Source organism: Rousettus aegyptiacus, unplaced genomic scaffold, assembly GCF_014176215.1.
Source record: "Rousettus aegyptiacus isolate mRouAeg1 unplaced genomic scaffold, mRouAeg1.p scaffold_m13_p_1, whole genome shotgun sequence".
NCBI classification, from domain to species: domain Eukaryota; kingdom Metazoa; phylum Chordata; class Mammalia; order Chiroptera; family Pteropodidae; genus Rousettus; species Rousettus aegyptiacus.
This window is the reverse complement of record NW_023416284.1, coordinates 157,292,019-157,436,197: the sequence shown is the minus strand read 5'-3', so window position 1 is coordinate 157,436,197 and position 144,179 is coordinate 157,292,019. Positions and strand designations below refer to the sequence as shown.

The 144,179-nt window shown below is 35.3% G+C and overlaps 1 protein-coding gene and 1 pseudogene across 2 annotated transcripts; both read right to left on the bottom strand.

The window, feature by feature from the left end:
- Positions 1 to 40,367: 40,367 nt before the first annotated feature.
- On the bottom strand, positions 40,368 to 117,781 carry RSPO3 (R-spondin 3). Of its 2 annotated transcripts, none has more exons than XM_016157113.2 (5): positions 117,190 to 117,781; positions 86,645 to 86,836; positions 84,971 to 85,117; positions 81,004 to 81,201; positions 40,368 to 43,143 (listed from the first exon to the last, which is right to left on the bottom strand). In XM_016157113.2, exons 1-5 carry the CDS (start codon positions 117,284 to 117,286, stop codon positions 42,959 to 42,961), a joined length of 819 nt encoding a protein of 272 aa, XP_016012599.1. In that variant the 5' UTR covers positions 117,287 to 117,781; the 3' UTR covers positions 40,368 to 42,958. The 2 variants fall into 2 exon arrangements, with proteins under 2 accessions (XP_016012599.1, XP_016012600.1); XM_016157114.2 differs by lacking the exon at positions 40,368 to 43,143 and adding an exon at positions 71,031 to 72,473 and having other exon boundaries at positions 117,190 to 117,593.
- Positions 117,782 to 129,481: 11,700 nt separating this feature from the next.
- Positions 129,482 to 129,600, bottom strand: LOC118605761 (annotated as a pseudogene).
- Positions 129,601 to 144,179: the final 14,579 nt, after the last annotated feature.

Below are 144,179 nucleotides of genomic sequence, written 5' to 3'. Positions count from 1 at the left end.
ATATATAATGACTCTTTATCCATTCATCCACTGATGGACACCCAGGTTACCTCCATATCTTGGCGATTGCAAATAATTCTGCAATAAACATATGGATGCACATGTTCCTTCAAAGTGGGGTTTTGGGTTTCTTCAAATAAATACACAGAAGTGGGATTACTGGGCCTTTCTTTGTTCCTTGTTATAGCCTTTGCTTTAAAGTCTATTTTGTTTGGTATAAGTATTGCTACACCAGATTTTTGTTTGTTTATATTTTCATGAAATGTCTTTTTCCATCCCTTTACTTTCATTCTGTGTTTCTTTCCATCTGAAGTAAGTCTCTTGTAGACAGCGTATGTAAGGGGCTTATTTTCTTATCCATTCAGCTACTCTATGTCTTTTGATTGGACTATTTAATCTGTTTACATTTGAAGTAATTATTTGTGAATATGTAGTTATTGCCATTTTATTATTCGTATTTTGGATTTTTTTTTCTCTTAAAGAAGTCTCTTTAACATTTCTTGTAATACTAGGTTGGTGATGATGAACGTTTTTAGCTTTTTCATGTCTGAGAAGCTCTTTATCTGTCTTTTGATTCTAATTGATAGTTTTTCTGGGTAAAATAATCTTGGGTATAGGTTCTTGCTTTTCATCACTTTGAATATTTCTTGCCAATCCCTTCTGGCCTGCAAAGTTTCTGTTGGGAAATCAACTGACATTCTCATGGGAGCTCCCTCGTAGATAACTACCTGCTTTTTTCTTGTTGTTTTTAAGATTCTCTCTTTATCTTTAGACTTTGGCATTTTAATTATGCTGTGTCTTGGTGTGGGCCTATTTGGGTTCATCTTGTTTGGGACTCTGCACTTCCTGAGCTTGTATGTCTATTTCCTTCTCTTAGGTTAAGGAGCTTTTCCATTGTTATTTCTTCGAATAGGTTTTCAATTCCTTGTTCTCTCTCTTCTTCTTCTGGTATCCCTATGATGTGAATGTTGGTACACTCAATGCTGTCCCAGAGGCCCCTTAAACTATCCTCATTTTTTTCGATTCTTTTTTTTCTTGTTGCTATTCTGATTGGGTGCTTTCTGCTACCTTATCTTCTATCACTGATTTAATCCTCGGCTTCACCTAATCTATTATTAATTCTTCCTAAAGTATTCATTTCAATTATTATGTCCTTCATTTCTGGTTGCTTCTTTTTTATGTTTTCTATCTCCAACTTTGTGTTGTCTATTTCTTTGTTAAAGTTCTCACTGAGTTCTCTACTCTTTTCCTAAGTTCACTGAACCTCCTTATAATAAGTGCTTTGAACTGTCTCTGGTAGATTGCTTGTCTCCATTTTGTTTAGTTCTTTTTCTGGAGTTTTGTTCTATTCTTTCATTTAGGACACGTTTCTTTGTCTCCCCATTTTGGCTGCCTCCCTGTTTTTGTTTCTATGTATTGGCTAGAGCTGCTATGTCTTTCAGTCTTAGTATAGTGGCTTTATGTGGGGCCCAATGTCACAGTCTACTTGGTTACCTGAACCAAGTGCTGCAGGTATGTCCCTTGTGTGGGTTGTGTGTGCCCTCCTTTTATACATGAGCCTTGGTTGCTGTTGGCACATTAATGGGAGAGAATGATCCTCAGGCTGACTGTGAGGACTGGTTGTGACTACAGTGAAGGAAATATTGTGCAGGGGCTGATCCTATGGAGTGGGATTCACTTTAACAGGCTGCTTGCCCAGTCTACCCTTTGTGTGTGTCATCTGCAAAGGTGCTGTGTAGTACTCTGGCTCAGTCAGAAATGGGCAATCCAACTAGCAGGCTGAACCCAGGGCATCCTGGGACTGGCCTGCTGCAGACCACCTGACACTAGCCACAAAGCAATCTGCAGATGGCTACCATTGTCACTTGGGCTTAGAATGTGCCTGCGAGAGGCCAAGACTTGAACTGAGGCTAGCTGCCTCCAATGCTGAACTTGAGGCTGCTCAGCAAGAGGTACGGGGCACACCGAGGACAAATGCTACTAGATTGGGTTTGTGAACTTTTGTTTAGGAGTCTGAAGCTCCTAAACAGCCCTCTGTTTCACTCATCCACAATCTTGGGTGGTTTTCATAGCCAAAAGTTATGGAGACTTCTCTTCCCCTACACTGGAACCCTGGGCTGGGGATCCTGGGGTACGGCTGGGACCTCTTGCTCCTCAGGAGGGACCTCTGCAGCTGAGATATCCCTCCCAATTTTTAACTGCCATGCATGGGAGTGGGACCAGTCAATTTCCTGATTCTGCCCCTCCTACCAGTCTTGAGGTGGCCTCTTCTGTATGTCCTTAGTTGTAGGACTTTGGTTCAGCTAGACTCAGGTGTTTCAGAGTGATGGTTGTTCTGTAGTTTAGTTGTAATTTTAATGTGGTCATGTGAGGAAGCAACCACAGTGTTTACCTACTCCTCCATCTTGACTGGAAATCTGCCTTGTTATTTCCTAAGTGATAATAGTACCAGAGGCATCTTTTGTTCTAATATTTGGTATTTGACATCTGTTTTCAACACAAAGTTCTTAAATCTTTTGAAATTTTTTGGATTGTAGCAATGTCTTTTATTCTGATTTGGTAACTCTTAGTAGGCTCATGGATGGGGCTAGTCACTAGAAAGACCAAGACATGATTAAAAGTTTAGAAGCTTGGAACTTTCAGCTCACCCCCTATCCTCCAGGAAGAGGTGAGGGCTTGAAATTAAGTTGATGGTGATCATACCTACATAGTGAAGCCCTTATAAAAATCCCAAAAGGACATGGTTTAGGCAATTTCCAGGTTGCTGAACACACAGAAGTTCTGGACAGGTGCTGTGCCTGGAGAGGGCATGGAAGCTTCATGCCCCTTCCCACATACCTTTGCCTATGCATCTCCTCCATCTGGATGTTCATCTGTGTCCTTTATAATTTCCTTTTATAATAACCTGATAAACAGTAAGTAAACCATTTTCTTGCATTATGTGAGCCTCTCTAACAAATAAATTAGTGGAACCTAAGGAGAGAATCATAGGAACCTCTGATGTGTAGCTGATTGCTTAGAAGTACAGGGAATAATCAGGCCTTGTTATTGGTATCTGAGGATAAGGGCAGTCTTGTGAGATTGAGCTCTTAACCTATGGAATGTCTCAAAAATAAATAGTGTCAGGATTAAGTTAAATGTGGGGCACAGAGCTGGTGTTATAGAATTGCTTGGGGAAAACCTCGCATATCTGGTGTCAAAAGAACTAAGTATGGTAGTAATGTAAAGGAAAAATAGGAGTATTTTAGATTTTCTTTAACCATTATTCTCGGAAAAGTCATTTTTCTATTTATATATTATATGTTTTACTCTTCCATATGATTTTTAGGATTATTTCTAAATTCCATGAAAAATCCTGTTAGGATTGTGTTGAATTATACAGGATCAATATAAATTTAGTTTTTATATAATTAGGGTTGTGTATCTTGCTTATTTTGTTAAATTTATTTCTAAGTGACTTAAAGTTTTTCATTATTGTGAATGAGATCAGTTGTTATAGCAAAAAAATCCTTTGATTTTTGTACAGTGATCTTATATTGAACAAGCTTGTTGAATTTTATTTTAATTAAAATTATTGAGGTGGCATTGGTTAATAAAATCATCGGTTTCAAGTGTATAATTCAACAATACATCATATATATGTTGAACTGTGTGTTCACCACTCAAAATTAAATTTCTTTTCATCACCATATATTTGACCCCCTTCACCCTATCTCTCCCCTCCCCCACTTTCCTATAATAACCACTAATTTGCTATTCATATCCATGAGTCTGTTTGTCATGTTTGTTTGTTGCTATTGAACTTCACTAATTTGTTCATAGTGTCTTGATTTTTTGTATTCACAATAATATTTAAAAAGAATGAACTTTCTTTTTAATCCATATTTTCTTTTATGTTTTTATTACTTTACTGCATATATTAGGATCACTAATACAATGCTGAATAGAAGCAGTAAATAGCAGTTATCTTTGTATTATTTCTAATTTTAAAGAGAATATGTATAATTTTATCAAAAATGTGTTTGTCGAAGGTTTTTAATAGTTTTGATCATGTTAAAATTTTTGTTTCTAATTTGCTGAGTTAATTTATAATAATATTATTTCATAATTATAGTTATTTTACTTGATATAGTTTTATATTTAATTGTTTTTATTATTAACACATATAATATATATTTGCTATATTATATATTTAATTATACTTATTATAATAATATATGATATAAAACTATTATTATGAATAAATATTTAAACTTATCAAAAATACTTTCTGTACCTATAGAGTTCACTACATGGCTTTTCTCCTTTAATTTGTTAATGAGGCAAATATAGTAACAGGAACCAAATATAGTAATAGGAACTAAAAGATATTTTAGTTCCTGGAATAATCTCTACTTAGTCACAATACACACAGACAGAGACAAACAAAAACAAACAAGCATTGGTGAATTCCATTTGTTAACGTTTTGTTTAGAGAATTTATATCCCATGAGATGTCAGCTTAATATTTTCCTCGCGTACAGTGTTTGTGTCTAATATTGGAGTGAGTTCTATACTGGCCTAATAAAATTAGGTCTCTAGAGGGGGATTTCTTTTTCTTCTACCCTCTAAAATTGTTTGTATAATTTTAGGTCTATCTTTTCTTTGAAATAATAATTTTCAGACTTCATTGTGTATCACTATACAGATACATTGGCCTCACACTCAGAATTTCTAATTTAGTAGGTGTGAAGTGAAACTTGAGAATCTGCATTTCTAACAAGTTCCCAGGTGATGCCCATGCTTTTGTTCTGAGGGCTAGACTTTAAGAACGGCTGCTTTAAATATTTGCTAAATCTCATTTATAAAATCTGATGGGCCAAATTGTTTCTTTTTTTTTGTGGGTGAATTTTAACTATTATTTCACTATCTTAATGACTTATTTATAGTCTAGTTTTCTTTTGGGAGTTTTTGATAAGTTATAGTTCTCTAAGAAATTGACCACTATTTTCAAGTTTTCACTTATGTCAACAGAATTATTCAGGACGTTTTCTTATAATATTTTAAATCTATGCTACATTGTCTCCTATTTTCAGTTTTGATAGTATTTGGTTGGCTTTTTCTCCAGTGATGTGCTTGAGCTGGCCTGTACTGGCTATCCGGAGCCAACTGTATATCTCTTCCCAGTCACATCATGTTGGTAGATTAAAATCAGCAATAGTAGGAATATTTACACTATGGAAATAATAAATCTCACAAATTGGGGCCTATCCCCACTCTAGAAACTGCGATTTACCAACACAACACATTTTCTCTTTCTCCTTCCAGCTCTTCCTCTCCCTCTTTCCTTCTTTATCCTCTATTCCTCTATCCCCTATCAATCTTGTTATATATTTTTCTATTTCATTTCATTCAGTTCTTTTTCCAAAGAATAGTTTTTTGGGTGTTTATTTAATTCTTTGATTCGTATCTTAGTTTCTCACATTAATTGATATTTGATTTTAGTTTTATTCTCATTGTTCTGTTTCTAGGATTTCCCCTGTTATTATTTTTCTTAAATTCTTGGATGGATGATTAGCTCGTTAATTCTTAGTTTTTCTTGTTTTGTAATACCTGCATTTTATTTTTTCATGTTTATTAAATTTATTGGGGTGACATTGGTTAATAATGTTATATAAATTTCAAGTGTACAATTCTATAGTATATCATTTATATATTGCATTGTGTGCTCACCACCCAAAGCCTAGTCTCTGTCACTATATATTTGACCTGCATTTTTTGATTTCTTTGACTCATGACTTATCTATAACTGTGCTTTTTTAAATGTCCAGATAGTTATTGCTTTGATTTTAATTTATTTGTTTACTTTTAAGCTATGCATTATTGATTTTTTATTTTGTAGTAGAGTAATTGTGAAATGTGATATATATTATAAATATTTTGGTATTCGTTGAGAATACTTTGTGGTCCAAAACCTGACCAACTTTTGAAAATATCTCATTTGAACTTGAAAAGGATGCACATTCCCTAATTGTTCTCTAAATTATTAATTTGATTGCTTGCATCTCTAAAAAAATATTTTTTTAAACATCAATAATTATGCTTTAACTATCAGTTTCTGAGGGACATGTGTTAAAATTTTCTACCATATCAATACTTTGTTACACTTCAATCTTCCTGTTTACCTTAGAACCCAACTCCAGCCCCTTTTAATACATCTGGTTGAATTCTCCATGGGCTTGAAAACTTCAGCTTCATCTTCCCTCTCTATTATTGCTTTATTCTATGTCTATGGTTCTTGGAGTTTTCTTGTCTTTCTTTCATGCTAAGAGTTATATTAAGCCACTTAAAAAATATTTCAGCCAGAGTTTTCTTTATAGTCAAATGGAAGCTGTTTATACCAACTCAGCTCACCATGTTTGCTCATGCTTTTCTGCTTTCCAGTTATGCCATTAATTTCCCTTTTAAAAATTAAAAACTCTAACTTTTAGCTTTATCAATTTATTTTATGCGTATCCTTTAAAATTTTTCATTTTGCTATTATTTTTCTAATCGTTTGGATCGGGCTCATTTCCTTGTCATTATTTTGCAGTTAATTTTGTAAAAGCATTTAAGACTTGATTTCTCTATGAAGAATTCTTTAAGAAGAGGTATATGTTTTGAAAATTATTTTCTTAGTTTCTATTTGTAGCATCGTTCTTTGTTCAGTGCCTGTTTGTTTGTTTGTTTACTGAGAGTTTGCTTATACAAAATTATGCAATTAAAAAAATTTTTTCTGTTATAGGGATGCTTGAGAAGGCTATGTAATTTTCATAAAATGGATAGCTATTATGTGAATCTTAATGAAATTATTCAGTTATATCCTATACTTGTAATTTTTTATTTAATTGATTCATGAACTGAAAATGACATGGTACATTTATTTACTCCTTTTATGCTTCTGAAATATTTTTTAAACTTTCTGTTATATTTTAATGGTATTTAAATAAATGGCACTTATTCAAATTACAGTTAAATAAATTAGTTTAAAAAGTGATGTAAGATATGATATAAGACATGCAATGGTATATAAAATTACATGACAAATAATCATTGTGGCTTTTATTCTTTATCACTATGTATTATCCCTTTCCTATCTATAATTTTTTGCTTGACTTATAATTTGTTGTTTAAAGATTCCATAAATAAATAAAAATTGCATCTTTTATATTTCTATGTGTATGGCTATATGCCTATCTATATTAAAAAATTGCCCACTTATGTAGTGGTTAAAATGATCCATTCTAGAAATAGAGAGACCATATGTAGATCTCAGATCTGTGATATACACACTGTATTCCTCTTTAGTTGTCTATCTCCTTAATTATAAAACGAAGATAAGTATAGAATCTACTTTATAGAGTTGTATTAAAATTAAACACAGTTTTATATGTAAAGTGCTTAACAAATATATATATAACTCTATTATATATCATCTATCTATTTATCTGTTATATGTAATATAGCACATGGGAAATAGTGAACATTCAGTAAATGTTAGATGAAAAATGTGAAGAATTATCTATAGAAGCTTTCGAATACTGGTAAATAAAATTTCGAAAAGAACAAAACAAAACAGGAAGCTAAACATATCCCAGTTTAATATTGTTAAGCCTATGAATCATAATATTAGTGAAAATAAATTAGGGTTTTAAAATATAAGCAGAGTATAATTTTATTAATAAACATTTGTTTTGTGGTATAGTTTATAATATATTACAAATTTTGAAAGTTTTGATTTAATTATGGAAGCATTAGAGAAATGTCTTTCAGTTTGAGCAAGATAATACTATGGTGAAGATTGTGGTAAAAAAACAACTATTTAACATTGATGGGCAAGAGATCTGAAATAGGGTTGAGAATGGAACTAGAAAGTTTAGACAGGAAGAGTTTATTTAAATTTAGAGATATGTCAGTAAATATGAAAGATAGAATTGAGGAAAAATAGGAAACATTTCCAAGGAATAACAAATATATCTTGGTGAAAAACAGTAGTTCAGGGTTTCACATTAAATCTTTAAAAACTAAGTCTTTTACACACTTATAAATTTTCAGAATTTTTAAAGGGGAAATTAGCTTTTATATATTTGAAAAAAAAGTATTTTAAAATTTTTATTATTTATTTAAAGATACACTTTAAAATTTCAAATTAGAACTTTCTTTTTCAGTCAGGATTAATGGGGACTGGATTTTACCCATATCCGTTGCCTTAAACAACTTTGAAAAGAGACACGAGAAATAAGTTTTTAGATATTTGTCAGCAAACAGTACAAGACTCTGACCTCTGAGAGAAGGGAAATAAATAGTGTGAGCCATATGATTTTACCAATTTATTGCTTAGAGACACTTTTCGTGCTTCAGTACAGATACAGGAACCCAGACAGAGCCCAAGAGTCTTACTAAGTTAAAGAGAAAATAAGTCAGAGTATGGAGAGGCTGAGTAAGCTAGAATTTGCTGGCGAGATTACTGGAGAGGAAAATATAGGAAAAACGAGTTCCAGAGATTTATACAGGGATCTCTTGAGTCTTAGCCGAGAGGTAATCTACACATAAGTAAGAGGAAGACTACCTAAGGATCAGAGAAAGAACCACCACGAAGGCAGACAAAATAATTCCTAGACATCACACAGGGTTGGAAATTGTTCCCTTTCATACCGGCAAATGTGTAAAGACCATATAATACAAAGTTCACCAGAGAGAATTCTCAAAAGAGTATCACTTTAGTGGGACTACATTAGCCCTAGACTGAAGGCTGCTTTGGGCACTGTTCTGATGACTTATTATTCACCCTTTTGGTGAAGGAGATGTTCTCCACCCTACATAATATGGGATGGCCAAACACATGGCACACAACGATAACAGAGGATATTGGCAGCAATTTGTTGTCTGCATATACTCACAGCTTGAGAGAGGACATTATATGCCATGCAGGGTCACATGCAGGTTGCACTAGAGAACAAAATAACCCAAGAAGGGGTTTGGGAGGCAAGTTTTGTAATAACAAGAGTTGTCCCTTAGTTTTTACAGGATGTTGTGGTTGGCTTGTTTGGATAATTCTGTGGGCTGGCAAGAAAGTGAAACATGTTAGGTTGAGGATCGAGTGCAGTGAAGCTGGTTCACCTGGTAAAGGAACTAACCACACGGGCAGCCATTCCCAATGGTTGGAGGATGTATCTGATGGGAGTGGGAGAATTTACAGCTAGGCCTTTGGGCCTTGTGAAGCTCAAAGATATCAAGGCAACACTTGAACTTTTAGTTTTTACACTACAGACACACTATAATAAAGTTTAAAAGAAGACTCAAAATGATCTAATTGATTATAAGTAACTTACCTGTAACTTACATGTTACAAGTAATTTGCCAAAGAAAAATTTAACACAGTTGAAAAGGAATATAATAAATATGACAACTGATACTATAAAATCCACAATGTCTATTACCAATCAAAATTAAAATTAAAAATTTTCTGCAAATGAGTAGAAAAATATGACCCATAACTATTAAAAAATCAATAGATATTGATCCAGAAATAACAGAGATGATGTTTAAGAAGGTAGAACAAAATATAAAATGAGGAGAAAAATATATAGATGATATCGACATCTCACATGGAACTTCTAGAGATGAAGAATACAATATCAGAATGAAAAGTATGCCATATGGAATTAAGAACACACTAGACACAGTAGAAGAAAAGATAGTGAACTTGAAGCCATAGTAATAGAAACTAGCCACGTGAAGCACAGAGAAGAAAAATTAGATTATAAAAACAAAACAAAGAATCAGTGTCCAGTAGAATAATATCCAGCAGTTTAATATTGGTGTAATTGAAATTCTGGAGGAAAGTAATCAGGTGGGTGGGGAGTATCAAAAACATTTGAACAAATAATGGGTAAACATTTTCAAAATTTGGTAATAAGTATAAACCCACTGATATAGGATGCTTAATAAAAATAACTCAGAAAACCATGCCAAATTACATCATAATCAAATTATTGAAAACTAAAGAATATTAGAAATCTTAGCAGTTAGAAAAAGAATCACTACAATGAAATAGATCTAAGAACAACAGTAGAAACAGTGGAAGCCAGAAAACAGTATATTAAGTACAATTTTCAAAGCTCTGAAAAAAAAAAAAAAGTTAATTTAGGATTCTTTAGCCAGTGGAAAGATATTTCAAATACAAAAGCAAAATAAAACTTTTTTTCAAACTAGGAAAGTTGAAAGAATTTATTGCCATGAGACATGTAGAATAATAAATGTTTTAAAAATTTCAGGCAGGTGGAAAATAATATTGAAGAAAGTTTGGATTTAAACTAAGGAATAAAAAGACTCAAATAATAAATAGATGAAAGATGGATATCTTATCTTTTAACTTGTTTTTTAATCTCCCCAAAATGACTACTTAAAGCAAAAAATAATAATAATGCATAGTACAGTTTAAGTCATTCATAGAATAAAAGTATGATAAAAACAGCATGAAGGACAAAAGGGTGGAATACTTATTTGCTGTTTTATGGTTCTTAGAGTATACATGAGTTGAAGGATTATATGAAAATGGAATGTAATGTTGATGTATATTGTAAACTCTTAAAGCAATCACTAAACAAATGAAAAAAGGTAATAAGTCAATAGTAGGAATTAACAGAATAAAAAAGCAGAAAAATAGATCGAATTGCAGATGAGACAAAGAGAAAACAAATGGCAAGATGATAGATTTGAACTCATAAATATTAAAAATTATAGTTAATGTAAGTGGCTCAAGACACCAATTAAAATGCAGAGGTAGTCAGATTGGTTTTTGTTCCTTTAAAAGAAAGGCCCAACTATATGCTAGCTATAAAAAACGGAATTTAAATAGAAAAGATAAAAGCATGGGAGAAGTTATACCACATCTAGGAAAACATATACCATTCAAAAGCTAATCAAAAGATAGTGGAAGAATTTTACTTTTGGCTAAGGTGAAGAAACAAAGATACAATTTATTTACATACAAAAACATAAAAAATGTGTAGATAATATGAAGCAATAATTTTTATAACACTACACATAAGGCTATATGGACAGTGATTTATGACAATGATGAGAAACAAATGAGGTGAGTCCTGTGATTCCCTTAGCATGCTTTGAGAGAGTTCTCAGGCCAAAAAAGAGAAAGGAAATTTTCAAATTTCTTGAGATATTAATTACCAAAGCTCACTCAAGAAAGAATAAGTAGTCTGAATATCCCTATATCTGTTAAAGAGATTGAAATGGTAGTTATAAAACTTCCTACAAAGAAAATCCAGGCTCAGATTGCTTACCTGGTGAGCTCTAACAAATATTTAAGGAAAAACAACATATTCACCTAAACTGCTCCAAAATTAATAAGTAAGGAATACTTTCCAACTTGTTCTATGAGGCCTCAATTAAACTGATACTAGAACCAGGCTAAGGCATTCTAGTGAACAAAACTATTGATCAATATTTCTCATATTTTTATATCTATAAAAAATTTCATACAAAATTTTAGTAAATCGGGTCCCCAAATATATAAATGGATAGAACATCACAATCAAGTGGGGTTTATCCCAAGAACATTTGGCTGCTTTAACAAAAAAGAAATCACAGTGTACTCACTATAGTAAAAGCTAAAAAAGAAAAATCGTATTGAAAACTTATTTCAACAAACACAGAACAAGCACTTGACAAAATTTTACATTTATTCCTGATAAAAATGAGCAGCAAAGAACGCTCAATCTGAAAAGGAAATCTATAAAAACCTACAACTAACGTAGTACTTGATGGTAAAAGAACACATGTTTGCCCTCTAAGGTCAGGAACAAGACCTAGAAGTTTACTCTTCCTAAATCTATCATTAGGAAAAAGGGCTTCCTCATGAAAGAGCTGCTGCATATCTGGAGTGTAAGTTCTGTTTCTGCTTGAGTAGTGTGGCAGATGAACAACAGCCACAAATTCTTTAACACTCCTACTATCAGGAGGTGAGGTCTATTTTTCTTCTTGTATCTAGGCTGACATAAGGCTATTTTGATTAATAAAGAGCAGTGAAAGAAACTATGGTACTTCTAGACCTTGCTTTGATGAGATCAACAGCTTCTGCTGTGGTCTTCTGAAGCTCCCAGCCACAAAGTAAGATGTCAGACTACACTGCTATAGAGACCACATGGAAGAGTCTGAGAACGCATGGACAGAGACAGAGGGTTCGAGCTGAACCCAGACTTCCACTGACTGTGGCAAGCCGTCATGTGTGAGAGTGGAGCCATCTTAGACTTTCCAGCCTAGCGCATCCCAGTCACCAGATGAAAATCAGGGAGTTAGCACCTTGTGGAGCAAAACACTAGCCCAGCTAAGTATGTTCAAATTTTTGATTTATAAAATGATGATGTATAATAAAATGATTATCGTTTTAAGCCATTCGGTTTTGGAGTCATTTTTATGCAAATAAAAATAGCAGTAAATAATGGAAATAAATAGATATTCTGAATACTGGACTTGATTTTTTCTTATAGAATAGTTTATATCAGTTTCCTTGTTCTCTCTATTCCCGAAGATGGACAGTTCCCTTCAAATTACATCACCAAAGCCATTCCTGCAATATTTAAAGTCCTGTCTGCCTGAATACCAGTTTCCAGTCTCCTTTACCTGGTCCGTCACATTTTTCTTGAGTCCTGCTTATTTATATGTTCATCCTTTCCTGGCTTGGTTTGTACATTGGCCTGTCTTTATAAAGTGTGCCTGACTTTTCTGGTGTAAGGATCTCTTTCTGTGATTGTATTACAATATGAGTCTTTTTATGTCACTTCTCATTACCTCTGTGGAATGTGTGTGTTTCTCACTGTTGATACCTTTCCGCCCAATCCTTTATCTTTGTGTAGGGTTCAGTTTTTGTATGCTTAATTAGCTTTTGACCTTTCCTTTTCTGTTTCTGCCTCTTTCTAGTTATTCCTCTCACTCTCTCCCAGGACAGGTAGTAAGTATGTCATAGTGAATTAGAGTGCAGACCCAGGAGCCAGATCTCATCTGTAACATATTTTGTGATGACCTTCAACAAATTTCTTAATATTTCGTTGTTACAGTTTTCCCATCTGAAATATGAAGAAAATAATAGTACCCAACTTATAGGATTATTGGGTGGCTAATACACACATACGTGTACATAATTTATATGTACATGTGTATAAGTATACAGATGTGTGTGTATGCAGACAATATTAGGTCTGCAATTAGCACTCTGAGCATTAGGCATTGTTATGTTTGGATTCCCAATGGGTCTCCTTGTCTCCATTCCCTGTCCCTTACTCTTTTCCTTCTCTAGTCTCACTTTTCTTTGGAAAATAACTAAAGTGAAAATTATTTTTGAAGTAAATCAGTAGAAGTCAACATTCCCATGATTAATTTTTAAAAAGCGAATAGGTTATAATACCTTTCTTCCCCCCCCCCCCCCAAATTCTCAAATTTATGTAATAGTCTTCAAACTTGTATGGATATTGACTTAACCTTTCTCTCTCCCAAGGTACAAAGACTGAATATATGAGTATTCTTCATCCAGGCTACATTTAGGGAGGGATTTCGGCCTTTTTTTCTGGGTAGGAGTGGCACATCTGACAGATGACATTCCTGTGAGGAACTGTTTTGTGGGTGGACTTGGAGCCCTATGCAATTTCTGATGGAACATCTCCAAGTTCATAATTTTCTCTTCTCTTCAAGACAGCATGTTGTCTTAGGCCAGGTTTCTCAGAAGCATACAAACCCGCACACATGTGATTTGTAAAGGAAGTGTTCACAAGAGACACGAGGAAAAGAGTTGGGTTAGCAGGTCAGGGAAGCAAAAGAAGCCAGGGAGAATCCTGGTGTTGTACAAAACGTCAGATTCTCTGGGATGTAAAACTCACCTCAGCACCTGTCCTGACTGGAGGGGAAAAGAGCTGAGCATTCATATTTCTATGTCAGTAAGTAATTGGCCACGAGCTGAAGGTGTGGGAGGTATGTAAGCTCAGGCACTTTCAGGTCCTTTGCTCTAAGTCTGTGGGAAAAACAGCTTCAGTTTTTCTCAGGCAGTTTTCAAGAGTCTCTGGTAAAGGCAGAGGGTGGGCCCTTGAGTGAGAGAATCCACGGAGATCACGGCAAAACACTGAGAGTGCCCCTGGCACTATACATATCAAAATGCAAGGAGTAAAAATGACAATATTTTAGGAATAAAATTTGAATTGGTTCAAATTTACTTTTAAAAACAAGTCAGTCATAATCATTAGTGGTTAAGAAATTTGCGGGTGGTATCCTCCATATCTAGGTGTTATACCTCTTGTGTCATGACAGCAGAATAACTAGCTTAGACACTAGTTCCTTTTTTTTTTTTTAGAACAGTAATTATTGCATATCTGTGCCTTAATTCAAACTCATTTTTCTTATGTTACAATTGTACTTACAAGTTAGCACAAGTAATAACGAAGTAAGAAAGAGATTTCACTTCAAGATTAATCCATATCAGAGGTTCATTAACATTTACAGATCAATGAGACTTCTAAATGAGGCAGCAAATAACTAACTTCTGTTTCGAGTGGTTTGACATGATCTGGGCCACGAAGAAATAATGGGAGTTAAGAAAGGGGCCATCTCCTACTGATTTTCTGTTTCAGTGGTGCCAAATGGACACAATTCACCCATAGGCTCTGAAAAGCCTTTCCCTGACTCATCTCTGAGGCACAGAAAGAACCAAGTAGGGAGATGGTGAAATTGGTATTTGGCAGCCACAGTCTCTATTTTCTGAGCCTCTTTTTTGCCCCCCTCTAGGAACTCCTGTGAATCTATTGCCTTCATAGTTATCCTCTACCAAAAATGAAGGAAACTAAATCTGAGTTTATCTATGTTCATTGTAACCTCTATGGTGCTCTGTGTAAAACTGTTAATAGATACATCCTAATTGCTGTAGTCGGTGTTGCCATAGGACATGTTATTCATGTTTTTGTCAATATGAAAGTTGTTATTACCCCACTCAGTGATAACTTTTTGCCTTTTTGGAGTACAACACCAATGTACTCTGAGAACTTCTTCCCTCCTTCCCTTCCTTCCTTCCTTCCTTCTTATTTATCCAACTGAAAGAGAGAGGGAGAGAGAAGAGAGAAGAGAAGAGAAGAGAATAGAAGAGAAGAGAAGAGAAGAGAGAAGAAAGAAAGAGAAGAGAGAATTTCAAGGTTAAGAAGGAAAGCAGGCTGAAAATATTTTATAGACCATATTAGAGGAGCCAACTCTAGAAATCAACTGATAGTGAAATTTGAGCATGTAGAGATAAAAAAAAAAAATTACTCTGAAAATAATAGTGAGGTTTTTTAAATAAGAGAGACACAAATCCCAGTTTAGGTGGCCTGATAAAAATTATCACATGCATGGAGGAGTTTCTAGATTGAAGCAGTACAGATGTTGTATATCCTCGTCTGCACTTGGTAAAGGGGTCTCATAAGCCCCTTAGTAAAAAGGAACTGAAAGTCTATTTTAGAACTCCATTATATTGATATATCAGAACACCATATAAATATATATGTATATATATCTAGTTGTGATAAAGTATATGAGAGTGTGAGTATACATATGTATATCTGTATGAACTGCAAGAGATTTTTATGGAAAGAGACATGGCCAGGACAGAGCGCTACAGGCACCTTAATTCTATTTTTAACAGGTATTCATATCCACAAATCGAAGAAAAATAATAATACATATGTATGAAAAAAAACCCAAATCAAAAAAAGGAACACTTTATTGCTATTTGGGATTGGCTCCAAATTCCCATGGAGGGCTCCAGCAGGCAGGGCTAGCCTCGGCCATACACTAATTCTATTGACTGGGCTACTTGGGCCTAAGAGGCATAGAACCAAACTCCAGTGGAAGGCTTACTTGCTTTCTTTGCTCCTACTCCAAAATTTAAATAGAAATTCTGAATGTTAGCACTCTTTGAGGCAAGTAAAGCATACCATTTAGCAACAAACAGTGGAAAAAAAGCATAGAACACGAAGGAAGTGTTTGGCTTAAGGCACAAGGCAGAGCTGGATTCCCTTTCCCTGTGTTTTTTGGGTTGGCTAGGAGAGGAGCTCAAGGGAGCTCCCTTGGCTCTTCTTATGCAGCTGGGTGGAAGAACTAGCCAGGGTTATGCAACATACACCAGATAAAAGCCTAGCTCAGTTATATGAGGCCAGGAATATAAAGTGTCTGAAAATTGTTTTCTTTCTATAAAACTAAACAAAATTAACCTCTCTCTTAATCAAGAGCATCCTTTGTTCCCATAGAGAAATAAAAATAATCCCTTAAATGAATTTTATTTTTATATTATTTCTGAAGAATTATTTAAATTCAAAAACACGTTCGGAAACTTTTTTTTTTTTGCCTCTCATTCTGCTGTTGGAACTGGTGTTTAGGACTTACAAAGCTTTAGTATGTCAGCTCCAAGTCTAGCAGCCCTCTGTTGAGTTTATTTGCTCAGTAGCGTTCCTCCTTTTTCATGTACAGCTCCCATGCGTGCCCGTTTTCATCCACCTGATTCAGTAATTGGTCCATGGATAAGAATATCCCACAAACTGGGCAAACTGGAGTCCCTTCCCAGAAATTAAATCGCTTTCTATCACCTCTCTGGTCAGGAACCTTGATTGAGTAGTCGGAAGATATTCCACCATATTGGGAAATCCAAGAAAATAAAGCTGACTCCCCTCACTGCCCAAAATAGAAGTGAGGAGTACAGAAAATGTGGTGAGACTATTACCGTATATAGAAGATCCCTTCAACAATTGTTCTTCCAAAGTCTTTGTTGTTTCATAATTTTGTAAGTTCTGAGCAGTAGACAAATATCCTTCCAAAAAAATCTCTCATTGCTTCAGGTAGCTCTAGGTGGGCTTCTGTCACATATTTTGATACAGTCCTAATACATCAAGACTTTTGTTTGTTCTCTCTCTTCTCTCTCTTAAAAACAACAATGACAATAACAAAAAAGCATTTTAAAAACGTTATACCAATTCTAACCGGAGCTTCGACTTAAAATTCTATATCAGGAACTCTAGTGGTTGAGGTTGGCCCATGTAGAGAATCCCTTTGTCTAAACTGGGTTAGCCTGAGAGGCCAGACAAAACTGGCCAAAAGTTGTGGATTTGGCCTACTCCACTCAAATTCACTCCCTGGCTTTATCACACGGCAGAGGCTGTTAGTTGCTTGTTTTCATTTCCATTCTCCTTTTCTTCCATATAATGGAAACTTTGGATTTCAGTTGGAAATATGGCTGCCTGGAATAAAGGCTCTATTTTCTAACCTTTCTTGCAGCTTGATATGGCCCTGTGACTACATTCTGGTCAATGAGATGCATGGCTTGTACGCAGAAGAGTTTTTTTTGTGTTTTGTTTTTTATATAGCTTCCTTACTAGTCAGCTGGAATATACTCTTTACCTTCTTGTTCCTTCAAGCCTTCTTCTTCAGCTGGCTGTGATGTAGTCCGATTGGGACTTGACCAGTTTTCTTGGACTATGAGGTAAAAATTATAAGCTGAGATTGATGTAAACAGTTTATGACATCATGTAGCTCCTTATAGCCCTGAAACACATATCTTCAGGCTTTCCCCCTCCCCCCGCCCCACATGAGAACAAAACTAGACTAGAGCAGTATTTCTTTACTGTGAGTGGAACTTTAGGTAGGCTTATGAAAGAGGTTTCAGTTTTCCCTAAGGTCAACATATTTATGTTTATGTGTAGTAAAAACTATTGAATTTTCATTTCATAAATGAATTCAGTCATTCTCAACAAATATTAATCTCTTAATATTATTGTTCAGTATCATTTTCTTAAAGTGTTAGCTGTATAATGTCACTACCCTGCTAAAAGCCCTTCGATGACTGAAAGCTTTTACCCTAATTAGCAAAGATTGTGTCTGTTTTCTTATTTGTTTGGGGTTTTTATGTGTTCATTTTATTCTCTCAGGACTAACTATAAGGTCTGTGAAGATGGAGACTATGCTGATCTTATCATGTCACCAGTACCTAGCACCAAGTTTAACATATAGTAGAGAGTCAAAGAATGTTTTTGTTAAATGGATAACAGAGATGTATGGATGAAGGAAAAATTCATGAATTTGAGAAATGTTTGCAGTAACACTGTTCCATAATGCACCTAGATTGACTTGATCATTACAGTTAAGATTCCAGTGTGTGAAAAATTTAAACCAAGTAATGCTTTTCATAAATTTTATTTTTATTTTAATTGTTTTATTTATGGGGAATGGGTATCATAGTATGCTACATACAACAAGCAAAATTCTAAGATGACCTCCAGTGTCCTATGAACTTGAATAACCTCCACTTCATGAGTGTAGGTAAAACTGTAAAAATGGTGTTATAGCACTCTTGTGATTAGGAACCTTTCTCAAAATGAAGATTATCTTCACTTAGCTTGACCTAATTGGGTGAATGCTTGAAAGAGATTAGAAACATCAGAAAATACACCCCTACTGGTCTAGAAGAAAACAGACATATGTGTTGCAACGTGGCTATGGGAGCCACATGGCAAGGAACTGCAGGTGGCTCTGGTCACCAGCCAAATGCCAGAAAAAAAATGGGTACCTCAGTCCTACAACTGCAAGAAGTCAAATTCTTCCAACAATCCGAGTAAGCTTGGAAGAGAACCCTGAGCTCCAAATGAGAACAGCATCATGACCGGCACCTTAATTGCAGGTTTGTGAGATCCTGAGCAGAGGATCCAGTTAAGCCATGCTCAGACTCTTGACCCAGGGAGAATTTGTGTTGTTTTAAGCCTCTAGATTTGTAGCAATATTGTTATACAGCCGTAGAAAACTAATAAAAACACTTTGACATATATTATTTTATTCTTATAGCAATATACAGATCACATTTTATTTTAGTGGTCACGAATAATGAAACTGATTCCAGAGAGGCTAAACAACTTGCCAATGCCTACCCACCTAGTAAGTGTATAGAATAATAGGGAGAATTTTAGAAAGGTCATTTAGGGGTGGAAATACTTACATCACGTGCGCAAGTGATGGAATAAACTGAGAACTGAGGCTGCAAATGCCTCCATAAAGTGGTGTGATTGCTTCTACACAGCTGACAACATTGAATACCTTAATTCTAATCAAAGTATAATTATCTAAGTCAAATCTTTTCAACTTTTAATGACTTAGAGACCAACTATTTCAGCTCTATCAGTGCTTTTTAGGTTGCTTATTTGTATTCTTGGCTTTCTACGCCTATTTTCATTTTCCACCTTTTATTGGACATATTCTTATCGAAATCTCTCTCAAATGCTATATGACATGAGGTATAATAGGAAGAAAGGAAGGAGGGAAGGGAAAGAGGGACAAAAAGAGAAGTAGAGGTAGAGAGAGGAAGTGAAAGAAAGTAAAGATGAAAGGCAGGAAAAATAAACAGAAAGAAAAGAAAGACAAAAACTATGAAATAATGCCTTGCAACTGAGGGAACTATGACTCAGAGCGGTTAAATGTTTTGCCCAAAGTCACTCAGTTTATGAAATATAATGTGTAGTTTTCAAGTCTTCCGGTTTTACAATGTATGTACTTTCCCCCCACCAGACTCACATATTTAATTCTCTTAATTCTAGGGTTTTCTATTTTTACAGTAATGTGTATTTTCACTTAGAAAAATCATGAGGTAAGTACCCATTTCACCTACTCACAATGAAAGAGCCATCAGTGTCCCTCTGTTACCGATTAAACTTTGTAGTGGGTTTGGGTCTTTTTGCATTGCTAATAGGAAGGAGTTGATTAAGAAGTTGAATAAAGATGTGAGATTTAATCTACACATGCTCCAGAAATCACACTTTAACTTCAAGATCATAACAGGGCCTTGAAAGTGTAAAGAGTCAAAGAGGAACCAAGAAAAAATTAAATTTTAGAAAGGAGAAAAGAATAATAAAGTAGAAGGTAATAGAACAAGAAGAGAGAAGAGGATGAAGAGGAAAGGAGGGTTATAAAACAAAATAAAATAATAGATTTTTCTAAATAAATCTTAAAATCCATTCTGGCATTTATATTGTATTTTTTAATTCTTAAACAGTTCTTGTTTGTGACTCATTTATTATGGGTGCAGTTCGGATTGTACTATTCTTTGGACCATATGGAATTTCAGAGCATCTAGAACACACTGATCCATCCAGCTTGTCATTTCATCGTACGATTTGAGATCTGATTGCTTTGTTCGGATTACTTTTTTCCATGGAGCATGATATTTTTTCAAAGCTTTGATATATAATAGCAATTACTGATCATTGAGGAGAAAAGTTGCTTGAAGAGAAAAATAAATACTCAGACCTGACCTATAGTTTTCACCATCACAGTTAATAGCTACTCCATCTTCTAGTGTCTCAGACCAAAAAATATTAAAACCGTCCTTAACTTCTTTGTTTCTTTCACACCCTGTTTATAACCTATGAGCAAATCTGGTGGCTCTGTTTTCAAAATAATTCCAGGATCTGACCTTCTATCACCAACCAGCTCCACTGCTACCATCCTATTCTAAGATGTCACCTTTTTTTCACCTGTTCCCTTTGTTCTTTGTCCCCTCAAATCTATTCTAAACTTAGAAGCTAGAGTGATTCTATTGAAATATTAGTCAGATAATGGTACTTCTCTGCCTCCAATAGCTCTCCATCCTTCCTAGAACAAAATTCCAAACTCATTCAAGTGTCACCTTCTTGAAATCTGTCTACTCTGTTTGAAATTGTCAACTGGCATCTCATCCTCCTCTAGAATAAAGCTTCAAGCACAGGGATTTTGTGTATGTTTGGGTGTCCACTTTATTTACTGATTTTCCTTGGATAATATTTGTTGAAGAAATAAATGAATAATTATTGATTTGAGCCTCCTCTGAGGAGTACAGCATGAACACTTTTATTAACCTCGGTTGATTTAAAATTTCTACTGCTGCTTGGGTATTATTTCATTACCCCAATAAAGAAGTTATCAGCACTAAGATCAAACAGAAAATGACCTGTTGAGGAAATACAATTAATAGGTTATTATTTGAATGTAGCAGGCACAGAGAAAATATCTGCAAGAAATGAGGCTAGAGAAATAGAGTCCAGACGATGATTTCTTTATGTTCTGCTAAGACACTTGGATTTTATCCTGGAAGATATATAGTATGACCAATGTCAATATTCAAAGAATTTTGAGTTCATCAAGGAAAAAATATGCCCATGAGAGATAGTAACACATGGCAAACTTTATTGGGCATTGCTTGAACAGTGTTGCTTGAGATTGTAAGTCCCTGACAGTTTGAGAGTGTCCAGAGGCTTCTGGGCAAAGAGGTCCATAAGTACTTGTATAGTAAGTTTTTAATAAATGGTAGTTGTTACTAAATTTGATAAAGCAATGGAAAACATCAAGGGAATTTTAGATTGAGAGGATACCTGGCAACAATATGGATGGTGAGTATGGCTCCAATGACTTTTTGGCAGACATAATGAAGAACATCTTGTAGAAAACACAGAAAGCCAAGTGTATGACAGTGATCATGGAGTAATAATTAGAACAAAACAATAATTTAATAAATACTCAGGAAAAAAGTCACAGGTCTTAATCACTGGATAAAAATGAAGGTTGAATGCAATTACTGACTTGAGAAAATGGATAGGAAATTGCAGTTTGCCAAGATAGAAAAAGCAGGAGAAAAATAATTTAAAGGTAGGAGGAAGATGGCCAATTCAATTTGCAACATAAGTTTAAAATGCTATAGAACATCCAAGTCAAGAAGTTGTATGTATTTGTTTTTCTTGAATTATCCATTAGCTATATGAATCTGAAGTTGATCAGGGTTGGAGATTTAGATGTTGGAGTATTAATGTTAAACAGTAGCTAAAATTCTGTATATGAATGAGATGAGATTGTTCTCTATGGAAGATAAAGGAGAAAAATCAAGAGTTGGGGTGATGTCGTAACAATCATGAGGAAAAGAATTTCAAGAAGGTACTAACATCATAAGTAGTAGAGAGGTCCTGTAAGATAAGGACTGAAGTTGATTTTTTTTTTTTTTTTTTAGCAACTAGAAAGGCATATGTAAGATGTGATTTCATGGAGAAAGAGGTACAGTGGTTGAGACAGTCTTAGGAAATGGGACAGTGGAGGTAAGTACACATTGCTCTTTGGAGACAACATGGCTCTAAGAGGAAAAGGATAAGTAAGGTGATCACTAGAAGAATGTAAAGAGACGAGATGAAATGCTGAAAGAAAAAGAGAAGCTAAAGATACAGAAGAGAGGAGATACACTTGATTTAACTAAGATTTTCAAAGAAATGGACAGATGTGATTCAAAAAATAGTTGAAAAGATTAATATTTGAAATGTAGGACAGCCACTTAGTTAAAATAAAACAAAAAAAGAGGCAAGCCTGGCTCTAATTATATTTGCATATATTTTTTGTGTTGTAGGGAGAGATAAGAAGTGGAGAACATTCTTGCATAATGGTCTCTGTGTTTTCTCTAAAATAGAGTTCATTTTCTAAGAGTAATGGAGAAAATCAGAGTGGTGAAGGTCTGAAAATATTATTGTGGGGAATAAGAGAGGAAGTGGACTAAGGAAAGTCAGAAGTTTTACTGTGTAGTGTTAATAGCTCAACTGATGTGGGAGACCATGAATTTATTGTGGCACCAATCCATGCGGTTGTGGCATTTGTTTTCAGCAGTGCTTGGCAGCCAAATATGAGCCTGGGAAAGACACTCCTGGTTGATCCAGGGCTAGATTTTGCTAATTAGGTGCAGAAGAAGTATAAAGGGCAAGGGCACTGATTGTTATGGCAAAAATTTTTAAAGTAATAAATCATGAAGTTTAGGTGGACCAACGTTGGTAACAATTATTTTTAGTGCCTACTCGTAGTAAAGAGTAATACTATGTGTTTTACATAATTTATCTCTAATCCTCACATCAAATGTGTGAAGTGTGTATTACTACTTTCATTTATGAATGAGGAAATGAAACTCAGCTGAATAATTTAAAGAGATCAGGAAGAGGATGAGAGATTAAGATAAATTGAAGGGCCAAGGTTTAGAGTTCTTAATAAGACTGAAGAATATTGTTTGTGACCAACAGGTTGAAGAAGCAGATGTTTAGGAGATTTAGCAGAAAATTAGAAAATCACCACCAAGTATAGTGACCCAGAGCTTATAAATCCACAGTTGGAAGAATGATGGATGTGGTATGGTTGAGGGTTTCTATATAGAGCTATATGCACAATGATGTTGGCGTGTTGGATATACTGTCTGCACAGAAGTTGAGCCATCCAAGATACAGTAGAACTAGCAGTGAAAATCTGACCTTATGATAGGTCTGCTCAAGGCTTTGATAAGCATGTGGGGAATGAGTACAGAGTCAGAAAACAGCAATTCCATGTAAGTGTAAAGCGTACTGATGTTAGATGTCCTAAGTTGTAAGGCTAAGATTTTAATACAGTGACCAGATATCTCATTCTTTTGTGTCTTCTTCCTCTATGCACATTCCTCTCGTTCTTGATTATTCTCCCTGAAAATTGGATCTTTTCCCTGTTTAATGTGTTACTTCAAGTCTGATTTATCCATTCCTTACTTCCATCTCTCCCAATTCCACACCAAGAAGTCATCATATTACCAAACTCTTTGTAAAATGAGCTCTCCGTTTCCTAGCTTTAGCTAAAATTTGAATAATTCTCTTAAAGACAGGGGTGGATTGGAGAGAGGAGTCGGTGTTTAATTAGGCAAATGCATCCTCTCCCTTCCTGTGAAAATCCCACCTCATGTTCTGTGACTCATTGGCCTCACTTTCGCCCACAGAGCTCAGAGGTAAACTTGAGAGAACACTGAGCAACTGTCACTTTTCAAGATCCCAAACTAACAGATATTGAGATTTTAATATGGGCCTTTGAAGAAATTCTAGCCCAGATATGCAGACACACAGATTAGCTAGTTTCAAGGGCCTGACCTTGAGGTGCAACTAGCAGCAGCTCAGGGGAAGACAAGCTGTCCATAGCACCATTGCTTTATTAGCTCCCTTAGGCACCCGCTCAGATTCTTAGCTCCTCTTAAGCTTATAGTCAACGAACATCGCTAAAAGTCGATCTTTTTCTATTCCAATGGTTATTAATTCTCTTGTCCCTGTGTAGCTTGTTGTACTTTAATGTAGGCCTATCTTATCAACTTTATCATTTATGTCCTGGCCTATCATACCAGTCTGTTTGGCTGTTTTACAATTTTTATTTTCTCATCCAAAGTATCAGTTATTTCTTTCAGCATTGTCTTTTTTTTTTTTTTTAATTTAAATAAGCATACTCTCTTCAGCTTCATCTAAGCTGTTAAGAGGAGGTAATAATAAAGGATGAAGGACATAGACTTGGGTGCAGGTTGAAGTAGATAATTTAATCAATATTCCTTACATGAAGTTGCTCAGCTGAATATAGATCTATCTAATTGTAGCCACTTCTATAAATCCTATTCATGAAAATATCCGGAGAAACTCAAATCCTTGATTAAATTCAAAACACAGTCTATATAATTTCCCTAATTTTTTTTTACTTTAAAATGTTAAAAAAAAAAAAAAACTTCTCGAACCAAAGAATTATGACAGTAAAGTGTGATTTGTGAGGCAGAGCCTGATGTCTGATTGCGGTGGTGATTCCAGGAGCCTGTACAGTCTCCTCTGATGGTAAAATCTAGTCTTCTTGCTTCTACATCAGTAACTTAATATTAGTTTTAGAATTTTGTTAGATATAAATATGAAACTTTAGTGGTCTTTAGAATCTACATTTATTCTTCAGGGCAGGCCCTGTTATTTGGCAAAAAAAAAAAGTTTTGAAAATAATTTTTAAGAACAAGTAGTTTTGAGGGGGGTAGTAAAACAAAGTTGATTTTTTTTTAAAGATTTACAACAGCTGTAAGAAAATTGCTTGATTTTCTGATCTTTGTATACTAGATGTTACGACTTAGAATCTGACTGGAAAGCAAGCCTCTCCCTCTCCCTCTCTTTCTTTCTCTCTCTCCACTTTATTTACCAGGAACTGTAAAGATACATTCGATTTCTACTGGTTACCTGAGTTTCTATTAGACAGAAAGCTAGAATTCTGTATTTTTGTTGGATCAATACTATAAGCATTACATTAGCTTTCTGTTTTAAGACATCAAACAAGTTAATGGAGACAGTTTAGCCTCGCTTTTGCTGAATGTGCTAAGCACAAAATGCTTCCTATCAGCAAATGAACACATTAATAAAATATTTAATTTTTAATTGAATGGCTTAACCCGTGCCAATATGTGGAAGACAGAGTTCTAAACTGTAACAAAATATAATAGTTTTCATTAAACAGGATTGCATGTAATAAACTGCTGCTGCATGTATTTGAAAAAAGAAAAGCAAACATGGAGCAAAAAATTTATACTTCATGTAAAATATACTAAGTAAAAATTTTCTATAGGTAGTGATAAGTTGACATGAACAGTTTTACTTCTTGTTAATGATTTGTATTTATAATTCAAACACTGACTTACAACTTGATTGAGGAGATAAAACATCCTTAAATCGACTATATTATTATACTCTAAATCAAATATATACTTTATATTTTATAGTATTTTACATTTTTAAAAGGACTCAGCAGGCCTTTTGAGCCACACTTGGTCAGACCCACTTCCACGTCTGAAAGTGTACTTTCCTTTCTAATAAAACTTTTCTTTTCTATTGTAAACAAACAAACAAACAAACAAACTCATCCATTTTTAATTTCATTAGTAATTTATTTATAAACTAATATACAAAAGGAAATTGATATATAGTATATATAAGTTTTGGACAAAAAGTCGTATCGACATTATTGCCTAAAAGTTGAGAAACTTGAAGTAGGTGTTAAGGAGGGGAGTAATAGAGATTGATTTCTGATGGAAAATACTGTTAAGGTGAAATAGCATTACCAAAGGCATTTTTATAGAAAAGGAGTCAGACAAATAAAGGAGAAGGCAAAAATAATTATCTTGCTGAGAATTATGAAGTGATATGAGGATTTAAGAGAGATTTGGAAGATGTGTTGGAGATGAGGCAGGCTAGAATAGAAATATGGTTTGAACTGATATTTGTCCACCATGCTTAATACAATATTTTTATTTGCACTTTTTGTTTCATTACAGGTTAGCATAATTCTACTCCTTGTCTGTTAAGCTGGCAATTTTTTTTCTTGTTTGTTTTAGCAGGTTACCATGCTCTTTAATTTCTTTCTTCATGAACTGACCCAAGTAATCCATACTTTGACTCTGCTTTGAGTTCATCCTTTCTCATTCAGCAGGAGAAGAAGGAGCTTCCCCATTGCATTACCTACATTCTGTATCTGTAATTCCCTACTTCCCATTCTGTTCAGAGCACACTGAGATCTTCCTCGCGACTTTTCTGAAACATGTTCTGAATGATGACCAAGTTGGCAGATCCCAGAAATGTGGGGTCTTTAGATGGACTGATTTTGTTATGCGCACTTGACATAATTGCACTTTTTAAATCCCCCCTGCCAATGTTTGTATGCTATCACTTTCTTTGTTATTTATTTAACTTTCAGTTTGCCTTTCTCAGTTTCTTTTAAAATTTCCTTTTTTCTCTACTCGCTCTTTAAATATTATTAAATATTTTTTTCTTTTTTTTTCTCTTACTACAGTAGTCTCCTCAGGCCTACTGATCCATGCTCTCTGATTAATTTATTAGGTTATTATTCCTAAATCAATACCTCCACATTTCATACATTTCAATCAGGGACAGACCTATATTTCAGCATCCCATGAGTTCATCTCCATTAAATGTCTCCCACATCTCCAAATCGACAAAGCAAACAAGCGATCTCACTCTTGCCTGTGGTGAATTCTCTGACTTGCCAAGACGAGTGCGTTATCCACTTCACTCATCGGCTTTCTCCTACTGGTCATGATGTTTTGTCTGCTTCCAGATGATCTCTGATATCTATTCCCTCCTTTCCTTCACCTTTCTCTTTCCATTGATTCAGATTCTATTCATTTTGCCATTGAGTAATGCAATTTTATACTCCTATACTTAAAACTGCTGCTCATCTGAGTCTTCTTTCCTTCATTAAAACAACAAATCCATTGTTTTATTGCCACCAAAGACATCTTTGTGAGGCCAATAAGATCATTTCATTGCTCTTAAAACCCTTAACAGACTCATCACTGTATTTAAGATAAAGTTCAAAGTCTTTTGTGCAGCACCATTCGTTATCTGTCCCCTTCCCACATACCTCCCAAATCTCTTGCCACCGAACACAAAAATCTACTTGGAGTTCCAGAAACAGCATATGCTCTTTTATGCCAGATTTTCCTCATGGACAGTGATGCCATCACTCCGTTCCTACCTTGTTTCACAGGCAAAGAACTATTCATGCTTGAAGACTGAGCTTAGGTTACCAACCACTCACCCTCGCCTGACTGTGTTCTCAAGCCAGAGACAGGGGCTCGTTCCTCTGGGCCCCCTACCACCAAGCACATATTTAGGTAAAATATATTAATAGCACTTGGGTATCTTATGTGTTTCTTCTACTGGGAAAATTCAGAGATAAGGATTTTGTCTTATGAATTTGTATCAGCAGTATTAAACATGTTGCCTGGCAAACAGGTATACGATAAATACACAATCGAATATTATAGGAAGATTAATTATTGAGAGGTATATATATGTTATATACCTGTGTGTATACATGTGTTTGAGTATATATGTGTGTGTATGTGTGTGTGAGTGTGTGTGTTATAAACTTCTGCAATTTGGAAATTCTGAATATTTTAAACAACGCACATGTAAAATCTGATGATAGCAACAATTTACAGAGCACCTACCATGTGACTGGCATGCCATATACTTTATTTTCTTTAATCCTTACAGCAACTCTATACAGTCTGTAATCATATATTCATCCTCTATAAGAGGATACTGAGAATCAAAGAACTTATTTTTCCAAGACTACACAGTTAGTGATGGAGGGATTTAAATGCAAGTCCTCCTGTCTCCAAAACTTGTGCTCTTTTTACTAACCATCACTCAGTGGGGTGACCCCAGACTTATGTCCCAGCGTTCTCTAATGATTCGGTCTAATTATGCATCTTAGTTGTTTTTTCTGAAGCGCAGTTGGATTGTTTCGTGATGCAGTCAAATGGGGATGGGGAGGAGCCAGTGCTCACAAAAGAGGGAAGTGCGGGAGACTGAGGAAGGGATACGCATAAACGGTAAGCACTGTCCTCCCGTGTTCGTGTGCTCTCTCGCTTCCTTTCTGTTCAGTTATGTGGCTGAATATGTTTTATTTTGTCACACTTAGAAGCTTGTAATATGAAAAAAAAATGCTCTTTTTGAAACTGGTGATATTAATGAATTTTTGTTTTTGTTTGATGAATTTTTGATGAAAGAGAGGACATAGTTAATCACTGAAACTGAGGACGAATCTTTTAAATTTATTATGACTTGTAGCTTGGGTAAATTTGACTTATCTCCAATCTTTGCAATATTTTCAAACTTTGTTATATGTGAAGAACATTTTAAAATTTAGAACATCCTTTATGCAGCCTGGCTACAACTGGCATTTTGGTTAATCAGAAAAAAAAAAAAAAAAAAAAAGAGAGAGAGAGAGGGTGAGAGAGAGAAATAATAAAATAACTGTTATTTTTAAAAAAGGACCCTTTTTTTTAAAGAAAAATCTAGTACCCCATTTTCATTATGTAGTTAGAACACATGTGAGAAATACAATAAATATATGTGCTAAGGACCAGACTGTTAGCAGGTAAGACAATATCTCAGACAATATCTCAGTCAAATACACCTCCCTATGGAAAGAGAAATAAGTCCACTTAAAAAAAAAAAAACACTTACATGAAATTAAATATCTTTACATACTTGTTTGGTTAAATTAGGAGTATTTATTATCCCACTAGTAATTAACAGGTTTCATTTCGTTTCATTTAAAAAAAATTAAAATTTATGAACCAGGAACATGAAATAACAGAGCATATATAAGTTTGGAATAATTTAGCTGATTATTATCATTATTTACTACAAATGAGGTATAAAGATTTTTTTAGGAGGTATTACGGTTTAGTCACAAATGATAAAGGATGCTAATGCTTTTTTTCTTTGATATTGGACATGTTGAAGAAACAAGACTGGTAAGAAACCACTCTGAGAGTTGGAGAACTCAGGTTTATTATGCTGGTGGTCCCAGAAGAGCTAACGCTCTGAAGATCTGGGCCCTGAGCTCAGGGATAATCTTACTTTTATTGGGCTTATCAAACAAAGGCAATACATCTGTTCTTAACAAGCAAAGGCAATACATCTGTTATCTAGACAGAACGGAGGATGAGTCTTCAGTTGATCTCGAGGTCGCCAGTCCCTTTGCCCTATGCAGCAAGCATGTCTACAGATTACAATGTTAGCCATTTGAGTGGAAAATTTCTCTTCATTCCCCCTTTTGATGCCCTTTAAATTCTTATAGGGCATCAACCTCCCGATCTTCCTGTCCTAGAGGCTGGTATAAGGGTGGTCCAGATGTCACAACCATCTGTAACTTTATGGACTCTAGGAATGAGCATGAGAAGAGGACCTGCAAATGAGAGAAGCCAGGATCCCCAACTTTATATTCTGGACCAGGACCCCCATGACCCATTCAATTGTTGGGGGATTAGGGCATGTCCCTTCTAGGATAGGATGACCTCAGTGTCTTTGCAGGCAGACCTAGAAACCCCCTAACTAATTTCCCTGCCTAACTCCTTTCTAAGAACCCCTTTATTATTAGTATGGATTTTTGAGGGATGGGAGGTCTCTTCTTCTGTATCTGCTTCCTGCTGAGAAGGATCATAGTCCCTGCCTACTGTGGTTTTATGGAACTTTTTCACTTTCTGTCTAATCAGGACAAAGTCTTGGGTTCCCTGCTGAAGTGCTGCCTCAGTTCCTAGACAAGAAACTTCCTTCTCTGCCCTGCCCCAGTTATTGGATATCTTAAAAGTCTCAGAAAACTGGTTAAGGCGATATAAAAAACAGAATTTATTTTGATTAAGCAAGGAATCCTTGTTTTCTACTCAGAAAACTTTTCATTAGCTTAATCACATAAAATTTCACATCAGGATTTCTCTTCACAAACCTTCTACCACTTTCCTCATTCGTTCAGTTTGTCTTTTTCCACTCATTCAGAAATAACCAACTTTAAGACAAACACCTTTCCTTCTATTCCCTTCAAAATAAATCTTCATGATTTATACCTTCTGTTATCAAAAACATTTTCCTTTCCATTATAATTATAATTCTTAACTGAACCACCATATACATATAACACAGACAAATATAGATCAGAGCTCATGCATATGCTCATATTTTTCCATCATCAGTATTTGTAATTTCCCTGAGCGTACATATTTTACGCTCAGGGAAATTACAGGGAGTGATGAAATAGATGGAGTCCCAAGAGAACTCGTTTCCCTCTCAGAGACCTAGGATGAAGGGGGAGAAAATTCCTGATTACCGAGATCTCTGGGAAGGCACTCTTATCATTGGGCCAGCTAATAAGTCTGGGTCTTGGGGATGGAGAATGCAAGCTAAATTTTTACTGGTACAGTAGTCCTGGCTTGCCTGGGTATACTTAGTATACCATGATACTAAGCCACTTGATTAACTTGTTGGTCATTTTTTTCTGGTCTCCTAACTTAGTTCAAATATCTCGTCCTAATAAGAGAGTAGGGCAGCTTGGAACTATTAAAAACTCCTGCTGAAAGATCTGATCTTCAAATTGGCAGGTCAGTGGTGGAGTAAAATGGTTGACCTTGCCTTTCCCTTCTACGCCTATGATGATTGTGGTTCGTGAGGAGAGTTTTTCTGCAAATGCAGGGAGAACAGAATAGATTGCCCCTGTATCTAAGAGAAATTGAATTTGTTTACCCATTATGCCCAGAGTTACCTGGGGTTCCTTGGTAGTGATGACCACATTCCTGGACAGGGGCGGTGAGGATGGCCCTGGGCCTCTTCAGTCACACAGTTCCCAGTCCTGGGCTACTAGATTATTGACTTGCCACCCTCCTCTCTGGGAGTGTGGACAATCAACTCTCAATGCCAGGGATGAATACTGGTTTCCTTGCATGTGTAGCAGGGGCTTGGGGGCTTTTAGGTAAAATCCTTTGTCCAATGTCCTACTTTCTTGCATTTGAAGCAAAAACTCAATGTCTCCTTATTCCCCAATTTTTTAAGGGACACTTGTTGGGTACTAAGGGCCTGGCCAATTGTGACAGCCATGATCCTGGCTTGTCATTTTTCTTTATTCTCTTCTCTTTTTCCATCTTCAAGATCTCGAGTGTTATAGACCACGAAGGCCATATATAGTATTTGGTTAGTCTGTGGCTCCATTTGCAGCTTTTGAAGCTTGTGTCTGATATCAGGGGCTGACTGGCTAATAAAATGCTGGCCTAACAAAGCTAACCCTGCAGGGGAAGTAGGATCTGCATTAGTATACCTCCTAAAGGATTCTTCCAGCTGGCTAAAAAGCTGGCTGGGTTCTCATACTTTTTTTTTTTTTTTTTTTGAGTAATGGTTTTAAGTTTCTCATAGTTTATGGCTTTTATATTTTTTCTCTTTCTTTCCTTTCATGAGGGTCTCTAGAAATTTGGCACATCTAGCCATTTCCTCTTGGGTATTATAATTCCAATCAGGATCAGCTAACAGTATTACCTCTGTTCCAGGGGCATGGCCCTGGGGGTTCCTAGCAAAGGCCTCATCTACCTCCTGATGGGCCACCGTTAGAATGCAGTCCTTTTCAATGACTATTACACTACAGAGCTGCAGATGAGCCCAACTGGACTCGGTAGCCTTTAGGGGAACTTAAGGGTGCCCAGCTATGGAGGCACAAATTTGTACCTGACAGAGTCAAGCTGAACAGGACACCCATTCACTCACTTGTTCACACACCAGGCCACAACATTGCCTCCCCTTTTTTTGAAGGCCCTGACCTATGTCTTCCCCCTCTGAAAAGACACTGACCAATGTCTTCTCCCACTGGGAAGACCTTGATGTCTTCCCCTCTTGGAAAACCCTGACTTATGTCTTCCCCTGCTGGGAAGACCCTGATGTCTCCCCTGTTTAGGAGACCCTGATGTCTTCCTTCCACTTGGGAAGACCTGACCTGTGTCTTCTAACTGAAGAAGAGTTGGTCCTTCCCTCCTATGGGTCCGATCGGGGGCTCGGCCATCCTCGAAGTCAGGGCATCAGTCCGAAAGAGAACTCGGAATACCATCAGGTGGTGTGCCTCCCCGTTTGTCTCCTAGCCCCTCCACCATGGCCTGGCCGAGCCGCTGGTCTAGTGGCTCAAAGGGCTGGCATGGTTGGATTCTTGCTGAGGCCTCCAGAAATGTTGCAAAAACAAGACAAGTGAGAGACCAAGCAGCACTTGGAGAGTTGGAGAACTCAGGTTTATTACACTGGTGGTCCTAGAAGAGCTAGCACTCTGAAGATCTGGGTCCCAAGCTCAGGGGTAAACTTACTTTTAAAGGGCTTAAAAAGCAAAGGCAATACATCTCTTATCTAGACAGAACAAGCAAAGGGGAGGGAGAGTCTTTGGTTGATCTCGAGGTCGCCTGTCCCTTTGCCCTGTGTAGCAAGTATGTCTACAGATTACAATATGAGCCATTTGAGTAGAAAATTCCTCTTCAGACATATACTGTTTACTATGTCACCTACAAAAATTTTATCAGAGCCTTACAAAAAATAAGCAAAGCGACTCCTGGGCAAGTCTTTATGTGAGAGTCTAAATTTACTAGTAGAGACTCAAGTATTCCATGTAATTGTCTTGCATAGGAAGAGAGCCTGACCAGTTGTTGTAGGCTTTCTATAAACATTAATTGAATAGAATCCCCCCAACACAAGTTGGACGCACATGAGAAGCACAGGAAACTTGGTCTTTTTGCTTGTAATTACAATGAGTAATAACAATTAAATGGAAGCGTTGCATTTTCCTAGCGTATTACACTGAAGTTTTTAGTTTCCCAAGGCAAAAAGAAGGTAGTTTTCTTGTCTATCAGTTCTAATAATAGAGCGAAATATAAAACATTTTCATATCTAAGTGAACTGGCTTAGTAACAATGCTTATTCTAGTTTCAAAGAGTAGAAAACAATAGCATTATACTATTGCTAAGAGTTACCTAATTAGTGAAAAGACATTATGTTCAGACAATATTACATTCTTTGTGATTTTAAAGTGAAATCTGAATGTCTTTGGTTTGTGTTTGGTTAATAATGGAAAACATTTTCTAAAATCAAAAACTGGAATTCATACTTTATTAACGGAACTAAGAAAAGTTAGCAGTCTCTCTCACCTTATTCGTATCCAAAACTTTGCGTTCAGATGGTATTTTGTATTTTTTTTTGCAATGTTTATTATTGCAGTCCAAGCCATTTATGTTTTAGAGATACATTGGTCAGTTTATTTATAGAGACACAGCTTCTTGAAGACAATGTACTTTGGGTGTGGGTTAAAGCTACACAGCTCTAGAAAGAATGGATGTGGCTGGTTTTACTCCAGTGTGTTCTCTGTTATGCCTTTCATTTCCTTTCATTATGAGAATGTTGTTTTTTCTTTTATTTCCTTTTTCTTTCTTTCTTTTTTTAATCCTGTTAGGTTTTACATGATTTACCCTGTGACAAAGAGTTGAGTTCCTGGGGCTATTATCCTGACAGGAAATTAAAGAAACAAAGGGGAGAATGGGTGACTGGGTCTTAGTGCATTTTTTTTTTTATGAGTTGCAAAGCCTTTAGTGATTATATATATATATATATATATATATATATATATATATATATATATATATGTAGAGAGAGAGAGATTATATATATTTTTATATATATATATATACATTTTATGACATGATAATTTTGTACCGGTGGTTGCTTAGCAATTATTTCAGTACTTGCGACTCATCTGCCTCCCGATTTAGTCATAATGTGTGAATCTAAACTAATAAAATTAAGAAACAACAACAGCTCATCTAATCCTTTATATTTCTTCATGATCAGTAAGGTGCATAAAATAACTTTTTAAAGAGTATGTTTACTTACAAATCTGGCTTCTGTCAAAGGTGAAATGGGATTTTCCCATGACACCCAAGATACAGAGCAGTTGGTTGTGTTCTGATAGAATCACTAGTGCTTCTCACACCAGGCTCAGTACTGGCTAGTGACAAGGGGTGAGTGTGGCACGAGGTGGCCGTGTGTGTGCAGTAGGACTTCATCAAGATTGTGGAGTTCTCGAGTACTGATTCTGTTATCCTTTTTTTTTTTTTTTATGTGTTACAAAATAAAACGATATTAAACTGTAAGGCCACAACGAGAAAGTTCAACAAAGTTCTCATTTTCCTCATTGTGGAAATGAGGAAATGAGCAATGTGGGGGAGCATTCAGTGAGGGATGTAGGGGAGCATTTTCTTTGAAAATTGTTTTGGACTATGAAATAGCAATTGATTTTCTTTCAAAGGCTGTTTTTCCTTACCTCTGTTTTGTTGAGTCCCCCAGAGTGTGCTTAGTTTTTTTTTTGTTTTTGTTTTTTGGGAAATCCAGCCCTGAGTTGGTGGGAGTGCAGGCTGGAGACACTGCAATACAGAAGCTGGGAACGCAGGATCTAGTCAAGGCTGGGGAAGTTCTGAGGATGGTTTTGGACTAGGGCTGGTATGGAGTCTTTGTAACCATAATGCAGTATTTTGCAGGAAGACAGAAACCTCATTGTGCCAATTACAATATGTATCCGATTCTACTTTTAATTCTTTCCCTTTAGTGATTTGGGAATCAATTTTGTTCTGAAGTATTCTTCTTTATTCATGTTTAACTTAATAATTGAGTTTTTTGCATAGTGTTGCAGCTAACACAAGAGAAAGCAGGACAACTTGCTCCTTTTTGTTTGAGGATCTGAAATAATCTTATACCTGGCTACTTCTCCAACTAAAATGCTACTCAAAGATTTATTTTATTTTTTCAATCCTTTGAAGTACTTCTTGGGTAGCAGGTCAAGACCTTAGTCTTGCTACCTAGTTCAGTAGTTCAGTCACGATTGCTTTTACAGATTTTCCTTCGAACTCTTAATTGAATCATGGTATTTCTTTACAAAGTTAGATTCTGTATTTTCTCATTTCCTGGTTTTTTTTTTTGTATCAAAACTTATAAAATTATATAATGAAAGCAGTATGTTTTCTTATCATTTTTAAAGACTGAAAAACATTAATATTTGCTATGAGTGCCAGAGTTGGTACAGCAATTCTTACAAAAATAACACAAGGCTTTTAACTATCCCTAGAGACTTTATAGAAAAATTTAGGGGAATATTTATGTAGCCTATACATATGAAAACACTATCTAATTATGAAGGTTATTGGTCTCTCAAAGCACTGGTGCTATTTAGCTATAAAATAAGGATGACAAAATCTATAGTTTATTTATTTATTTATTTACTTACTTATTTACTTATTTATTTATTTAAATGATACTTCATTAATGAGTGCTATGGTCTGAATGTGTCCCCACACACCCAATTCATATGTTGAAATTCTAATGTCAAATGTGACAGTATGAGGAGGTAGAACTTTGGGGAGGTACTTGAGTCAGGAGGGTGAAGTCCTCATACTTGGGATCAGTGTACTCACTAAAGAGGCTCCAGAGAGCTCTGTAGCCTCTTCCTCAATGTGAAGACACAGTGAGCAGATGCCATCTTTGAAGCAGAAAGTGGGCCCTCACTAGGCACCAAATCTGCCAGCACCTTGATCTGAGACTTCCAGCCTTCAGAAGTGTTGTCTATAAGCTACCCAGTCTCTGGTATTTTGTTCCAACAGCCCCAAACGGACTCAGACACATAGGAAGTAGTTCTATTGACTGGTTTTATATTCATTTCCTACAGTGACTATAGTAAACCTAAGACAAGTGATGCTTTTCTCCTGTCATTTTTCTTTGGTTTATTAACTTTTGTTATTCTTTGTCAGTTTAGTCTTTATTAATTATTATGTGATTGACTGGTTTTTTGGGGGGTGGGGGGAGGAGGAGGCAAGGGTGGAAAGGGTGGAGGCAAGGAAAGTGATATTGGTTCCGAATTTTGAATTGCTTAGGCATGCAGAAATATTTATAACCAAACACTCTATTTTGATGATTGTGGAAAGGATAATTTTCATAATAAATTTGGAAAATCTGGAGACCTAGAACAGCACATTCTAATGGTCTCCTTTTTCCTATAAATAATACCATTCTGGATTTGATTGGATCATATGGAAATACAAATTAAGTACTATTGTCTTGACCTTTTCACATGTTGCATATTAAGCTGTGCTTTAAATATTCTACAGTCAACAAGCGGAAATATTGGTTTACCACAATAATTCATTCTTCCCCCCTCCCGCTCTAAAAACTCCAACATTTTAAAGGAGACTAAGATGACAATCAAGAAAGCTAGAATTCATTTGCATGAAAATGACTCACTTTCTTAAATTGACTCCGCTTGTCTATGTCTTTTTGGAATCATAAATTATTCCTGCTGCTGGTTTGGATAAAACTAAAACCAATTTTCCTGTAGCATTTGGTGTGTTCCTAAAGTGAATCATAACCATTTTTTACTGTGGGCAAAAGAATCAGTAAGGGCAAACTCAGTGATAAAAGGGACCTACTTCTAAATAGTTACCACATGAGGAAAATCCATTGCATGTTAAAAACCAAGTGTTTTTATTTTTCTAAATGTCTTTTGTTTTGCTTTATTAAAATACTGCTTTAAGAAGTGTAAATACTTTGTTTTCCTTGGTTTTATATTAAAAGTAGAGGAAATTACTAATTATTTCTTTTCCAACTTATTCTTAGATAAATTTTTAAATTAATAGGTATTTTTTTTTCCCTCAAACTAGCCGACCAAAAAAAAAAACATAAACAAAGTACAGGACCAGAGCATGAAAAGAGGCCAAAAGCCTGGATGACTGTCATTGCCACTGTGGAGGGTCCGATGCCCCAAGGCTCGGAGCGTGGCTTTTTATTTTGTTCTCTTTTTCTTGGCATAGCATTCTAGAGGAGAGGCAGTACATGGTTGTCACTAACTAGTTATAAAGATGAAAGTAAGAGCCTCATCCTTTTGAGGATCACAGTTTTCTCTTTCTTCCAAATCTTGAGACTGTCATGGCCAGATGGTTAGCTGAGCTATTGCAGAACTTCCTATCTTCTGGGAGGTGGGACCCACAGAGAGCGAGCATGATCTGAGGAGAGAGAGCATGCTCGTTAGCATCAACTGACTCAAAAATGTCTCTGGTTTAGATTCAAGACTTAAAGTAGCTTATACGATTGTGTTTGGGCACCACAAAATTTACAAAGTGAAGTGGTGCCTTCTGCTCTACCTTTGACGTAGCTCCAGTGCCAGCAGCAATAGAAAAACATGCCAGAAGGAAATACCGCATGCTGCATTCTCAAATTTGTGGCCATCTCAAACATTAGTGCTTTTATTAACTCCTTTTTGGGAAGGATATGGATAATTTCCTCTAAGAATAGTTTTTAGTGATGTCAACAGTATGAGGAGTGGGGAAAGGAAATCTGTTTTCTGTAGTTAGTGAATAGCTAGCAACAACAGTAACATATATTTATTGTGCTTTACAATTTCAAAGCACTTATAAATGTATCATTTCAGACTTTATTATAAACGTAGATGCCGCTGTAAAATTTTTAATGAGCTGTTAAATTGATTGAAAGATATACCTGTTGCTTAAAATCTACCTGTGATAGAAATTTGATAGGGATAACTAAAATAGTAACTGATATTAGCAGTGTAAAAGCTAGTACATCAGCTGAACTTTAATTAGCTAGAAAACTTTGGTAATTAAATTTATTATTAAGCTTTGTTTAAAAACAATTCTAATATACATTTGCCAATTCTCTATTTTTAAAAGTAAAACTTAATCTTTAGTAGATGACTCAATATCTTGGATTGTCTCAACATCATTTTGAACAACATTTTCCATTACACACAACTGTAGATCTAGAAGTGTAAGATATTTTTCAAACTGTTTATCAATCATACTATTTTATGGTCATATAATTCTGTCTTCTGAAATTATGTTGTCAATTTTCCAGCTCATGGAATATTTTAACTAGTAGAGGTTCTCTTATAACATTATTTTAACAAATATGAATAAAAGTGGTTACTATTTTTTACTTACTTTCTCCTCTGTTCCCTTCCCTTCCTTTTTTTAACTTTCCTTTTTAAAAATCCTGTTTATATGATACACATGTTACTCTTTGAATTACTCGAGAGGCAGAATGGGCAAGAAAAGGTATGTGACAAAATACTGAAAAAGAATGTCTGAAGTACCTGGAGGAAAGTGAGGCATTATCTGAAAAAGTCGTTTTGGCAGTTTCCAAATAGAAAAGATTTGTTGATGTTTCTTCCAGTATTATTGCAATTCTGAACAAGGACTCAAGAAGAGATAATGGTATTGGCAAATATACTGCTTACACTGAAAGAGAACTGAATTAAGAGTCCACAGTTATAAAGGGCTAGAGCAATCCAGGACATTTTTCCAGGAGCCAAAACTGTTGTCACTTTCTGTCTGAATTTTGGTCTTTTTCTGATGGCACGCAATTCTCATTTTTCCTTTTACCTTCAAGCATACTTGCCACTTCTCATCCACTGCCCACCAGCCATTCCACAGGCCCTCTGGAGCTCACACACACACACACACACACACACACACTCTCTCTCTCTCTCTCTCTCTCTCTCTCTCTCTCTCTCTCTCTCTCTTTCTCTCATACATACACAGTCATATGTGAGCTCAGATATAGAATTGAGTATTATTCTGGGATGAGCTCTCAGTAATTTGACTTCTCAAGCTTCTCCTTCATAAGGTTCTAGTTTAGATCATGAGAACATACTTCCATCATGTGTGTCATAGACATTCTCGAAACTATAGATAAATGTGGTTTTAAGGGATACAATGTGGAGAAAAGTGTAGGCTTTGTAGTCACCCAGGGCTGACCTCCAGTGTCATTGGTTGCTAACTGTATGACTTTGGGTACTTCTCCGTGCCTCAATGTCCTCATTTTTTAAAAACAAGAATATCAATAATGCTCTCAGAGGGCTTTTGGAATGATTACTCAATATAACTTAGTCAAAGGTAAGTGGCTAGCATAAAGGGAATATAGACAATTTTTTTTTTCATTTTTTTCTAGTAAATCTAGAAACCTAATAAAGGTAATAATATACATTTAGTGGATTAAATGTTATTGCTTGCTATGAGAAAAGTCTCATTTGATCCAACCACCAGCTTTATTTAATCTTATTCTTTCAGTGAGGAATGGATTTATATTGGCAACCAGAAAACTTTATTTGTATTATAAGAAGTAATGCCCTATTTGTAACAAGTTAGCTTTAAAAGAGGCCTTTTCCCCCTAATTTTCTCAGAAATAGTAGTAGTTATACTGAGAAAGTCTATTCAGTTCTTCTTCTATTAAAATATATCCATGGAAAAGATGGAGTGTCTATTTGTGCTATTTATAAAAAATATATACTTTAAATAATAAGTAACTTCTTAGTTTTAAGAAGATCGAAGCAACACTGATAATTATATTTTAGTTATGATTATTCATTTCATTTCCATTATTCTCACATATATACTATTCCTTGAAAGTATTACATGTGTACACTTATATGAATATTATCACATATCATTAATCAAGAAATTAAATCGATTTCTATGTGTGACTTGTAGAATTAGTCATTATGTTTAATTGGTATTTATTTATGTACAGAATACTTATTATTGTAACAAGTGATTAACTCTTTAATTCTCATAACAACCTTACAAGATGGGTGCTTCTATTTCCTTCCTGCAGATAAGAAATAGAGGCTCTGACAGACCACACAACCCACTCAAGCTCCCACAAGTTATGACCAGTTAAATAACAGAACTGAGATGTTAACACAGGCTGTCTAATTTTAGTTAGCTACAGTGAATTTCCCACTTTCTCTGCTGCCTCCCTTTGTAGAAATCAGCCTCTGTTCCCGGTATTAGCCATACATATATATTTCTTCTTTCCTTCTCAATGTTATTCATGTCAGTATTTTAATAACCGCTAGTGTAAACAACTTTTAATAATACCAGAGCAGGAGTTTAATCTGTATGCTCTTAAGAGCCTATACATTTCCACTTGTGGGAAAAGCAGGGTTGTGGAACCCAAAGGACACTATCACTAATGAGGACTCGGTAGGAGCAGGATCATCAACTAACAGAAGTGTCATATACTCCCCTAACTAGGACTACAGTGATCATTTCCAGCCTGCTTCTCTCATGTCATGCATAAGAAGTAAGGATCCAGAACGATTAAGTAATCTGCCAATGGTTAATACCTGGGACTGGAACCTAAATCGAGTGATAGAACAGACTTCCTCTTGGTCATAAAACAGAGACCAGAGCAGGAGTGTGGGTGAGACATAGATAGATTTTTGTTGTTATACTTTCTCAATTTCCTTTGCAGTAAGAACTAATCAGCCATCTGTTACCATCAACAGTTTACCAGATCTTAGAGACAGAATCAGAGCAGGAAGTTAATGCCTTCTGTGACCAGAAATTAACCAGGAGATTTTTGCTCCACGTTGAGTGGGCTGTTGGTATAAAGATCATAATGATTTCATGTGCCTAAAGATCTATTACAGGTGGATTGAAAATTAGTTAAAATTGATGCTACTTGTGTCTGTGTTTATGTTTCACCAATGTATAAATATTAATGTTAGTTTTCATTTCTTTTTTTCTTTGTCATAATTCTACCTTTACTTAAGTGCTACATCAAGGATTTAGGTGGTCTATCATTTTCTGGAGGACCACAGGGTAAAAGTCTTGAGTCGAAACACATGGGAAGATGTGATAGTCATGTGCCACAATTGTTGTGTCCTGGTTTATTTAACCATTTTTCCGGCACTGGATATTTAGGTATAGACCTTCCTAGTAATTGCTTGTTGAAAGAATGAGGACAATGATAAACACAGGAAAACACACAAAAATATTTTGGCCACTTATGCTTCACTAGATAAGACTGAGGACAAAGATGATGTTTGAAACCAAGCAAAAGATTTAGAACACGTGAACAACCTTCCGCCTAACATAGTTTTGTAGAAAAAAATTTGTTTATCCTTGGTAACATAAGTTGTAGTTGAAAGTAGAATTTTTATATATTGGGAATAGATCTAGTTAGTCGAAACATTTATTTAATGTAGACAAGAAAACACCAGAGTAAGAAACAGGAATATACTGTTCAAAAATTTTGGATTTTGGAAGAGCAAAAGGGAAGTGGAAATGAATTAAGCCAATCAGTCAACATGAACAATATAGCTGTCAGAGAAAGAATGACCAGGGACAGGCAGCCAGAAGGCCAATTTAGTGCAAGTTCTTTAGAAAGCAGTGAACTTTAGAGGGCTAGGAAGCATGGTGACAGAGCTGAGTATCCTGACATTACAACAGGAAGGTTAAAGTGGGTCACGAGATTCTGTGCTGCACGCTCAGAAGTGCCTTCTCCTGCCTTAAGCTGGCTGTACCTTCTGTGAAACACTGGTAAGGCCTTCAGATAGGGTAACTTCAGTCCCCAGTGAAGTCTACAGACAAAAAAAAATGGAGAAGAAAAGGCCAAATGTTCAAGATGCAGGAGGAACCAATGTACAAGAAAAAAAAAAGTTGAATAAATATCTCCTAATACTCTATAAATAAATTTCAATTGGCTCGCATCCAAAGTTGGATTCGAAACGAAAACACTGGGAAATGTAATATGTTCTGAATTACATAGGATACAAAATTTTCTTTTCTAGTTCATGAGTCTCTTAAGGGCAACAATTTTCACGACAAACAACAACAACAAAAACAAACAATAAAACAAAATGAACAAAACATTAAAAACTATCAACAAATATATTTATTGTGGTGGCTGTCTCCTCTACTAGATACACCTTGTTAGAAAGTAGCATCCCTTTTAGTTCCAGGTGAACCATTAAGCAGGTAATAAAATTCTTTTCCCCTTGTTGAGAAAGAAAACACGTGACTTTGCAAACATGTTATATTCTCCTTGCTCTAGTTTTTGTTTTCTATGAAATCAGAATTTTCTTCTAATAAGTACAATTTTGGTTTTGGAAGTAAGTTACAGGTACATGTTTACAGATTTACATGACCCCAGGGGTAGCAGAGACGGAACCACACAGTGCTGACATAGATCAGAGACCTGTTTCAGGTAATCACAACCCTTCACAGTTTTGTAAAACACAAAAGTTATCTCCAATTCCATGGTTTCTTCCACATTTTGCCTTTCTCCCATACAGTTTATTTAACCCTATATGCACTCTCATGCTTGCAGAAAGACAGGATGAGGGCAAATTGAACCAATCCTAAAACAGTTGTTTCTGTGGTGATAATTCTTAATGATTCCAAATGCCAGGCCCTAATATCTGAGGTCTCTCCAGATCTCCTGGACAAAGCAACACTGTCCTTTAAAAGATGTTTCTCTCCTCTGATCTCTTATTTGTTTTGAAGGGATATTGTATCTTTGAATTTGTAGAACTATCTTTTGCTTCTTAAAACAATAACTTCAAAAAATATTTTTTATAGAGAAAAGATGTTGTTTCTCCAGATGTCATCATTATGTTGTTACATCTTATAGCCTATTGATAATTATGTACAAAATTTCTTGTCTCTTAAAAATGCACAGAAGCATGTAAGGTAACCATTCGAAAGCATCCCTTCTTTGAACTTTGGGCTCTGTGTTGTTAACTAAGCTTGTATGAAGATATAGCAACTATTTGGAATGTTGTTTAGACTGAGCAGTAACTGACACGTTGTCCATTTGTGGTCCTAATGGCTAGAGCATCTGTCCTGGGCATCTGGTTGAGATAGCAGCATCATGAGTCTACAACAATCTCATGGGACCCTCTAGTGTACAGTGCTGATGGATACCGATTTCTGTTTATCTTGGACCTTCCGCTTCTTCTGCTGCTGTTTGTTTTCTCGTTGTTCTGGGGTTTCTCTGCTGGGTTCCAAACCTTTGTTATCAGGTATTGCGTCCTTACTTTCTTCTTTGTTAAGTTTTTTTCTTTTCCTCTCCCTTCCTTTTTTCCCTGAAATGAAAGGATGCACCTTTAAAAAATACATTCAATTATATTCTATTTGGTTATTCTAATTTATAAAAAGAATTAAATTTTTCTTAGGTTGCATACCATACCCATAGATACCAAACATCTACCATTTGTCATTCACTCAAGTACTCTTTATTAAGTCCATACTATATTTCAAGCAATATAAATGTGAAATTCATACAAAATATAATGAAGCAACTTATATATAATTGTTCTGAATTCTATAGCATGCTATTGTTATGTTTTGTAACTATTTCACATGATAGTTATTTAAGAATATTTATTAGAAAGTTTTGAATAGATTTCTTGCCACATAAGAATTTATTTTTATTAATGTGTATATGTTATCTGGCTCTTATTAAGGTACCATTTTGTATTCTAATTTTTCCAAGTAGCAGTTACATATTTGCAATTTGCAGATATATCTGCTTGCCATGTACTAGAAAAGAATCAATTCGCACAAATTTGCAAAAAAATGGTTCACGAGGAATAATATCAGGATAATTGTACATACTTTATTTTAACACAGATATTTATATGTTGACATTAATTTCCATTGCCATTGTCTCTACATGCAGGTGTGGCAGTGGCTATCGCTAACTCCATGGTATAAGCTATTAGGGCAAGGACTTTATGTCTCTCTATTAATCAAATCAGTAGATAATTATTGCATATATACAGGATTCCATGGAGACTTTAAACTGTGTTTGAAGCATAGATTTTAATTCAGATTTGCACCATGAGGCATTTTACAAAGTGTAACAACACAACATTAAGGTTTTCATGTGAGAAGGCATATTGCAATGTAGACTGGAGCCAGGGGGAAGAACTGAATTTCATTCTGTTGGCATTGGAGAACTGCTGAGAATTTTAGAGGAAGAGAATAATTTGATCAAAGTGCGTGAGCCTGGCACCAAATGGGATGGATCGTTTTTATTTATTTCTAAAAGTGAATAAACTGGATGTTTTATTGTTATCTAAACATTTTAGATATACTATCATCAGTGTAAAATAATTTTTAAAAGCATGGTTTCATTAACATCCATTAATACAGATACCTCCATGAGTAATTACTGATTTAAATCAATATCATAATAAGTGAAAACTAGGAACCAACAATTCCTTGATGTGGAACAAATTCTGATAATTTGTATCCCCACCTACCAAATCATATAAAAATTTGGTATTAGTCTCTGTCTCCAAAAAGCCACTTTGGACAAAGGTATTTTGGAGAAATTATTTTCATGAGAGAACCAAAATATTTTCACATCCTGAAATAGGCTGCAAATATTGAATTCAGTGGTTTGGCTTTCCTTTTCTTGAGCTCTGGTTACAGAATCCAAGGGAGCAATATTATTAATAGTGCATACGTGTACTCAGCCAATACGGTCTCCTTGGATTAATGATTTTTTGCCACAACTAGCTTTGTCTGAGACTGTGTTTACAAAACCTTCGAGTTACTTTATGAAAACCTGCTTTGTTGGACTCAACATAACACATCTCCAAATTCTGGACTCTAAAAGTACAGTTAACAAAAATGAGAATTCGGACCACTATAAAGCAAATATAAAATTGTCGTGGATATGTAGAGATGAACAAAAAAATATTAGAGCCTACTATTATGTCTAGGGCTAAACTAGTTGTGCACTGTTTTTACCAGTGCCATTTTTCTTTCTACTTAAAAGAATATTGCTGGGTTAATAAGATTCCTACTGATGAAATCCATGTTTTGTTTGGCTTTTTCCCTCCTTGCCCTCAAATACTGGCTGTAACTACTATACGTGTGAAGTGTTGACTTGTACCTGGTAACCAAGCAGAGAAAACTAGAGTAAATTTACCTTCCTAAATATTCAGAATAATTTAATTTTCGTAAAGGCACACAAACTGAAAGAGAGAAATGCCAGTTTTCATGGTATGTGCTTGATTTTCAGAGGGACATGACTGCAGAGGTTAGATTACATAATATTTCCATTTTGAGGAGCATTTTGGAGGTGTTCAAGTTCAACTCTAAAAAAAATTGTCCGTAAAAATCATTCCAAAGTTTCATTAAAAAAAAAACAAAACTACTGACCCCAAACAAAATGTTATTTTTATGGAAATCATCCAAAAGTTCAGTGTTTGACATTGTTCTCTTGATGATGGTCCAACATCTTACAGCTGTGATCCCAACTATAATGTTTTGAACACTTAAGGAATATATTGTTTCTTTCTTGGTCACAGATTGATTTATATATTTTCAGCCACATGTGACAACATACTCAATTTACAGAGCATTTCTGCTTATTAGCAAACTGATATCATTGTTTTTTAAGACAGACAGAACCATTTTGGGAAGTAGCTTGAAAGTCAGTATTATAGCTTTACTATCCCAGGAATAGTTATTTTGTCTGGGCAGTGAGTGAAAGGGGACGCTCTAGTAAAGTAAAAGGAAACTAGCACATTGTACATTGTTGTTGCCCAACAGAGGGCTATTGCACAATAGAAAAATGGGATTATTATTTTTTACAGGCCATGTGTTAGTGGTTGGAAATGCTAACTACCCTTTTGCATAAATAATATATTTTCCTCTTGTCCAAGAAATAAAATAGAAATGCAGGAGAATGGCTGTAGTCCATTAAAAATCACGTGCAACTTGGGAAATTTTGCAAGGCTTTCATTAAAAGGGACTTCTTTTTCTATTCTGGTGACTTTTCCATTGATGTGGTCAACAGTTATTTTTATACTTTTTTGGGTAATTTTGTAAACTAAGCATCCCAGTTATCATGACCTTACATATATGTCTCTGTGCTGTCATTCACTGATTGTGTGTGTGTGCACACGTGCCCCAGATTTAGGCTGTAGAGCATTCTTATGATTAAAAGAATGTTCATCTTCCCTTAATGTTCCAACTATGAGTGTGGTGTTTGGATAGAGACCATTAAAGAGAAATTGTCATTAGCAATGAAGTATAATATGAGCCCTTGTAGGGAAGCACTGTGGTGGAATATTTAAGAACACTGTCTTTAGAGTTAGAAAAACTTGGTGTTCAAATTCTAGGTCTGCCACTAACTTGCTGTGTGGCTTTTGGCGAATTGTCAATATCTCTCAGGATTAATTTTCTGATAGTTAAAATGTGGACAATCAATGCTACATGTTAAACTCTTTAAGAATTCACAAATGCTCGTAAAACACTTAGCATAGTGCCTGGCACACATCAATCATGGGAGAAATAAAAGCAACTGTTAATAACTCATTACATAAACATGAATTAAGTCTCTACTCCATGCCAAAAAATGTGCTAAAACCTGGGGATACAAGGGAGATATGGAGACAGACACAATAATTACAGTCACAAGCTAATGTTAAAATAGAGGTATGCACAAAATCCCACTGGGAGCATAGAAAGAAAAGCACCGGACTCTGGCAATGGAGCCTGAAAAAGACTCCCCAGATGGGGAGATGTTTGACCTGAGCCTTACTGAAAGAGCAAGAGTTTGCCAGGCTGATGAGGGAAGAAAGGTATGTGGGGCAGTAAACGATATATCAGTGGCATGAAGGCATGCAAGGGCATGGTGAATCTGGGAAACTGAAAGTAGATTTCTTTGGTTCGATCAGAGCCTATATATAGGATATTCCCCCAGAGAAGCTAGAAAAATAAACAGGGCTTGATTGCCATGTTAGAAGTTTGTCCTAAGGACCTTTGGTACTGAAAACTATAGAAAGGCAAATATCAGAATCTGAGAGCAGGGCAGAATTTGGATGTGTCTGTGAGTAGTTTCGAAAAGACCAAGAGAGTATTTTGACATGTAATATTATTTTCTATTTCAGAAACAGTTCTACAAGTAATAAAAATCCATAGAGAGAGCGTAAGTAAGCAGTGACGGGTATTTATTCTTGAGTCTTAACTTTTCAGAGTAACTAATCTCTATGCAGGTCATATAGCCACATATTGTTTGATTTTGTTGCAAACCAGTGTCATGTAATTGAATAGGTAATTGACATTTTTGAGATTCTGAAATTAGTGCCTATTAATACAAAAATAGAGTCATTTATATAAACGCCTCCTAGGGCTTTCTACAGACCAAGGAGGTTTGCTGCTGTTTCTAAGCATAGATGATGTTGAAATGCATATTCTTGGGCCCATCCCTGAAGACTGTGATTCAGTAGTTTTTATGATGGAGCCAGGAACCTGTAGTTAATCACTAGTTCACCCCAATTTATTCTGATGTGCAGCCAACTTAAGAACCATAGGTGTAGATCAATAGAAGATCCAATTTTCTTAAACATACTCTCGAAACTTATTTCATATCATATTATTTCTCATAACTTCCTATATTTTTCCCCCAGGGGATATAATATATTTTTTGACTTCCAGTCTACTAATTTCAAGGCAATTTTTCTGATTAGGTATATTTGAAATAGATACCTAGACACATAAGGAAAATTTGTTGCTCATTGTCTTTTTTAAACCTACTCAACTAGAAATATTAACTAAAAAAGAATAAACATGTAAAAAAAGAACAAAGAGAGAAGGAAATAATCCTGAATCATTTTTCCTAAATTATGTATTGCATATTTAAGTTGCAAGCGAAAATAAAAACTATAAAAATTGCTCAATTATCCTATTAAATGTAATGAGGTTATAAAAAGTGTTTCCCTATAATCACAAATAGAATTTCTTTATTGAGAATTACTCAAATTATGAAATCAGCTCACAAGTTTCTGGATGCTTAGAAACATCTGTTCACAGGTCTTTACAAAAGCAACGGCTTGGTGAATTTCTTTCAAGCCACCACTAAGGGGAGCCATTGAGCTTTAAGTAGCTCCGCTTCCAAGACAAACTAAGATACTCTCTCAAAGCTAAAAATGTGTCCCACTCTCTAGACTGAGGACTAAATAGCACTGAATCTATAATTTGAACCAATTAAATAAATATCCCATTAAAAATTAAAAATTCTTCCTAAGTCTTTTCTCTATTAGGTGTGGAATAAAATTCAATAGGAAGGAAGCCCATGGCTTTATACCTTCAAAAAAAGCACAGATGTGAAAAATGCAATTAATCTGAAAATTTTTTAATCTAGAGTTGGATGTGATATTTATGTATAGTGGATGAAAATTCCAATTTTTGTTCCTTTTAGTTAGGAAGTCACTGGAGAAAATTTGTAAAGATGGGAAAATTGCTACTGTGTAACTTCTTCAGCAATTACAATTTACTGTGTAGATACATATGTAAAGGCCTTTGAACTGTTGGCTATGTAGAAACAGGACTGCCTGACCCAGTGGTGAATAAAATAACTGAAAGTCAGCAAGGCCAAGTTCCTTCTCAGATATAGTATTAGCAAGAGGAATTGAATTGAAAAAAATGCATTCAAACTTTCGTCTTTTGTTGCTTGTTTTAATAAAATAGAAATAGTTATTTCCTTGCCTTTATTTTAACCTAGAAATTTATTACAATATGGTGAAAAGTGAAAGAATAGAAAACTTTTTTAAAAAATAGTAGGCACTTAATTTCTCCAAATTGAAATGTAAAGCTACCTGAATTTTCTGCTCTATCATTTAACACACGAATTAATTCAATTGCATTTCTATTTAAGTTCCAAGATGCTTGTGATTAATTATTCACAGAAAAATAATTTGACATGTCATGATGTACTTTACTAGATGCTGTTAATTTGGGAAATAACCTTGAATCCATTTTTGCAAAGATAGCTCTGAATATTGAAGCATATTAAGATGGAAATAGCATTTTGCCACCAATTGAAAAGGGCCAATTTAAGAGATGTGTTCTAGTTGTGTGACATTCTTTTTGGAATTTGGAAACAAAACTGTCCTGACTGTAAGTCACTGAAAGTTAGTTTTAAAAGGTGAAAGAGGATAAACCCAAGCTTCTTAACATGGTACTTAAGGTCCTTGTCCTCTGTGACCCGGCCCCTTGCTTACTTTGTCATCCATTTTGATGGCCTCACACTTGTCTTCCCACTACCCACTGCACTTTACTCACCACAACCCACAATGTTTACTGATCCCATATATTTGATACATTTACCTAGAATGCATTCTCTATCCCTTGATCTAACTCAGCCCTGATGTATAACTCTCTGTCCACATCTCACTGCTTCACAGAAACCTTCTTTACTTTCTTTATCTTTTCCTTGACAAAGTTATGTAGGTTTCTCTTTTTTCCCCATAAATTCCCAATTAGTAACCTGTTGCAATAATCAAGGTGAAGATGACTTGGGTGATCTATTTTTAAAAATAGGAAGAGTAGTGATAACTAAGATTTAATGAACACTTAAATGTACTACACATACTTCTTAGTAAGAGCGCTGAGTCTACAATCTCTATGGTAACCCCCATTTAACAGATGAGGAAAATAAGGGCTCTTAACCATGACACTCTTCTGCCTCCACATTACGTCCTGATAGAACGCCACGTGACATGGCACCCTTGTTTTATTTCACTTTTGAGCTACGGAGTTAAAAAAAAAAAAATGGCAAGGAAAGTGTCCAGGTGTGGACTACCAACTTATTGAACAGATGGGTTTGACGAAAATTAAGACTTAGAACTTAACTATTCAACCTCTTGAAGTTTGAATTTTCTGAGCAACTTGCTCATCGGAACAGCATTTTGTGTCAGCGCCATTTCATCACTTCATTGGTTACTCTCTTTTCTTGTCTATTCTCTTTTTTATTGCCACAAGTATATTTATTTTTCAGCATTTCTATTCCTCCTCCAATAATATATAGATAGAATATACTACATACATAATTTGAAAACTACTTTTTATAGTATATAATTTATCTCTAAGTTAGAAACTTTATGTTACCTTTAAAGTATCATCATTACATTTCGAAATCCTAATAAAATTATCAGAGAGTTTTATATTTTGTTACATTTAATACCAAAAAGGAAATAGAAAAATTGTATGAGTTTAAATTTTAAAATCCCACAGAGGTTTGAATGCAATCCTATCATTTCATTTTATAACAAACACCATAATATTAAGAATCACATTTTTTAGAATCTATATTTAATTGTAGAAATCTACTCTAGCATAATAAACCGTTTTTGCCAAATCAAATATTTTTCCTTTGACTTGATTATGTCAATAGGCCTTTACAGATCTTTTTCTTGCCCGTTGTTTAAATAATTTCATTGCTCACTGAAGACTTAGAGTCTAAAATTTTAAATTTTGGCTCTATATCTTGACAGATGTTTCCACAGTCCTATCACCCAAGGTAATTCTATTCCACCTCATTACTTCTGTTACCTAGAACTCTAGCCCGGACTCCTTGCATTCAAAAGGTTTGTTAACTAGAGTCCAAAAGAAACTGTTAAAAGATATTGACTATTTCATGCTAGAATGTATTCCTGTTATAAATCATGTGCTAAAAGAATAATTAAAGGAACAAAGAGAAAGAAGTACCCCCCTAATTTTTTACTATTTGCAATATTTATAATTTATTCATTATAAAAGTAAACAATATCCTGTATTTTATTTTATAATATTTTTAAAACATACAGCTTTACAATTTATATTACATAACTATTTTAAGTTTAGTATTCTTAATTACCTCGATTAAAAAAAATAGCTGTCGACCCAGCTGAAATGTGCTATGAAAATTTTAAAAAGTTTAGTATTTTTTTATGTAGGTTTGTTTCTCTTGAATCAACTACCTTGGGTTAAAAGTTCATTTGAAATTAGTAATTTCAGTGTTTCCTTTTTTTCTTTTTCTCAAAATCTCTTAATTTGACTTTGAAATTCTATCCACCACATTAGGCTAGATTACAAAACTCTCAGAAACTAAATTATACACATTAATTTACATGTTGAAAATTTCTGGATCTAAGCATGTTTTCATAATGTTTTGAACTAGATTTTGAGTCTTAGACAATTGTATCTATTGGATAAGCATGTTAAAACTGAATTTACTTGCTGTCGAAGGGTATAATGATAAATTTTACCCATTAAATCCATTCAAATTTTGTTCATTGCTTTTGCCATTAAATTCATGACTAGTTTGTAAAATGGATATTATTGCTCCCCCAAAAATGACTATATGTATTTTGATTATTTTATATACTGTTTATGAACTTATAGTGAGGGGATTTGTAACATAATCTTCAGCAATTTAGATAGTAGTGTGGCTGACTCTCCTATTTAAAGAAAACAATGACACCTGTCTAGCAGCACTGTCAAGTGTCATCCCCCCAATTTTCCGTTTAGAGCAGTCTTCTCAAAGTATTTATGACTGTATCAAAAATGAATTGATGTGTTTATCTTTTACAGAACGTTCATACTCTACTTTGCCTCCCTCTTCATTGCCCACGTTGGACTTGAGCAGGCTGCTGCTATAGACCACCATCTTATCTCAAGGCAGAGAACATGTACGGGTCTATGAAATGCTTGTGTCAAATATTTCTTTCATATTATCCTTTAAAAAAATCTATTTTAGTAATTTAAATATTAAGAAAAAAACAATGAAATAGTCTCTGTAGACATTTCTATCATACATATACTGCCAAACTTAAAGTATGTAAATAGTATCATAGATAGGTTGTCCTATAAAATTATTTTGAAGCAGAGTACACAATTGTATTCCAGACCACCTATCAAGTGATTTCAGTAAGAAGTCTGGAAAAAGTTATATCTTTAGTACTTCATTATAATTATTAAAAATTTTTTCACATTCTTTGTAATAAATTAATCTGCCTAATTTTATGTCAATTTAAAATGGAAATGTAACAACTTTATTACTATATCATTAATCAACAAATAAGTTGAAAGTGCTGCCTAAAGTATAGATTAGTTTGAAAATATTTGTTTTTTGGTGAACTTTAAACTTTTTTTGCTGTAAATTGAGTTAACAATTATGCTACTCCAGCCTGATAACACATATTAAAGTAACACAATAAAGAATGCTTAAATTTGTTGACTTATCCAATTTATTTACCACAGAAGAAACAGAAACCTCACTTGTATCAATATTTGATTCTGAAAATTAACAATTTTGTCTGATTTTTTTCTAGCCTTACATTTTCCTCTCACAAGAGAGCACAATGATAATATGTAGAGCTTAGAATAACACTGGTGTGTGAATTTTCCCCATTTTTCTTTAGTTAGATGTGTAGGCTCACAGTTTAGTATTTTATACTCGAAATACATGTTCTGGAATCTGTTTATGGTAAATACCTACCAAATGACTCTGACTCACTCACTCTCTCTCTCTCTCTCTCTCTCTCTCTCTCTCTCTCTTCCCCCTCTCTCCCTCTTAGTGATTCTCTAAAAGAATCACTAAGCCAAGAGCACTGTCTTCATCTTTGATGAAATATAGCTTTCCAATTAACAGGAAAGTCCTTCATTTCAAAAGACTGAACAGAATGCTACTTGAAAATTCATTCCAGCTGGTTAAATTGAAGAACTGAAAGAATTCCAAAGAAAGAATATCCTTTTGGCATTTATCATTTGATTTTCATTTGGATAAATTTCCTTTTGCTCCAAGAACTTGTCTCAGAATTTTGTTCTTCTGAGACAGAAAAAGAAGTGTTGATAGCTATGTTTGACTGTGCTATACTTCTTCCCTTACTCAAATTGTCTACTCCATTGAATTGACAGAAGAGGATGGCCTCATACTTGCTGACAGATTTGCAATGATTGATTACATGAGAAATGTTGATATTCTTCTAGTCTCTTTCATCGTTTTCTACATTAGTTGTCTCTGCTATCTAATTTTCATTCTACCATAGCCTACTCTTTCTTTTCTTTGAAGTTTTTAACTGTTCTATGGGTGAAAAATATGTAACTCTAATCTGGAATTACATTGCAGGGGGAAAAACAAATAAGTCTCTTAGTGTGCATTATCCCATGATATTATTAGTAAAGATGTCACACACTTTTATGGCTACCATTTAACATTTTCAGCTATTTATTTATTACCTATATAAAGCTAATTTTTAAAATACACCTTTAGTACTTTCTCAAGTGTTTTTACTTTCCTTGAGTATTTTCTTTTTTCTTCCTTTTTTTTGTGTGACAGTCTCTATCTCAAGCTATCGATTTCTTAACTAGTTTGGGAAACAGAAAATCTCACTTGGCCTATATTAAAATCTGTAATAAATATTAAAACATTAAAATCTGTAATAAATAAATTTTATTCACAATATAAATAAAATCATAAGGGACATATTTTACCTCTGGCAGATAATGCAAACTTTAAAATACTTCTACTCCAACTCTATTTGTTGGTGCAAATATCTGTTTTTAATTAGGAATACTTTCCACATGCATTTCCAATACCAGCAAGATAGCTCCTTGTAATTACTTCATCTATAGTGGTTATATATACTCGAGTGGAATACAGCGAATTTAATTTCTTTAATTTGTTTTTGACAGTTGAGAGTTCAATAATCTAGAAACATCAACCTTATAACTAAGTAAATATAATTAATATTAGTAAGATTTTATTGTATTTCATTTGACAGCTTCTCACTGTGCTCCCTTTGTCATTGTACTGATGTGTGTTAGCATGGAGGAGGAGAGTTGGGAGAGTAGACACATGTGCAACAAATGTGTGTGCATGTGTGTGTATGTACATATAAACATATATGCACATATTTATTTATAGGTCCCTTCCCTCCACAGATGGAAAAGTTCTATTGTCCTGGTGAATTTAAAAATATCAATTCAAAGACAGAGAGTCTATTTTCCAATTTAATTTTCAACGAATCTGAAAGGAGGTTTGTCTTATCACAAGAGTCCTTCAGGAAATTTAACCCTTACTTAAAATTAAGAGACTTTGATAAATTATAGGTCTTTTAACTTTTTCTTATCAAACACATTTTCCATACATTAACACATGCGACCTCTCGACTTTTGTTCTTGCAAATGTTCAAAATGTTGTCGGGAAAATAGAATATAGTCTTCTAATGAACACCTGATTAATGCAGAAGAAATCGAAGAATTACTTTCATTCTTTAGATGCTCAACCTTTATTGTGCGGACTTTTCCAACACTAACATTATCGTTAAAAGTTCAATAACCTTCCTCTTTCTTTGCTACTTAGTTTATTTCCTCCCATTGTTTTGATTGGATCCTTCAGTGTATCACAATATACTGAATTTCAATCTATATTCTAGGCCCTTTTTTAATCTGTCAGGTGATATTGAACTCTGTTTCTATTTTTTTTTTTATAATAGGAAGGACGATGTAGTAATAACTTCAAATATAATAAAATTATCTTTATAGAAACTCAACCTTAATTTGGATTTCCTATAAAAATATTTAAAAAGAAAATATAATTTACAGCACAGGTTATTTTTTGATGGGTGAAGTGGATAATACTGGGGCTTTTAGCAGTGGGTTACTGATTCATTTGCATGATTTTATGCATAGAGAACCTCAGAAGCATATGAGGCCCGCATACCTGGTATACTAATAAACATCGCTATCGTTGTTTCAAATAATGTGGTAGCATGGCTTTTCTCTTTGGCAAGAGCCTGTACACAGTAGCTACTCAATAAAATGTTTTTTTAAAAATTAAATGAAAACTTGAATAATGTTCTCTTTTCTTGATTTCATGACTGTCATTCTATTTGAGGGAGAGTTGGGGAAGGAGAGGCATGGAAAGAGATGTTTTAGGTGTATTCTCATATATGCAAGCATGCTGTGATTACCCAGTATTTCAAACAACTTGTCTTAATGACTCCCATTTATTATTATGGAGTCCTCAGCTAATTGAAATTCTAGAGAAGTTTAGGAATTTGAAGGCTCTAAAGTTTCACTGAGGTTGAGAGTATGGACCAGAGTCCATCTCCCAGCTCCAGACTGGGAAACAGTGGCCTAACACATTTCAGAGACTGGAGAATAAAAGGTGGTCAGGGAGAGGGACAGAAAGAGGAAATAGAAGAGGAGAGAAAGGGACTTCGGGTGATTCTGATAAGTCAAATGATGGCAAAATAACCTTTTCTTCCTTAAATTATCTCTATAGCAAGAGTAAATGATACATTATCTGGTGGAGTAGGGAATGTAGTCTTCTTTTAAAATAATGAAATATGACCCTGGCTCATCTTGGCCCAATCTTGGGGCTTTTGAAATAGCACCACATAGTCTCAGATTCCTGATTTCCTCTTGGGTTTTGAAAGATGGTGGCTTTTGTTATAATTCAATTAATTTTGCTTTCAGTGGAATTCCATCAAAATAAAGGGCCATTGGGTAGTATGAGGTAACTTCCAACTTAAGAGGGTATCCAAAGACAGAGATGACACGTCTAATGCAATTGATAGGGAGAGAAAGGCTTAGAAAAGACTTAAGTGAATGAGCGGAAAATGAAAGAAATTGTGACAATTCCTGAAGAAATAAACTCTGTCTTATTCGGTCTTCATGAAAACAAACATTTATTGCCCTACTGAGTACTTAAGAATCAAATAAGATAATCTTAGAAGTAAAAAAGCCAAATAAAATAGAAAAAATTTTTAATGGGATAACTAGTTTTCGATAAACTATGTTTTGGTTTTTATTTTCTGAGCAAAGTGAACAAACTTCCTGTGCACCTGAAGACCATATTAAGGTAGAAAGGGGAATATGTGATCAATAATTATATATAAGCTCTTCTCTTACCTCCGGGGAATTTTTAGGAAAAGAAGTAGTGGTCAGGAAGTGAGTAAAAATACTGGGGAGTAAAAATATTTAAGGAAATCAGACATATTTAAAGGTTAGCAAATTTGTCTCTGCTGGGTTGGAGGGGTAGGAAGAAAAAAGTTTTCTCCCCCATTACACGTTGGCCACCTTTAATCAAGTGCATTTTTGGGCCTTGCAAACTCTGTTGGTACTTTTTAGCTGTAGAAGACTTGAGGAGTTAAGCACAAAATGTCCCCTGGGCCTCCTTCCTTCAATATGAACAGGTCTGGGTGTGGGTATATAAATTTGCTCAAACAAAAAAAAAAGCTACCAGTGATTTTTCAAAGCCAGCAAATATTTCAGAGATTGTTGAATGCTCTAATAGATGATTTCCACTGCCAGTTAAACACATGGTAAACAGTTGTATTCTTTATGTATGTTAACATATTTAACATTTTAAAATTACACATGGACTCTTAATTAACATATTTTATTGTACTGGTTGTTAAATGTTTCGAAAATCAGTCTTTGCCTCTATACACCCTTCAAGATATATTTTAAAGGCTGCTTTCTCCATGAAGTCTTCCCTGACCATTCTCCAGCAGGTGACGAGAGATGCAGTAAGTATAGCTTCTATGACCTTAGATTCTGAAGTTAAAAGGATCTGAGTCTAATTCTCTGTCAAATTTGGTTATTGTCTCTTCTTGGGGGCAGTTACTTAAACTCTTGAGACCTAATTTTTGAAAATATGTATTTAAAAAACACGTGTGACATTAAATTCAATGTCAAAAATCTGAAATGGGTATCAGAAAATGTCTATTTTAGATTTGGTTGTGTCACTTATCAGCAACGTGACCCTTGGTGAAGTCCTTTATGTGCTTCAGTTGCCACATTTATAAACTCGAATGGAGGATTCTTATTATTCTCTTTTTGGGGTAGGTGTGAGGAATAAATGATATATAAGTACTTAGAAAATGCAAAGAAATATGAAATTGTGACTCCCCAAAATGATGATGCTCATGATCCCTATGAACATATAAAACAGCTGAGTGAATCATGTCACATTTAAAAACAAAATTGCCTTAATCTGACCAGGGTAAAACCTTAATTCCTTTAAGACTTTTGGTGAAAATCCTTAATCCACTCGAGTCCATCTGCTTTAGTGAAATTTTGAAAATGTTAACTCTTACATAGCTCTCGAATATGTTATTCCCTCTTCAATATCATTTAATTCATGTCTCAGTCATCTCTACAATGTATTTTTGCAAACACCAGGCTATGGGTTTTTTTGATTCCAGTTGTTTTCCACCTTGTTTTTAGGTTATCTTCTTACAGTGCTGAGGGCCGATCTGTTGTTCCTTTTAGTCTCTTGTTTTTAAATCTCCCCAATGCCTGTACTCCTACAGATTGGATTATATGGCTTAGAAGTCCCTCTCGAATCTGTCTCCAGTCTACTTTATAAAGCATTGCGTCCTTCCCTAATTTGCTTTTGCTTTTGTCACACTATAGGTCTAACTATTATTCGATCACATCATGCTCTTTCTTGCTCTGTGCCTTAGATACTTCCCCTCAATGGAAAAGTTCTTTAGCTAGAAAAATTCTACTTAGCCTACAAGAGCCAATAACAGTTTACTTTTTCTGTTTTCAGGGCACCATACCCATCCATCTACTTTGCCCTTATTTGTTTCCAACCATCTCTCCCATAAAATTATAAACTCTCAAATGAATCAGTTCCTAGCATATAGTAATTAGTCAATGCACAAAGTCGAATAAAAGGACAAAAAGACAGAATTGAACAACAGAATCATGCAAAGCAAGACAAGTAGTGATACCACAGGCTTAAACAACAAAACAGTTTAATGACATTTTTTTTTTACACATTAAAAACAAATTTGCTAGTTGGACATCAATTTATTTTATTAGACTTACTATTCCTCTGTCATGATTTTGTTGTTTCATTCATTTCTTTATGCTGTTCCTAATATAGGAATCTTTGCTTTTGATGATGATGTGACCCAGTAAATAAAATTGTTCTATATGAGGCATGGTGTCATTACATCACCCCAGCTGGGAGCAGTGAGCATACAAGGCTTACTCACAGTATCATCATATCCAGCTTCCAACTTCAGTTTGTCCTCTGATTAATATGCACAACACATGCATGCAAGCATTAAGGATGATAGATTCAGTCATCTTTTTCTACAGTTTGTTTATGAGAAAAATCCATTTTCCTTTTTAAATCAGTGAAAGATAGTTAATAGAGAAACACAGAAAGAGTAATGAAAGAACTGGGCAGACTTAGCTAAATCTGTCAACAATTCTCATAGAGAAAATCAACATGGTGAGGGTCCACTTCATAAAAATGATCAATTCCAGTTCATGTTTGTCCTTGGCTTGATGACCATTTACCTAGGGTCCATTAAGAGAGTATTATGTAAATTGGGGGCCCTTCAGATTTTTAAGAAGCATGACCTGATTTTCTGGAACAGCTTTGTGGTAGGGAGAATAAAAGCCTCCTCAAAATGACGATGCCCTAATCCTAAAACCTGAGAATATACTACAAAAGGGAATTAAGATTGCAGATAGAATTAAAGTCGCTGATTGGCTGACTTTGAGATAGAGAGGTTATCTAAGATTATCCAGGCAGGCCCCATATAATTACATTGTTCTTTAAAAGTGGAAGAAGAGGCAGAAGAGGGAGTCAGAGAGATGTAGAAATGAACTCAACTTGCCATCTATGGCTCTGAAGACAGGAGGGGCCATGAGCCAAGGAATGTTGGAAAATTCAACAATTTGGAAAAGGCAAGTAACTGGATTCTCCCCTAGAATCTCCGGAAAGAAATACAGCCCTGTGGACACCTTGATTATTTTAACCTGATTAGGCCTGTGTTGGACTTCTGACCTAGAGAACTATAAGATGATAAACTTGTTTTAAGATACTAAATTTTTGGTAATTTATGGCAGCTATAGAAAACTAATACAGTCCAAATTTTGTAATGGTTCTTATATTTCAGTTCATAAACATATGACAAAAACAGTTTTGAAGACCACCCACTGTTTGAATGCTCTAGGTAACTTGAATGGATCATCCTGGTTATGAACAGCACCTGACTTGTCTACACAGACCGTTAAAACATAAGCACTTCAATTTCCTTTCTGAAAACTTTATTTCAGGAAATTTAGAGAAATTGAATTTATTGCTGACCCATTGCAAATTAATAGATCAAAGGCAGCTAAATATCCAAAAGAATCACATTCTATTTTTTTTAAGTTAATACATCTAATATTTATCCAATTGAGAACCAAAAATTTGCTTTTCCTAAAAATTTGCTTTTCCTTAATTATTAGCCAAATTTCAAAACAAGGTAGATCCTCCTCATTTTAGTTTTAGATATATGGTAGATACACTTTCAGTGTTAATTTGTGAACAAGAATTCCTATTAAGCAGAAATTCATCTGGACTATATCATCTGCAAGACCAGCTTTGAAGAAATGGAAGAATGCGAAAACAGAAAGATTCTTTAAGAATGAAACCATGCCTTCCTCCATGCAACCACACCAATGTGCTCACAGAACTTTGGGGAATTTATTCCCATGTTTTCTCTACTCTTGGTGTTCATTGCTTCAATTCTTACTATTAGAACCTCCTGAGGTCAGAAAGTTTTGCCCTTTTCGGAGACTTTTTTCAGCTGGTGAAGGCTTCTGAGTTAACCAGAAATCAAAATGGGATGCTGCATTATGTCAGAACTGCATGTTTAGTCTGCCTTCCTAGAAATAATCAAGAAAAGTTATATGTGAAAAGACACAGATGCTTCTTTCTCAGAAATAGTTTCATACTTTTGAAGTGTAATATAAAAAAGTCTAGTTGAAACCTAGAACAATATGTATTTTGTATATCTACATTTTTATTGATTCCATTTATAAAAGTTTACAAAATATAAACATCCTTTGGAAAATGGATGATTATATATATAAGATTATATAGCTATATAAGATGTATAATTATATATAATATTGTTAATATATATAATACATAAAGAAGGCAATAAATGTTTATCATGTTGTACTGACTCTTACCCCGGCATATGTTTCTTTGAAAATTCATAGGAAATTGATATTATACTTTTATTCTGATTTATAACTGACCATATTTGTAGCATATTTATTTATTTATAAGACTTCCTATTATTTTAGGAAAATCTTTGAAGAAGTACCTAAAATTAAATTCAATCATTTTACTTTTTTTATTTTTAGAATTATGTGAAAAAATAGGGGTCAAATTAAAGCTGCTTTAAGAAATATATTCTGATATGAATTTTAAATTAAGAAGCATATGTGTATATCTGAGAGAATCTCAAGGAGTTGTCTGTGACACTTATAGTTGTTGTCCAGCCCAAATTATACAAAATGCTACTGCTTGTCAACTACGGTATCATCTGTTTAAAAATCTATACAGTAAAATTAATTAGTTAACATTTGGTATTTGGATTCAAGGTGACTATAAAGACTTACATAGGATGCGCAGCCCTAGAAGAACAGCTAAGTAAATATTAATTAATATTCAATGAATACCAGTTTCATTTCACTCTACATTTCTATTTCAGAAATGAGTCAAAGAAAGACTATATCCCAGAGATTATGAGACTAATACTAGTGTAATAAAATTTATTTCACCAGTATATTTTGGGGGGAAGAAAGGAACAACAAAACTTTAATATCAAAAACAAAATTTTTAGACCACTATTTGGCTTTCTCTGACTCCCTTCCCTGGACAGCACTTACAATTGACTTTTGAGGAAAAACAAACACATTTGTAAAAATGTTTGGCTTCTATGAGTCTTTTCTCACTTGTCTTCATTTCTTTTACTAAAGTTATAAAAAGAAGGAAAGTGAATGCAAATCTTTTCAGTTTATACTTTTTAAATCTTTTCAGTTCTGATTTCATCACTTTAGTTTTTCTCTCAGCTCTGATTATTTGTTCCTATAGCTTGTGATGTACTAAGTTCACACCTTATCACTAATTCAAATAGAATATAGAGTTAAATTCTAATGACGAGCACTTAATATTGGCATGGGATATTTGGTGCCAACCACGTATCGGTTTTAGATTACATTTGCATTCATGTTTTTTTTTTTTTTTTCTGACAGTGCACAAACCTCTTCTACCTTAGAGGCAAACATGCACCTCCTGCCTGCTCTATGATCAACTGGATTTGAGGCAGAACCTCTGAGTTGACAGCTACCAGATGAATGTGCCTCTTCGGTACAACTGAGATAGAGAATTGTCATTGGTGAGCATTTGGTACAATGCAGTAACTTGAAAAGCTGGGAATTCACATTTGTGATATTTAAGCAGATTTTAGTTCCACTGGCTTAATCCCAAGAATTGGGTAATATGTTATAGTTTTTAATGTTTTGTTGGTTATTTGTTATTCTTTTAAATTCCCAAAGAATGAGAAAAATATCCAGTGGGAACACTGACGTGAGCAATAAACTTCGCAGTCACTTTCATAAACCATCAGCCATGGTACTTCTCATTAAAAGCCCCAAAGGCAGGCCAATCTTGCGTCACAATTCTCCCCAGTTAGAAAAAGGCTTTACTATTAAAGAAGGACTAAGTTGAAAGAAGTCTTGGCTTAAAATGTAGGGTTTGAGAATCTTAGTACAGTGGAGCGGGGGGAAGCAAGCAGTGTTTTTGGAAATAAAAATGTGCTTCTATAAGGAATCAGAGGGATTATTAAGAGTACTATAATTTAGCTATAATGAATTTATTTATTTTTTTCCAATGGGTATCACTTGAGCTAAGTGAAGATGAGCTTTGATTTTATTTGCAATTAAACGTAGATTTCTTTTCTTCTTTAAAGTACATCTTGAGTATTTTCAGTGTGCAAACTTTAGATTATCATAAAATCACCTAAAATTACTTTCTGGTGACTTCTAAGTTAAAGTATCTTTTCCCCTCTATAGACATTAAAACACATTGTGCTCTTTTAAAACCTTATTCTTTTCTTCTGTTTGACCATAACAATAATAGTTATGGAAAATAGCTGATCAAACAAATGAGATTTTAGGACCCAAAGAAGCAGATAGTAAGGAGTGAATATTTTAGTTCTATTCACAAAAAAGGAAATAAGTTCCCTGACTTTGGAGCTCCAACCTCTTTTGTTACAAGCTTGTACTTCAGCTTCCTTTTCTGCTTAGTCATTGCTTTAACTCCCACTCTAAAATTAATTGCATGACCCTTGGAGATGAATGATCTTCCACTTAATCTTAGCCAATACAATCTGGACAACCTCAGGGTTGGTGAGGCTCCTCTTGGGTGGTTTTCATTTGTTTTAAGAACATTAAAGCATCTCATAAATCTATATTTATTATATTGGTGAGTAATCTACTATAATTAAATATGAAATGCTGAAGACAATGTTAAGGTAACATTGGGGTCACAAATCTCTTTTTATGGTGGTAGCATGGCTGCAAAAATACTTTGGAATTTGCTTTTGTCTTTATGTTTGCATCTGCTTAACATTACAAAGCATCCAACAGCATATCATTTTCAAATGGGCACTTTATAAGTGTTTTAAAATAATAGTGATGTTTTTGATGATAAGTACATAATTCTTATAATAAAACAATTTAAAATGAATCTCAGAATATGGCTAAAGATACACTTATTCAATATAATGTGTCCTCGCTCAACCAGTATTAATTTGGTGAACCGGGCTTAATACAGTCTTTAATAATATCCAGCTTTGGTAGTAGATCTCTTCTTACTAGTTTTTAGAACGAGTCTAGTATAGAGATGCAGAAATCAGGCTGAGTAATTAATGAAAAAAATCAGCTATAAATCCATGAATTGGGAATCTGTGATTCAGAAAGCAATATGATAAGTGTGCTAAATTGACTTTAGCAATATTATCAGGGAGAGGGAGGATTTGTTAAGTACCTTAATATTGAAACAAACGGTCGTTTTCAGAGATATTTAAGTTATCAAAAAGTATGAAGTTTTCTTATGAAAAAAGAAATTCAATGTTAACAGTCATTATCACATGATAACTGAAGCAATCTCCTATAACCAATATCCACTTGGCAGCATTAAATTAACCATATGCAACTGAAGAAAGTAACATAATTGCATGCCTTTCAAGTAAATTCTGTAATTCGCATTAGCAAAGCTCTGCCTTCTTCGGATTTTCTGAATTTTTAAAATTCAGCAGGATGCATCCCCTACCTCCACCCCAACAAAAACTAACTACTGTGTTTTGGGACTTTATCTTCATAGAAGAACTCTATTTTCTAAGTTAGAAACACAAACAAAACATAAATAAGAGAAACTAAGGGCCAAATATAGGGATGAAACTACAAATCAATAAATCTGTACTGGAAAAATGTATTGTAAGAGGGGACAAATGAATTATAGAATATAAAGAGAATGGTGAGGTGAGCATTGACTATTTTCAGCAAACTGTGGAAATCCCTTCTTTTTAAATGAAAATGTTCTATAAAACCTATTCACTAGAAAGTTTTAAAACTGAATTAATTTTCATGCATTTGTGCCTCAAGTCAGGTATACAAATGAAAAAAGTCTAAAATTCTCTCTCATACAATTCTATGGCTAGTTTAAAGAGTTAAGATAAAGCTGCCCAAGGGTAGAAAGCTTCTCCACAAATCCAAATACTATGTCTCAGAAAACTGGCTTAGGAAAATTTTACTGAGTACTTCAAATGAAAATCTATTATATAACTGAGAATGAATACAGATAGGTCATAAAATAGGTTTTATTTTAAAAATGTGTTGGTGCTTATGTTTCTAGTTCTCTGACTCCATACGTATTATTTTTACTGTGTAGCACACATATACTTAGTTTTTGAGTAAAATATGGTAAGTCTAGTTGCATTCCAATGACCCTGAAGAATACGGTGGCAGTGAGATCAGCCTGAAAAGCCATGGTCCTCAAAAGAAGCCATTTTCCTAACACAACAGCAGCAAAACAAACCCAGCAAGATGTATTTAGTTTCATAATATATCTATTACCCTGCTTCTTTAATGTTCCATGTTTCTTTTATTCTCTTCACACCTCTTGGACTTTTCCTAATGGGAGGGAGCATATCCACTATTCCAAAACAAGGCTAAATGAAGTGTTTGTAAAAATACACAGGCAATGCTAAAATGACAACCACCAATTTGTTATTTCCATTAGAACATCCTTGAATTTGAAAAAAGAAAATTTAATTACGTTTCAAGTGCTTTAGAAGGCTTAATAGACTGCTAGTAGGTTTTACCACATCTTTATTCTAAAAATCTGTATATAACTTAAAGAAAACATATCCATGTGTTTCTGACTAACTTGCCATTAAGTTTATTTTGTGAGCTCAATTTCATGTCTAAAAAAATATTTAAAAGGCTCTTTAAGTTTTTAAGCCTTTGCTAAGAGCAAGGTATTACAAACATACATGCCATTAGAAATGAGCTGGTCTTTGACAGACCAAACTAACGGCTGTAAATAGATATCTAATAATACTACTATAGGGAATAAATGCTCCCATCTTTTTTGCAGACAAATAGCTTACTACACTCTGTTTGCCAACTTGGATGAACATGTCGTACACTTATAATGATAGAATAAAACTTTTATTCTGTTAACAGTTTTCCTTGTTTCTGAGGTTAAGCTACTATATTCGAGGAGAAATTCTGCACCATTGCCTTAGCTTTAAACTCACGTGCTATCAGCAGATGTCTCCAGCAATTGAGAGCAGCATGTGATTTTTCCATATAGTCGTGAGTTCCCAAAGAACAAACCAAAAGTCATGCTGCATCTGCTTTATTCGCACATGCACATTGTGTTCTCTCTTGGAACTCTATCCACTTACAGCTTGCTTCAGGCTTGGAAGCCTCCTGGGAATGGAAATTTGCTCCATGTCTGGCATATTCACTGATTCGCATGACACTTAGGAGACCATATATACAGTACTTCATAAGTTGAGTTCAAAATCTGAACCTTTGAAATTCATTTTTTAGTGAAATTTGTTTTATGTCTTCAATGTTATTTTATAGTAGTTGGCTGGGGTATTCATTTTCACGACCTTTTAAAAAACCAAACAAGGATCTTTATTAGGATCCATATTTAAACATAACCTCGCAAAAACTGCATAAAGCACTTAGAGCCTGAAGTCCACTAACTCTATTGACTGACAGTGTTTTTGTTTAGACAGAATGATGCTGCTAACATAACCATTTACTGCATTTGAATATGATGTGGGAAATTTGTGGAAACCACTCGGCTTTAAAACATCCAAGGCAAAAGGGAATCACTGGCCAATTTGCACATAAGTTCAAGTCTGTTCTTTGAATAATAGAATGGTTATAAAACAGAAAGAAAGACAGCAGTTTTGGTGGTAGAAATGGAACACTCTCAATTTTATCAGCAACAACAATAATAAGAAATAATAGCTAATGTCAATCACATGTGTGGTGCACATAGTAGAAAAGATCAGTAGAAAAGGAATAAATGGTCATCTTGAACACGTGGCAAAGCGTTGAAAGAGCATAGGAAGAAAGTTGGATTGACACACAAAAGATCCAGTTTCTAGTCCTGATTCACTTGTTTACTAGTTCACACTCCTAAGGTAATTATAAACTCTTTTTGGCCTTAGTTATTTGGTCTCACTAGACCTGGATGGAGTCAGGTCTGGGTTTCAGTCCAGTATCTGTCACTGTAATTTTAAGTTAATTACACTCAATGCCTCAATTTCCTTATTTTTAAAATGGAGTCAATAACAACAATGAATGGATACCCAAAATATTTAAAGGGCTACATGAGATAAATATGCAAATTACCAAGCTTTAGATAAATCATATAATTAAATCACAGCCCAATCAGAAAGAATCTGTCAATGGATACAGTTATTAGATTTAAATAAGTATATAAAACTCAAGGAAATTATTTTTCTGTTTTTTGGCTTTTTGTAATATGATCTGAGTTCCACTATAATTCTCTTGAAAACCATTTTTACTCCTTCAATAACTAGGAGTCTCATTTCTATTTTAATCTTCTTATCAGGTTCCCAGAATAATATAGCAAGGTAACTAAATACTGTGTCCTAACTCCTTAGTGTCCAGTGGTGAATAAATTCCCTTCTAGTTGTTATATTATTTACTGGGAACCTGTAGAATATTAGGATTTAAATCAATTTAGAATTTGAATATTATTTTTTAAAAAGTTTATGATTTTAAAAGCTATACATGTTAAGCAATTTGGTTTTAGACCATGAGATCAATAGTTAATAGCATATTAATGAGAGTAATGTAGGCTTGTAAAAAAGGCAATTTAATTTAAAGGGATAGAGTTTCATGGAAAATCAATGTTTAATATGATGGATTAAAAATACTTTTATATTTCCTATGAAACTGGGTGTTTGCAGTTAGAGGATTCTGGGTCACATGTTGTAGTTTTATTCTTTTCATTATTCCAAATGCATATATTCAAGTCCTTTGGGTCTTAAACTAACTTATTTTTTAAATTTTAGTATTGTACACACAGTTTTACTTAAGCAATAAACATCTGTCATCTGCCATTTATTAATATTAATTATAAATGGTCAGTGGCTCATAGGATCCAAGTATAGCAGCTGAGATTTTTCTAAATCTGACCTCCTTAGAGTTTATATAAAAAGTGTTCAGAGTAGTTTTCCTAAGATCTGTGCCAATTTAAGGCTGGTTTGCAACCTAGTGTTTTAGATTATGCATTTAGCAATCAAAAAAGTACATATAAATGACAGAAATCTCGATAAAAGCATTGTGCCAGGGGATTAGATGGGACAAATAACGAGAAAAGATATTGTTCAGAATGATATCTGTATCATACATTAAAGATTGCTACAAGTTAAAGGGTATGTGTACAGTACATAGGAATGTTACAAAATTTCATGTCTCTTTTCTATAGTGTTGCTGCTTCAGATGACAAATATGGAAGCAACATTTTCATAAATAAATGAATATAAATTTGAGGAGCAAACCAAGAAACAGACAAATATAAAGCCCAGCATGTTAGCGTATCCCGAGAGTAGTGTTCACAGCTCCTTATTTCTTGTCGCCCTAAAGAAACATCCTACAGCTACAGCATAATATACACTACAACATCTGACATAACCTCTGTATGATGCCTTAGGGGACACATTGATATATTCTTCCTTTCTGAGATTCAAGAAATTTTTATAAGAAAAAATATTGTGCTTTACTACAGTCAAGAGTCCACAAGAGTATCAAGTTCAGGTTTTAACATAAAACATAAAAGAGATTGGAAATCTTTAATGGTTTCATACTCTAGCGCAGGACTATTAATTGGTTAGCTCTTACTTCAATAAAACATTTCCGTATTTTTAAATTATTGTAAATTGTAGTAAAATGTTCATAACATAAAACTTTCCATTTTAATCATGTTTAAGTGCACAGATCAGTGGAATTAAGTACATTCACAATGTTGCATAACTATCACCACCTTCTATCTCCAGAAAACTTTTCATCTTGCAAAACGAAAACTCTGTACCTCTTAAATAACAATTCCCCATTTCCACCTCCCCCCAACCCCTGGCAACTACCATTCTACTTTCTGTCTCTATAAATAGGTATTTCACATAAATAAAATCATATAGCATTTGTTTTTTTTGTGACTGCTTGCTTCACTTAGCATCATATTTCAGGGTTTATCCATGTTGTAGCATGTGACAGAATTTTCTTCCTTTTTAAGACTGAATAATATTCATAGTATATCATATTTTGTTTATCCATTCATGTATATTACAGAATATACTTGAAAGGCACCTTTTGGCTATTGTGAATAATCTTGCTATAAACATGGGTTTACAAATATCTCTTTGAGATCTTGCTTTCAATTATTTTGGATATATAACTAGATGTGGAATTGGTAGATCATATTGTAATTCTATTTTTAATGTTTTGTGGAAATATTATGCTGTTTTCCACAGTGGCTCTACCATTTTACATTCCCACCAACAGTGTACAACGGTTCCAATTTCTCCATATCCTCTCCGACAACATGCACTTCTATTTTTATCTATTTTAAATATTGGGTTCTACATAAGATTTCAATAAAGCAGAGGGTTCTGTTACTAAAACCCATTTTAAAATGACTTTTCTCATCCAAACTTCTCATCTTGTAAGCATCTGTAGATAGCCCAGCAATATATTACCAGGAGCAAAGCAAGACTCAGTAAAATGCCCATTAAAAAGATTGCTCTTCTCCCTGTAAGAAACCTCTTGCCTGCCTCTTCACGTGTGTGTGTGTGTGTGTGTGTGTGTGTGTGTGTGTGTGTGTGTGTGTGTACTCCTTCCTAGACCATCTTTTCAGGTAGAACTTTCTTAGCCTAATGCTCAAATTTGCTTTCCACAATACTTGGCCCTAAGCCACCCAAGTGTTGAGAATAAATTTACTAAGAAAGTTCTATTTTATTGACGGGAGACTGTCTCTTTTCCATTGTAGCATCTAAGCATAGCTCAAGTAGGTGTCTCCCTTTGCTGTTTAAAAATAGAGCTGATAAGAAGTGATTAAAAAAAAACAAAAAGCAGGTAAAGCTAGTACAGTAATACATTATTAATTATCTGTATGGCTCCACGAATTGGATTAGTAATATCAACACAGTTGTTAATGGAAAAAAATAACACAATACTACAGAAAATTCGTGGAAACTGCAATGCACCAGGACTGGAACAAAGTCACTTGGCTAAAGTAATTTTATCTCTTTAGGTGTTGGTGTCATTTATTGTCAAAAAAGGATGGTTACACATCTTTACGATTCCATTGACTCTCTCGTTTTTGATGTTTCATATGTTGCTATTACTATACAAGAGACATAAGATTAATCCTAATACACATCTCCTTTTAATTAGATTAGTAGAGGAAGAAGTGAGTTTATGAGGGATTGAAGGCGAGAAAGCTTATGTATGTATATATATGGATCACCATGTGTACACACAAATACATTTACACTAGTGTGCCTAGCACTGTCTAGCACACAATTTTTAATAAAGTTTCATTGAATGAACATCCACACATATAAGATTATAGTATTTAACAAACTTTAAAAATAATCTGCAAACCCAAAGGAAAAGTTGTGATTATTTAAAAGATAGGAAAACTCACTGTAAGTATAGTCAAATAAATAACAGAATACAAAAAATATTTGCTATACACATTATAAAAGGTTAATAAACTTACTATACAAAGAGTTCTTATACTGATTCAGAAAAGAAATTACTCAATAGAAAAATGGACAAAACATATAAATGAGTATCCTATAAAAATTCAAATAATGAATGAAACATGATTCATCCTACCAATACTCAGAAAAGTGCCAATAATAAACTAATACCATTGTTAACACATCAGATTGGCAAGAATTAAAAAAAAACTGATAACATCAGTTCTGGCAAGTATATAAGAAAACAGGCATTTGTGATACACTGCAAATGTTAACTGTTAAAAACTTTTTGAAAACCAGTCTGGCAGAATACCTTAATATTTAAAATATGAACATACTTTGATTCATCCGCCCAATGTTTGAGTGTTTTATATTAGATCTCATAATTATTGAATGCTTACCACGTGCCAGACGAAAGTTTTAAGAGTTTTATATAAACTCATTAACCACCCCCACACACTACATAATGTCCTACCATAACTGTGAGGTAGTTACTGTTATCCCCCTTTTACAGATGAGGCAAGTAGGATATACAAAGGCTAATACTATATTTAGAAAGTGAGCGTATCAGTTCATTAACATTATAAAGATTATTATAGTAGTAAGACCAAAACACAGGAAATGATGTTACTATACATGTATGCCATTAGAGTATATTGTATATACACTACTATGGATTCTATACATATCATAGCATGTAACTGTTATGGATATTTAAAAATGATGCTTTTGTGAAAACTGAACAACAAAACAAATAAACAGTTAACCCAGAGTTGAACTGAGATGGTTCTGCCTTTTACAGTATTTCAGTATGCTTTTACCTTACTAAGCTAACACTGCAGGTATTAAACATTATATTTTAAAAACTGCGAACACGAAAGGAAACAACGATTCTAGGAGCAGATAATTCATTGAAAATCAAAGGCATGGGAGGAAAGGATAAGGTAAGATATGAAGCAGGAGGGGCACAAAGGGCATAAACATGGTAGAAAGCCAAAGGGCTGAGGACGAGAAATTAAACAGGAAAACTCCCTTTTCTACACATTTCAGAAAAAATTTGACAGACTGAATGTGTGTGGATCCACCTTAGGTCTGCCCGTGAAATACTTTAGTAAATCGTGTCTTAGCTATTGAAACAAATCAAATTTGAAATAAAACCAAATTCTTTTATGATTTTGGTGTTGCATGGAAAGCAGAAATACATCATATCAGATGTTTACAGTGTGTATTTATTATTCTGAGGGACATTTCACTATCATATGTCCATATTCCATAAAAATTATTAGCCATATAATTAGCATTCTACTAATTACATTATGGAACACCAGGTTATTATTTCTGTCAATTAGGGTAATAAGGTCACAATTAGATATTAACTGCCGATCCTAAATATGCATATATTTCTATGCCTATCTTGATTTTTAGAATTAGCAACTATTCATATTTCCCAAGTGTGAGTTTAATGTGTTGGTATTTTCTTGCCTAAAGTGTGACATTTTTAAAAATATTAGTGAAAAATAAGTAGCATTGTGCTTTTAGACATTAGATTCATATAATGTAAAAGTAAAAAAAAAATGGACATGTTTGCATTGAGATATAAAATATAATTTAACTCTGTTTAGAAATTCTTTGTTAAATCTGATCCTTTGCAAAAATAGGAAAAGCAGACTTTTCCAGCAGAAATAACAAATAAACAAAACAACTCTTTACAAGCCAAATTCCCAATTACGACAGCCTGGGCTCACAGAGGCTAGAGTTATGACCTGGGGTGGTATATACACAATATAAACACAAAAGTTCAGTAATTAGGTTCGAGTTAATTTTAAAGTTTCAGTGGCCTGGTGCATAACCAAACAAAAGGTCATTACCCATACTGGTACATTTCACGCAGAACACTCAGCAGCTAGAAATGGAAATGGTCATGTCTTTACTTAAGCTTGTACAAATCAATCCCAGAAACCACTCTCATGAGTAGTGGATTCTTTTTCTATTCATTTCAGATTCAGTTAACTCACATTAAAAATGTTTTTACCAAACTAGAGAAATAAAAAAAAAAAATTAAAATATTATTAGCATTATGCTGGACATGTCTCTCCAGTCTAAAATAGATGGAGAAAAACTGGTTATTCTTCCTCACTTAATTTTTCCCCCATAAATGATATTGGACAGTGATTACCCTATAGAAAAGAATAAGCTTCTAGATTTTGTACAGTTTGAACTTATTTTAGAAGGGAGACACTTGCATCTGTTCTTTTGTCAGCCTAGCACCCTTGTTCCTGCATAGAACTGCCACTCAAAATGGTCCACATGTTCTTGGCTTCAACAGTGGTCATGCGACTTGGGCAGACCAATCACAGTACTCCAGTCTCCCTGTTTCAGTGATTAGTTCAAGGGGTAGACATGTGACCCAAGCAAGGTCAATTTTAGTCCATTCATGAGAATGGATCCTGGAAGAGAGAAAACTATCCTTTTGTATTGAGAGCAATATAAATATAGATTTAGAGCTGCTAGGAGCCAGCTTTCCCCTGAATAGAGAAAGTATTTCTGAGTAGAGAAAGGCTTTCTGCAACAGGGGAGAACAAAGCCAATAAACAATGAGAAACAGAGGCAGAATGAATTGAAATGGTGAGAAAGAGCTAGGTAATATTGTTTGAGTATTTAGAACAAGCTGTGTCTAAAATAAATAGTTTCCTTTTTGCTTAAGGTAATTTGAAATCTGTCATCTTCAGCTGAAATGTCCTGATGAATACAAAGGGTTATCAATGAGGGATAAATACTGACATGTTGTTTTTTCTGTTCTACCAATAGTCACACATATTTAAAAACAATGTTTTTGGAGAAACTCAAAGAAAAATTATAGAAAAGCATTTCCAATTTAGGACTTGAAAAACAGAGTGTTTTAAATGAAAGGTAAAAGGGTCTGAACTGAAGACTAACTGGAAAGAGGAATACACATAATAAAGAACAGAAACATAGTGGATTAAGAGGTTTTCAAGAATTTGTCATTTATACCCATTTTGCCTGTTAATAATAATAGCCTACTGGTGCTACGCACTGTGCTAGAAACTTTATGCTTCGATTTTTCCATGAATAAAATAACAGATCTCATTCTATTTGGAATTTGCTTTGACGGTACTATAAAAGGATTAAACCAGCTGAGTGGTACATTCCCATTCATGATGCTAAAATAATATAATTTTAATATAAACAAGCTTGAGAATGTTTCTGTTTCAATGAAGTCACAGAATCTAATGTAACCTGCTTGTATTTGCCTGGTCACACCTCTTGGGAAGCCTAAGGACAAAGTATCCAATCCTCTCTGCCGGGCTGCAACAATCTACAAAGTTAGTCTGTAACCCTTCTATGAAGAAGTTGCTGAAGTAGATAAAAGAACAAGATAATGATCTATGGAAAGAATAATTCTTTTGTGGCTTCGAATGTGAGGTATCTTCTCTGCCAAAGAGGTTTCAGCAGCACCAGCAGTTTCAAGGAGTGACTGTATTCTGGAGGTGGGAAAGAGGACAGGAGCATGAAAGGAGGAAGTGTCTTTTTGCTGGAGAAATGTTTACTTTGTAATTAGCAAAGGACAAGAAGGACCTTTTGGAAACTATACTTGGGGGTCCAAAATTTAAATTTATGCTGATGCTCTCGTAGTCTCTCTCTAGAGAATCCTCCTAATTGGCAGGGATCTCAGTTGGCTAGAACAGGCTGCAAATGAAGCCAAGGTCTTGGGGTCATTTCTCCAAAGGGCCTGTTAACTCAGCTCTGTTCCACAGCCACAAGCTGGATCTTTAACCCTACTTAGCCATCTTGCAAACACATATTAGCACATCAACATAGCGGTCACAGAAAAAAGTCAATATTCACCTTGTGACCAAAACAAAAAACACGAGAGATATTTTATTTTGCCAGAATAAACAAATGTCTTTGTAAATGTGTTAGCAAATTCTAATGGAGACTGCAGCTACTGATGAAGCAAATCCCAAAGAAAAAAATCTGTCCATGTTACAAGTGAGCTGATCACCAATGCTCATTATCTTGTAGACCAATATAAACCATGGTGCCAAGATCTAAAATATAAGATTCATGATGGCAGGGAAATTTGTGTTTTGTTTGTTTCTTTTGTTCATTTTATATCCTCAACACCTAAGTGCATCTAGCACATAAATGGTGCTTTAATAAATATTTGTTAAGTGTATGAAGGTATCTTGGCTTTGCCTTTTATTTATTCTTTCTATTCTGCTCTTTATAAATTGAAAAGTACAATAGGAATAACCTCTTACACAACATCTCCTTTATCAAACATTGAGTGTGTTTTTACAAAGGAAGAAACAGTACCTTTGATAGTAAGAGAAATTTGAATAATGAACAGTCCTACTCATCTCACCGCAAACAACAGAAAAGGCCTCTGTGGCAAGTTGCAAAAGAAGAGTATAATTCTCCACTCATTTCTGTATATGCATACTGACTTGCAAAGTAACTTTATGGTTTCTCCTACAAGAGGTGCAATCTATTTTTTTCAGCTCTTGAATCAGGACTGGCCTTGTGAATTGTATAGGCTAACAGAATGTGGTGAAAGTAAAATTACGCTAGTTCGAAGCCTGAAGTGAAACTGCTTCTCCTCTCCCTCTTAAAACTGTAGAACCCCTAGCCACTTTGGCAGTGATAGAAACATAGTAGTTTCTTCAGTCAGTCCTCAGCCAGCCAACTGCATGAGAGAGCCCAGCTGGAATTGCGTGGAGGATCTCAGCTCAAATTGCTCATCCACATTTATTGTTATTGTTGTTTTAAGCTTCTATGTTTAGAGATTATTTTTATGCAGCAAAAGCTAACTGAAACAACTTCACTCTTGTGCACGGGATGTAAACAATGACAAAATTAATGTTTGCTTAAGGGCTGAAGAATGCTTTTTCTACTATAGCTACTACTCTATTCAATAACCTGACCCATGTGTGTTATGTTATACACACTGATGGATCTAAACGCTTTAGATATTTACAAACATTATTTAAAAATCTGAGAAAATGTAGGCATTTGTCTGGATAATTTACTATAAAAATGGTTTTAGAGTAGGGATGCTAAGGTATACAACAACGTAGCAGAAAAAGCCTTAAAAATGATTATTCTATAACCGTAGCAAGAAAGAGACTGCTTAAGTATTTCCCATTTAAACTCTGACCATGATGAATAATATCCCCTGAATCTTAAAGAGCCTGCAAAAATAGAATACCGTGAATTTTGTATTAATTTTAAAGAGATAACTGCTGGTTGAATCATAAAAAAAAATACGGTACCTGTGATTGAAAGGCATGAAATAAAAGGCTTCTTATTTTCTGCTGAGCCTTTCCTTTAAGATTGAGAAGTTTTATAAAACACAACAGGATTGTGAAATATTTTAGAGGCAAGAAACTTTACTATCGTCAATTCATCTTTTCCAACATCTATCTAGGTGCTGGCTGTGATCCTTCTGCTCCATTTTTAACAGAGGGAAGTAAATGGTAGTATACATAAAGGACGCTGGTGTGGTCTTCAACCCACGAATCTAGGAAATTGAGAAGCTTCACAAAAATCTTGTCATTGTAATGTCAATGAGAGAGAAAACAATGAGAAAGGTTGGGATCTATCGCAGAGGCTATAACATTATTTTGGCTATATGGATAAGAAAGTATGACACATAACCATCGAGTTTGCAAGCTGATGCTTCGTGGATTAAACTGGAGTTGGTAGAAAAGAAACCAAAAGGAGTATGAGCTGAATAATCTAGCTAAGGAGGAAAAACATAATCAAATAAAGTCAGGGGATATAGGCTATGAGAGAACAGGACTGGAAGAGATCTGAAGATGAACCATGATTTTTATGGTTCCTATAGTACCTACATTCCTTAAAAACAGTAGTACACCTGCATTAATGTTAAAAGCCTACCATTTAAGTTAGGTTGTGGTATATACAAGCTGTAACCTTTTGATTGGCAACAACTGTACTCTAGGTCTGGTTCTAGTACTTACAACATTTAGAGAGAAAATTTTGAAGTATTAGGTTGATCTATATGAAACTGCTAATATATGACTACTTGTGACTGACACAAATGGCAGCTTCATATGGTTCAACCTAATGGAGAGGACAGCATTAAAAAAGCAAGAGATAGCTGTAACCACATAGTAAGTCCTGATGAAGAGAAAGGTAAATAGTAATTAAAGAACTGGTAGACTTCTCCACTGAGGACATGAAATGAAAAATTGGGCTTAGCCTTTAAGAGGAGATACATACATTTATATTAGGGAACATCGCTCTGAAAGAAAAACGTGTTATTTACTGTAATGGACTACCTTTCTAGGAGGTTTTAACATAGCTGAATATTTTCGTGTGGTAATAAAATATTTTAAATGAAAAGAACATGAATTTTTAATAAAATTTATAATTATCTTTGTATGGATCAGGGAGCAAAATTTCCCCTCTGTTCTACCATCTTGTCCTGGTTACCAAAGCTTCCCACCAGGTGCAGGTTTTCAGTGGTGGCAACAGGTCCACCACCTCTGAACAACCAACCTATTTGGATAGGAACTGACTAGACTCCAAGAAGGAATAACAACGAGAGGTTGCTGAGTTTAGACCAGGGTTTCTTGTCCTTGGCATTAGCAGATAATTTTTGTTGTGGAGGACTGTCCTGCGTGTCATAGGACATTTAGCAGCATCCCTAGTCTCTATCCACTAGATGCCTATAGCATTCCCTCCGCTAAGTTGTGATAGTTAAAACTGACTCCTGGGGAGCAAAATCATGCTAATTGAGAACCACAGTCTCTAATGCCACTATTATATCAGCTTTGCACTTTGTTGAATTTTCTCCAATATATCAAAGGGCTAATCTACTGATCAGGTAGAGGGAAAGAGCAGAAAGTTTCCATCCTCCAGTGCTTATACAGGCTGAGTGTCCGTGGGCCAGCTGGTCCTCCTCCATGAAGTGAAGGTGGGGACAGGACATCATCTAAATACTCCAAGCCAGCTGGCATCCTACGATATTGAGCTAATGAATCCATCTATTTGGATTTTGAGGACTATTCAGGAAATATTGGATACATGTCTTATTTTGAATTTGAACAAATATTTAATATAGACATTTTCTGTAGAAAACTCAACTATTCATCACTGGAATAGCTAGTATAAAGATTTTAAAAAGTAAACTAAAAAACAGAGGAGCAAACCTAGGAAACAAGCAGACAAATATTTTTTATTTGCTCGATTTTTTAAAACTTTTTTTTTGCTGTAATTTTAAATGCAGTGCTCATGAAAAATATAATGTCTATTTATAATACTGATAAATATAATGCATATTTAAGGTGTGATTAATAATTAGTAAGCTGACATATAACACTTTTGCTTTATGTAAAACATACTAGACATTTACTACCAGACTTTTTAATTTTGAGAAGGCACATAAAACAACCTATAATATGTTCAAATAATGCAATAATCTCACATGTATTTCTTCCATGGAAATGTCTCTGGACATTTTATTTATTTATGTTTTAATAGATTCCTTTCCCCTTTCTCTGCTGAGAGGAATGCTATTTCTTCCTGACACCAAGAAAGCTGATCCTACCCCATTTCATCTGTGACTGCTCTTCTCTTTTCTTTCTATCCCAAGATCATGCATTGTGTGTAATTAGTTTGTGTGTTCCTCATGCAATTAGCCAAGGAACAAAATTTCTTTCGTTATTTGTAAATTGCCTCAAAATCCAATATGTATAAAAAATTCTCTTCATAAATAGTAAGTGTTGGCGCCCTCACACACTGTTGGTAGGGTTGCAAATTGGTACAGCTACTATGGAAAACAGTTTGGAGGGTTCTCGAAAACTTAAAAAGAACCATTTATGGCCCAGCAATTCCATTTCTGGGTACTTATGCAAAGAAAACCGAATAATCAATTCAAAAATATATATGCACCTCTATGTTCACTGAAGCACTATTTACAATAGCCAAGATATGAAAGGAATCTAAGTGCCCATCAATAAACAATTGAATAAAGAAGTTGTGGTAGATATATACAATGGAATATTATTCAGTCATAAAAAAATTTTACTGTTTGCAACAACACAGATGGACCTAGAGGATATTATGCTAAGTGAAATAAGTCAGACAGAGAAAGACAAATACCATATGATTTCACTTACATGTGGAATTTAAGGAACAAAATAAACTAACAAACAAAATGAAAACAGATTCCTAGATACAGAGAACAAACTTGTGATTGCCAGATAGAATGGGGGTTGTCGGGAGGCTAAGTGAAAAGATGAAGGGATTAAGAAGTACAAATTGGTAGTTATAAAATAATCACATTGATGTAAAGTACAGGTGGGTACTAGACTAATCAGGGGGATCACTTCATAAATTATATAAATGTCTAACTACTATGCTGTATGCCTGAAGCTAATATAAAATAATATTGAATGTCAACTCTAATTGAAAAATAAAAACTTAAAAACAAAATTAAAAAAAAAGAAATTCTCTTCAGTTGATTAAAGGAATTTAAAAATGAATGAGAAACATGTTTGGTGATCTTCCTTTCTCTTTCCCCACCCCTGACACACATATAAAAATCACCCTTTTGCATCAAATGCAGTCACATGTATATCTCCCTGTCCTGTTTCACTCCCCCTTATCTAAGAGGATTACACCTATTATATCAAAAGAGTCAATAAATATAAGTTGATAACCATTGAAAGTGCATTTCTCCTTTTCTTTTATTTCAATATATTGTTTTACTGTATATGTGATAGTACTCTGTGTTAGCCTTTATAATCTCTTAAATGTGTTAAGCATCTCTGTTATTTTAGATATATAATTTAACTGAGATGGGCTCAAGCTAGAAACTATGGCAATGGTAGTAACTTCTTATCAAAGCTAATATTTGTTAGAGAAGTTAAGATTAAAAGGTAGCATGTCAGGTACAGGGAAATAATTTTAAATGATGTAAATAGTACATCAGGTAAAAATTCAGACTTGGGGCTACAGAAATTACATTTTTCTCTGTAGGTTCATTTACTATAACTATTCTAAGCATAAGAAGACATTAGTAAAGAAAAATATGGATGTGTAAGATTAGCAACCATTTTTTTCTACTGTATGTATATATTAACAAGTATCTCACTACTAGAATAATCCATACTGTTACTAAAATCTAGTTACTTCCATTCATCTGATTTGTGTACATTTTGGAAAGTCATTTCTGGATCTTATCATTCTTCCCCAGAGACTTTGCCTCTGAAAATTACAAAACAGCAGAAAAAATCTTGAACACACACTCTACACCTTTTCCAAATATGACTTATCTACCTTTGTCTGTTGTTAACCTCTTAGGCAGGGATGATAGATGTAAGTTTAAAATTAAGATTTTCAGGCTAAATTTTATTTTCAAAAACCTTATCTTTTAACTTACTCATCTAGAAATGCTCAATACATGAACCTAAATGATCTTATTTTATTAATCTATAAACATATATAGGAGCAACTCAACTAATTCTAGTGATAGAAAAATCATCTTTATTACTTTATTGTGTTTATGTATTGTTTAACACTATATGTATACACGCACATGTATATATATGTAATCTCCACATATGTGCACACATCCATGCACACACATATACAAAGAATATCTCAGAGCCTAAATGAAAATTTTCTGGGTAATATTATTTTGACATGATATTTGATATATAATGGCCTATCCGGGGAAGATAAATACTTTTATATTTGGTTTCTTCATGTTCAAATAGGATATTTGATAGGTTACCATTAAAGAAAGCTAAGAAATCTGCTAGGTTAGAAAGTAAGGAATGCAGAAAGAATTGATTTCCTTTCTATTTAAAAATTTTTAGTTTACATGAGAAAAGTTTTTGAAGTGAATAAAAATGAATGAAAATTAATAAAAATGGAACTAAATATGGAATTTAACTATAAAATGTAATCCATATTTCCTACTTGATTGTCTATGCATTATTAAATTTGAAAAAGAATAAACACCTACATTTTATGTTTGTATAAAGTTCTTTTTGTAAATATAAAATATCATGATATACTAGCAGAGGGGAGGTAAATATATCAGAAAGAAACTTTTAAGCCAAGCTTATGTCAGTTACTATTTTAAACTTCTAGTGGCATTATTTATCTTAGCCATTCTTAGTTTTAAAAAGTGACATTTTTAATGTGAATGATTAGGTCAAGTGCTAGCAAAACATATTAGGAGACCACATTCTCAAATAAAAGAAATAAAATGTAATTAATACCATAATTTAATTTTTTCTATTGAATAAAATTTTCTTCACTTATATGTTAAAAGCCAAATATACTGAATACTGATTAGTAACGTAGAATCTTTGTAGAAAGAATAATATGAGCAAAGACCACCTGTAAGTCATTAAATTTCCAGAAAATTTAGTAAACATAAGTACACGTAGGGGTATGAGAGCTTACCAACAAGTAGAGTGATGAAATATTTGATTTCCAAATCCAACTTTAAAATCTAAGATGTTTTAAATTAATTGGTAACGAATGCCAAAATGACCTTTTTCACTAGCCAACTTTCATTCCTTAAGCCTAATTTTAATCAAAACCTCTTACAGATTTACAAAAGCTTAAAGTTCCCTTTAAAATAATTCATGTTTTCAAGGATTTTATCACATTAACTACTTGATTACTAACGGCAACAATAGGCGCTATACTTTTTGTTGGCCAGTTTATTTGGTATAGTGCAAGATACTTTGCAAAGTACAGGTAAACCAAGGTCTTTCTTGTATGAGCTATATTCAAGCTTCCACAGCATCCTCTCTGTGTTGCAATTGAACTTTGTTGACACGCATACATTCTCCCATACTATATGGTATTGTGATTATCTGTTTAAACACCTCTATCGTACTCTGAGTGAACATTTAGGATAGAAATTGTACCCTATTCAGTTGTGAACCTCCAAGGCTTAGCACTGTGCATGGTCAAAAAGTAAATTTCAATAAAATGATGTTGAATTAATGAAAGAATGAATGAATAAAACATGCAAAAGAAATTCAACCAGAGGTAGCCAAACTCCTTTCAAGCTATAATTAATTGAGAAGATCATTTATTGACTCACCAGATAATTACCAATAGTATTATAAAGCTATATAAAATATTTGTAGGCAGTGGTGCTGAAGACATTAGTGAGAAAGATTTTAAAAAATTAAAATTTAAAAGTCAACAGCTTCTAGGTGGAAGTTTAATCACCTTAAAACATCATATTAAATGGTATATTTCTCATTGGCAATTATAAGATTTTAGAACAAGCTCTGACACAGAATTATTTAATATTGATCTAATAGGTTCTGTAAACTGGTATAATAATTAGTGTAATGTGAAAAAAATGGGTGAATCAAATGTCATCAACAGTTGTATTACATATATATATGTATATATATATATACATATATATATATATATATAAAATGGCCTTGTTTTTTTACCTCACATGGAAAATCAGCTTTAAAATGTGTATACATTTAAATATTGAAAAAATCCTCTTACCTTTAAAATATGTTTATCTACAAAACCCCACAACCTAACTATACTACTTTGGTTTTTAGGCAATAAATAAAGGAGCATGTTGATTTCTGGTATCTCTTCACCATGATCTTGTACCATATGAGATTAGATCTGGTGTTTATGAGGCTTCCCAAAGGTTTTCTAGGAACTAGGAACATGGATGATAGGAAAGACAATGCACCCCCTACCGTCCCACCTGCCAAACAGACCTAAATGCCTGTGAGGTAGCTTCCTTCATCAGGATTCATTGAGCACACTTCTATAGTAGTTTAGAATTCTAGTATCGGTCTCCATTTTTAAAAATTATACATCTATACTCTGTAATTTACAGCCCACATATTTTTTGGGTGGCATACATTTTAGGGTTTTGGACAAGGGTGATTATACTAAATGTGTCCTAGGAAATAAAGTGAAATTTGCTCAAGTTATAAAGATTCAAATAAGCACATTTTGTTAGTATGATTGTACCTCGTTCTCCCTTCTGACACTTCTTTCTTTGCACTGTACACTTTCTTGTCTCACTGGTGAGAGGACACAGGTTACCCTTTGCTGACGGATGCTGTGTTATTTCTCGGACCCTTGTTTCAGTCCCTCTTTTGAAGCCACACGTTTTTCCTTTCTTCATGCAAGGACTCCAAGGACTCCATTCACTGGCCTCACAGTGCACTGAAACAGAACAGCAGAAACAGCATCAGCTGGTTCACCAATATTGTTACGATTGTTAAATAAACAAAAAAGTTTGCTTCCATCAATGCTTGCCCGAATTCTGAGCAGAGTTCTTGTAGAACAAAGCTGGACAAGATGTCTTAAAGATCAAACGAAGAGAAAAGGAAAGGCAGGAATAGAATGTTTTCAGTTTTTTAGTACTCATATTATCAGGTAAATTCATTCTTGCATTAAATTTACTTTTCACTCTAGATTTGATTAACCAGGTACTATTAATATCACTCACAACTGATGATATAAGACTCTCTTTCCACAAAAATAAGTTTCTAGTAAATTTTCTTGCTGACTTCTGATTTAAAGAATCCTCACTTTAGAACAGAATGTTATATTTCACACAACCTCAAGGAAAAGAACCTAAATGTTTTAGATATTTAAAGCCATTTGCCATACATTTTTTCATATGCTTTTCCAGTCACTTTCAAGTATTTGAATGCAACACAAAGTTAAATAGAAATTATTACATAAGTGAATTTAACTTTTTGTGAACTTAAGTGCTATTATATCATTATAATTTTGGTTAAAGAGTAGAGCAACTGTCACTTAATGATATCATAATCTTTTGCCAGTAAAAAACATATCTTCTATATTGATATTAATCATTAAAAAGCAGTGAATTTTCAGCAGATACAAATAAAAACACCTCCAAGAAAGGAAATAGAAAAATAAAAATCAAAGTCTGAGCTGTCACTTCATTCAATATCTATGTAGTGACAGAATTAAGAGGACTAAACTAGAGAAAATTATATGATGTGGAAGTGATTAGAATTCTCATAATTTTTCACAATAATGAAGGTGGTTTATGCAAATGTATACCTAGACTTCAGAAAAACAGATTTTAAAAATTACAGCATAGTTAACTGTCAGTTCTTAGTCACATGATGACTGAATGGTTCTAAAAATGAAATTCTAATAACAATCTTAGATAACTCCATTGAGGAAGAAGGGAAATATGCAAAATTAATGAGTTTAGACAGTAATAAAATAAAATGGTATAGCTAAAAGCCTCAAGAGAAGGAGAACTCTTTTCTAGAAAAATACTATAGAATAAATCTATAGTATTAGTGCCTAAAAATATTTCTGAAAAAAAATGGGAACTCTGGAAAACATGTAAAGACAAAAGATAAGGTGACTTAAGTTAAATTCAGGTCATTAAATGAACATTGTAGAACTAGGGCTCTCTCTGGTTAACAGATAATTAAGAAAAATCAGAACTACTCCACTTCTGTATTTAGTCTATTATCTGTATTAAGAACAATCTTAAAACTGCAAATAAACTATTCCTTAATAAGTACATATCTCAAAAAGTAATTATCTCCCTGTCCATCAAGTGGTCATGCTGTGGTTGGTTATCAGTCAGAAACACTGTAAAAGAGATTCTTGAACTAGAAGGAAAGTTCAATTGGATGTCCCATCAGTACTTAAAAACCATTACAATATCATTACTTGTTTGCTCTCATTCTTGTGGACCAACTACATGGTTCCACAGAGAACATAGCAAGGACATGTTCCTTACTACTCACTCTTTAGAGCTGGGTATCTTCCCTTACTGACAAGTTAAATAAGAGGAGCAATAAGAATGATAGAATGACAGTACAGAAAAGAAGCAAACATCTGGAGCACAAAGTAAAAGAAATATGTTCCTCTATAAAATGGGATTTGGTGGACATTTATGCTTCATTTGACCTGCAAACCATAGGGAATGGTTTCCTCCCAATTGAAAATCTAGGTAAGAAATAAGTCATATAGTGTAGATTTTAGCAAAGAGAGAAACACATTCTTCAGTCTCTTGGGTGAACACTAGAGAGCTAGGATCAAGGTACTGAGAATAGCACTGAGAATAACTCGCTTGCCTCCTTGGGGTCATCTTTTCAGCTCTCCGGGTCCTAGTTTTCATATTTGTTAAAGGAATAGTCTTTTATGGTCCTTTGTGATGATTAAGTGAGTCATCACTTTTTATGATTCTGGGGCAAGCCTATGGGCATGGCCTGTGCAATGCTTGTAGGCTAGAAACCATGTGATGGATGAAACCCCATATGGAGTGAACAAGAGCCAGTCCTGAAACAAGTTGCTGATTGGCACCACTCATGTGTCCTATGTCATTTATACCCATTCAATGAGTCGGATTTGCTAAATGGCCTTTAGATTGCTAGTCCCTATTCTAAAATGTATAATTTCTTAAATTTTATTGTGTCAAGAAATAATCTTTGCCTCAATGGTAGTATAATTTGCGTGAAAGCTTTAAAGGCTAATTCAACAGTGCCAGGTGTTAAATGCTCTCTATGATAAGAAAACATTGATATATTTAAGACAAATAGCCTTTCAAGGACTGAGTGCTACATCTTCAACAACTAAGAAAATCTAAACATGTGCCCCTTTTCCTTGGTAGAGAAATACCACAAACTCTCTGCAATCCATCTTGAATTTCTGTCCTTGAATATTCCACAGAATTGTTTCCTATTTTTTTCATAGTTTGGAACTTGTTACCTCTAATCATCAATGCTCAGTGCCTACCAAAAAAGATAAACCTTTTGAAGCTTCTCATGTACCTTTTACCCTATTTCTAAGCTGTTTTTCTGTTTTTACTAACTAGAGGGAAAAAAGACTGAACCAAAATGAGCTATGAACTGTTTCAGGATTGTTGTGTTCCAGATGCTTTTGAAATTATCTTTAAAATATCATCTATTTATTTCATTCTGCCAAAACCTTTGTTTAGAAAGAAATGTTCCATGTGGACCTAAAATGGTTAAACCACTACTTTAGAGTTATTACTCCGGCACTTTAGACTCTAATGGATCAGTCTGTGGGGACCACAGGGGAGTCCTGGAGACTATCTTGTACCGAATCAGGACGTTTGTGTGGCTATGCCAGCATCAGTGCAGCATCAAAGGTCCTCGCAGCTCTTGCCCAGGGGATTTTGAGATTTAGTACACTGTTTTCCCATTTGGTTTAGCATCTGCTCCCCAAGTGTTCATCAAACTTGTAGCTATAGTAGCTGTAGCTGCACAGCATTTAAGAAAAGGAAAATATAGCCTGACAGTGATCTGTTATTTAGACAAACAACTTGTCTGAGGGACCTCCCCTCCAGGAAACTCAGCCTGCAATTAATCAGACCCTGGGACTGTCTCCTCTGTCAGTTTGAGTAAATCCAAAATTCTCTCCTTGTTTCTGAGTACCTGCACGAGCAGAACATTTCAGCAAAGCAGTGTGAAAGAAAAAAGTGAGATTTTTAACTATATCAGTTCCAGTTCTCTAGATCTTTAATCTGTCTACTGAGCATTAATGGGCTATATCAAGAGAATATGTTTTCCTCCCCTTGAAAAATAACATTGGTCACTAATGGAGATTACACCTACATGTTTGTGAAACTCTTGTCTAAGTGTATACTTAGTTCAAGACCAAATTTATTTATGTATACAAATTACTGTAAGTAAAATTCCATTAAATCGTAATACAAAATAAATCTATAATGATCAGAATAGTTGAAAAATTATCAACAGTCCCTAAGAAATTATGGAGCACCCACAAGGCATTACATTGTACCATGATGCATGCTGGGTAAAACTACGGGAACGCCAGTAACATGGAAGGATGGAGAGAACCTCTTGGTGACAATCCCTCATATTCTCATGAAACAGGACTGTAAGAAGAACTTCCTTGGAGACTGACATTATAGTCTGAGGTGTTTCTATATCACAGAGTTCCTCCTCACCAATACTGACGCACTCCATAGTGTGGTTGTTGGCTTCCAACCCTTCTGGGCAATTGTCAAGGCACTTTCCCAGGTGTAAGTAAAATCCACTTTTACACTTTGTGCAGAAATTTTTGTTAAAACAAGTATCACAGTCAGCTTTGCATTCTGAAAGAGAAAGAAGGAGAGAGAAATATGCTTTCATTAACTTCACTTAACTGTTGTTGATCTAGTTCTGTATGCTTATAACAGAGGGACATGCGACTTTTGTGCCAGACAGTTAGGGTTCAAAATTATTTTGCCAAAATAAATTAAGGATTCATCCAGTGTTATTTAATTGATCTACATCAGTCATTGATTTCACAATTATTGTGCTGATGGCCTTGTAAAAAAAAATTTGGCAATATGTCCGCTGCTAGGAATGTTTATAGTATATTTCATGAGATATACTATGATATTGCCTTTGTGCTATTCTTGAGGCCTACTCATTCATTCAGCAAGTATTTGCTTGTCCACTATGTGCCAAGTATTATCCTAGGTATTGGTGGAAAAACAGGCCCAGACCTCACAAAGCTTACATTCAAGGAGGAGAGATACCATAAATAATAATAATAATAATAATAATAATAATAATAATAATAATAATAATTAGCTCTTATATGGTGATACTATAAGTCAGACAGTGCCACAAGTATTTTGAAGTATTAAGTAATTTAAACATTGCAATAACCCAATGAGGTGGCCCCTATTATGATTTCCATTTTACAGATAAGGAAACGGGCTCAGCAAAATTGTGTAACTAGCCTAGGACCACAGAGCACATTTGTTTTTAGAACCAGGTTCCAGAGTAATAAGTGCTGTGGAAAAAAATAACAACAATAAAAAAAAAAGGTGGGAAAAATATATGAAAAATGATAAGGGGAAGGGGTCAATTATTTTGGAAAAGATGGCCATGAAAGGCCTCTTTGAGAAGGTGACATATAAGCCAAATTTTGGATGAGAGGAGAGAGCCTGCCAAGCAAAGGTGTAGGCAAAGAGCTTTTCATATTGCCAGAACAGTGAGTCTAAAACAGTAATTGCAGACTTTGTTGTGCAAAGATCCTGTAAGAAGGCCAGTGTGGATAGTGGGAAGTGGTTGAGGGGCAGTCATTAGAGATGAGGTTGCAGGGGTAGGCAGGCCTACCTATAGTGTAGGATAGAAGAGTGAGATATCCTTATTTACATTTTAGAAGGTTACTAAGTCTACAGTGTGGAGAGTAGGTTTTCGGGGTCCAGAGGACAGGTTAGATTTGACAGTATTTCCAATATTTATTCTGACTAATAAATAAATACTTCAGTTGAAATCCTTCTTGAAGTGAAAATAGCTGAAATGATTCTTTAAGTCATTAAATACTTAGATTTTTTTAAATAATAGGAACTCAGATGGCACTGATGTTTGCAGTATTTTCCTATAGGTTCAATGAATAATAACCATGAGTAAAACAATGAAAAACAAAACAAAACACATTTGAGTGTTTTCTATAAGTGGTGAAAGTTTCCTGCCCTGAGGGCTAAGTCCATGTATGGTTTAGCCTAGTTATCAGGTAAATATTATTATTTATTTAATGCTAGATATCACAAATATTCTATAAGCCATTTAGGATCTGGAAAGTCCCCAAAGATGAGATACAAACATAATTTTGTGTAGGCACTTACTTGTACACTTATTTATATCTGGATATCGGGTTCCATAATATCCACTTGGACACGAAGAGAGACACACTCCAATCTGCTTCATGCCAATTCTTTCCAGAACAAAAAATAGTCTGGGCTTACATGACAAACATCCATTGTAATCTGAACATGTTGCACAGCCTCCTTGGCAGCCTTGACTGACATTAGGATGCACTGGGGGACAAATGTGGAAAGACAAAAACAAAGGTTAATCATAAATATAGAAGTTCAATGACATTCTCTGGGTAGGATATACATATTCTTTCATTAGCTTTCAATTTGGTGATATTGAGTAAATGAGTTGTCATTTTTTCCCCTTTCTTTTCTGTGATCTGGTATTTATATATAAATATATAATTTTTAAATATATATATTTATATATAATTTTTTAAATGTCAAAGTTCTTAAAAACTGAGCATTTGTAAAATAAGAATATAATACCTCCAACTATTTCTAGAATATATGTATGAATATATATATAGTGAAATACACATATATTTATAGTAAAACTATATATATAGATAGCAAAATTATCCTCTATTGAATTAGCACCCTGGGAAATTGGAGACTGGGTAATTTAATGTTCATTTATTGAAATAAATACACATTTGTTTTGTTTTTCATTTATGTGGTAGATGACAAGCACGTCTCCAGTTTCTTCAAGCAAGGGTGAGAACATAGACTGCAGCTTAACTTGAGTAAGGACACTATGTTCTAGGATATCTTTTTTCAACTGTGATCTATTAGAAAACACAGTTTTATACTTTGATCCGATGCAAATTCATTCTGAAACTATGCATGTTTGGTATCCCATCCCTCAGTGATTTCCTGAAATATTTCTTCTCACATGAGTTTAATATTTATCAGTTTAAATTGATGTAATGTGAAAATATGACTTTTATCTTACCAGCATTTCCATGTGGATCATATGTGAGTATTTATAATAATATTTGTATTAACTTATGTTCAACATTTTATCCTTTGGGAGAGGAGTCTTCCATTTACTCAAGTGGAATGTATATTCAGGACGCCACCAATCCACACTAAGGTGATTGCTACACACATTCCTGAGAATTTCAAGGTTTCCTAGAGTCACCTATTTATATGGTAAGTCTATTCATTAGCAAGTCTGAACAAATATAAACCAACAGTTGGAAGATTCATATCTACTTGAATTCCTCACAATTTTAAACTCTCTTATGATTAACTGGTCATTGATGCCTTTGTGTGAACCAATGAAAAATTGCTGACTAAGGTGAATCTCTCATGTAGTTGGTGTTTGGAATGATTTCTTCTGATGTAGTCTTTACTTAAATACAATATTATCTTTATTGTCCTTTCAGGAATCCAAAAGGAAAATATCCTGACCTTTATGAAAAGCGAATGATGCATAGGAGTATAAAGGCTTCTCGGTGTATTTCTGACATCTTTTGTTGGTGGTAGAAGGGACAGGATATGATGGACCTTGCCATTATTAAGTCTGTCTTAACAATTATTTTTGATTATTACTAAGTTCTTTATTACAGAAACAAATCCCACCAGGCTTAGTTAGAAGGGGTATTACCCATAAACCCGATCATCAGTACCGCAGGGGTACATGGGTGAGCTACAGAGAGGTCACTTAGTTGACCAGCATCCTCTGCCTAGAGGAAACCATCCCTGAATCAGCCACAGGAACCACAAGCAGCTCATTCTCATTCCAAGACGTTTTGTAAATAAACTGAGGAAATGTGTGGGGGGAGGGGAAGTCTGCTTTTCCTGTACATGCTCCTCTGTGGGGTGGAGTGGACATATAAAGTGGCACAGGAGGTTTAGACATTACAGGACCTGGGGGACTTGTAAGTGAAAACTGCTTTCCAAGTAACAGGGTAATTTTTCATGCCAGTAACTCAGCATTGGAGTCTTACAGAAAATGTGTACATATTTTAAGCAGGGAAAGACCCTAGAAAGGAAAACGCTGAAGAGAGCTCCATGTGTTTTGAGTCTAATTGAACCCATTTTAAAAAGCAAGAAATGTAGATAAAAACCTGTAAAACTTTTTCATAAAAACTCTATGGAAAAGTGAACCTCAGTCTGAAAGGAAATCACTCCAAGCTCAGGGCACTAAGGGGCTCTGTGTTTAAATGAAGATGGATTGAATTGGTCCATGCCTGTCTATTTCTATCTCTAAAAGGCAGCTACTCAAAGGAAACAAAACTGTAATTTTGAGCACCCTGAAACGTTCATCAATTATGATCTAACTTTAATAAATTAGCTATGAAAATAAATGTGACATGCTCAGAACTTCAAAAATCAACATACCTCAATATAAGTAATAAAATCGGGTTTTGGATATTTGGAAACTTCTCTGAGGGAGAGCTGTATAGGTCCCATATTTGGTAACTTTTGCACCGAAATTTTAAGAGTGTCCAAGCACCTTGCTCATTTTCCTCCTTAAAAATTTAGCTAATGGAATGTAACAGTCAACTTATGCATTGTGCTACAATCATTCTTTCTGCTTGCTTTCCTCTCCTTTATCCCCTTTTTATACAGAAGTTATTGACAAAAATAGATTTTTGAAAATGTAAAGACGTTATTGTCTTAACTGGCAAAGAAAATTCCTGTTTTTCTTTTAATCAGGGAATTTTGAACATAGGCAGATACAAATGATAGCAAACTATTTCTGCAGGAAGGTTTAGGTATTACATTTGTGTGAAATGAGAAAATTGAGACTGTAAAGCTCATGTTCTATAATTCTAGATTCTTTTTTTTTTTTTTTGCAGTTGAGTAGCACAGTGATTGCTTTCTTGAATGCTGTATAAGGATCACTCAAATTATACAAGTCAGTATTACACAACTAGACACAAATTTCCCAAACTTTATCTTAAGGCAAGTGTTTTTACTTTTTATATGGAAACCACAAAAAACTTTGGTCTGAATTGACTGTAACAATCCTTTCAGCCTTGAAATCTTATAATGTGAAGACAGAAAATAGAATTCTACTTTGTCATGCTTCTTTTTTGTTCCATTCTAATAATAACTTCATTTTGTATTTCTGAATCTCTTTGTTCAAATGTTTTTGTACTAGTATTTTTTATGCGCAATGGAGGTGCTATTGGTGAGGAGGTTTCATAGACTATCTAATGTTTGTACTTAATTTTAGAAAAATGAGTTAAAATTATCAGTATGGAAGTGGCCATGATGGAGCTAGAGAAGGGAACATCACAATTGCCACATCAAGAAGGAGACTGGTATGAGTTCAGTGCAACTGATGCATAAATAGAGGTCAATAGAGGATGCATGAGGCAAATCAAGGACCTTGGAAGCACAGGGTGGACTTAAACTAGAGAGGCTTTGGCGGGCTGTGCCAAGGAAATTATTCTGTAGATATGGGGGATTTCAATCTGGTGAGTGATAAGATCACATTTGTATTAGAAAGGTAATTTCCCTGACGGTGTGACCTGCATGGAAAGCAGGATAAGACTAATGTAGTGAGTGATCAAGGTAAAAGAATGATAGCGTAAAAAACAGCAGAGGCAATGTAATGTGGTGAGGAAGGTATACCTATTCCAAGGATATTCAGGAAGTGAAAGCAAATATGGTGGCTAACAGAATGTAGACTGAATAAGAAAGAGAATTTGAATTCTAGCCAGTAAACAAAAAGGATAGGGATGGCTGGGGGTGTGGAGGTGGGGAGGTGCATGAGGTGAGAGGATGGTAAAAGCCTTCAGTTGGAGGTTTGGGGCAAGATACGTAGACTAATAAGGACTAAATGTAAGCATGGCTCGGGATCATTGATTTTTCAGATTTTATGAAATATCCAGGAAGTGATGCTTAATAGATGGAGCTTCATTTTGTGATGTTTGCTAGAGATACACATGTGAGTCTCTAGTGGTACCTAATTAATTAGAGGAGACATCTTGAAAGGGGGAGGTACTGAAGAATGCCAAGAGAAGGAAACATAGTCCAAAATAAGGGACATTTGGTAAGAGGAAAAAATATATTATCAGATTATTTAAATAATACTTTGCATTTCTGTACCACTTTTGCTTTTAATACATGCATTTCGTAGATGGCTAAATTAACTGTGGTAGCAGCTGTTAGTAATGGTTGAAGTGATCACTGTTATTTATTTTGAAACTCCAAGCTTGGACTCAAAGAAATGTTACTGGACAAATAGTGAGTTTAGATCAAAAGTTAGAACCTAGATCTTTGATATCTCATATGAATTTCTTTATATATATAAGGAAACTTTAAATATGTAATGTGAGTAATTATAAGTAAAAAAATGGGCAGAATTCATGGGAACTTTAAATTGGAATATTCTAATTACAAATGTGCAAATACAAGGTAAAATTAGTATGTCTTTCTTCAAAATTGGGAAAGAGGAAAGTATCTTTTCTTAACTTGTAAACGAAGGTTAAGTATAAAATGAGTATATATTAATGCATAATTTAAACCAATTTTCAGTGTCTGAACTGTCAAGACTCTGAGTAAGTGACTTCAATTTTTTTAACTGTTAAGTAATCTTTCCTTCTATTTCTCTATTTGATAATCTTGTGATGCATTACTGACGCAATAATTGCTAAAAACTATTGTCATGAGTTAATTCAACTTTTTGATAAAATATCTGAACATAGAATTTTAAATGGTACTAGAACATTTTCTAAATATGAAATATTTAGCTATTTTCAATGTTTTTGATATACCAAACCAATTACAACATTTGAATCCAAGTATGTCTTTGTAACAATTTAAGTGCAAGCTTCAAGGATTTCCCTTACTTTAATCCCCTTATGAAGCTCAACTTGAATGTACTAACATCTATTATAAATTGCTATGTGGAAGAAATTCATTATTGCATGTTGCCAATTACTTCTGATGGTCATTTATTTGTGGCTAGAGTATTTCCAGAAGTATGAAATTGAATAGATTTTAGGCCTATAGAACAAATTTGACTAAGTTGAAAGGAAGTGCTAAATATATGATATTAACTTGTTGGTTTTATGATTCAGATAAGCAAAAATTAATAATTTAAAAATTTGATGTTATTTTTAGACCAAAAAAACAAAGATTCTCTCTAAAGCATTCTTATCTTCACAACATTCACTGCCTGCTCTTCTCTACGTTGTGGCCTAAGAGACAGGGTAGGGAGAAGAGACCAATGGAATACTATAATTAAAGTTATTTTTACATCTGTCCTTTTCTCCATGTCCTCTCCTTTTATAAGGGTGTTCATATTGACTGGGAGGTTCTTGAAGGTAGGAGTCTGGTTGGTCTTGATAATTTCTTCATAATTTTCTTGATGATTCCCAGCTACTGTGCAGAGACTGCTGCTTACTGGATGAGTTCTCAATAAAGAATTTTTGATTATTGAATAGATAAAGAGAAAATATAACAGATAAGCTATTTATTTGTATTTAAAAATAATAATAAATAATAATATAGATGTCCAAACAATAAATATTTAACAGAAAGTATCTGGAAAATCTATTTTAAGTGGGCTGTACCCATGCACATATGGTGAAAAATCAAGTATCAAATCATATACGCTTTAAGGGTGCTTAATTATGAAATAAAGTAGTGGAAACTTTTTGAGGTGCCCTTTACTTCAGTTAACCATTCACCTAGAGAAACACATTGACTTTTTTTCTTGCCTAAGTTAGGACAGCACATTTCTAACATATTTTGGGACTCAAATATTATAGAATCATTTTTAAGTTTAATGAAATGTTATGGTTACGGAAAGAGATGTTTCATGGTTCCTCTGGAATGTATGGCAATATTTACTTTAAGAAAAATCTAATGTTAAAAATTTGAATTACTTGGCAGTCTCTTTCAAATTCTATTGAATCCCAGAAAACAGTGAGAGTTAATATTTCTTATTTGTGTATAAGTTAGAACATCCAAGGAAAAACGGACAATGGCTAGATCTGCATAACTATTTGGACAATTTGGGAATATTAGGCATAGACGGTAAAATATCAAAAGCTGTTTGAATAGATATAATTACTCATTGGGCATACAACATTCCTCTACATTCTCACAATGATGTGTCGTGAATAGAGATCGATCATAGTCCTCTATTATTATTTTTGACTAATAATTTGTTAAAACAGCTACATGTTTATATATACAAACATACATATTTTGATATTTTTGAAATGTTGTGTATCATCTGATTGTTTTAATGTTTTCATATACTAATGCTTTAATCATTAAATTAATTAAAATGTATTTATATTATTTAAACATACATATGTATGCATGAGTACATGTATACATATGTATACATATACATAATTAGACACAGGACACACATACACATTCAATATGTTTTTCTATCAAAGTCAAGAGCACAGACACTAATTGACTTAAAGAAGTTAGGATAGTAGCCTCTGTCACATCTTTTGTCCCAGTAAATCAACCTTGAATACTCTAAAAGTTTGTGCTGACACCAACGGGTTCACTAAATTCTTAACAGTCTTAGAGAGGAATGTGTTCACTAGTTGCTGAATATAGCCCAGTTAGGCCTCCGCCATTATTACGTGGGGAAACATATTGTTTTTAATGGAAACTATTTCTTTGAGAACTTGGAAAATCTTTCTCTTTCTCTTACTGAATAATAATTTCCTGAAGGGAGTCTAATATTTATATTCTATAAATACTTTAAATAAAACCACAGCAATAAAACAGACCTAACATTAGGTAGCAATTAGCTAGACTTTCCGCTAAAATCAAGCCAGCTCAAAATATTAAGAAAATGGCTAGCAAATGATGGCAGATATAGAATTCCTGAAATCTAAGATATGATGGATATTTGGTAGCTAGATGACAACTTGGTGGCTAGTGGCTGTACTTTACCTATCCACTAGCTATAGAAACAGAACTAGAAATAAAAGATAAGATAAAAGTGGGCTACTTTGTATATACATTGTGGAGACTATGATTAAGGTTTTCAAAAAAAAGTTTCTAACTCACTATGTGTCCAACACTACACATGATGCAGAAAACGTATGAGTGAACAAAACATCATGATGTTAATCAGTTAATAAGCAAGTAAGCAAATCATTGATTAAATATTGTGATGAGTGTTGTGAAGGAAAAAAAAAAAACAACAGGTGGATAAGACAGAGGGCAGCTATACGGAGCTACTTTAAATATGGTGGTCAGGGAGGATCCTTTTAAGAAGGTTACCCTTTAGCTGATACCTGGAGAGTAAGAATGAGTCTGTCATGAAAACCTGAGAAAGAGTATTTCAGGTGGAGGATCAGTGAATACAAAGATTTTAAGACTTTGGGGAAAGACAGAGCATGAGGAGCAGTACGAGAGTTAAAAATGAGGTTGCAGTGCTGTGAATGGTATGAAATGAGGTTAGAGAAGGAGGCTAAAGGCAGATCTACAGAACATTGTAGACCAAAGTAAATAGGGATTATATACCAAGCACATTTGGATTCTGCATTGGTGAGTAAATATCAGAAGGAAAGGCAAGAACATATTTTGCATGACATATTTATTCATTTTAATTTTTGTTCATTTATTGGGTCATGGAACAGAATCAGCATCTTGTATTCCATGAAAACATGTTCTCTTATTAATTTTTATATTAGAGGAGAATGTTCTAACTAGCCACAACTTGGGAATTTACATTCAGATTACAATCTTTGAAGAGACTGTGCATTGATCTACATGTTCTTTGCTCTTGGGAACATTTTATTTCTCCTTTGTTCCTCCCATCTCTTTCTAGCAATAATTTTAGATTGTTTTGGAGCTTTAAATTTTCATTCTTTTTTACTAGAGTGTGTGGGGGTGGTGGTGGTGGTGGTGAGGAGAAACAGGAAATTTATGAAATTTATAAGAGGTTATAAGAGCAAATAAAGAGAATAAAAATTAAAACATTTTTCAATCTTGTATATAATCTTTTTGTATTTTCTGAATTCTTGCCATTAATAATGCATAGTGACACAGTCTAAATAATTTAGAGCAATAACACTACAGTTTTCACTGAAACTGCAACAAAAAGCATTTGTCAGACCAAAAATAGTGTTTTTTTATTCCTAACCACAAGTAGAAATTCTATCATAAACAACGCACTCTGCTATGGCTATAAATGTAAGGCACTGAATCAGCATCTCCAGCTGTTACTAAGAGAGAGAAAGCTGCCCCTTCTCCAAGAGGCCATGTTCCCAAGTGGAGGTGAACAGAGGACAAGAGGGTGTGGATAGGGGTAACGGAGACCCAGATTCTGCAGAGAGCCAGGACCTGTTGATGAGCTAGTGGGTGGTAATAACAGCATTTTTTCATGAGACAGATCCAACAGTGTTCATCCAACAGTGGGAATCATTATGTGCTCTGGTCTGGCTGAGAGAACCATTCCTTTTTTTTTTTTTTTTAAGGAGAAAATTAATTAGAAATCAACATAAACAGAAAATGTGATAGTTTAATGGTAATGAAACTGCATGGGTGTGATTCCATAACTAAGTTTGTATTCTTAAATGAAACAAACTTCAGTTTATGCTAAAAACAAACTCTACTTTGTAGTAGTATGAATAAACTTGGATCTTCTTGCCACATAGCATGCTAAAGTAGACTATCTGATGGCTAAAGTCTTAGCATAAGCAAACAGCAGATGAGGGACTTGTGGTATTTTAACAGGGACAAGAATATGTGCAAATAGTGAGTAGTATATCATTAAATAAATCCAGCTTTATATGTTACATCTAAAACTCTGAGCTGAAAAATAAGTGAATTTTTCTCCCCGATTCACAAAACTGTTAAGAGAACAGGAGGTGCTGACAGACACCCTTGTGAGTATGACACATTTTTATACTTACGTGCACACTCACTGCATCACCACTTTATTCAGAAATGGGCTCTGCAAACTTCCTAGAGGACCACAAGGACTAGGTGGTGGAGAACTGGCTTTGGACTCATGCGGAGCTCTGACATTTACAAGCTGGGTAACAGAAATTTATCTCTTCATCCAGCTATTCATTTAAATAAATTATGCAACATTCAGACACTGTGTTTGTTAGTGAGCATCCAAAGATGAATAAAACCAATAACCCGTGTCAAGTTCATAGTCTGATTATTAACTTAGACAAAAGTTGCTTACCTCTTTGAGCCTAGGTTTCCTCTTCTGTAACATGAGCATATCTACTTGACAGACACTGGGGAGATTACATGAGATCATATGTAGGTGCCCAGCTGTCTTACAGGCAGTCATTACAAATTAGTAGGTGTGAAACATTTTGTTTTACTCAAGAAGTACTCACTAGATGCTTGTGCTATTTCCACTCATTTGAAGCTTTAGTCAACAATAATGCTCTCAGAAACCTCCAAGCAAAGAGGCTGAAGAGAGGGAAGATGCTGATGCTTCTTTCTAATGCAGGAGAGTTGGGAAACCTCAGGGGGCCAGAGACTCACTCACTGATAGTCATAGGGAGGGGTTACTTTTGAAGGACAGCGGACCCAGCTATTTCTGTTTTTCTTTTGGTTAAAATAGTAGATTTTATTTATGTATATTTTATCATAATTTAAAAAGTAATAGAGGCTTATTGGAGAAATTTGGAAAAACTTAGACATATATAAAGTTGAAAAAACACTAAAAACCTGTAGTCGATCCCCTAGATAACCAATATAATCACCATCTTTTTTCTATCCATCTATATAAATCTTTTCCCCATCCATTCATATAAATACCCATTTAACAAAATTGGAATTTATCTGTGGATAATTTTGTGTTTTTTTTCTTCACAGAACATTATATTAGTATTGAATATCACTTAATATTTTTTTAACAGGAGAAAATAAAAATTTTAATACATGTACATGGGAAACTTGCATAAACTTGAAAATTCTTTTACTTAATAGTCTTTAAAGAAGATTTTTTTCAACTTTAATTTTAATAATTAGGACCTGGATTTGCAGGAAGAAGCATGGATCTATATGTGCACAGACACAGTTTTTAATGGGTATCATTGGTGGTACCACACAATATTCTGGGCAATAAGTCCTCTGAGCCTCTACATCAAAGACAAGAACCTGCTTAAACAGATGGAAAGAGGTAAGGCATGCTATAGAAACGATACCAACATGGTATACAGAACTTGAATGTCTATGCCAGTGGTTCTAAAACTTTACTGTGTGTAAAAAATGACCTGGAGTACTTTTTGATAATTCAGATGCATAAGTTTGACTCCAAAAGATTTTGATTCAGGAATGAAGAGGTGGACCCAGAAAGATGCATTTATAAGAAGCACCCCAGGCGAATGTGATACAAGTGATACAAATACTACCTGTTCAGTATCAAATCATTGCCAGCTTTACAAATAAGTAAGTATTCAGTGATTATTGGACATACTCTCTTGGGACTGAGAGATAAAATAAGGTCTCTGCAATACATTTAGTAAAATAGTCTTTTTATATTTCAGTGAGCCATAAATACATAGACTAGAAATTGAAAGGCGGGAGCAATTACTGATAGTTGAGGTATCTGAAGACTATAGAGAACAGTTAGGAACAATTATGACACTTAAAGGAAAAGAAGAGCTTAGACAAATGAAGAGAGGGAGAGAGAATGTTATGAACAAGAGTGTTTATGTAGAAATACACAAAGATTTGAGAGAATAGTGGATATAACTGTGGAATTTAAAAGGATCTTGGAGTTCTTCTTTCTCTGTTAAATTTCAGATGAGAACACTGAGGTCCATACAGTTAATTAGCTTCCAGCTGATAGAATCGCAAACCTTTGGAGGTTTAGAGAGATTTAGTTCGAACAGCTTCCTCAGAAAGATCTCTTTAATCACGTCTAGTAAAACAAATCTTCTGACATTTGGGGGCAGCCAATATAATTATTTTACAGCATCTCCTCATATTGGACATCTTAAAACATCTCCCCCGATTAAATGTCAACCTGTCTTTCAGGAAGTTCTACTACCACAGAGCACACCCAATATATGTCAAATAATGCTTGGCGCTTTAGCAGAAAGGTGGATAAGACCTAGTGGTTTGAAATATGGTGAGAGACGATAAACAAAGTAAAGCTAGCATGGTAAATATTGCGTACGAGACCTTGGCAGAAAGGACACAACTAACCACTTGGAAGCACCTACCTGAAAGACCTAACATTGGAACTGAATTTCGAAAAATAAAGGGAAACCGGGTGGGAATTTGAATTTAGACTTACATGCAATTTGGAGGAACTGTTTATGGACAAATCAGTAACATAGTCTAATTTGGTTTTAAGATCTGATGGCAGAGAGAAGAATCAATGGAGGAGAGATTAAAAGCTGAGAGAGTCAATGGGATGTTATGTTCTATATTTGGCATAAGACTATAAGAACATAAGCTGAATAAAAATGGCATTGATGGTATGTAAAAAGAGGGCATGAATTTTAAAGTTATTTCAAAGGAAAATGGGCAGGATTGACAAGATCCGACAATCAATTTTAAAAGGGCAAATGAAGGAGTAATAAATGTTGATTTGGTGGTTTCTAACTTAGACCAGTCTTAAAATAACATAATTAACTGAGAAAAGGGGATTCAGATATCAAACTAGAAGGGTAGATGAGAAAGGGGGAAAAGCAGGTAAAAATGATTATTTTGAGGATCTAAGGGCTTGGACTTGTCTTATTTCCCCTTCGTATCCCAAATACATAGCCCAGGACTAGGCACATTAACAGGTTTGTAATAGATCATTAAAAATTAATAAACTTCATTTTATAAAAAACGAAAGCCTCACATCCTCCTCTCCTCCTCACCAAAATCTGAGGCTCATGGAGTTTTGGTGCCTTGACTAGGATCACCTAGTGTTAGTGGAATTCTTGGGAGTTTTTTGATTTGACTGAAATGTAAAATTTATGGAAACAGAAGGGAGAAAAAGTTAAGACTAAACATAAGGAGCAAGCTAAGAAGTGTACTTTGAAGATAACAAGGAAAGAACACTGTTTTTAAAGGTGGTAGAAGTTTAGGAGATGTGGTTCATGTGTTACAGGAGTTCAGAAAACAAAATTGGGGGGTATGCTTCTAACCCAGCTATTCCACCATCATAGCTGAGCATGCACAAATTTAAGTATGGAATCTAAGAGTTTTCCAAAGCCAAAGAGAGCTAAACTCCTGGAGTTAAGTTAATTTCTTAAAGTGAAAACATCCCATTATATTTTCCAATGATTGAGATCATTCCATGATGCTCAGTTCTGATTGAGTAGTCATTGTAGAGATAGGACCTGGAAAGTTAGTCATGAAAACTGCCTGGAGTAGGAGCAGAGATACTGACAGTAATTCCTTTGATTGTCCATCTTCCTCATAGTATAAAGCAAATTTTCCTGTGGTCTTTTATAATGACCATTCTACATTGAGACTACAGAGCCAAAACTTTTGCTACAATAAAATCCAACATGGCTCATTTTCCATCACGCCCCCCAACAGGCATGTTGCTTTAGAAACTCTGCATCACTAAAACGCTCACTGATCAATTTTAATTAGGGAACTAATTTCAGCATCCTAATTCATTACCCTATATCTAACAAAAATAATGATTATAGACAGCAAAATAATAAAATGAGAAAGTTTATTTTTCTTAATAATTTTATAAAACAATACATAATTATGAGACTTTTTAAAAATTATTATCAGTTTATAAGAACTGTCAGGGGAGCCATGGGCTTAGACTTTTATTCTTAGATTTGAAAGTATTTTTGTTCAATGAGATACCATCTCACATTTGTTAGAATGGCTATAATCAACAGGACAAGTAATAACAAATGTTAGAGAGGATGTGGAGAAATAGGAACCCTCATGCACTGCTGATTGGACTGCAAATTCTTATGGCCACTATGGAAAGCGGTATAGAGATTCCTCAAAAAACTAAGAATTGACCTACCATATGATCCAGCAATCCCTCTACTGGGTACTTACCCCAAAGACTTGAAAGCTCATATTTGAAAAGAAATTTGCACATCGATTCAGAGCAGCATTATTCACAGTGGCCAGGACATGGAAGCAACCGAAGTGCCCTACGATAGATGATTGGCTAAAGAAACTGTGGTACATATATACAATGAAATATTACTCAGCCATAAAAGGAGATGAAATACTGCCATTTGCGATAACATGGATCAACCTCGAGATAATCATACTAAGCGAAATAAGCCAGACAGAAAAGGTTGAAAATCACATGATATCATATATGTGGGATAAAAAGCAACAAATGAATAAGACAAACAAACAGAGACTCCTGGACATGAACAATGGACTAGTGGTTACCAAAAGGGAGGTGGGAGCGGGGAGGAGGAAAAGAAAATAAAATGTTAAAAAAATTGTGTATATCTATTATGATAAAAAAAATAAACCGGCATTTGAAAATATTTTTTTCAGTCTTTAAAATAGCTTATTTGGCACCTCTTCCTTCCTATCTCCTTCCCCCTGTGATGAGCTCACACATGGGTATTCAAATGGGAAAATGCCTTAAAGATTCACCAATTCATCTTGTCAGCCAATAAGAATAACCTCGTCTGAAAAACGATTTCCCCTAACTTATGTGCCTTTTATGTCAAACCCAAAGACATTATACTAATAGCAGGAGCTTCACAGGAGATAAACAGGGATACTGGCAATGCAGGGAAGGCCATGGACTTCTAGTAAAATGAAGCAAATATCACCCTATACAAAATTTGAGGCTGAGTTCTTCCACTTACTAGCTTTACGATACTGTACAAGTCACTTAACATCTTTAACATCTGTAAAATGAGAATGGTAGAACCTGCTTCACCCATATCACAAGGGTATTGAACAAAATTGAATAAGCAGTACAAAATTATAATGATATGTTATTGTTACTAATGGGCATAACGATACTTTACTAACTCAGGGCCAGACTCGAACCTAACCATTCCCAGGAGTAGAATAAGAACACAAATGAGAGGACTAACAACTGAATTAGATGAGAATACATGTAACTTTTTTTTTTTTTAAATTGTGCCCTATCATGAGTCATGTTAGACCAGGGCAACAAGTTATAGTAACTTTTTAAGATTTGGATCTCATGGAGTAAGGAAATAAAGAGATTGTGAAATAAATCTTCAAAAAGTGAACAGATAATTCTCTTTGAAATGACCATTAATTAAACAAATAAGAAATCAGACTGCCAGAAGAGCCACAGAGCACTTTACAGGAATGTCTTTTACTTGAACCATCCCTCTGCGGTGTGGTGTTTGGTATTGCAGAACGGCCATGGGAGTTGTTTCTGCCCTTTACTCCATTGCAAAGTGACTTCAGTCAGGAAACTTACTGCTCCGGCCTTTCTTTTTTCCTCAAAAGTAACATGAGGGGCTTATGCTGTATATATTATTTCCACAAATCTCCCTTACTATTATTAAAACATGTTGAACACCTAAATCCACACCTGTCCTTTTTCTAGTATTTTCTATTTCACTAAATGGCACCATCCTGTTACTAAAACAAGAAATCTAGGAAGCCTCCTCAGCCTATCTCCATTCATTCATCTTTTCCTATGGATTCTACCTCCTTAATTAACAGAGCCCACAGCTTCTTGTTTCCTACTACCACTACTACTACCATTTAGCAATTAGAATGATCTTTTAAGAACAATAGTTGTGATCTTATCAGGCTCCTGCTTTAAAAAGAATTTAAAGGCTTCTCATTGCACTTCCCAAGTAATCACTTCTGTCAAATGAGGCTGGTTTTTCTCTCTCACCCTCATTTTTTGTCTGAGGAGGCATTAGTAGTTCAGTCTGAGTTGCAGAAAGAGAACTCGCCATCATTTAAACCTCCTCTGGCATTCTCCTTTAACGGGCTTAATGAAAAGCAGAGTGCACTGGGGAAAGCTGTGCTTTCAGCCAGAAGATCTGGGTATACACTTAGTTCTACCATTTCTGGCTAAGCCATTTTGGTCTGTTCCTTAACTGTTTCGAGCCTTGGTTTCTTCATTTATAAAATAGTTATCAATATATCGTGAGATTGTTGTTTGGGTTACCTGTGATAACATAAAAATACCTGATACTTACTTTTCTTTACTCAAAACCCTTTACAAGTTAGTAATAACATACAGAAAAGAACTGGATCACATTATTTTCAAGACTTTAAATTCTGGCAACTGACATCTTTAAAGCTATCAATTAATGTTAAGAAACATCATCAAGAGACTTACATGAGAAATCCAAATAACTTGATATGCGTTTGCCAGACTGGTGCTGTAAGTAGATTGCCTTGTATGTTCCATGTAGTGGTCGAGGGTTTACCATAAAAGGTTTGAAAAGTGCCTCAGAGAGATGGACAAAACTGCACTATTTTTAAACATAAAATATTTTAATGTTTGTTTGGTAAAAAGTAATTCCAGTTAATGAACTAGTGCGAAAGTTCAACTATAGAAATTAGTCAACGTGCCGAAAATGGAAATTCGCTCAGCTAACTATGCTACTCCATTACAAGCTTTACCTAACAATGCCAACTACGTTTATAGTGCGCATAGCATATTTCCTATGATTGTCACAAACGTCATGCTAAATGATGGCTTCTGTTCATTGGTCATAAATTTTCAGACAAGAAAACACTGGGAGGCCCAATAAATTCCAGTGTTTTCAGTTGATCTTCCGTCTACCTTCCTGCTTCATCCTCATGCTGTACAGTATCCTTGTTTTCCAGAGAAGAATCTGGGTGAACATTAAGTTCATTTGTAAATTTCTAATTAATTTCCAATTCTATTTAAACAAGCCTTTTAAAAAATGTTATAGAGGTTATAAAGACTAACAGTTTTAATTTATCTTAAGCCAAATATTTTTTCATTCTGGCTCATATTTTCTTGCCTTAACCGCTTTGACAGATTCCCAGGGCAGGTTTCATTTGTGTTTTGCTCACTTTTGTAATCCCAGCACATAACTAAATGTTCAATAAATGGCTGTTGAATGAATTTATGCTGTTTTAATTAGGGGTAATTTCAATTTTTCCCCATAGTTTTTCCCCAACAGAACTTCTTTTTTTACTTATTAGCTTTCCAAAAACATGATCGAAAAAACTCCATGAAAGTACAAAAAGAAACTTATGCTTCTGAATTCAAGTCCTAATTCCATATTCTTGAAATTTTGACAGACAACTATCTAAAGTTGGAGAGCATACTACAAGAAGGAAAAAGAAAAGCTCTTTGACTTACTGTTGGAGGGCCTTCAAAATCAGTCTCCTGCTTTCGGGTAAATAAAAAATTGAGAATCCCATTTTATAGTAGATGAAACTAAATCACAGACGAAATGATTTGTCTGAATCATATTATATAGCAGAGTATTAATTAGACTAAATTATATAGCAGAGTGTTAATTAGAAATCAATCCACCCGCCCCCTAATGTGGGACTTCTTTAACTAAAGTCCAAATTCAAGAAGATCTAGGCTCTAAAAAGGCAATTAGACAGGTACTAGCTATTCTCCTGCAATGAAATTTAAAAAGTTTCCATTTCATTTCACTAAAATTAATTTTTATTATATTCTTTGCTAAATTATAAACAAATATAAGATTCTAGTGGGATTCTGTTGGAGACTCAGCAGTAAATGATTGTCATTATTTGCTTGAAGTAAAAGAAAGAGAAGTAAAATCCCATTATAGATATTTTAACATTATCGACATAGCATCTTTTTTCTCAAATGCTTTTCTATAGAAAAAAATCCTAATGTAAATGAAATTCCTACTCTTGTAAAGAAGAAAAAACTGCATATACTAATGAGATATCAGATTGTGACTTATCAATAAATACACTGAATTAAAATTCATGGCTTTTCATATTCTAGTGTAGACCTTAAATCACCAAGGGAAAGGGGAAACAATAACTAGTTTAAACAATGCGCACCTGTTCTAGTGAAGTATCACAGGAATCATTAATATTGTAGAACTAACTTAAAACTCAGTCAAAAAAGCCTCTGATGCTTTAAATTACTTAGCTGTGTAATCCCCTAGAATATAATAAACACTTGAAAATATCATGCAAACAGGAAAACACAGAAGTGGAACACTGGTGAGCTTCCTAGATGCTAGGGTACTACCCTATTTTAACAAGCAACATTTGACATAAGCATTAGAGCCCAGCCATTATCCTTTTTAATAGTTCTTGAATAATGATATAGATATCAGAGATCACATCAGATGGGACCTCAAATGTATTACTTTATTTTGATGGGAATATGGAGAAATTGTTAGGAACTGCATTTGAATTGGCATGGAGATAATAAGATCTGTAATTGCCCGCCCTCCCAAACCATTAAAACAGCAATTTTTTGCTATTTTCAATTTAAATGAACTCATTTTCCCGACATTCTGTGCATTTTAAAACATGTCATCTGTATGGTGATAACTTAAAACAATAATATAAAGTTCGGGTTACAATACAGTTCAATCTAATTCCTGTTTTGATTCTTTTCCCTTCCCCTCAGTCTTTTCTTCGGTGTACAGTATTGAATCTGTGCATCAGATAGCATAAGGCCTACTGTTGCAAACATTAATAAGATCTATCATTTAGGAACAGTTACTTACACTTTGTTTAATCTCTAATGGAAAGGATTTCTCTAAATATTTACATCAGAACAGTTGTCTGAATGAATCCTGCAAAAGTGCTGGCATACTCCCAGGAACAGGGGCTGATGTATGCGGGAGGGAAAATGCCTGGTCCCTGGCCATATAATTTTAAGCTGCCCTAGAATTTCAGGGAGCTGCTTGCTAGAATATCAAGGATTTTTATTAACAAAAAGGTACTTCAGTGTGCAGACCAATTCAAGGAGAGCATCTAATCGGCCACTTTCGTTTATTGCTCTTATAAAAATTACTCTCCATTTGCTTCAGGTTTAAAGGGATTATTTAGGTTTCAGAGATCCAGTGAATAAATCATACCTGAGGAAAGAAACCTGTATGAAGAGTGTGAAGAAACACCAAAGTTATTCTATGCAAGAGTCCTCAAGACACTTAATATATAGAAATGACTTATTCCTTCCATGAGCTGCTGAGTGAGAGTCAACACGCAAGAATTAGAAAGGAGAAGGATTGAAATCTGCCAAGATAAATGCAACAGTGTTTTTAATAAATTAACTCGGCTATCTGGGTGTATGCTTTTTCTCTAAAAGATTCTAAAACTAAGGCTGTTCTATTCATCTTAGCAGTGGTTTCGAATTTGGGGAGTGGATGAGGAAGTGAATTTGGGCTAAGAAGGGTGGATGGAGAAAATATCCTGCACTGGAAAATCGGCAATTTTTATCTGAAATGTGTTCTTATCTGATGAATGATAGCACTTCTGCTCCATAGCCTGTGAGTTAAATAGTTTGGTTAAAAATTATTACATAAAGTTTTCTAGGATTATAAGCCCTTCATGTGTAGTATGGGCAATTAATTAAATTGAGAAGCAAACAGTTTATAATGAATTCCTGAAATGTGAGATGTCCACATGGGTACTGACAGTGGAAACAGTAGCCCAAAATGGCTTGGAGCTCCTCCTTCTGAAACTTTTCTTTTTCCTATTAAAGTAGGACTTTGAGGTATGGGCGCATAATGCCCACAAGTTTGAAAACACACATGAATCAGGGCTGGGTCTTGGCAGCTCAGTGCTGGGTGGAATGGCACATGTTATGGATTGTATTAAGGCCCGCTATGCATCAACATGGTCCTGCAAGCATAACTGGCTTCCGGGGGAATCCCACTGATCTATGTTAAAAGCTTGGATCTACATCAAGCTCTGGGCAGACTGGAAAGTTGGGTAGATGTCTGAGAAGTATGCTATAGAAAAGAGACAGCCCCTTTTAAATTACATTAGTCTTTGTAGAGGAGGTTAAGAGCTACCATCTTGAGATGGCATGAAATGAGTGGGTGAATTAAAACCAGAGGAGCTGGAGATACCATCTTTGGACTTTATTTCTTGTTACTAAAAACACTGTTGCATTTTTCTTTGGACTTAGATCAACAAATTCATCATAAATTGGAAAACGAGACTAAATTCTGTAAGAAACAAATGTTCAGCTGCTCAATATATGCTCATTTAGTTTGTGGCCAAGCAGCATTTGTCTATATCTTTTGTATTTCATGGCAGAAACTACATGATATCAAAAAGCAGTGATACAAGTAAAATTAGGTAACAATTTTATTTCTAAGTTTCCCAAATTTAGGATTTGTCTATTCTTAGATTACCTCATGATCAAAGTCAAGACTAAAAAAAATCAAATATATAGTTCCCTTAGATTGGCAATATATGGACGGCGGGTCTTTATAACTCTTTAGTGCACAGTGCGGAGTCAGGGTTTATTTGCCAAATATTACCTGGAGATTGCCCATTGCCAAAGAAGGTTGGCCAGAAAGTGAATCTGCCTGCTTGTTTGTGGATTTAAAATAAGCGATACAACCCATCCACATGTTTAAACAGAGAGCTAGTAGTCAAAGGTCATATGAGTACTGAATATGCTGAAGTCATTCTGAAGCCTAAAGGAAGGTGAAACTTACTACATTAAGCACTCAAACAGTGGGAACTCTGTGTCTTTGTTCCATTAAAGATCAATCACATGAGGTGACAGAGCATCTTTCCTGGGTATTTGAGGCAATGCCAATAGTGTCAAAAGAGTATTTTATTAAGCACAGATATATTCGTGTTAACTTGTATATTTGCCTATAGAAAGTGGCAACAATTTCCTAATTTCTAAGATATTAAAAATTTTAAACTAGAGCACCATTTAGTTATTGATAATTTCTATTTAGCCACTGATAGGACCATGTTTCCACATGGTATTGTTTTTCGGTACAAGTAATCATAAGTTTACTCTTGGCCTTTTCCTAGCTCTTGAGCTTTTAGAACTTCTGTCCTCGTGAATGTACTACTATTTCCTTATTTCCAAGTGGTATGTTAGTAATATTATATCTAAACTGACCTTAGGTTGTTTACAAGGATCCCTTCCTTTCCCTTTCCATCCTCATCAGACACCTCTTTTACAAAGACTCAGACTAAATTCCTTGGGTTCTTTTTTATCTACTCAGGAAGGGAGGAGGAGAATTTGGAGTGATGACGGCAGGAGTTTTGTGTGTGTGTGTTTGTACTCATTGAGGCAGACAAGGTGGTTTATAAGATGATGATGATATAAACTGTGCACGTATGCCAGTGGCGTATTTACATCTCTTGCATGCTTAGGGTGAATAACCTATTGAGAAAAAAAGAAAATTGGTGGAAAGCATTGTTTTCTGGTGGATTTCCTGCTCTCTGTAACTCATGATTGCTCCCAATCCTTAGGGACATGTAACTAGGTCTGACCACGGAGTAATGGCTCAATAGTGCTATGATGACCCTCCTCCCAAGAAGCCTGGCTTTCTTCAGTCTAATTACTTTTGGCAATTGTGGTTATTGGGATTTGGCCTAGTGACTCACTAGAACCCAAATTTTCCCAAGGAGCCCCCTTAACAAGCAGAATTAAGTCTGACAGGAAGCCCAGACTTCCATCTCACTTTTACATGGAGCTTTCCCTGGTTTATGACAGGGTTTGAAAATCCTTCATGGACTAGAAAAGAATAATAAACAAGATTTAATGAAGATAGTCACCCAAAGAAGAGCACATTAGTAGAGAAGTAAAAACAGTAAGTTCATGATAAACAACCTACAACAAAACTTAACCCATTAAGATGAAGTTAAAATTATGCTATTTATAGTAGTTTAACTGATCACAAGTAGTCAATCTAAAGTTGGTCAGAAATTATAGAAATTATAAGAGAAAGGGATGTTTAGTTATTGTTAGGAAGCTATTTAAACATTATGTTTTTCCTAAAAACTCTAGGGCACATTACCAATCATCTGGTAAGACATAAAAATTCTTGCTTATTATTAAATAGCTTTGAAAAACATTTTTGGTGTGGCTGATACCTCATCTTCTATCCTGTGTACTGCCTCAGTCACCCATGGTATTCAGAGTTCAATAGCAAGGACACTCAGCCCTGATCTACCTCACTTAGCAGCAGTGTTCTTTTTCTATGAAGCCAATATCTGTTAAACTCATTATCATGTCCTAGTGTGTGAACTTTGCTCTTCAATTCTTTGGCTGAGACAATTCTCTATCAGATAGTCTTGTCTGCACTAGTCAGCGATCCAAGTTTAACTATATTTGATCGGTAAGCAGAATGGGACTATCGGATCGGTTTGTATTTTAAACTACTCTATGTTCAAATAACACATAATCCATTTTTTTTATCATACTCCGCACAAGTCTATTTTGTCTCTCATGAACTGCACTGTTTTCAACAGTTGCTCAGCAGTGATAGTTATTCTTAAATTAAGGGTCCAACAGTAGTTGGCTATGCATTAAAGTCACCAGGATTATTTTTGAAAATACAGATGTCCAAGCCCCATCCCCAGAGACTGTTTCATTTGGTTTAGGGTGGAGTCTGGCACTTTTTTCCCCCCTCCAGGTGATTTCAATTTGAAATCAAGGTTGAAAATCACTGTACTAAAACCCATAAAGCAAGAATTTGGAGTGGAGGTTACTATTAATGCTCATGGTAAAAGTAATATAAATAACTGATTTTATGAAACACCATAAAGATAACTTTTCTGGATAACAAAAACTAGCCAGTGAAATATCTATTGTGGTTGTAAATTACATAGAAGGATTTTGATATTTAACTACAAAATTATAGACTTCACCCACATCCTCATGCCTAAGTTAATCTTCTCTTGGACATGCACACACACCATAGATGGGAAGAATAATCTTAGAGCATTTCATATAAACTGTGCTATTCTATTGCTTCTAATGAAAAAACAACCAGGGACTTTTTACGTGTAAGAATCATCAAAGGACAGGTTTAAAGAAAGAGAGGAAAATGGGTAGAGAAAAGAGAAAAGATGTGGGAGAGAGTACTAGAATAGCAGAGGCAACCTCTATAATAAACATTTGAAAAAAGATTTGTGGTTTGTTAAATTAGGAGGAAGAGATATGAGCAAAGTGAGAATAAAGGAAAGAAAAAAGATGATGGAGTTTGAGAAAATGTCTCCATGATTGCCTCCAGTACCAATCTCAGTAGTTGAGATGATGTGAAGAAATCAAGGAAGGACACAGTCTTTAGAGTCTGCCCTGAGCTGGCATTCCAGTTCCACCATATCTCCATTGAATGACTGAGGCAAGTAACTTGGGACCGTTGGCACCTTCCTTATAGGGTGAGTGTGAGGACTAATATTTGCAAAAACATCAAGTACAGGATCTGGCACAAATGATAAAAATATGTCTGCTATTTAAATAATAATCATTACCACAACATTCACTTCAACAAGTAAATATAAATGTATATTAAGATAAAATGTATATAAATATAACAATGGTTCTGAGAACTAGGAAGCTATAGTTTTCCGTGAAGCATTTACACACACCTTGGCATAAACATGTTACCTCCTTCTTATCAGCAAAATTTGATACCACCTCTCCTTTTACGACAGCTTTTGTTGAGATGATTGTGCTCATATCTGTGAGGTCGCTTTGTATGAGAGAAGAACATAACAGTGAGAAACTAGCTGTTCTTTTTCTTACTAACTTATCAAGCATATGTTAAGAAAATAATGTTCTAAAATAAGCAGCTCACAAATTCTGTTATTTTACATTGTGTGGTGGTGGTTTGTATTATGTGGTTATAAAATGGGGGCTGCTTTACCACTTACTCTCAGGAATGTGCTTTGTATTGGGGTATAATTATAAATATGCTTACCAGCTAGTTTTCTGAGGACAATTTTTGGGAGTGAATATAGTGCGTTGCATTATTGTGTATTCATTTTAGAAAGATGTTTTAAGGTAACTAAACCCCATGCCCATGCCAAGATCTCAGAAGAGAGCTAACAGAATAGACACACGAGAAAATAGAAATCTGCTTCTGATACAGAAGGCCCAAGTTGAATAGGAGAAAGAGAGGGCATGGGGCTAGGTTGTCGCTAAGGCTGGACAATTACTTGGCAAAGATGTTGCAGAGGCAATCCCTGTTCTGTATCGATGGACTGAATTCCTTCAAGTTTCTCCCACTCTGATGTTCTCTTATTTTATAAGAGCATACTTTGTAGAGAAATCTACTTGAAAGTAGAATGCAACTGTTATGAGTAGACATTAGATCAAAATGGAATGATATAAAAAAAATTATGTTCACGCCTTAAGGAAACTTATCTTTCATTACCATAAAGTTTTTAAGGTTTTCTATGAATTGTGGCAAAGTCATATAATTCCATAGGTGATGAGACTTCCGATATGATCTTCAGTTGAAAGCTCTGACAACTTAAAACATTACCAGAGACCATTCTCTTACATAATACAGAAAGTACTATAAAAATGAGAAACCACAGTCGAGAATGATATATTAGACTCTTTAAATTAGATAAAGCACCTTAATATAATTAATCTTATTTTGATACTACCAATAAGTCAGTCTCTATGTCAGCACTGCAAACACTTTTAATAATAAACAAAGCACTACTAGATTGTATCTCATGAATTTGGTTATTCCCTTTACATGAGTAACTCCTACATACTTTCTCTTCAGCCCCTGACACTCTCTGAAACTTTGATTTGAAGTTGCTAAATGCCCTACTGGCCCTCAAAGTAAAGATAACTCAAAAGAAAAATAAGTTTCCTACTAAATCTGCTTCTTCTACCTCCCAATCTTTTTATTTCCATCATTTTCCTGTCCACCCAGATCTCAGTCCTCACATTCCAAAGTTTAGTGCCAAATATGACCTTCTTCTTGTTTTCTCTTTCAACCCAATTAGTTGCCAATTAATAACTGTCATAGCACCTTAAACCTAGGCCATTGTAATTGCCACTTCCATCGTAGCATAGGCCAATTCTGAAAGCCTGGCATGGTAGGGGAGTTCTGAAGCATCTGTCTAGTTGGTATTCCAAACTAGCTTTCCAACTATAAGCCCAAAGATAAGATAAACTTGCTGATGGCTTAGTATGCAGATCGATCCTATGGCTGTGGTGGTTTTCAGGCTTTAGGAATTGAGAAGATGGGGAGTATCATAATTAATTCATTATCTACTTTGGTAAGTTACTTATTAATTAGTCTTTATATAAGGAATTCACTTATAATAAACAGATACTTATATTTGTTTTCACTCTTAATCTTCATTCACTAAACTTAGTTAAATAAAACGACTAAGTTTAGGATTGTTTAACTCCTTAGTTGTGACTGATGTGCTCCAAAAGACTAAAAGTTTAAGAGACTACAGGAGTCACTTAGATCTAAATTGTTGATCAACCGCCTCATTTCACAGATGAGGAACTGCAGCCCAGTGTGGGTAAGGGACATGACTGAGTTATCCAGATCTTATTAGTTGTAGTGCTAGATCTAGATCCAGTCTTCTACTTCTCAGTCTACTTTTTCCAAAATACACTGAGGATCCTCCCTCGATGGCTTCTTAAGTCTCCATCTCTACCATGAATTTCTAATGCTTGCTATTCATCAAATTTTTAAAGATCAGATGCAATCCCAATAAGGCAGTGTTTTGAAGACTGGATTAGATTCTTACATAAAGCATAAAGACAGTTAACAGCTATAATGTATATATTTAATTGGGCAATAATATTCTTTAGTACCATTGGATTTTCTCTAAAATAACTTCCAGAAGAATTTTAGAGACAGCAGATGGTGGTAACTAAACCCCTTCCCAAGATTACAGATAAGGCAGAAAAGCCCTTATCAGATAAGAGGCACCTGTACCTATATTTTTAAATGAATTTTTGAATTTTCTCAAAGTTTTCACAGGTGAAATAATTCAAGTATTTTGCTTAAAAGTTTCATGTTGTTGAAATGTGTTTGGAGCAGAAAATGTGATTACTTCCTATTCAATGGCACTTAGTAGCATTTTCGGCACTGTCACGATTCTTGAGAATAAAACATTCCATTCTTTCCAGTATTGCTGAATGAGTACCTTAATCAGAATCCTAGTAATATTGCTGAATGGAAAGATCTGATGGGAAAAATTAAACAAACAAACAAACAAACAAACAAACAGGCGGCATATACTACAGATGTGTATTTTATAATATTTTATATAATTTTGTTAAAGTAAAATTGCAAAGCATTTCCAACTCAATAGGTTGTCCATCAGATAGTAAATTTTAAGATACTCTGATCGCTTTAAACTTTAAGAAAAAATTCATAGCCCCATAGCATTCCTAAAAATCAAAAGCAAGGCAAAAAGTTTAGATAATTTATGATGCAACACTTTTTCAAATGATCATTTTCAAAAGAATGTCAGTATACAATGCACTGTTCAGAGAAGAAATAGTCCTAACCAAGTAAAACATATAATTTCAACACACTGTCTTGCATGATCCTTACCATGCTCTCAAAACTGAATGATGTTTTCCTAATGGTAACCAAAGCTGATTCTTACATTTCATGAAACATAATACCCATTTGATGGCATTTCAAGAATTCACTACTTGGAAAAAGATTTTTTGGGGAGTGCAATGACTGAATAGTAAGGCAGTGGGAAGAGAGGTTAATACGATGTCCAAAATAAAACATTTAGATAGAGATAAAAGGGAAAAGAAAAATGACTGAGTAAATCTCTTTATGTAAAATAGTTTTAATTTTTGATAGTTCATTCTAATGACTGCAGAGGGCTCATCTGGTCTTAACTTTACATAGGGTTCCAACAACTCCACATAGTGTTCTATCAACATTAAAAAGAATTAGAAAAACTATTGTATTAAAAAAAAAGATTAATCATTTACTTTGAAAATATTTTTTTTACATTTAGTAGCAATCTGGAGATTTCTGTTTAGATTCAAATAGTCTAGAATAATCCAATGACTAATAAATTCATTTGTGGTAGTGTGGCAAGGGTTTCCCCATAATGACTTGAAAATCAAATTTAACTGCATGTTGTAATTTCCATTCATAGCTTTCTGGGGACCTAATTTGTAGAGTATTAAATACCAGGAAAATAGTTAATGGAGAAATGATTTAGCAAAACTTATCTCCTTACAATTTGAAATAGTGCTCATATTTCATGCTTAAAGGAATATTGAAATGAGTACATTAAATCAATTTCACACACATTCTTATATTCTCAATTACTTTACACAGAATAACTTGGGACTAAAAAGACAATATCTAAAAATTATTCTTAATGTTAGTAAAATTATGCTCTTGAAGTAATAATCAAAATAGTATAACAAAAAGGTATTTTAAGAAACAATTCTTATAGTGTAATGATGACTAAATTAGAATTCACAAAAATAAGTGTCTTTTGCTTGTATTTAGATGTTGCCATTACTACCTAAGAGTTTGAATTTGTGTGGTTCATACATATATCACATATGTTGGGGAATATATTTTCTGCAGAAAATTTTACTCATGTCTCCATCTATTGAACAATGTCTCTCTCAAAAACAGTTAAACTGGTAACAAAAGTAGACAGGTGAGAAAATGCGCCATAGCCAATACTCAAACCGTACACTCAATTAAAACTAATATTATAAAATGCATAGCAGAATAAAAGATTTTTCTACTTTATAGCTACCTTCTTATTTTCCAAGATAAGCAGTATAATCACCAAGAGCATATCAGAATCTCAAAGAATGGCTCAACATCTGAAACAATGTCATGAACAATAATCAGTATATTCCAATAAGTCAGTTTTTATTTTATTACCATTAAAATTACTTCCCTTGTATTCTTATTACTTTATCTCAAAGATGCTTGTGAAAGATTTATAAGTTTTATAGATTATGCAGTGGGTGCTTTGTAATTATTATGCTTACAGTGGTTTTTTCAAACTTGCATTTACCTAGAATCTAAACAATTAAAACCCAATTAATAGATGGCATCAAATAAAAAGATAATACTACGATGACAACTGATGATTCTAACAATAGTCTTCTGGTATAATATGATCCTACAATTTCTTCTAAATAAACAAATAATATTATAGCTAACAAGCTTCACTATTACTATTAGGTATTTAATTCTTTGACATTGGTCATTAATGTATAACATATAAGACAAAATTTTCCAGTTAACCAGAACAGCTTATTTTTTAAAACATATTTGAGACCATAACATTTATTTTTTAACATGCCTGACATCTTCTCTTAGACATGAATCAGCATATAGTATAAACAGCAGGAGACAAGCTTCACTTACTAATTGCATGGCTTTATACGTTACTTAGCCTCTGTTTCTTGAGTTCATTCTCTGTAAAATGGGAATATTAATTTCTGCCTCTATAATTAAAATGGCTATTTTGGTGCTCAAGTGAATAATTCAAGTGAAAATGTGGTGCAATAGTATGGTATTATGGTTTTAGTATGGCAAATTTAACCATTATCTTTATTAGCAGATAACTTGGAATTCAGAAGTTGACCGTACTAGGTTGCAAAGGTTGATTTGGAAATGAGTTAAAAACTGGGTTCAGGGTCCTTGATTTAGCATTCCATACTTAAAGCTAAAGCTTCCCTCTGGAAAAAAAAAATTACTGCCTGGGTATTTTAAATGACGTTTAAAATAACATTATTCTTTTTTTTTAATCATGAATAACGTTATTCATTTTTATCATGAATAAATTCGATTTAGTCATCTCTATCTGTATATAAATCCAAATAGGCAAAGCAGTTATTGGGCATTCACCCTTAACTCAACAGATATTTTTAAAGTACAAAGCTTCTGCTTAAGATGTCATTTCTATTACAACAATAAACAGCACCACCAGTTTACAACGAACACAGAGACATGGTATAACAGACGTTTTAGGGAAACAGGATACTACTGATATCGCTTTATCAGCTATATCTGAGGATTAGCCATGGTTCCTTACACTTGACAGTATTTAACACTACAAATGAATATCTGTTTTTTTTTTTGCAAGGTACCTTTTTACTAAAACAGTCAAGAGACCACTTTGAAAAATGGTTCTTACATCCCCCCCCCTTTTTTTTTTATCTCTCATATAGTTAGGATTTTAATAGTTTAGAAAAACTAAGCTATATTAACTACAGGCTAGAAGGGATATTCTTAAATATTTCTTGGAAAAGCAGGAAAGACCGCTTCTTTCTAAAATACCTTTGACACCTCATTTTTTCACTAAAAACAAAACAAAAACCACCTTTCCTAGTCCCTGTTTGAGAAAAAAGGCTCTTTATGTGTTCCTTTCAGATATTTCCAAACAAATGAGTATGTGCACATGCAACTCGATCTTGAGTTTCTGGACATTTAACAAAGATCTCTCCTTACCCTCCACCCCTTCCCCGGTCTCAAAAAAAAAAAAAAAAAAAAAAAATCATACTGCACCTGCCAAGAGAGTCTCGCGTGTCTACTCGAAAGACGCAAGGGGTCGCCCCTCTCCCAGGATTGCACCAGCAAACCCAGCTCAAATGTAGATCAAGTACGGAGGAGCAAGGAGCATCCCGGGCTAGGGGAGCTCTCTCCCAGCCCCACTCTCACAGAATTTCAACCCAAGTCCAACCACTCCTTCTCTCATCCCCGCTACACAACCAGAGGGCGCCTTTGACTTGGCCTTGAGACGATTAAGGCAGGTTGAAAAGCAGTTGGCCTTTTGACTCCGTGATTCCTCTCTAGTTTGATCCCAGAGGTGCTTTATCCCGCTGCTATCTATCCGCAGCCTTGGGGGCTGCCTCACCCGGCAGCTTCCCGCACTGTTGTACCCGCTGGGGGAGGTAGGAACAAATGGATGGATGGACAACTTTCTTTCCTGCGTCTTCTTTTAGAGAAAGTGGCTCCAAAACTTCAATTGGGGGCACCTCTAACACTGACACCCAGGTCCCTGTGTGGCTTCTGGCCTTGCAGGTCCTCTGTGGGATGAAGGAGGGAGTGGGGGCTATGGGCGCCGGGTGGGCACCGGCTGGAAAAGTGATGGAGCAGGAGGCTGCGCTTATGTTCGGCATCCCTCTCCTCACTGACCTGCCATTCAATTCCTGGGCTGGACCGGTGAGAGGAGGCGGGGACAGCCAGGCGCGAGGGCAAGGCTTCAGTGAAAGGGTGGTTGGAGGAGTTACGAAGAATACAAACCATTCAGAGGCCAAGAATAATAAATCGGATGCCCTGACGTGTTTAGCTTAGGTCCTCCTGCCCCCCTGCTACGCGATCTTAGAGGCTATGAGGCCGGGCCAGAGCCCCTGGCGCTCCAGCCCCGCCACGTTTTCTAAAGGCAATTTTCAGGTGAATCAAACCTTGTCTGCCAGAGGCGAGAGGCACAAAGGCAGCTTTCAGGAGACCCTCACGTCCAGGGGCAGGGCAGGGACAAACAGCGGAGGAGAAGCGATTGCTAAATCTGCATCTCACACAAGCATGTGCTGTTCCTCTGTGCTGCACTCGCGCCTGCACCGAGGGACTGAGGTTGCTCCCCGCGCTGCACCAGACGTTGCCAAGCGTCTTTGGCTCGTCTGCCCTGGCGGTCTGAAGGGCCAAGGCAATAGCATCGCTCTCTGCGCCCCAATAGCTCCAGGAGGTTTCTCCCTCCCTCTCTCTACGCCCCCCAGGCCCCGCCTGCGGAGCTAGGGTCGTCCCCAGCCTACTATTTACGAAGGGACACCCCACGCCTCATAGAAGTCAGAGCAACCCCCGTGCCTGGCTAGCCGGGAGCAGGGACCCCTCATCTCAGGACGAGCCACCTATCACACAGACCAACCTGGGTTGAGGGTGCTCTGGGTGTGTTCGTTTAATCCTAGCTAGGGCATTGTTTTTAAGAAGTCTTCACAAGCCAATGTTCCAAGTAACAGGAGTCAGGGTAAGAGACAGTGAGGAGGAGAGCATGAGTCTCTAGGGGGAACCCCACCTTCGGCTTGCGTCCGCCCTAGGGGACCCGCTTGAATGAGCCTGAAATGGTAAACGCGCTCACGCGTGACAAGCAAGGCTGTAACCGGAAACCCAGCTCCCAGCTGCCGGTTTGGAGGTCCTCACAGCCCCAGGAATGGGACGGCGAGCGGTTCTGAAATGCAAAGACACGCGAACCCTGAGCGCTTCGCACGCCTTTCCGTTCCACTCGCTCGTGGGGGGTGAAAGCTGCGCGCAGGGGCTCGCTCTCTGGTTCCCTAGCTGGCCAGCTGGCTCTTCGCAGCCGAGCGCCACGGGAGGGCCCGGCCGGGTCCCCCTACGCGAAGCGGCGACGCGAGGTGCCAGGGCGCCACGGAGCGCGCCTCCCTTGGCGTTTACTCAGTGGTCGGGGGGCATCCCTGGGACTCGAGATCCCCGCCTGAGTCTCAGAAGAAAAAACTAAGTCCCTAGAGCTAGTCAAACGAAGAACCGAACTTTTCTGCGAACCTGAAGTTAGGAGGGGGCGGGAGCCACATTAGCGTCGGGTCCGCCTGACTCTGGCATCCGCGTGGATGCGATGCGGGGTAAGAGCAGGGCTCCGAGAGGAAAGCGTGAGACGCCGGTAATACCGGAGCCTAAACTGTTCCCTCCTTCGGAGGCGTGGGGTGCAGGGCGGGAAGACAGCTGCGCTGGGAGCGGACTCCGGACTGGCAAAGCGACCCGACAGGTGAACGCGGCGGGAGGGAGCAAACGCGTAAAAAACCCTGCACTTACTTCTCCGCTGGCGCCTTCCCCGGGAGGCGTTTTGGCTGCCGATGTATTCCATAAAGTTCAAAATGATAAAAAACCAAGAAATCAGTCGCAAGTGCATAGTAACCCAGTAATGTTTCCCTTCTTTTTCTCCTTTTTCTTTTGATTGTTAATTATAATGACTGTTTTAGAAATATATGTAGGTAATAGAGAGAGAGCAAGAGAGAACCCAAGCAGCGGACTTCTCCACTCTGATCCGATGGGCGTGCTGGGATGGCAAACGAAGCGGGTCGGGTGGACTGGGAAACCAACTATTGTACTTTCAAATTGTCCGAGCCCTGAACTGCGGCGGCTCCGCTAGGGTGGCTGTCAACGCCGCGAGCGAGGGTTCCAGGAGCAGCGAGCGGCCTCGGCGGGGCGGCCGCAGGTAGCATGGTGCGCAGCGGCGGCGGCCGCGAGCGGGATCCAGGCGGGCGGTGGCGGCGGCGGCCCCAGGGGCTCAGAGGTTGCGGTGGCGGCAGTGGCGGAGGCCCGGGGAGCGTAGGGGAGCGGGCGCCGTCGGCACCGCGGCCATGGCCAAGGGGCAGCGGAGAGACCCCGAGCTGCTTCTGGCGTTCGCGAAGTTGGGCTGGGCTGCCAGGAGCACCCCAGAGGGGTGGAGGGAGAGAGAGAGAGAGAGAGAGAGAAAGAGAGAGAGCGAGGGAGGGAGGGAGGGAAAGACGGGGCGAGGAAGGAGGAGGGGGTATGGCTGCGGGGGGCGGGGGGAGCTCGGGGGCGGGGAAGGAAACTGCTGGAGCAACAACCCTGAGCGACCTCAATAACTTTCAATTTCAAGAGGGAAAGAGGGAGCTGGAAAAGTACAGGCGTTGCGATTTGGCAGAGGGACGGGAAGAGGCGCCTAAGGGGTCTCGGGTCTGCGGCGGAGCATCTCTGGACCCTGGAAAGAAGGCGGGAGAACAGGAGCCGGGGGGAGTGGGGGAGGCACTGCGTGCGGAGAAGAGCCCTCCAAAGCGCAGCTCGCCCAGGGAGAGGTGGGCGCACTGGGCTAGGAGTGCTGAGGCCGAAGGTCCAGCCGGAGCGAGACTCCCGCCCCCACGCCCTCGTTGGGTTGGTCTCCGCTACCTCAGGCTGGGCGCACCCTGCTCTCGCGGGCAGAGCTGCTCTGCATCCTCGCGCCTTCACCCCCACTGCTGGCGCGTAACGGCTGGCCTTGGGCCGCTAGCCCCTCGCCCGCTTGGCAGATCGCTGGGGGGTTTCTGGCTGCGAACTCCTTTCCAGTTTTCTTTAGCCCCTCCTCTGTCGCTTTTCTCTCTTTCAATAAAAGCTGCAGTTGGGCGCTGGGCGGGTGGTCCGGTGGAAGCTCCATGGCCGCGGGCGGTCAGCTGGGCCGCGGGTTACCTGCCTGGAGGAGACAGACCCAGGAGTTTGTGCGCTCAGGACGGTCCCTTTGGAAATTCAATTGTGCTGCACTTTCTTCTAAACTGAGCCGTCGCTGAAGCTCTGAAAGATTCCTCCTCCCCTCAGGCAGTTTCCTCCGTAGGAGCTTTTTCACCCTCCGTCTCTCAATCTTCTCGAGAGGATCTGTTGTGTAATTGGGTTTCTCATCTGGGGGACTGGAAATGATATTTGGATAGATTTTTCCCGGTCTTGGAGGAGGAAAGGAGGGTCAACTATTTCCTTCTATTCTCAGAGCAGGTAGGGGCCCCATGGCAGCAGAAAATAAGGTTCGCCAGTCCACCCAAGAGAGGGAGAAGCGTGGGCCGGCATTTCTGAGTGATGTACACACCCTGGCTGCTATTAGTCAATGGTAAGCTTCTCACCTCTTCTCCAGCAGCACAAGTCGATATGCTTCCAGTAGTTACTTAAGAAGTATTTAGTTGTACGTCACAAACCCCCAAAGTGGTTTTAATATAAACTTGTCCTATATATTGTATTTAATGGAATATCGGAAAGAGTACAGCCTGTAGCATTACAGTTTTACGCAGCTCCAAACTTCTGAGCTGTCACTTTGAAAAAGTCTCTGATTATAGAAACCTTGCTAATTCTTATGCTCAAATAATTTAGGTTAAGAAAATAACTAAAGCCTTGGAGGGGAAACAAATAAGATTTTTATAAGATTTTTATTCCTCTCTCTTTCCTCCATTTGTAATCCCTATTACTGAATTGTCTTCAATTTATGTGTTATTAAATGAGAGGAGAAAAAAGATATGGCTTCTATCCACCCCATTTTGCAAGCTTGCAATGCTTCACATTGTCCTATGTCTCTGAAGTCTTGAATAGTGTAGTTGTTATACTACCTAAAAGCAAGGATCAAGGGCATGAAGTGGCCTGGATGCAAAAGGAAGGGAGCATGAAGTATAACTTCTTGTCAAGATGCTAAAAATTAGAATCTTGAGAGACTGACCTTTCCATGCATTAGCTAATTTCTTAATTGAAGGATTTATTACTTTGCATATCTGTATTGAAATTTTGAAGTAGTAATAGTTTATTTTAGGTTTTATGTTATGGGAAAGACAACAACCCCATGAAGACTATGATTTTGGGCTTATTTTTAAAAATTCTCACTTGCAACATTTCTCTTCCTGGGGTGGAACTGTTTCTCTAGCGCGGCGCTCGCTCGCTCTCTCTCTCTCTCTCTCTCTCTCTCTCTCTCTCTCTCTCACACACACACACACACACACACACACACACGCACGCACCCCTCTTTCATCTGTTGCATAATGTCCAGTTGCAAATAACTGAGTTTATCACCGAACCAGAAAAGTTACAGATAACAGGACAATTCCAATAATGATTATCCAAAAAAGAAGCTACTCTATTTTTCTGTGCCCATCGCAGTCCGCTTTACTTTCCTTCTCACTTAATGCCTCAGATCCTGAATATCTGCACCATAAAATGTGGGGGATTTAAAGGCTGTGGGAGGCTCCCTTTGAAAAGGACTCCAGAGAAGGCCTTTCTAATCCAGGATACTTGAGCCGGATGGGATGAGATTGCAAAAGGGATGTAAAAAAGCAATTTGGTGAACAACTTCAGGGAAATAAACATGAAGAAAGACATTTACTTTTTACTGTGTGTTGTGCAGACATATGTTAGCTTGGATGAGAACAAGAATGGCAGTGTAAATAAATAAACAAACACAGTGAGAAGCCGCAGTTCTTGAGCCATCCCAGAAAAGTACTAAATGCAGTGGGCAGGAAAAGCTTGTCAAGGAATAAGCGCTGTTCTGAGGAAACATAAGGAAAACATTAAATAAACGGCGAGTGTATTCTTTCTCTCTTGACGCTATGCTTTAGAATAACTTTTTCCTGATCCATGTTACTATACTATTAAATGTGTGTTTACTTGCCTGGCTGAATCTTACATTCCCTCAACTGTCCTAGCAACTTACGGAAAGCATGCCATGGCCTACTTTGTACAACGTAGCACCCTCTGTCCCCCTCCCCCTTTTTAAATCAAGAAAGCAACACTCACAGAAGCCTGTAGCTGCCAATGATTTCCAGGGCCCAAGCCTAAAGCAAGTTAAAAACCATAGTCTCAGCACAGAAATCAACATTCACTTGTTATTTTTCTCCAGAAAACTAAAGTCCCAGGGAGTTTGGATAACCAAGAGTTTAAGAGAGTTGGGCCAGAAGAATAGAATAGTTTTGGACAAAGACAAGGGATTAAACACATCCAAACTAGTTATTGAAACTCCTCATCTCTCCTTTACCACCTCCCCCACCAGGCAGTGATAAATTATTTTTGTCCATTGCAGCAGTGGCACTTTAAGAAGAGAAAATGATTGTCATATTGTTGAATCCATACTGCAAATATGTGAGAGGGGGTGTGCTCCAGAAAGAGAGAGCAAGCCCCATAGTTTGGAATGGGATATAACTGGTAGTGATGAGAGATGTTTGGCAAAGTTTGGGCTGACATCAGTCATTATACCACAGAGCTGACATGCAGATCCTGAAAATGCTCAGCTCTCCAGTTCCTCAGATCTGGAGGCATCTGAGTGAGTAAGTCAAACAGGGTACTGCTGGCAGGGTCTGTGTAACTAAAGCAGCTAGAAGTCATCCTTGAAATATAGAGCAGACATCGGTATTCGAAAGACTATGAAATTAGTAAATGAAGGACAACTACTATTTTTAGAGAGAGAAATCAATGAGAGAATTATTATAGCAATTTAAAAAATGATTAAGTGGTTATATAGCATTAAGAAAATGAGAAAATCAAAACCCATGATGGATTACTTTCTGTCAGCAAGAAAGAATGTTCTTCCTCCCAGTCGAAGCTATAGACACACTTATAAAATTGTGGTAAGTGCTGTCTGGTGCCTATTTTTAATAACTTTTTTCTTTCACAAATCCATTAATTTCTGAGCTCACTTAAAAAGTTAATATCCAATAGTACTTAATATAAAGAATTTAATACCTCAGAAAATCTTGTTTGATTATAGAGCTTTAATATAAAGAAGCTATGTGTTGTAGTAAGAAAGGCGAAAGGCACTAGGCTTTTAATCTAGGGGTCAAGGTCCGTCCTTTTCTGTATTTGTTGCATTTCAGATTTCTTCATCTGAAAAATAAGAGGTTTCAGCTAAGTGATCTTCAAACTCCATTTTAACTCTGAAAATAGTGGCAATATATACAAAAAACAAAGACAGGCTTATAATTGAAATGTCAAAGCTATTTCTAGTAATATGACATCACAGCTTTCATTTACAGAATTGTGTTTAATTGAATAGGTTCAGATTTAGAAATCTGCTTGGAAACTCATTGATTTTCTGGAAATGTGACCCATTACAAGAGTCCTAGAAGACTGGCTTAGCAAAATAGGTCCAGGACTACTTTAATCTTTCTAGATGTCTCTAGACTCTGAGACAAGGAAGAGCAAATTTTAAACCTCGGATTCTGGGTAGATGCCTAGAGTGAGTAGGGGACAGGACTTTTGTACCTCCCGGAGGTACCACTCAATCTCTGTCTTCAGGAATAGTAAATGAGGAAGGAACATGAATTTCATTGAATGAGGATTTTATTTTGTGTTATTCTTTTGTTTTTCTTATCCTTATTTTTGGATGAGGATTTATATCCATGTCTTTTTTGTCCCAGGAAACTCTTCAGAAAGTCAACAGTGAAGCTTGAGTGACTGTGGTTATAGCTTTCGGCTGAGGGATTATTAGCAAAGATATAAACATACTAGAGTGTAAGGATAGATGAGGGATAATTTTAATGAGCAATTCTTTTGGAGTTGCTTTTGCATGTGTTATCTCCAAACAACCTCAAAACACGTTTCATAGATGAGACAACTAAAGCCAGTAAGGTAAAGCCACTTACTTGAGTTTATGTAGAAGCTATTCTGGTTATTTTGTATTATTCTAACATCTATTTATTTGCCTTCCCTGACCCCCAGATATTGACTTCCATGGACTAGTCATCAGAACTTCTTCCTCTGGTTTCTAGTGTAATTCAGTCAATGGGACACCAGAAGGAGGTCAGAGCATGGGAGGAAAGTGATTCTGCTCCCTTCTTGCTTTGGCATAATTCTCAAAATGGCCACATCCCTTTGGGTGGCTACAGCTCTGTCGAGCAACCCCTTTCCGGCTCTAGCTCTCAACCGGGTTTCAACAACACCATTTACTCTCCCTGCCTCTTTAGGCAAAGGAGCAGCAATGGATTCCTACTATTTCTAGACCCTGGGTGGCCCACATCTCTGTTCTTTCTCTTAACTCTGCACTATTACAAATAGTTCTTTTGTAAAAGTATCTTCCAAAATTTTTTGCTGGGTCCCTAAGTAACACATACATTTCAGACCTGAGACTTGAAATCAGGTTGTCTGATTTAAAACCATTGCTTTTTCTATCATGTCACCTGGACTTTCCACTGGAATGCACTCTGATTAAAGCTGAGTTGGGTGAAAGGGAGGGAATCTGGAGAGGCTGGAGGGTTTCAAGCCAGGAAGGCTTATCAGGTAAGGAAATAGACACATAACAGACTTCAGAGAAAGGTTGTGGGTTAAACCAGAATGAATAACTAGAATCAAAATTTCAAGGAGCAAAGCAAAGTGTATGTTCAAAGTTGTAGCCAGGTATCAGAAACAAGGTGATAAATGGGAAAAAAAAGGAACAGTCAGGATGTGGCAGCAGCAAAGAATAACATTGATTTTAAGGTGGTTTTGATGAAGTCATTTTTTACTTATTTTTTCTTGCTATATTTAAAACCAATTTTACACAATTCATGGGTGAGTGAGGGTACCTTATTGGAAGGGTGACAACTAAGGTTAATCAATCATTCATTTACCCCACAAATGTTTGTTGATGGTGCCTACTAGGGTGATTTCAGTCTAGAAGAGAAACTGAGTTTTAAACATGACCTTTATGATTAGAATATTAAAGAATGACTATAGGTTGTAGAGGTGCTCTGGTTAAAAATAATAGTATAGTTTATGAAAAAAAAGAAGGCATGTGGAGGCACATAAGGGCATGCTCAGGAACAAGGTTTAGGAAACATTTCTTCCAAGTAGCTACATTAATATATATATATTCATCTATATACTTGCCTATCATTTATGGTTTATGTTTGTTAATATTGATGCATTTGAGCAGTTACTTTTGGTCAGCCAGTTACTCTTATATCAGCATTCACTGACCATGTGACAAGTACCATGCTAGGCTCTAGAAATACAAAACTGTGAAGACTGGGACCTTGCCCTCGAGTGGAACACCCTTGGTGAGGGAAGCAGGCACACAAACCATTAAAGCTTCCGTAAGATAAATGCTGCGTGATAAGGGCTGTGTGGTATGTTGTGGGAAGAGGAAAGAGGAACAATGCTTGGGAGTGGAGGGGAGATAAACTCTGTGTCTAAGATGTACTGATTTCAAAGGACTGATGGCGAGTCTTCATGCAGATAAGGAAAGATTCCTTCTTTTACTTTAGACTGGCCCTGATTCAGAGGTGGAGGGATAAGCTCTTCTATCTTGTTTTGTGCAACTCAGTGGTCACGGTTGTCTGCCTGCTTGCTAGGGAGGCAGCCATACTCCGGGAGAGGTATCAGGCAGTTCAGCGTGGCTCAACATTGACCATGTGGGAGTGCTGTTAATGGCTGATACCTGTGTAGGGGTCTAGGTAGGTTAATGATTTGACCAGTTTACTGTAGCTACACTGTGGGTAGATTCCTCTCATGTGAAAAAAAAATGACATTTGATTTCTCCTATTTCCTACAAGTGTTTGAATATATTTAGAGTGACCAACAAAGAAATGAAGATTAACCTTCCTGGGCATCCAGCTGCTCTCACCCTCCTGCTCCATCCCACATGATCCACCATTCCCCACACATTCTTCTATTTGTTTGCAACATGTTCTCTCCAAAGAGTGTTTTATGTGTCCAACCTTCCCCAAAAGTCTCCTGCTGAGTCTCATCCATTCTGCTGTCTAGCCCTCTCACCTTAGAAGTTTCCTATTCTGGAACCTGGCCCTAGCTCACATATTAGTGATAAAGGGTTAGTTTAGCTCTGCCCTTCTCTCCTTCTTTTTCCCCTTATATGGTCTTTCTATTCTAGAAGCACATCGTGTGGGGTGTGCCCCAGATGTAGGGAATTTCAAGCCTTTTTCAATATGAGGAATAGAAAGGGTTCTGGTTGGCTGGTGGTCCTGACATTTGGATGCTAGCCCACTCACCACTCTTTTCCAACTTGGCAGGTGGAGGGAAACAAAGGATTTTCCTCCCAGTGAGCTTTTGTCTGTTATACATTGCTTGTATAACAAACCAGCCCTAAACTTAGTGGCTTAAAATGTCAACTATTTATGGCTTCTCACAATTTTGTGAGTTGACTGGTTGTTCTCTTGGTCTTGCCTAATGTGCTCATGTGCGTCACTCATATGCTGCATTCAGCTGTCAGGTCACTGGGCCCGGACTCAACAAATGGCAGAGACAGTAGGCCTCTCTCCCCAGATGGTTTTTCATTCTCTGAGCATGAAGCTCTCTGGGTTCTAGACACATGAAAGGAGAAGGTGCAAGTCCCCTTCGAATTTCTCTAAAGTCATTTTCAGTACACTTTGTTGGTCATAGCATGTTGCAGGGTGAGCCCAGATCTCAGGGTTTACTCAATACACTTCGTCTTTTGATATGAGGAACTACAAAGAATTGTTAGCTATTTTTAATCCACTGTAGAGCTAATGAGCAGTTTATCTCTGTATTAAGTCAAGATTTTGAACCCTTTGGCTGGTCAGAAAACTAACACTGAATTGAAACAGGAACGCAAAACTGAGGTTTATCACGTGCCCTCTCTGTAAAGAGTGTTCTGCTTCTAGACTAGTTCTTTATCTGGATGGACTGAGTTTCAAGTTTAGTCTTGAGGCCTCACAATATTAAATCAGTACTAAGTTCCAGGCCACTTCTGGAATAAAATTTTGGCCTTAAGGCCATAAGTAGAAAGCCATTATGGTTTGGAATGCAGAGAAAAATTGTTGGGGTATTCTGATCTTGGTTGAAGTCACAAGGGCTTCTCTATACAGAAGGCTCCTCATTTAAAAGAACCACTGTGTAAATGCTTTCTTGATGGGAGGGAGGCCTTTTGTCTATTAAAATTGACAGAGGAACTTATTATTTTAATGCACAAGAACAAAAAGCACTATCTTTTTAACTTACATAATTCTAGGATTTAGTGAAATAAATTTATTTCTTTTCTACAAAATTTTTTTTCCTACAAAATAAATTTACCTTAAGTGTTGAAGTAGGCAAGTAAACTAGTGGATTTCTCCCTCAGTATCAATTGATTTTCTGCCTTACTTAAGAATGATGTGGACGTGGTTTCATAGTGTAGTGGTTCGCATGTCTTCTTTACACGCAGAAGGTCCTGGTTTTATGCCCCATTGGAGCCACAGTCCATGGTCTACAGTGATGCCACCCTAAACAAGCCTGATGTCTGATCTCAGAAGTGCCTGGTTAGTACTTGGATGGGAGACCACCTAGGAAGACCAGGTGCCATAGGCATAAATAAAAAATAAAAATTAAGAAAAAGAATGTTACATTGATGTTGCATGAACATTATGGTGAATGTTTATTATCTGTGATCATAAGATTGAACAATTTTTTATTAACATAGTAAATTATTTAAAATATGGTGTTTTTCATGCTTTTGTTAAAGATACATAGTATAGTATTTAGAAATTGAAGGCCAGCCTGACTCCTAATAGATAAGTAATAACCCCAGATGTCTTCCCCAAATAATATTTATATGTATAGCTTGCTTTTCCTCCCCCCTGCCCATGTCTCTCTCTGTATAATACTTTTTGTTTTAGCTGCTGAAATTCACATCATTATATTACTTGAAATCATTGCGATTAAAAATTTATTTTAAAAACAAATACTCCCAAGAAAGTTAAGAACGAGGAAATTAATTAGATTGTTTTCTTCTTAACAGATCTCTGGTATTTGGTAAGGGGAGAAGGTTTGACCTGTAAAGGCATTTGAAAATGAAAATATGTGGGACTTGTGTCTATTAAGTACCCTGAGTGACTATGAGAGGTGGAAAACTGAGAGTAAAAACAAAAGCTGCAAGAAAAAGCAGCAGCAGAAAGGGAGGTATGAGTGTTTTAGGATGAACTCAGTTTTCTATGTATGGCCCTATGAAGCATTAATACAAATTTAAATTAGACATCTTATTGCAGTCCCCTTAATATAGGAAGAGTTTGTGTAAAATATTACACAATGGATTATTCTAAAATTAATTAAAAAATCTTTGACATTGATTAACCTAAAAGTTGGCATATGTAATGAGTTAAGAAAGAAAAATTGTCCAGAAAATAGAAAGTAGATGAATATATATTCACAAACACAAAAAGTAAGGTTAAACATACTATACCATTTTTACTCTTCATCCATTTCTTTTTAAAATTAATTGTCATCGAATTGCTGATGTTATTGATACTTGTCAGTGAGGATTGTATGAAAGAGTTTTCTCTTACACAACTGACTTTTAAATGCTTCGTTGGGGAAATCCTCAATGACAACATAAATACATTTCATTAGATACTAGTAACAGTGCCACATTTTAATTTAAAGAATGACCTAGCTAATGCAGACCATTTTGTTTAATTTATAGCCCTGAAGTTTAATATTCTACATTGCTTAATTTGAAGATAACAACTTTGAAAATGTTAAGAAGATAGATTTTTCATCCTCTGAACATTATGTTGTCCTACAGCTACTCCAGCTATTGAATCAAGACCATTTATTATTTGGGAGTAAAGGCAGAGATCACTTAGACCATAATTTTATTCTTCTGCTTTGAGCCTCAATGCTGCCTTTCTTAAATCTCTAGTTAATATTATTTTTGCCATGGAATTGTTGAGAGAGAAGAAATTTCTTAACTCTAAAATTTTCCTTTTTTGTGTACAAGCAAAGCTGGGGATCTAAATATAGAGTTTCACTGAAAGTCTTAGTGTAGTGAGGAATCAGAGTGGAAATGGTGTCCTTGTTAGAGGGAAGAAGTAGAGCATCCTTCCGGAACTGGAGGAAAGAGAGTGGGAAAGTAGGAGAAAGAAATCATAGTTCAGTCTCCTCCTGACAGTTCCTTTATGTTCCTTTTTATGTAGGAGGGTCAGAATTATTATGGATATCTAGCTCCTTGTATAAAGTACCTATAAGAAACTTATAATAAAAGTTGGAAGATGAACTAAAATTCCTCCCTGTATTGGTGGGACCTAATAGGTCAAGGGCATATTTGTTTGGGGGCCAGAGATATCTCGAGCAGTACTCAAGTATAGTTGAAAAGTGACCAAAGGAGTTTTCCATATAATGCCGGCCCTGGCATGACCTTATGTGGCAGCCATGGGTCTGTTCAACAAATAGTCTGTCTATCTTCAGTATGTGTACAGATTTCATTTCTCTGTCCCTCTCTCCTTTTAAAGTTAGGTATGGAATGTATAAATTGAAAGAAATGAGAGCAGAAGTGACACCAAGTTACTGCAAGATAAAAGCTTTAAAAGCCAGGGTCAGGTTTACAACATTCTCTTTGTAGTGCTGTGATGGTCATGAAAGCACATGAGAAAATGAATCCTTCCCCAGACTAGGTCCTGTGGGACTGTGCTGAACAGTCCTCTCATTCCCCAGACCCCGCTGACTATGTAGCATGAGTAAGAAACACCACTTGGTAGTTATCAGGCTACTGAGTTTTCCCTTAAATCAGATTCTGATTCTGTCAGTCAGCATAGGTCCTAGCATATATAAATCAAGATATATGTGCAGAAAGGGAATACATAAGAGAATAAAAATACATAATCTCTACCAAAATAATAAAGAGGGAAGTAATGGATAATTTACAGGGTAAGATTCAATAAGTCCTGATTGATAATGGGCAAGATTGATTGAAAGATGGAACAGCTGAATTTTTTGGAATAAGATATATTTGCTGTTGTTGAATTAGTAAGTATTTAAAAGTTAAATACAGGAATGGATTCTTTCATTTTATTATATCTTTTTAAAAAATGATTACCTTTAATTCCCAGTTGAAACACAGAGGTTTTAGAGAACTTGAAAGTTTCGGTAGGTAAGCCAATCTTTCGCACTTAGCAAATATTTCAGTCTTGTGCCATAACTCCCTCCCTCTGAAGTGCGCATTATCTCTGTGACCGTGGGCTCTGAATCACTAAGCCCAGGATCCTTCACACGCAGCGCTCCGTGCTGTTACTGCTAGTCTGGGGGAGCAGGAGTACAAAAAGGAAAGCTGTTTCCACATGAACCTGAGGTAGGAACACATTTAAAGAATCCTGGAGTGAGAAAAATGTATACGGGGAGGGAATTACCATTTTTTTTTTTGCAAGCTTTTAAAAATACAGAACAAATTTTATTTCTCTCTAATGGCAAATTATGCCACCATAAGGTCTCTGTACTGAACTGAAATTTCAAAAGCAAATTGGAATTTTGCCTGGAAATTGGTAAAACTTCTGATTCTTAATAAAAGTTCTGATTCTTAATTTGACCTGCAAAATTCATAGAATTCTAGAACTGGAAGAACTCTTAGAGATCATCTAGTACATATTATTTTATTTTGTAGATAAGGAAGCTGAGACTTGAAAGATTAAATGACTTGCCTAAGGCCATACTGGCAAAGCTGAGACTGAAGCTCACTCCCTCTCATTATTAGGATACTTTTGACTACATCAATATTCTGAGTGCTATTTCACTTAGCATTCAGTGTTTCATCACCCACGCTACTGTAGAAATCCATTTTTTTTTGTTTCATATCAATGGAATCTGAGAACAGTTCATTCACCAGTTCATTCGTTCATTCACTCGCTTATTCAGTATTTCTTTTCTTTTTCTTTGTTTCTTTTTAAAATAACTACAGCACCTGGTATTCCTAGATGGTTTCCCATCCCAGTACTAACCAGGCCTGACCCTGCTTAGTTTCTGAGATCAGACGAGATCCAGCACGTTCAGGGTGGCATGGCTGTAGACTCAGCATTTCTTTAGTACCTTTTCTGGGCATTGTCTTTGATCCTCACTACTATTTTCAAGCAAAGAAAACTTTATATAGTTTAAAATAATTATGCATGTATATGTTTTCTTGGCTTAAGCACTGTAATTCTGGTTCTTTTAGTAATTTTCATTGACTTTCATATACTTGTATTTGAAAAATCTAGCATCAGGTAAATTATGAATATAATAGAAGAAAGATTTAATATTTCTGCATTTATTTTCTTAACTGAAGCCCACATTTTTTATAATAGAGCACTCACATATGAATTTGCTACAGAAGTGGCTATTTTTTTCCAGTCATACTTAAGAAATAAAATTATAAACTGCTTAAAAAATAAGGCAATGTGTTTATTTCATATATTACCCTATACTAGTATTGCTGAAATTTATTTATTTTCATATTACTGCAATGTATGAAAATCACTTGGATTCTTCTTCCACACTGCCTATTAGTGAGAGTGCTGAGTGTCTACTCTGTGGGCAATAAAAATAAATTTATTAAATATTGTGAGAGTGCCCAAAAGAAATGAAGGACACAGATCTCCAGGAGCTCATATTTAGTCATGAAGAAAATATGAAGAAATATATAAAAAACAAAAATGTTATGCTATATATACTTTCTTATACCTAGAAAAAGTTTTCTCTTTAAACTACAAAGAAGTGAGCAGAACCAGTTAAGTTCAGTCAAGGTGCCAGTCTTTGAAGACTTGAGTGCTAAGCTAAATTTTTAGACAAATTTGGTGGAGATTTGAGAAGGGGTAGTTCAGATGCTGAAGTTACTTCTAATTCAAAGGAAAGACTTAGGCTCAACTTTTTCTTTCTGTCTTTCCCTTAAGACCAACTAAATGGCCCACTCTGTGCATATGCACCCTCTGAATGTTCACATTCACATCCAGCAGCAATTTTTGAGGCTTCACGTGTCAGGCCCTAAGGCAAGGCACTATTGTATGTTGTCACATTCATTAACCTAATAGTTCTGTCATCTAGGCAGCTTAGCAGGTTATTCTCAATCTTCTCTTCCATGCCATTTATCTTACTTACCACTGGAATCTAAAATATATAAATAATATGTCTTGGGGAGAGAGAAAGGAAAGGCAAGTGAGTGAGCACTAGCTCTAGCTCTGGCCTCATTCCCAAAGACATCAGTTTAAAAGGCCTTGCTGCTTGCTGTGGTCCTCAGAGCAGTAGCCCTTAGATTACCTTGTTAGCAAAGCAGAGGCTAAGGCCCCACCCTTGACCTGTTGAATCACAATCTGCTGAATTATCTTAACCATTCTCCCATGTGATTTGTACTCACATTAAAGTTTGAGAAGTTTCTTTAATGATACACTAATCATTTAAGGGAGTTTTTAAAAATACTGATGAACAGGCTCTATTTCAACACAATTAAATCAAAATCTAGTGATTGTGGCATTTGTATGATTTAAATACTTCCCAGGATGTTCTGGTCTGCCCTCAGTGTTGAACATACTGCTCTGTTCTTTTCCAAATGTACCTAAAGATAAGAATCACTTAGAACCCTTGTTAACAAAATAGATTCCAGATTCTAGGTTTAGGACCTACTGAGTCAGAAGTCAATTTCCTGAGGAGATACCTGTTTATCTGTATATTTAACAAGTAACCCAGGTGCCATTTATTAACAAGGAAGCCCAGGAAACAGTGGTAATTCCATGATGTGCCGGTCCTTTCATCTGGTGACCTTGCGGGGGCTTATTTTTGTCTCAGTGCCCTTATATTCTTTTACCAGGTGAGGAGAGGGTGTGGACTCACAAAACAGGGAGGTAAACATGGAAAGGAGAGAATGTAGAATAAGTTCAAAATACCTGATAGGGTGGGAGCTGAGGTGGGGGTGAGGCTCAAATTAGCCTGCATTCCTTTATCTTTATCAAGAGCCATTGCTACACCTAGATCAGTGAATGATTCTGAACAATTCTAAATCTCTTTGTTTGGGGAAGGGCTGGTGCTGAAAGGGAACATTTCAGAGAAGATAACCAAATGTTTTTAGAGCGAGAGAGGGCAAATCAGAATAGTTAACTTGATTGAGAGTCTTAGGGTTCAGTATGAAGGGAATGAGTAATTATTATTCAAGATTGTGGGTAGCTATCCTTTGGATTCCTTTTATTCTTTTTTAACCCCTAGATTAAGGAATACCAATTTCAAAAATGTGTAGTCTCTTTACTGGTAAATGTGATACAAAGGGTAACAACACATTTCTAATACTCGTGTGGATCTGTTAATATATCTACCATCTTGACATAGAGCACCAGATCGGTTTGATGATTAATTCTTTATAAAATCATGTTAGCTGTCATTCAAGATCTGGTTCTTTTCAAGGCCTTATATTGATTAATAGAATTATTTGTACTTTTATTTGTTATATTTCATAGTAGGAAATCATGTATTTTAAACATCTATATATAGAGATTTTTGGAGCACTCTGATAGGTGCTCAAGTTAAAAAAATCTTAAAGGATACATCCCCTGTCTTTGGAGGGCATGAAATTCATTGTGGGGATAGGTCGGAACTTATAAACACAAAAAATAAACAACAGTGGAGCAGAACATATATTGAGAGCCAAATGGGAGGTTCAGGCAGTAAGTGCTAAAGAGGCTGAGAGTGCTGTTTGCCTTTGGGTGCTGTGCTTTGGTCTCTCCCTTGGAAAGGTGCCTGTGTAAACTAGGAGGCTGTGTTCTATTTCATCACCTATTTCTCTTATAACTTTAACAATAATTTGATTTCTCCAAATATTAGCTGATTGCAAAGGTTTCCTGTGTTTCCCCTGATGCTAAACTTAAAGGTATTTCAGACACAACAGATTATTTTATCAAGTTTGAGTATCTAGGGAAATTACAAGACCTAAGATAATTAATTTTTATGATATGCACCCAAAATAGACATTTGGCAAATAACTTATTGCCCTGCCTCCTCGTTCTAGCAAGGAGTTGTGATTTCCCAAGGAAGGCAGAGGAGTTGGAAAACAGCAGGACTTTGCCACAGTTCGTAATTAATGAGGTGCTAAAAGTCCCGGAGCAGAGGTTCCCAGACTCAATGTGTGACTCAAAGGGATGAGAAGCGCCCAGAATTTCAAACAAGTGTCACTTAAATAAACCGAAAGTGAAGTGAATCCAGTCTGTGGAATGGGAAATGGTCTATTGACATCGGGCCATTCCATGACTGTGTAAGATACAACGTAATAAGGATTAGTCACCACATTTTGCAACTTGTGATAAACTAGTTTTTTTTTTTTTTCTGAATAGTGAAGAAAGTGAGAAATGATCTGCTTTACAGTATTCATGGAAGTTAAAATGAACTCTTAATGCACCAGTGTTCAAATAAATAACCAATCTGTTACAGATTCCCACCAGCATGACTTTCCTCTGCCCCTTTAATTTATATTAATCAATCAAGTTAATTATTAATATAGGAGACAAGACAAAGTACTTTTCTAATCAACTAATAGCTGAAACCCAAAGCCCAATGAGAAGTTTTTTACTGGGAGAAGCATTTTGGACCATGAGAGCTGCCTAAAATGGAATGTTTTTCTGCAGAGTAGAATTCCTGCATAAATTCAGATGAGTGTTAAGGTATTTCCAAATTAAGATTTATGGTTTCTTCTTCCATATTATTTCCAAGTTTCTAAATATACAGCATCTAAATTTTGGGTTGTAAGAGCTAAAATAACACTTGTAATAGGGTCTACCTAATGTAGGATAGCAGAAGCTGTTAAACAGAGCTCACTAAAATATATATCTATATCCATAACTATATATCTATGTATGTATACATATATACATTTATAATATATATGTATATATATACTTCATATATCTGTATATGTGTGTGTGTGTGTGTGTGTGTGTGTGTGTGTGTGTGTGTGTGTGTGTGTATATATATATATATATATATATATATATATATATACACTTTATATAGCTTCCCTGCTAGGATGGAAAAGGATAAAAAAGGTATGGTATTATTTGATTACCCCAGCATGGATAGAGAGATTTCATAAATACTTCTATTATCATTGATGTATGGTACTTAATTTTTCAGTGATCTCAAACAAATTTTTATACTGAATAAGTCTACCTGAGATTGAGAATGCAAACCATGTGAAAGAAATATATTTAAGAGCAAATATATTTAAGTGTTAAGATTTTAGGAGAATTAAACAAGTCCCTTTTTGCAATATAGAACTAATAACATGTGTATCTTGCCATAAAGGAACATATTACATTTGTATATTTAAAAATTAATGTATCTTCATTATATATGTGAAAAGATGAATCTGATTAAATTTGATCAGTGAACTTTAAATTGTAAAAATAAAAGCTTCGTGATAGGTTTATTTGATAGCATTTATTAAACGCTTGTTCATTAAAAAACACTACCTGCCTTATACTAAAACTATTATCGTGAATTTGGAACTTTAAGAATTTAAATCATAGAGCCAGTATTTGATGACTTGACTTTAGGGATCTCTTGTCCTGATATCTGTAGGAATGAGTTAGAGATATAACTTTGTAGTTTACGGAACAAAAACATTTCAGCTTTGTTCTTAAAAAGTTAAGAAAGATCGAAATGATTTTGCTATTTTTTTTTTTAAAGAAAACTTGTAGATTTGCTGTGTGAGGTGTAGTCTTATAGCAAGCACTTTCTGTTATATACATTACAAACATTTCCATGTTTTAAAGGGTGTGTTGAGAAAGCACTGGGTCAAGTCTTTTCCTCCAACATACTCTAGAGGGAGTCAAATCTAAGAAAGTTATGTTTAATGCATTTCAACTGCTATTGGCTCTTTCAGAATTTTTTTTCTTGGTGACAACACTGTTTTGACCCTCTTAATAAGAGCCCAGTCCAGGATTTGGTTAAAACCTGGAGCTAATGAGGCCAAGGTAGAAACTGACTCCCTGTGTGAACCAATTAGCATCTTACAGAGAAAATAACCTCCCCCTTGGTCACAGATTGTTTGGGTTATCTGTGAACCAATGCGTATTTTGGCATGAATGAGGACAGAGTGAGAGGTAGGATGTGGAGTAAGAGAGTATTTATGGACCAGGGAAAATCCTTCCTCTCAGACTAGAATAATAAGCCTCTATATGGGTCTCAATGCTACCAGTAATTAGCTTTATGAACTTGGGAACACCATTTATCCCCTTTGAGATTCAGTTTTTTCAATTCTGCTAAAATAGATGGCTTAGCTAGAAGAAGATCCTAGATTTAAATTTTATGATATTATTTCAACAGATGATAGTTTATGGTTTATATAAAAGTTTGTTTTGAAAGTCTGAATATAAGCCACTAGCTCCTAGAAAATCACGGGTCTAACACTTTGTGTTAAATGTATTTGTACCATTACTAAACATACACGACTGGACTGTATTCTTCCCCCAAACACTTTTTGGTTTTTTTCACGTTTGCTCCTTTTATTGAACTATTTATTTAACTTGAAATTCCTTTGACTTCTATCTCCAATTACAGAAATTTTACATGTTCTTCAAGACCTGACTCCGCGAGTGTGCACTCCATGAAAAAACATCTTGTTGCTCCCAATGCTGTGGGAATGACTTCTGCTTTCTTTGAACTTTCTTGTCATCTTGCTTTAATTTTTCTTTTGTCATTATCATTTTCTACCTTGCATCATAGTTTTTTTTTAGGCATATCTTACCTCTTCAACAATCTTCAAGCTCCTTAAGTGTGGGGATCAAGTAATCTAAGCTTTACAGTCTTCATTTTAAGTAAATTGGTTTGCTCATAGAAGATGCTCAACAAAAAACTGCTGATGCAATGAATAAAAGAACATTAAAAAAGAGCACCTCGTTTATGAAAACTTATGTAAGACAGAGTCTATTTTAGTATTACTAGCTAGCAGTACTTCAGGCTTCATACTTGAATGATGAGACTGCTCCTTCCTGTGTTTGTGAGGAAATAATTTTAGGAAGTTTTCTCTTTAGGAATTGAAGGAAGAAAAAGTATATTGTTTATGTTTTTCTTTTGTACCTTACATGTTTATTTCTAAGAAATCATACAGCTTCAATTTTGTTCTCTGGTAACTATAAGTTGGTATCTATTTAAAGTAGTTTTTGAGTGAATGTTTTTAAAGATTTGCATAAAATTTTTGCACAGTTAATCTCCTGTAAATGTAGCACTTGGAGATAGGAGTAGCCAGCATTTTTCTCATCAAGTGCCAACTTATTTCCATATCACTACAGGTTCAAATCTGCAGACAGAACCAGAACTAGAATTAAAAGTTCTCACATTTAGTACAAGATGTATATTAGGATTTTGTTTCACAATTTCTTAGTTACTCTTGTAACTTTGATTACTGTTATTATGTCTCTTTCCTATCTTCCTACTTTCATTTCTACATTTTGTTCCTTTCTTACAGCCCACAGCTATAACAAGGTATTTATATATTAGGTGTCCTGTACATATTTTATTTTATTATTTTATTTGTTTTGATTCTCACTACTCCACTTCCTTAACCAGAGTATGGAGTTTTATCCAGGGAAAAAAGTTTTATCTAGGGACAAAATATACATATATTTTTTTTAAACTTACATTTATCTATCTTCTCAAAGGCTTTTTTTCATCACAAACTTTCATACTGTACTTTAGCTTTTCCGTGTTTCTTTCTTCAAGAGGCTTACATTTCATTTATTTTGGATATCGGCTTATACTGTGTGATCCCTTCCTTTGGTAATTGCAGAGGCATAAATCCATGATAATAAAATATCAAGCTGTGACTTGAAATTTTTTGGATAGGAAGGCCTTGTGCATCATCATGTTCTTCATATTAACATGCCATGAACGTATGTGGTTTTACCAGTGGGTATGGGCAGAGTGTTATTTCTTCTACCCCATGTTAAATCTCTTCTACCTAGGTATAGTCTCCTCACCACTCAGCGCAGCTCAGAGTGAAGGCAGAGCTCTAGACAGATTGCTTAATTTTTCTCTTCCAAACCTCTTTGTAACTCCTCTGGACTGCTGGATGACTAGGGTGAGAAGACTCTCTCCATCTGAAATATATCTGAAATTATAATATTAATGATGGTATAATAGAGTAGGGTCATTGACCAATTGCAGAGTCAGAAAGTATTATAAAGATTGATATTAAAGGCCAGATAGAAATATAGTATTAGAGAGAAATATATGTCATTGGCAAGGATGAGCTCTAGGAGGAGTTCATGGAGGCCTGGTAATTACTTAGTTCTGTCCCTTGGCTTCTGTTCAAGAGCTTTTTTTGGAGTTCCACTAAACTAAGCAGAGTAGAAGTGTACAATATCTAACAGAAACATAGACTGCAGAGACTTTGTAATAACATATTTTCCAGGTTAATTTCTAAGGTCTTCATTGTAGAATGAGGATGTTTTCATATAAAACCAAACTATTGATGTAACAGAAAACAAAATATATTTTTATCCTTTACAACAAAACTCCGAACAGAATTTTATCATAGAGATAATTAGCATCATCCATACTAAACATCCATGTTAGCATCACTTTAGATTCTTAGTTTCTGTATCTTATTTCATATTTTTTTCTTTTTTCTTTTCTTTCTTTTTTCTTTTTTTACAGTTTGAGGTGTACCTTTAAATTATTGAGGAAGATTTTGAGTGTTAAAGTCATTGTGACTCTACTAAGGAGTAGTTAGTTAGCTGTCTGCCCTTATACTGTGGATGGTATCATTCTTTTCTTTTGGCTTCAGAACTGACTTCGATTTCAGGCTGTCTTTTTATGCTATTGATATATAATGTATATATGGCAATGACGATAAAGTGAACATAAATTTTATGAGGTTATTATGGAATTGACAAACTCTCAATATTTCAGGAATTTAGATCGTATCATCTTCCTCCTTCCTTTACTCTCTCCCTTCCTCTCTCCCTTCCTTCCTTTCATCCTTCTCTCCTTTCCTTTTTTTTTTTTTTTTGTTCATTTCTCATTCTTTTAAAAGCTGGAAAGCATGGATTAATTTATGAATTGATGTGCTGATGTATGCTGAACTCAAATCTTTTTTGAAACTCCTAAAATGAACAACCGATAATGCTGATACTTGAATATCTTGGAATAAAGCATTAATGCCATACATTATTTTGAATCTAGAGCTGAACATGTCATTGCTATTGTGTTTTTCTACAAAGATGTATAAGGCTAGTGCCAAGATCATTCCCTGGGAAAAAATTAGTACCAGAAGAGTAGTCTCCATAATAACCTGTGGGCCACTTACAGCTATGAAAAGGTTTCTAGTAGTCTTTCCTGACTTTACCTTGAATATTTGGTTTTTATTTTTTATATTTTATATGTTTCTGGGTACATATCAAGCATATCAAGGATAGACATGAAGGAACAGAAAAACTAAATAAATATCTTTCTTTTAACTGCTTAATTTCCTAAGGATTAATGGTAAGGACTTTGAGGACATATATCCATTTCTATAGTGCAATAATTCTCTCAAACATTTAGGTATGACTGGAAATCTCACTGAAGTTCCTTGAACCAGAGAGGAAATAAAAATTACTTTAATTTGTAATAATAAAGAAAAATATTATAAAGGTTTATAAGGAAAATAGCTATGTTGGAACAGAGGCTCAGAAATAAGGAAAACATAATGCACTCTCTCAAAAGTCTTAACTGAATTATTACTAGTGATTTTTCTTGTTGCATTAATACTTTTGTTCCGCCTTGTGCCAAGGTTTTTAAAATGCAAAAAGAAAACAAAATTGGGAAGTAAATCTCCCAATGGAGCTTCTTTATAAGCTTAAGAATTCACATTATTCTCCACTTTTCCTCTCCACCCCACCAAAAAAATTTCAATGCCACTGTCATTTCCATGATTTTGAAAACTGATACATTGTTTTCCATACTAGAAAACAAGAAAATAGAGTAGTATTTCTACTGCTATATGTAACACAGATGCTATTAAAAATAATTTAATGAAGCATTTAGATTCACACTGCTAAATTGCTCAGCTCTGGTCATCAGATTTTATGCAGAGACTCCATAAATATTCACAAATATTCATCTATATTCATTTACGCTTCTTTGGGTTCTCTTTCTATTTTTAGCTGGAGATACTTTCTATTAGATGATGGTAATATCTTAGTGTGTGCACTGAGAGGCCTCCGAATTGCTGGAGCATTTTGCCAATAAGTATTTGAATATTAGTTGAGTTGTTTGCTTTAATGCTATGTATACTTGTCTCCTAATAGGGGAGTTAACCATTTAGCATAATTTAAATACTTTTTCAATATTTTGTTTTATGGTTTCTGATTTTCATGCTTCATTAGTGTCTCCTTTTATTTCTGTTATAAATCGTATTTTTGTTTTACTTGTCTAGGAATTTAGAAAGTAAGCATCTTGTTTTTAATCCTACGAGTGGTTAATAAGATGATAGCGGTTAACTAGTAGAATTAAAATTTTTTCAAAAACATTTTAGTTTCCTTATGTTCCTTATTATTGAAAGTAAAAACATATTAATAATTTATTTAGTTATTCATTTTTAGTTGTATAATTAGTGTATTTACAAAATTTGACATACCTGTGATGGAACTAAACATTTGCTTGGCTCCACCTGCTTCCTGGGGTCTTGGCCACTTGCTCAGTGGAGATCTTTGGCCAACATATTGTGGAGTTACTTCATCCTCAAATGCCACTTGCTGTGTCAGGTACATCTGACAAGAAATCAGGCTTTATTGCACCTGTTGAATGGAGGAGACCTGCAGCAGCATCTTAATCAGGCTCAATTCAGCTAAATGCATGGCAATTCTGTCTCTTCCCACTGGTTCTGTGTTCAGATGAGCACTGAACATTGGGCGTGAGATGTGCCTTTCTCAAAGGCTCTTCAGATGTGGTGACTAATTCAACCCAGAAGTTCTTGGGAGATAACTTGTGAGGAAAACAGTTGACCAATGAGGAATAGTTGATGAGAGAGAGAGAGAGAGAGCGAACGGGCACTGATTCTCTCATCATTCCCCATCCCACCCAACTGTTCCAAGGTGCAGCTGTTCCACGTGGCCTGCCAAGAAATGTCCTCAGCTATGGTTTCCCAGGAAGCTTTGAGCCTCCGTACTGCGCCATGTTGTTTCTGCTTTCCTTGCTGCTCTGCCTCATTTTCTGGTTTCTCTCACTCTTGCAACCACTAATTACACTCTTTCTCACAGAAAGACATTAATTTCCAAGCTTTACCTTAGCCTCTGTTCTTTAGAAGCCTGGGTTTTGACAAATGTTTGTTTTAAAATAAATCTTATGTGGAACTATAAAAATGGAGGCATTCAATAAATTTCCCTTTATTTTTCTAGATTTTTAGTAGACACTTCTATATATTTAGAACAGATAATAATATGCATCTTTTGTTTTGTTTTTCCATAAGTGGAAAAATCTTGTATGTATTTTCCTGAGATTTGATTTCTTCACAAAACTATGAATCTTAAACATTCCTCTATGCCAGTTCATAATGTTCTATCTCATTCTTTTAAACACAGTATTCCATAGTATGGATGTACCATATGGATTTAACCCACCCTCTTTATAACTCACATTTACAAGTTTCCAATATTTTGCTGTTACAGATAATGTTGTAATAAATATTTTGTAAGTGCTTCTATGTGCCCATGTTCAAATATTTCTCTGGGATAAAAAAGTACTTTGAGTGAGATTGCTGGAGATGAATATTATGCACATTGTGAATTTTACTAGCTACTCCAAAATCCTATATCTCCCATCATCTGTAAGCATTTTTACTGTGATCATTTTCAACTATTTTTAAACTCAACAGCACTGGGTAATATAAAATTTTACTTCATGCCAAGCTCACATGCGAAAAATAACATTTCACTGTTGTTTTAATTTATATTTCCTTAAGTAAGGAGGAAAAATAGTTTTCTATGTTTATGGCCACTAAAATTTCTTCTGAAAGTTTCTGTTTTTATTCTTTCCTTATGATATCATTTGGGCCCACATGAATGATGAACTATATGGGAGTATTTTACTTTCCTTAGCCCTTACAGCTACTGAGGTACTTTTCTTTTACACACACACACACACACACTTTTATACAAGATTATTGTTAACATACAATTATTTTTTCTTGTGTTTTTTTTCATTAGGTTTTATAATTAATGAGAATTTCAAGTTGATCCTATGCTCAATAGAGTTCAGCGTTTACCCTCATTTTCAATAACATAATTGTCTATTAAGTTCTAATTTCGAATTATTTCTTAGTTGCTAGAATTTTTTTTATTTTAACTTTCGTTATTCTTTTATGACACAAGCAATTACATACTATAAAAATACAAATTCATGTGAGAAAATTTTTTATTCTAGTTAACATTTTGGTATATAACTTTTAAAGTATTTTCTATAATATAAAGAATCATATTTTTCAAAAACTAGCTTAAATAATGCCTATTTTATAATCTGCTTTCTTATGTAACTGTAAAATGCAAACATTTTTGAGTCCTTATTATTTTCATAAACATTGCAAAGAAGGTACTTTTATGAACCTTTGAATATCTTCAGTTGCCTTTACAGATAATTATAACTTGGCTGAATATTAAATTATTAGGTCAAAGTATTTGCTCTCAACTCTTTCAACCATTATTATTATAGAAAAAAGCTATGTTGCCTGTTTTTCTTTGTAGTCATTATGTAATATTTTGTCATCTATGTTTATTTTTATGATTTTATTCTGATATTTGATATAATTTTCAAATTCTTTATCAATTACATTCTCTTTTTTTTTGAATATTTCTTTTATTCTAGATGTTCTTTTTTTTTTCAGGACATTATAGCAAAATGAGTAACATCATATTTTGATGTCAAATGGCCTCCTTTGTAATTCTCACTCTCTTCCTACTAATTTTGTCATTTTAAGGTAGTCATTTTTACCTCAGTTTCTATATCTATAAATATGAGGATGGATTGTTGAGAGAATTAGTGGGTATGTAAAGTGCTTTGAAAGATTCTCTGTAATTATTAACTATTGTTAACATATCTAGATATATGTTACCTACATATCCATCTTATAGTTTTTTTCTTTTCCATATTTTGGGAGAATATTTTAAGCATGTCCACTTCATCATTGGTTTGATTTCTCACAGTGTTAATATCATCTTTTATGTCTTCCAATGTGGATTTTAATTCTGTTATTTCATTTTAGCTTAAGAAAACAATTCTTTCTTATTTCACCTGCCTCCATGTTTTTGTGATTCTGCTGGTTTTTTATCTCACCCTTATGGCTTTCTCTTGTGTGTGTCATAGATGTTTCAACTTCTTGTGGTCTAATTAAAATGTCTTATATATACATTTAAACTTTATTTTTTTGAAAGTTCTTTTTTTTCATTGTTCTTTAAATTTGATGTAACCTTACTTAGGTTGTCGTTACTTTTATTTTTTTCCCCCCAGAAGTCCAGCTTTCTCTCTTTCTTTTATTTATTTTTCGATTTATTCACTCTTGGGGTTTGCCAACACACTGTGTATGCATTTCCCTTTGGCTTCAGAGTCTGTCTCCTTTAGTGATGATTAAGTCTACTTCTCAGACTTATGGCTCAAATGGCTGGTTAGTGCACAGAGTTCTTTCCCACTTTTCATTATCTGCAACTGTTTATATTATATTGCTGTCTAAGGTGTGATCTACTTTTATATTCTACTGCCTGTTATATGCCATTTTGAGCATATTAGTACATTCTTCAATATACCCTGCTTCCACAAATCTTATCTCTACCTATACCTGTGATGACTCACTTGTAAGAAGTATACTTTTTAGAAATAATTGTGCCATTACTATTATGCCCGTATCTATTCCCTACCCTGTTTCCTAGAGTTTACAGAATTAGACCAGATGTTGAAAGGAAGGCCCAAGGGTGGCTTGGGAGGTGGAAGTGTGAAGAAACCCTCTGCCCACTTCAAAAAGCTGCACCTACAACTAGGATATATAGGAACTCCCTCTGGATGGTACAGTTCTGATCATGTGAGCTGTGATGAATTAGTTTCTTATCTAAAGCACTTACTAGATTACTTGATACATGGTAGGAACTCAACTAATGTATATTTCTTCCTCTGTATGATGGGCAGTGCCACTGACTTTGCATTTAGTGAGGATTTTTCTTCAATTCTGTTATTAGTTTACTTTCAGGTCTTAATGCCCAGTGTTATGTCATCTTTTCATTTCTTTTTTGATGGTGAATGGTGAAAACATTTATTGGGGAATTCCAGCTTTTCATGCTGTAAGTTTCAGAAATATTGCTCTGGTATCACTAGGGCAGATACATTGATAGGAATGAAGTTAAGGAAGCAAGAATAGTTAGTAGACTACATTTATAAATCTAACGCAAAATGATGAAGACTTAACATGAGTAAGACGATTACAAAGGAGAAGATAGATTCAAGAGATATTTAGAAGGTACAATAATGAAACTTAGCAATCAGTTATATGTGATGTCTGGAGAGACTGATGAATAAGAGAAAAGAGCTTACAATGAGTAACGATACTAACTTGCACTATTGATTCAATAATTTAGTTCAGGGGAGAAGTAGGATGCAGGGCAGGAAATTAAAAAATTCAATTTTGACATGTTAAGCACATGGAGTCTATTGAAAGTCCATTTGGAGATATTCAGAAGGTAGTTGAAATTATGTATCTGTAGTTTAGGAAATCAGTTAGGACAGGAGATATAGTTTTGGGGTTACCAGCATATGAAAACAGGAGTAGAATGAATGACGTTGTATGTAAAAAGCAGATGATAGGTAAAGACAAGACCGTAAGCAGGGTGATTAGCTAGAAAGTTGCAATAGTCCAGGAAAGGAACGATCACCGATTTCTCCAGAACAATAACAAAACAAAAGGAGGGAAGGATCTCATTTCAAGAAGCTTACTGTGAAAGTGCAACTAAGAACATAATAGGGAGGTGATTAGGAAGAAATCATTTGCTGGGGCTGCAGCCTAAGGAAAGACGCGAAAATTTGAAATAACTAACATAGGCCAATAGGAGGGAGGGGCAAAGACCAGGGTCCAGTGAACATTGTAGGTCTAATTGAGACCAGAAACCAGAAATTTGTAGGGGCCACAATTTTCACAATACATGATTTTCTCCTTATTTTCTGGGTGTTAAGAAGGTTTGAGGTAGATTTGTTGCATTGATGCAAGTTTAGAGGTTTTCTGATTAGCAGACATTTGGTCCTAACCAAAATGTTCACAGAGACATTTGGTCCATGTCCTAAGGTCCCTGATACTTGATGGTTGATATATGGTCCCATCCAAACTGTCCGTAGAGACATGTGGTCAACACTGACCCATCTACCTTACCCCATGTGCCTTACCCCATAGGCTATGAAGGAGAGAATGGTTATTATTGAAAATATAGTCATAATTATTGGACCAATAAAACATAATGGTATTTTTTTTTTTTATGTATTAATCTGGTAAATCAAAAGTATAAAAAAACATTATGGGCTATTTGAACCCAGGGAGGTTTTCTTAAGCGTGGACATTCTTGACATTTGACATTTGGCAGATGTCTTAGACTTAGTTTGTCTATGGCCTGATATGTCAATGTAAT

Coding starts and splice junctions, on each gene's coding strand:
- RSPO3 (XM_016157113.2), bottom strand. CDS start 117,286: ATGCACTTGCGACTGATTTCTTGGTTTTTTATCATTTTGAACTTTATG. Junction 81,202..84,970: donor TATGGAGTGCGTCAGTATTG/GTGAGGAGGAAC, acceptor GTTCTGTTTCAG/TGCACTGTGAGGCCAGTGAA. Junction 43,144..81,003: donor GTGTCAGAAGGGAGAACGAG/GTACAATCATAC, acceptor CTTTCATTTCAG/GGAAAAAAGGAAGGGAGAGG.